At 39.5% G+C, this 144,179-nt stretch overlaps 5 protein-coding genes and 1 long non-coding RNA gene across 18 annotated transcripts; 3 read left to right on the top strand and 3 right to left on the bottom strand.

The window, feature by feature from the left end:
* The first annotated feature begins 6,586 nt into the window (after positions 1 to 6,586).
* On the top strand, positions 6,587 to 8,364 carry LOC120897043. The gene is made up of 5 exons (XM_040301651.1): positions 6,587 to 6,664; positions 7,017 to 7,202; positions 7,265 to 7,426; positions 7,495 to 7,746; positions 7,903 to 8,364. Exons 1-5 carry the CDS (start codon positions 6,599 to 6,601, stop codon positions 8,176 to 8,178), a joined length of 942 nt encoding a protein of 313 aa, XP_040157585.1. The 5' UTR covers positions 6,587 to 6,598; the 3' UTR covers positions 8,179 to 8,364.
* A 14,534-nt stretch (positions 8,365 to 22,898) lies between these two features.
* On the bottom strand, positions 22,899 to 24,154 carry LOC120897524. The gene is made up of 3 exons (XM_040302481.1): positions 23,941 to 24,154; positions 23,710 to 23,862; positions 22,899 to 23,614 (listed from the first exon to the last, which is right to left on the bottom strand). The coding sequence occupies exons 1-3, from the start codon at positions 23,966 to 23,968 to the stop codon at positions 23,073 to 23,075; spliced, it is 723 nt and encodes a 240-aa protein (XP_040158415.1). The 5' UTR covers positions 23,969 to 24,154; the 3' UTR covers positions 22,899 to 23,072.
* An 8,790-nt stretch (positions 24,155 to 32,944) lies between these two features.
* LOC120897520 (uncharacterized protein K02A2.6-like) lies at positions 32,945 to 39,236 on the top strand. 3 transcript variants are annotated; one of them, XM_040302474.1, is made up of 2 exons: positions 32,945 to 33,420; positions 34,536 to 39,236. In XM_040302474.1, exon 2 carries the CDS (start codon positions 35,572 to 35,574, stop codon positions 38,413 to 38,415), a length of 2,844 nt encoding a protein of 947 aa, XP_040158408.1. In that variant the 5' UTR covers positions 32,945 to 33,420; positions 34,536 to 35,571; the 3' UTR covers positions 38,416 to 39,236. The 3 variants fall into 2 exon arrangements, with proteins under 3 accessions (XP_040158410.1, XP_040158408.1, XP_040158411.1); XM_040302476.1 differs by having other exon boundaries at positions 37,310 to 39,236.
* Positions 39,237 to 43,128: 3,892 nt separating this feature from the next.
* Positions 43,129 to 44,885, bottom strand: LOC120897202. Its single transcript, XR_005738508.1, has 3 exons — positions 44,787 to 44,885; positions 44,343 to 44,595; positions 43,129 to 44,276 (listed from the first exon to the last, which is right to left on the bottom strand). It is a non-coding gene; the product is annotated as an uncharacterized LOC120897202 (long non-coding RNA).
* A 13,511-nt stretch (positions 44,886 to 58,396) lies between these two features.
* LOC120896337 (O-acyltransferase like protein-like) lies at positions 58,397 to 97,539 on the bottom strand. Of its 8 annotated transcripts, none has more exons than XM_040300382.1 (8): positions 97,372 to 97,539; positions 97,147 to 97,308; positions 95,720 to 95,930; positions 95,382 to 95,659; positions 95,145 to 95,317; positions 70,448 to 70,604; positions 67,922 to 68,115; positions 67,253 to 67,817 (listed from the first exon to the last, which is right to left on the bottom strand). In XM_040300382.1, exons 4-8 carry the CDS (start codon positions 95,412 to 95,414, stop codon positions 67,325 to 67,327), a joined length of 1,050 nt encoding a protein of 349 aa, XP_040156316.1. In that variant the 5' UTR covers positions 95,415 to 95,659; positions 95,720 to 95,930; positions 97,147 to 97,308; positions 97,372 to 97,539; the 3' UTR covers positions 67,253 to 67,324. The 8 variants fall into 8 exon arrangements, 7 of the variants coding, with proteins under 7 accessions (XP_040156318.1, XP_040156316.1, XP_040156311.1 ...); XM_040300377.1 differs by having other exon boundaries at positions 97,147 to 97,289; XM_040300378.1 differs by having other exon boundaries at positions 97,147 to 97,289; positions 97,426 to 97,532.
* A 1,546-nt stretch (positions 97,540 to 99,085) lies between these two features.
* On the top strand, positions 99,086 to 111,641 carry LOC120895971 (O-acyltransferase like protein-like). 4 transcript variants are annotated; one of them, XM_040299737.1, is made up of 11 exons: positions 99,086 to 99,235; positions 99,337 to 99,479; positions 105,132 to 105,354; positions 105,413 to 105,515; positions 105,612 to 105,983; positions 106,856 to 107,012; positions 107,084 to 107,160; positions 107,237 to 107,350; positions 110,470 to 110,620; positions 110,678 to 111,007; positions 111,074 to 111,641. In XM_040299737.1, exons 1-11 carry the CDS (start codon positions 99,157 to 99,159, stop codon positions 111,197 to 111,199), a joined length of 1,875 nt encoding a protein of 624 aa, XP_040155671.1. In that variant the 5' UTR covers positions 99,086 to 99,156; the 3' UTR covers positions 111,200 to 111,641. The 4 variants fall into 4 exon arrangements, with proteins under 4 accessions (XP_040155671.1, XP_040155672.1, XP_040155670.1 ...); XM_040299736.1 differs by having other exon boundaries at positions 99,087 to 99,235; positions 105,606 to 105,983; XM_040299739.1 differs by lacking the exon at positions 111,074 to 111,641 and having other exon boundaries at positions 99,087 to 99,235; positions 105,606 to 105,983; positions 110,678 to 110,784; positions 110,855 to 110,977.
* Positions 111,642 to 144,179: the final 32,538 nt, after the last annotated feature.

The following is a 144,179-nucleotide window of genomic DNA, read 5'->3' as shown; positions in this document are numbered from 1 at the left end:
CCCAGCACATGAGAATGTGTTGGCTGTACAGTCGGAAAGACACTTACAAGTCAAAAGATCGCAGCTAGATCAGCGTACGACGCAGAGTAAGCCCTGCTGGGCATGTGGGGATAACCACTGGCAACGTGATTGCCCATATCGTACTAAAGAATGTTTTAAGTGTAGGCGGATAGGCCACAAAGCTAGTCATTGCAACAAAAATCGAAGGAAATTTAGGCATCCTGAGTATGGCCTCGGATATGAGGAACAGGAAGGGAATGTTGCACAAGTGGTAACTGTGAGTGTGCAGAGCGTAGCATCTAGGAGAAAATACGTGGAGGTTAGTCTCAACAACAAGCCAGTTCACCTGCAACTCGACTCAGGGTCGGATATTTCTATAATAGGCATGCGTACATGGAAACAAATAGGGAGCCCCCGGCTCAAACCCCTTTCAGTCGCAGCGAGAACTGCTTCAGGAGGTGGTCTTATGCTCGAGGGTGAATTTCTATGTGAGGCCACACTAGGCAATGTTACGGCTGAAGTAACCATAAGAGTGGCAAAACATGATCTTATGCTATTCGGTGCGGATCTGTTTGAGTTGTTGGATCTGTGGTCAACACCCATTGAAAGTTATTGCTATAGAGAGGGCAGAAATTTAAAGCAGCATGATAGGCTTGATAAAAAACAGACCGAATGTCTAGTAGCTAGTATAAAGGCTGGTGATGGCATAGATTATGCAGCAGGCACGGGAAATGCAATTCCATTCCTTTACAATGAGGTGGTTAAGCCCATGCAACGTGATACAATGCTGCGCAGATTATATAGCTATGGCAATTATGAAGGTCGAATAGATAGCGCCAATTACCTTCGTAAACAGCCCTCGCCGATAATTTGTCACGAAGCGTACCAAAGAAAAGGGAGACACATGAGGTCGCAAGAACCTTAGCGTAGGCGTAAATAATGATTTATAAACGGGTATATGAGTTAAAGGATCCCTGGCGAGAGGGTACATGTCTCAAAGAAGTGCTAGAAATTAAGTGATACAAGAATGGAAAATAATGGTATTAATTTACGGTAGGATGTTTTAATGGCTGAGGGTAGAGTTTCTGGAACAAAATAGCCGTCACAATTTTTAGCATTTTAGCAAACCCAGTTTTAGCCATCGTGGCACAACATTCCCCTAGCATAGTCTGCGTATGTGAACAAATGAATGGTCCACCTCGCCGCTCTTCTTGTGATAGAAGGGCGTCGCGCAGGTTGCAGCTGTACCAGCTGAATTAAGAGAGGGAGATGTTGTGTACAGAAACGGTGCAGTGTAACCGCGACTCGATGCTGTCGTGCAACTGACAGCATCCGACGTCCGAATGGCCGTTAAGAGCTTCGGGAGCGATCGGGCTACCGAGGGTCGGCACTCGATCATAGGCCGCGACCCGACACACACAACAGTCCTGGAGAATATATGTTATTTATATTAGAATATAAGTGGTTTATACAGAAGAGCCGCGTGTGCCTTAAATATCCTCAATTGTGCACCAGTCTGAAACACAAAAGACAGGTTTTGTAGTAGCGGTAAAACACTGTCCACGCGGTGACGCGTTGCACTCTCCTTAATGTTCCGACACGCAGTGTATGTGTCCGTGTGCGTTATACTCCAGTCCTGCGCTGCAGCACGATGATAACAGGGACGTGAACAGCTGAAGAGGTGGGACCGTGATGTGCGTTAGCGACGACGGTTGTTGTTTCCTCTATCCATTGGCTATGCACTTAGCACTTGTTGCACTAATCACGACACTTTTCACGACACACTTCAGATCACGTCGGGGTCACCAATTTGTAAGTTTCTACAATTATATTCACTTTATTATGTTAATCGTGCGCAGGAGAACAGTATTGTCGCGGTATACCGGAGTATTAAGAAAGAGAGCTTATCCGATCGGATGCTCCTTTTTATACCTTCTCTCTCTCGCCTTACGCTCGCGCGCCTATTCCTTCTCGCGCACCTGTCCTTTCTCACGCACCTACGCACTTTCGCGAGGCTACGCATTTCTCGCGCTCATTATGCGTGTCCTGCCCGACTCTCCCGTTATCTCCTAAGCTCTCTAACTATCTACTTGAGACCCTAATTAACCCTTAATATCGCAGACCTCAAGTGATGAGAAAAAGCTGTCCTTCCCAATTCACTTAATTTGAACAGGCGAACACCACAGACAATGAACTTGGTCCAACATTTGCTGCTTTATACAATGCATAACTACTTGCCTTATATGTTGATATGAATTTGACTGCGTTTTTATGCTTTTCCTTCATGTCGTCAAACAGCATTTGTAGAGCAGTTGTTTGCATAATCACATATTTTTAAAATGTTTGTAACGAAGATTTTCCCAACGCAATGGAATTCTCCATTAACTCGCGCATATCGTTGAGGGCCTTTTGCTGCATTTCGTTACCATTATACGATTTTTTGTAGTCTTCTTTTGCAAATGGTGAATATGAATTTGAGACACTGAACCATAAATCAATTTTTTCTATAAAATCTGCCAAATCACTTGCTTCTGTAGTGTCATCGTATCTCCGTAATGAAATTGCCACTGTACGCGATAGAAGTTGCGTTGCTTTCCGAACATTTTGTTTTTCTTGGCTAGTCATTCTTATGTGTCCTGTGTTTATTTTAAATATGGGTGTAATTTGTGCAGCCATTCTACCTTCAAGAATTTTTTTGAGTGATTCAATTGTAATATTTTTTTATTTATACTTAAATCCATGGTCCACTAGCCAGTTTCTCGTTAATTTCAGCAAATTTGGCAGATCAGGAACAACGTACACATTTTGTTTTGTGACGGGATGCGGAAAGAAAGGGTTATTATAATCTGCTCCCAGTTTTTTCCAACAGCTCGTATTTGCTGGGTAATTATCACTTACTATTGCAACAACATTTATATTTGTTATGGCCCAACCTGCCTAACGGCTAAGGGCACTCACCGAAGACAGGCAATGGTCTTCGGGTGATGTTCAGTTGTACACACTTAAAAATATTTCCCGACCTCGGTTAAAAAAACTGCCGAAATCCGTCGGCTCTTTCGATTCTTGCTGATATGTCAGTTGAAAAAAACCCAGTAGCCGAAAATCAGTACCATTTAAAACTGAAATATCAGTTAAATAAATATTTTAACCGAAACTCGGCAACACAACATGCCGAGCACATACGGTAACACAGCTGTCACCGAGCTTATCTGTCAAAATAACCGAGATATCGGTTTGATACGTTTCAACCATCTTGGTAGCCGTGACTCGGTTTTCGGTCTGTCATTCGCCATTGTGTTTACAGCGTGCTAGTGAAACGAAACAATTTTGGAGTGGTTTTGTGATTTGAAGTGCGATAAAAGCGAAAATGGATGAGATTCTGAACATTCTGCAGGAAGAAGATGTAAGAATATACGAAGTGTTCTGTAAGTATCTTTGAATCACAAATGATTTTCATTTTAGCTGCCGGTACCTGGTCTAATTTGCTTCTTCTGTGGGGAAAAAGTGTTTGGCTATGTAGAAGAACTTCAGCATCATACTAATGCACATATTCGGCAAAAGCACTTTGATCCGGATCGTGTGTTTTATGATTGTATGGTACCAAAATGTCGATCGACATATAACCATTTCAAATCATTAAAAAGGCACATATTGCAACAACACCCACGTTCGCCCAAAACACCCGGTGCTAAAAGAGCTATCGGAGAAAGGCTCAATGAGATCCCAGACGAACCCGTAACAAAAAATCAAACCACATTGATATGGAAACTGATTTTGACACCAATTCATGTCCGGCAACTGAAGAAAATTTTGCATTTTTTGAAGAAACAATCACTTTGGAACAAATTAAAAAAAGCGTCGCTCTGGGTATTTGCAGATTGACGGCAGATGTTTCGCTTCCTCAAACCAAAATTTCGCAAATGATAAAACTTTGCGAACACCTAGTAAAAATGCTTGGTGTTTACTTCGAAGAAAAAACAAAGTCATTTTTAACGGAACGTAAAACTGATTTAGCTGCTCCAGAAACTATAAACTTTTTAAACAAGTTCCACGTAGAAGATTTGTTTTCGGAAGTATCAACGCGTTCAAAACAAACACAGTTTTTAAACAATTTGGCAGTTAGTATTCCAAGACCAGTAGAAAAATTGCTTCAAACACGAGAAGATATTCGGCATATTGATGGTATACCAACAAAAGTAATAGTTAACGAAACCTTCATGTATATACCCATCACTGAGACCTTGAAGCTAATTTTCAGAAATCCCCAAAACAGAGAATTAATGACAGATAATTTGCCGCCATACCCAACCCTCAAAGAATACTCTAGTTTCCGATCAGGAGAAACATACCAAAACAGTGAATATTTTAAAAAATTCCCCGACGCCATACGAATAAACCTTTATCAAGACGACGTGGAACTCGGAAATGCATTGAGCTCTAGAGCAGGTATTAACAAAGTATCGGTGTTCGATTTTAAAATAGAAAATTTTCCAAGCAGGTGGAATAGTTCTCCGAAAACAATATTTCCACTGATCTATTGCACTTCTATAGACTCCAAAAAGCATGGCTTTAACAAGATCTTGGAACCTCTAATTCATGACCTCCGAAAACTGGAACACGGAGTAGACGTTTTCTACGGAACAGAAAAATATACTATTCGAGCAGTGGTAACGATGTTCTGCGGTGATACACTGGCTGTACATGAGGTTTTCGGACTAATGGGACCCATGGCAAAGTTCTTTTGCAGACTTTGCACTATACCAAGACCAGCATTTCACCAGAATCCGTTCCAAAATTTTCCCATGCGTACGACAGAGTGGTATGAATTCAACTTGGAGAAAGTTAATTCAGGAGCTATGAAGCCTTCAGATTGTGGATTGAAACGTGGTAATTGCATATTAAATGAGCTACAATACTATCACATTACACACAATTTTGCTTTGGATACTATGCATGACATAGCGGAAGGATTGGTGCCAATAACTATACAGCTAGTACTAGGTCACTATCACAAAATTAAGTCGTTGGGTTTCAGTGCATCATTCATCAATGATCGTATACATTTATTTGCCTATGGATACATCGACAAAAAGAATAGACCATCGGCGAACTTTACTGATGAAATGCTATCTAAACCCAGTAGTTACAAACTCAAACAGACTGCATCACAAAACCTGCTACTACTACGTTCTTTTCCTTTTTTGTTTGCTGACAAAGTTCCCGCTAATTGCGAGTATATGCGTATGATCGGTCATTTGTTGAATATAACTCGTATTTTGATGTCTACAATAATATCTGACCATATGTTAGTATCATTAGAAGAACTTATTCGGTTGTATGAGGAGTCATTTTACAAAAAAATTCAACGAAGACTTAACAAAAATCACCACCTAGACCATTACATCCAGTGTATTAAAAAGAGCGGAAATATGAAACAGTATAATTGTTTAGTGTTCGAGCAAAAGAACAAACCAAACAAAAATCAATCATCAACTTGCAGAAATTTTAAAAATATTTGCAAAAGCTTAGCACAACGACAATGCTTTACAATGGCCATAGATATGCTAGATAATCCGTTTACTGATAATATTACATATTACGGAGGAAACTTAGTTAAGCGAGAACATTGTAACAGTGTTTGCTTCATAGATTTGTGTGTTCCACATGTTTTTGTACCCAACAAAGCAACAGTAAATGGGATCGACTTCAGAAAAAACTTGCTAGTGTGCATAAAAAACCACGAAAATGAATATTATCCGTCGTATGGTATTATTGTCGAGATAGTGGTTATGAACAGTGCTATGTTTTTGCTGATTAAATTATGCAAAACTAACGGATATAATGATTATCTAGAAGCGTACGAAGTTGCAGTAGGACCAACTGAAACATTTGTTTCGTTTGAAGAAATCTATTCGCATACTACCTTTGCCTTCTGGTCACCATTTGGAAGTGATAAAAAATATGTCTCCCGAAGGAACTATTGCCAGGATTATTGACAAGCATAATATTATATTACATACTTAATAGGTTAGATTGGAAAATAGGAAAGATAGGTTGTAACTGATTAAACATTTCTTACAGTAAAAGAAGAAATAACGGACTTGGACACCTTCTTATCCCTGGACAACAATGATTTCACTAGACTACAGTTAACGACAAAAATGATAAAAATAATTCAAAAATATCAAAAACAGTATGGAGTTACAATTGACATTACAACGACTCCCAATGAATTTATGGAAGAAACGCAGAGAAATGAAGTACCAACCAGAAGCTTGAGTTCAACTTTCAAGATGCACAATTTTGACAAGGTGAGTATTATTGCTACGGCGTGATGTACATACAAAGAAGTAACTTTTTTTTTTTAAAGGAAATTGACGTTAGCCTACTCCTTCTGAAAAGTGATGAAGGTAAACAAATCCATGAAACATTGACAGAAGGAATTAAACCCGACGAGGTCACCAACAAAAAAATAAATCGAATAATTTGCGATTGGCTAGCGGACAATTACGGCGTGTAAGTATTGTAAAAAATAAGAAAAATGTGAATTGATCTACTACTTTCATATATTTCAGGCGTCCACAAACGGAAAAAAGTAATGCTTGCAAAATCATTAATTAAAACTTATCCCATTCTGGCCTCGAACGTTTCAGATGTACCCTATGTAAGTAAATTATTTTTTATTATTTAATACCACCATTACACATGGTGATGCTGTCGTTAACTGTGTATATGTTTTAGACCGTAACACTTTTGTTTTGAATTTCGTGCTGTCTGTTCTGAATGCTGCTAGGATGTATTCGCAATCACTTCGATTGAATTATGTACAATATAACTGTGTAAATCCAAACATATCTGCTGGTGATTAGAACATACTAACAGCTTAATCACAGTATGTCTCACGAGATTCGAACGCAATGCAAATCATGTGTCAATTCACTGGAAAATATTTGGACAAACAGAACACTTAAAAACAGAACAACACGAATTTTAATCAAATTTCGAATATTTTACAGGCAGCGTGGTTTCATAAAGGTGGACGAGGAGCAGGACGGCATGCTGGTTCTATTCATTATAGAATGGAAACCCTTGCAAAAAGATCCTGTAGTCGAGTGTTCTACCGATCAAGACACGATGAAGCGACTCCATCTTCTTCAAAAATAATAACGAACGACGAATGTGGAGAAAATATTGATGATTTGGTAGCATCACATATGAAGTTTCTTATACTTGGATATAAAATTGATGTTAACCTTTTTCACAGGTGTACGAGTTAGAAACTATTGTTCCCTTGGAAAATTCAATGGAAAACATAAAATATTTATGGAAACAAACACTGGCTTACCGGCACGAAAAGCGTGCCAGAGGGATTTTTTCCCAATTTATGACCGACTGTTCTGCGGCTTCAGCCTTCGGAGGAGAATTGGTATGTCGATTATCTTCTATCTCGATGGAAGTAGGGATACATTTGTAGCTCAATTCTTCATTTTTCAGATATCTTTAGAATTCGAATTGATGAATCCTACTGCTGCTAAATTCGAAGACATGTGGAATGTAATCCAACAGAAAATATTGGAAAAATTTCGAATAGATTACAGGTACATAAAAAATGACCTGATTCAGTCACTATGTCTGGTACGAGAAAAAAATACTATAAGAGGAGCCAAGCGAACCCGCGAAGAAGACTATAAAGAAAATGATGCGCGTACATTAAATCCACTTCACGGAATAATCGATGGGATTGATGTAAGTTACGAGGATTCAACAAGAGTTTCTATTACAGCTAACAATTGCAATTGTTGCAATTCTAATAATCACATTAACCTCATATTTTTCCCACAGACCTCGTGCTTAGAGACGATGTTTAATCCTCTATTTTTATGTTTCTTCTTCTTTTTTTAGTTCGAGACTTCATTTCCGACACCTGATGTCCCGCGCATTATAATTGTTGCCAAAATGTTTGAACTCGGCGAATGCTACGTGGTGTGGAAAAACAGTACGATTCATGTAGGAAACAATTTGATTCGTGCATTCATCGTTCTTTGTCAAGCCTTTACAGTTTTCAATGTAAAATGCTATGCGGCTGACAAACTTTTCTTTTCATTTTTTCATGCTTCATGCTTCAAACTTGGAGCACTCAGTACAACTAGTAATAAGTTTTTAAACCAGCTGTTTTAAAATCAAGTTTATAAAAGAATTTATTTACATTCTCCTTATTTAAAAAGCGCACCTGCTTTTGAATAGCCAGGTGAAAAGCAAAATTCTAGTGATTAGAATAATAATATGAATTCATCTGATATAATCAATATAAGATTTTACTATGAAATATTAGAACTTTCATCGGAAATAATTAACCCACTTCAAAAAGGTATAATAGCGTTTTTTCTTATTGAAAATTCAATCAAATTATTTAAACAATTTTTTATGCAAATAAAAAGGACTGGCATTCAAAATGATTGTTTTTATTTTTTGCCGAAATCTCAGTTAACCACAAACGAAAATCTTGGTTAAACGTAAACGTCAAAACAAACCGAAATTTCGGCAACCGAAATTTAACCGAAATATTTGCCGAGATGTCAGTTGTGCGGATCTCGGCAAAAATTAACCGAGATTCGGCAAAAATTTTTAAGAGTGTACTTGTACCTTACTGGTTGTCCCCAATGATTCCGAGTTGCTTACGGATGGCTCCGACTCAGCAGGTGTGGGTCGATCCGCATAAACTTAAGCGATAGTAATTATACTATGATAGAAAAGTTTGAATGCCCGTCATGGGTTCATGCCTCGAATGGACCGTGCCTCCATACGTAGGATTGACTATCCTGCTATGTTAACAATAAGTCACTGAAAGCCAAGCTCACTTGACCAACAGCGGTTGTTGTGCCAAAAAGAAGAAGGACCGTTTGAATGTGAATCAAATCACTTGCCGCCTTTACAGGAAAAAAATATCTCAAAACCTCTCAACAAAATCTTGTGTATCCCATCTCTTTACTTTAGTAACGACACAAAATTAATTTAAAAATTTAAATTAAAAACTTCACGCGTTCTTTCTGAATAAAAAAAAAAATACTTCCCGCGTTACTCTGCGTGTAGAACTGTGATAAAAGGATAAACTATGTGTATCTGTCGTTACGTGTCCTTAGTTACCGTTACGTGTGCTTGCTCGTTCCCTCAACACAACAGCATCAACACGTTTCATCCAGATGTATCTGCATGACGCACACGATGCATCCGGTCATAGAAACATGACTTCGGTGCTGCCAGCCAGCCAGCCAGTGAGCTGAGTAATTGGTGCTCTTAGGAATAGTTAAGAAAAAATATGCACTACGCGAACTAAACGGATCCTGGGAAACCAAGGGGATACACACTAACATCGCTCTTTATCCACAACTTTGCTCACTATTAAATTATCATTTTGATCTGTTTCCCGCTTAAATTTCCTTGAGAAACTTTACTGCACGACACTCAGTGGCGGATTAAGGGTATCAGGGGCCCTAGGCGGTAAGACGAGTTGAGGCCCCCTGTAAATGCTAAATGATGGGGAAGGAGGGTTTGTACTGGCACTGAACTTGCTGTTGGGAAATTGAACAGTAAACTTGAAATGCCGTCGAGGGGGCCCTACGATTATCAGTCACAGGCTAAGACAAAGTCTGGAAGGGGGGGGGGGCAATCATTCGCCAACCTCGGGGCCCCAAACGTCCATCCTTCCATGGGCCCTTGTCGCTAGTACTATGTCCATACAGCGTACTATAGACTAGCGATCTACGGGGCCCAGGCGACCGCCTAGTCTGCTTACCGTTAGATCCGCCACTGACGACACATAAATATTTTCGGCAATCCTGATTTCGTTTTACAGATGAAATGAAGTTTATGTTTAAATAGTACACGGGATGTAATTTATGTAATATTGCTAAACACTACTATTATAACAATATAAATATTCATTTACTTACCGCCACAGTTGAGCTTCCGCAATTGTCCATTTTGCATTAAGGGAGCATGATGCAGTAGGTAAACCTCTGGCTGAAAATGAGAAGAGCAAATAACAGAACAATTAGTAGGTTCCCAATCCTCACCACGATTGCAAAATTTCTTCCAGACACTGCGAAACACAGTTTCTTTCGGAAATTTATGAAATGCCGTATTTGTTCCCAGTTGTTTCACTTTGCAACGATTGTTGCTAAAACAAAACACAGAACACGAGATAGGCATGATGAAAAAAAAAAGATTCCTGAATGGGATGAATGGATAAAAATCGCTTTTAGGCAGAGAAGTATCCCAAGATGCGGATTGTTTATGCAATGCATGAACAAAAGTGTGATGAAATGGTAATAAACCGCCAAAAGAGATTCCTGAGAATTTTTGAACAATCGAAACGTAAACAAGACACCAATACATGTACAAGAGGTATTCTTGCCGTCAAAATCGGTGCCCAAGATGGTAGCTGTCAAACGGGCTAATATGTGACCTGATATCTCAACAGACCTTGTGTGTACCTATTTTCGGCAGCATTTAAAGTAAAGTGTATGAAGATCAGGTGGTCTCATAGCCTGTTTTTTATAGCAAAAGTTGAACGTCACTTTTTGACAGCATGGGTGAAAACATTTCCCCAAACAAGCTTTCTGACGACTTGCCTAATACACAAACAATCTTAGAATCTTCGTTATTTGCTCTGAAATACCTTAAAAAGCACTCAAAATATTTCTTATTGTAAGTTAAACCAAATCTGAACTAATTAAAATCCATTTTTGGATCAAAATAATGCCATCGATGAGGACACCAATGTGTACTACGTATGTGTTGCTAAGAACAAAGCGAACGGTTCCTATGGAAATTCATTTCACCCATTCTGTCAAAAGGAGCTTTTTTTGATTACGAAATTAGTTGTCGATTTGTATGGGACGAGACCACCTGATATTCATACACTTTGATTTAAAGTGAAAAATAGCCTGTTTATCGTGATTTTAAAATTCCGAACAAGTTAGAATAAATTAAATAAGCATTAAATCTTTAATATACACCACTTTTTCATTGTTTTACTGTTCAGATTCTCTTAATCACAAAACCTGCCGAACGATTGGCTGACAGCAAAGCTGCCGAAAAAAAGCACAATTTTTTTTGATATTATGGAAAATACGTAATGAAATTTCACACCATTTCGTATGTGAATATCAAATAAGTACACTTTCACTACAAAATTGTAATTTGTGAAATTTTTTACCGCATTTGTGCAGAATTTCACGTTTTAGCTACCCTGCCAAAAATAGGTACACTGCCAAAAACTGGTACAGTTACCCTATTTTTTTAATATCTGGGCTGATAACCGTTATACACACATTTCCAAAGATTCCACAACTACTCTATTTTGAATATCTATATTAAGCACGGTTTTTAAAAAATAATTATTACATTATCAAACATTATTTTAAATAAAATACACGATATCATAAATTCCAACTCTTCAACTTCGGTTATAAACTTAATATTCATAGATATTCGACATACGACTTTTTAGACTTACGCCTTGCTTTGGGACATTTTTTCGGTCCCAAATACAGTCGTGTCTCGGGGGACACCTGTATACAGGCAGTCCCCGAGATACACGGTACCTCTTATACGCGGATTCGGAGATACGCGGTTTTCTAAATTTGACAGTTCTTTGAGCAAATTGTACTGATTTGACACATCAATTGTAAATTTCCAAATAATTTCCCGTTCGATCGAATGTTAAAAACTATTTCAAAAGGTTTAAAACTGTTATATTCAGTCAGAACCATATCAAATAATTCATAAAGTGACTAAAACCGCCCCCTACTTGCAAAATTACTCGAATATTTGTGATATTTTAGCTGGAAATCACGAGATTCGACTTACGCGGAAATCCGAGATACGCGGTATTTTGCGGCCGTTTTCGGTCCCCATAAACCGTGTATCTCGGGGACCGCCTGTATTATATTATATTATATATTTTATGGTATTTGTTTGATAATGTTTCAATTAAGTTCGCTTTTATTTTATCTTTATTTTTGTGTTCTTTAGTACTATTACTTATTTATCAACACATTAAAATACAAATTATGACAAACACTATGACACGTTAAAAGGGTGGTCTGCTCTGTCCGGACGGTCAACGATCTCTCTTCGTAGAACGATCTGTCGATAGTGTCCTGCACCGCACACACACCTCTACAAGCACAGTACAACTGTCATTGCGAGCTGTCTTGGTACAGCGGTACAGGCACAGGGTGGTTGCCAACATCCCCCCTTCTTAATACTGCCGGTACGCTTCCATCCACGGTGGCGTTCTTCTGACACGCGAAGAGCGACGTGGAGGCTGCACGGGTAGAGATAATATTACGTCATTCGTCGCAACCTCAGAAGATTCAATTGGCTCCGGACAAACATTCACAGAAGACGGTAAAACTGAAGACGATAACATTGATGACGATGACGATGGCTGTGTTGATGTTGTTGCTGATGATGATGACTGCGATGCTGCAGTTGATGACGATGATGACGGTACACTCAAGGATGGTGCATCTGATGATAGAGACGAATACAAGGACGGCTTAGGGTTGGAACAGGTATCAGGTACTGGTGATGAGGAACAACATTGACTAATACCCCAAGCATCTAACAATCCATTGAAGAACATTGTAGACTCCATTTCATCTTGTTGATTATTTGTGTTGTACCGATGACGCAGCTGATTTATGTGTGAACGGAGCGTTCTGCCAGATGTGGTTAAAACCTTAAATATCACACTTCCGATCTGCTCATCAATCACACCAGGAACCCATCTCCATTTGTTAACTTCATAAAGCTTCGCATATACAGGATCACCAGCGTTGAACTTTTCGGGTTTATGCTCAGAGGTATACGTGCTTGGCGAAGGTCGCAGTGGTGGTCGTAGCAGCTCTAAGGTTGTGCGTATCCTTCTGTTGAACATAACATCCGCTGGAGTTTTCTGGTTTTCTAACAGCTTATTAGGTGTACTCCTGTAAGTCAGCAAAAATACATCTAACGCTTCTTGCAACGAGACCTTCCCCTTCCTGATTTTGCTGAGTACTCGTTTGAACGTGTCCACAAAACGTTCAGCCTGGCCATTAGACTGCGGATGGTACGGTGGACTTCTGATGTGCTCTATGCCATTACTATTACAGAAATCTTCAAATTCCCAGCTCGTGAACTGTCGCTCGTTATCACTAACGATAGTGTTCGGCATACCAAAACGAGAGCAAAGTCCACGAAGCATTTCTACTGTGGCTTTTGCAGTAATTCTTGTCGTTGAAATTATCTCAGGCCATTTGGAATAAGCATCGAACACTAGTAGAAAATACAAGCCATCTATTGGTCCAGCGAAGTCCATGTGGACTCTTTGCCATGGAGCGCTGCACTTAGGCCAGGGTATTGGAGCGTTATGAGGCTGAGTTTTCGCGGCAGAAGCACACGCTTTGCAAGATTTGACCATTTCAGCTATATCTGAATCAATCAGGGGTCAATAAACATAACTCCTAGCTATTGCCTTCATTCTTTCGATTCCGGGGTGCCCATTATGCATCAGTTTCAACACCCGACTACGTAGACATGCAGGAACAATTACGCGTTCACCAAAAACTATACAGTTGTCGATCATTGAAAGGCCCTCACGCCTTGCGAAAAAACATTTCATCTCAGGACTTTTCACTTCCTTTTTTGGCCAACCATTCTGAATGAAGTTTAATAACGATCGAAGCACCGGATCTTTCTGAGTTTCTCTCATTATGTCGCAAAAAGCCAGATGTAAAGCATTTGTAGCACTCTGCAAAATAGCTGCTGTATCATTTTCTAGCTCAATGCTTGTATTAACATAATCTTTCTCTGGTTTTTCATGCTTGTTGATCAAACGCGACAAAACATCGGCATTCCCGAATTTATCTGTTTCCACATTCTCTATATCAAAGTCATACAAGAGCAGAGTTAGTGCAAATCTTTGCAATCTATTGGCCGTGTAAATGGGAATTCCTTTTTTCGATCCGAAAATCCGTAGAAGTGGTTGGTGATCAGTTTGCAAGCGGAAATGTCTACCAAAAAGCATGCGATGGAATTTAGTAACAGCATACACGACGGCTAAACCTTCGCGATCTGGTTGGCTGTACCTCTGTTCAGTTGCTGTCAGAGCACGCGATGCATGTTGTACTACCTTAACACTCCCATCTGGCAACCTATGGGATATTGTAGCACCAATTCCGATGGACGATGCATCTGCTGAAACAATTATTTCCAATCGCGGATCATAATGCATAAGTAGAAGATCAGACGACAATATACTTTTAAATTGTAGAAAGGCATGCTGACACTTCTGGGTCCAGCAAAAAACATTCCACTCTTTAAGCAAATCATCTAGGGGCTGCCTTAACATTCGCATGTTCCGCACAAACTTGCCATAATAATTGATCGCTCCCAGGAAAGATCTCACTCCTGAGACGTCAGTTGGAGGTTGAAGTTTTGTGATGGCCAAGATTTTATCTGGGTCTGGCCGCAACCCTGTTCCATCAAGCAAATGACCTAAATATTTTATTTGGGACTTATGGAAACTACATTTCTCAGCCCGAATGGTAAAACCATACTCCTGAAGTCTAACCAGGACAGCTTGAAGGTTCTTTGAATGGTCTGCGTTGTCTTTGCCTCCAACCACAATGTCGTCTAAATACGCAGCAACTCCTTCAAGTCCAGCCAACATGGTATCCATCAACTGCTGGAATGCTCCTGGTGCAGCTTTGATACCCGGCGGTAGCCGGTTATACCTATATAGGCCTCGATGCGTGTTCACCGTCAGCAATTCACGACACTTCTCATCAATCTCAACTTGGAGGAAAGCATCGGACAAGTCGATCTGACTAAATACGCAACAACTTTGCAGGTAATGGGTATTGGTGAGCCATCAATGCATTATTTAAACCGGTGGAATAATCCCCACAAATACGGATACATCCATTTGCCTTACGCACAACCACAATCGGCGCGGCCCATTCGGAATATTCTACGTGTGTGACGATACCTTCTCTTTCCAATCGCTGAAGTTCATCATCAACCGCTTGCAACATAGAATACGCCACTGGCCTTTTTGGGCGAAAAACCGGAATGGCTCCTTCCTTCAACACTAGCTGCACCTGTGTCTTCATGCATTTTCCAGACCATCAGCAAACAACGCAGGATATGCCTCTTTCAGCTTCTCAGCATCCGTTACTGCATTCGCAATGCGCCGGCAGATTGATGACAATGGCACATCCCAAAGACCAAAAATGTCCATCAAATCCGCACCTAACAGCAACAAATCAGCTTCTGCGACGTGTATAACACACTGGTGGCACTGGTCTACAATCTTGGCTTCACATATAAAATTGCCTAAAAGCTTTAAGGGGTCTCCGGATGCCGTTTTAGCCTTTACCTTTGTAGGCTTTAATGGAGGTCTTCCTATGCGGATCCACTCCTCATGCGAAATAATACTGATATCGGCACCGGTATCCACCATCATCCGGACAGACAGACCATTTAGCAAAACATTCACGCTATTACGGTTCATACACCTTAGGCTGTTAATGCAAACAGTACTAACACGCTTGCGATTTCGATTCTTATACCATCGACCTGCACTGGCACAGAAACCTTGTATATGACCGAATTTATGGCAGCGATTACATTTACGGTCCTTGTTGGTGCATTTGTTAGCGTGATGCCCTTCTCCGCATAACCAACATTTAATAAAATTTCTTTGTTTCTGACCATGAGGATTAAAATCGTTAGCTTTTACCTTGCCTTCATTGGATTTACGGTGATATGAATCTACACCTCCGGATTTAATTGCCAACACCCTTTCACTAGCTTCAGTCGCTATCATCGCACTATCTGCCTTAACGCGTACCAAAAGTTGGCATTCATTTGCAAGCTGCTCTAAAGTTGCACTATTTTTCTCCTCTATCAGCGATAAAAGCTTCAAACGTAAATCGCGATCACTCTCATCCTTTAAACCGCATACCATAACAAGGCACTTAAACTGATCTTCTGTCATCGAAGTATATTCAGCATCAACACACGCTCTATTCACACGACACGTGAATGCAAGTAAATCCTCCGAGCGTTGCTTTGTTATGGTAAGGCATTTGTATCGCTTACTCAGGATCGATTCCATTTTGCCAAATAATGCTTTTAGCTTCAACACAGCATCGGCAAAGGAGAGATCACGAGGAGGACGAGGCAAAAAAAAGTTGCAGAAACGGTTATGCTCAACAACGCCAAGCAGACGAACGCGAGCTGCATCTTCCAACCGGGAAGCATCATGCTCGAAGAGGTCTTCGTAACGGGCGTACCACGCCTCGAATGTAATACCCGCATCCGCATCTTACTGGAACTCATTAATATTGCTTGCAAGTGCATCTAAAATCAACTCAGGATTAGTAGGTTTGGACAGAAAGATAGAACCCTGTGTGTGTGTGTGTGTGTGTGTGTGTGTGTGTGTGTGTGTGTGTGTGTGTGTGTGTGTGTGTGTGTGTGTGTGTGTGTGTGTGTGTGTGTGTGTGTGTGTGTGTGTGTGTGTGTGTGTGTGTGTGTGTGTGTGTGTGTGTGTGTGTGTGTGTGTGTGTGTGTGTGTGTGTGTGTGTGTTTGTGTGTTTCGTTTGCGCGTTTGCCGCAAAAGTGCGCGATCGTTCCATTTCGAACTCGATCGTTTTGCGCTTAATGTCAGCAGCCGCCATTCGCTTTATCATATGGCGCTGATAATCGGTACAATGTTTACCTCGACCCATTGTTACTAACATTGCTTGCTTGGACCGTCAAGAACGGGCTGGTTAAAAACTTGGACACGGCTGATCCCGTGCTCTGCCTGCGTTCTACTTCTATACGTGATGAATTACATCGTTGTCCAGCAGCGAAAACATCGCATGGATAAAAACTATCAACGAGTACGCGAGTAAGCGTCTTCCCTTCAAAATCGAGAACAGGATACTGCCGCGTTCATGAAACAAAACGCCCTTTGAAAAGAACAACTGCGCACCAGCTCAATGCACGCACCAAGTTTTCCATGCGCACACAACGTTCAACGCAGAGATGCACGAAGGCCTTTCAATGGCGTGGACTGGAGAAACACCTGTGAGGGAATGCCGAGTTCATTGCTATTGAGCGCGTGTCCATTTCGCACCGGTGTCGAATTCACATTCATGAAACAGCACACCTGCGTTTTCGTCCGAGGAACAAGCGCTGCTGTCGATGCAAACTTTAGCTTTTATCCAAGTGTAAACGCACGATAATTCACATGATAACACACATTATCAGAATACTTTCAACGCAATATGACATCATGGCAAGCTACGTTTTTCAGACACAAACCCGCGCACTTGCAAATACACATTAAAAAGCACACTCTCTTTCTACTAGTACACACACACATGCACACACACACACACATGCACACACACACACACACACACACACACACACACACACACACACACACACACACACACACACACACACACACACACACACACACACACACACACACACTCACACACACACACACACACACACACAAACACAAGTAACGTGGCAAAACAAGTGCACGGTGCGTTGAAAACACCAGGGTTCTATCTTTCTGTCCGATACTGTACCTGTTGATCTGGCTGCTGCTGCGAAAATGTTGCAGGATGCGATTGCTGCTGCTGTTGTTGTAGTAGCCCACCAATTTCATATGTTGTTCCATTTGTTTCTGCTGCATTTCTATCTGCTGCTGCAACAAATACAAAACGGTATTAAAATCATTCGCGCTGTCTGTCGTTGCTGCTTGGGTTGGTGCCGCTTGGGTTGGAGCCGCTTGCTGCGATGGCGGGTGCTGCATAAAAGTTGCCGGAAAGTTTGCGCCATTTTGCGAGAGACGTCGTTCTTCCATCGTATGGTCTTCGGGGCTCAGCATTCTCCTCTTTTTCCGATGAATTTTGACGAATGAAATGACCGGTTATCGTTGGGATCGTTTTGTTCTCGTCGCCACTTTTGTGTTCTTTAGTACTATTACTTATTTATTAACACATTAAAATACAAATTATGACAAACACTATGACACGTTAAAAGGGTGGTCTGCTCTGTCCGGACGGTCAACGATCTCTCTTCGTAGAACGATCTGTCGATCGTGTCCTGCACCGCACACACACCTCTACAAGCACAGTACAACTGTCATTGCGAGCTGTCTTGGTACAGCGGTACAGGCACAGGGTGGCTGCCAACATTTATACTTCACAGTTGCTATTTGCCTGAACCGCGTGCTTCGCTTTTTATCTTACGTCTAACGCACACATACATTGTCCTCGCTATCGGTCTGACGCGTACACCTCTCGTCATTGATCTCACTGTCATAGCATCCAGCGAGGATGATCGATGCGCGTCTATAGCAGTCGGTGCACTACTCACCGATTACATCTAACAGTATTTATATTATATATGATATATATTATATAAAAGTTGTTAATATCATTATTTTTGATATTATACCATATTATACCGATGCCGGAAACCTTTAATTTTTTCATCAAATTTTAGTTCAAGTTCCTGTTTATTTTGTTTTTAACATATGTGATCTGAATCGTAATGAAATATCCATCACTCATCTTTTCCAAATTCAGTTAGACCATTTCGCTTTGCTTTGAATTCTAAGTCAGAATGTATGGGGTTCGTGGTACGGGTAAGAAGAACATAGGGGCGGGGGTACAAATAAACGCATCACAACACCAATGTTTGGGTGAGACGGTGATGGTGTGAAACGCTTCTTGCTTCAAGCTCTTGCGGTAACAGCGTTAAAGGCAACTACAACAACAGAGAATAACGCATCGCGTAGAAACAAACACACCGTTCGTGGGTATGTCAGGGGGGGAAACAACGGGAAAAGCTTAATTCTCTCTCAGCGATGCCGCTTGGGTTGTGGGGTAGAAAGCTACCAGTGTTTTCCGGTTCGATAAAACAGTGGCCTGTGTTCTATAGCTACTACAATCGGTCAACCGAGGCGTGTGGTTTTACTTCAGTCGAAAACATCATCCGGCTTGAAGAAGCGCTTACCGGACCAGCAAGAGAAGTGGTGGAATCCAAGTTCACCTCTCCAGATGCAGCTCCCCAGGTCATGAAGTTGCTGAAGCAGTTGTATGGACGACCAGGACTTTTAGTTAAAGAATTGATCGAGCAGGCACGGCAAATCGAGAACCCGAAACCAGAGCGCTTGGACCAATTGATTTCTTTTGGTATAGCAGTCCAAAAGTTATGCGATTACTTGACGGCCAACGAAATGGAAGATCATTTCTCTAATCCGGAACTGCTGGAAGAAGTGGTAATAAAATTGCCGGCCAACAGAGCCTTGGAGTGGGTGCGATTCAAAAGGAACTTCGTAAAACCAACGCTAAATGAATTTTGCGCTTTCATGGAAGAGCTGACTGAAGACTGTTGTGAATTAACAGTTCCTGCTAATGTAGAGGCTCTTCGTGCGCCACCAAGAAACATTCGAGGTCATTCCTTCCTGCACGTATCTAATGCGGTTGAATCCGCAAGTAGAATAAACACGAACGGCCAAAATTCTCATCATGCGCAAGCTACACCACCGCGAACGAGTGTGAAATGTTATGTATGTGAAGATCCAATGCATCGCGTCCGTCAATGTGGGGTCTTCATGAGAGCCATGACGGTTACAGATCGTCATGCTACAGTCAGTAGGTTGCAACTTTGCGCGAATTGCCTGGGCAGTCATGGAACGAGACCATGCAAATCTACGTTCGTCTGTAGAGTGGTGGGATGCGGTATTCGGCATCATAGGCCGCGGGGCCATGGGGCTTTCTCAAGCTGAGAAAACATTCTCAAACACTCATTTAAGTTTCTCAAGCACTCAAAACTTGTTCTCAGACGCGAGCTCGTGGCCGTCGTCAATTTTTCTCACTCTGAGAAACTGATAAAGCCACTCAAATTTTATTTGGAGCTTTAAATAGAAAATATATTTTTGGTCGCATGTTTTTTAAACTTTTTCAATTATAAATATTGAATACATTTTCCAAAGTGATTATCGAAAAACAAATAGCACAATTGCTTATATTTCAGTTAGCCGATCGCTGCATCGTCAACTTTCTCAAAGATTCTCAAAGATTCTCAAAACCGATTTTGTTGCGAGTCGACAAACGCTGAGAACGAGGATCCCAAGCTGCAGAAGAGAGCCCGAAAGGCTACATTTTGTGTATTTATAATACTGGGTTGGCGAGTTAACTTGCTTTTTAAGCATTTTACTCTTACTATTGACTATAAATCTTCGTGAAAAAAAATATTAGACATCGATTATTTTACAACAAATGCATTATATCTGAATAAGGACTGTTTTTCATCATTTTTCATCTTTTGACCCAAATGTATAGTCATTGATATTATTGATGTTGGTAGCTTGGTCCGAATGTTGTTGTTGTTTTGGTTGTCAGTCGCTCAAATTGCTCAAATCAAAACATTAGAGAAGCCACCAGCAAAGGTCTTGAGCATCAAAAGTGTGTATTTAAGGCGTGATTTCAGTGATAATTCATGTGTTACTGATATTTTTTGTTTTAATAAATAACATAGAATGGAGGAGTCTTTCGCCAAGCGCATTCGATACAACTCGTATCTGTATCGGAATCGTGATCGTCTGGTTAAAACAGAACAGGATGAAGAACCTATTTCAAGTGGAAGTTCCAATGGTATGACATAAATTTTACTGATTGCTTTTACTTTTTACTTATCGATTATTGTTACTACATTGTAGCTGTAGAACTCGTGGAAAACGCTGATGACTATATCATACCGGATGATGGACCTGCGAACGTTCAAGATATCCAGGACGGTGATGGAATTGGAGCGCTGGAATGTGCGCATGATGAGGAAAATGATAGTGATGATCATGTCATCGATTATCTCATGGAAAGTTCAGATGAAGAGGAATCATTGGAACAATACAACGAAGCATTCTCAGTGCATGATGCTTTACGTCGCTGGGCCATATCGAGAAATCAAACGTATGAGTCAATCGAGGAAGTGATGGAAATTGTTAGAAAAACTAGTAATTGTAAGCTGCCAAAAGATGCAAGGACTCTGTTGAAGATCAACCGAAACCCTTCTGCGGAGATAACAACAGTTGAAGGAGGACAATATTGGTATCACGGTATTCAAAAATGTTTCAACGAACTAAGGTAATTGATTTCGCGTAATCGTTATAAATTTTCTTTATATTCATACATACGGTTTGATTATTTAAAGCAATCTAAGCCTTCATTCCGATTCTACGCTTTTGATAAACGTATCGATCGACGGATTACCACTATTCAAAAGTAGCAACCTTCAATTTTGGCCCATACTTTTCAACATTCATGAAATGCCAGAAGTACCTGTAATGATAGCTGCTATTTATTGTGGTCCGACAAAACCAGTAAGCAACGAACACTTTCTTCGTCCTTTTGTTGATGAAATCAACTTCCTCATGAAAAATGGAGCACAGATCAATAATAAGACGGTTAAGATAGAACTGCGCGCAATTATAGCTGATTCTCCAGCTTGGGCGTTTATTAAAGGTAATACAAAACAGTTATACATATCTGTACATAGGTGATTAAAACTTTATCATTCTTCTTTCGTAGGTGTTGTCAGCTTCAACGGTATACATGGCTGCTTGAAATGTGTGTCTGACGGAAGGAGTATCCGAGGAAGAGTAGCATTTCCCGATATCGCTGGTTCTGATCGCACTAATGAAGGATTTAGGTCGCGCTCGTATGGTAAACACCACAAATTTGATTCTCCTCTTTTATCTCTATTAGACGAATTTGATCTTGTAAAACAAGTAATAGTTGCCGATTTATTGCATTTAATTGATTTAGGAGTTACAAAACGTCTGTTAATGGGCTGGATATGTGGAAAATTTGGTGTGGTGCACAAGTTATCTCCTGAACAAATCAACAAAATGCCAGCAATGTTGATGCATATCAAATTACCTGTAGAGATACACAGAAAGTTCCGTTCATTACGTGATCTCAAGTATTGGAAAGGCACTGAATTAAACTCTTTCTTATTTTACGCATCCGTTGTTGTACTCAGAGGAACATTGAGTGAACAACAATACAATCATTTTATGTTGTATTTTTGCAGCATTACAATTTTTTCATCTGAAGTATACAAAGAGCATTGGTCATTAGCAAACACTCTCCTACAGCTGTTCGTCAAACAGTACGGAATTATTTACGGCCCAGAATATATTTCGAGTAATGTTCATAACCTTTTGCATATTTACCAAGAAGTTATTGAGTTTGGAATACTTCGGTTTATATCTTCTTATGACTTTGAGAACGAACTTCAGCATATGAAACATTCATTGCGAAGTGGATCGAAAAGTTTAGAACAAACAATAAACCGTATAGCAGAATGGGCAGCCTATAAACCGAATAAATATATTAAACAACTAAAATATCCCACGATTCATAGGAGAGGAAATATTACTACACTTCATGTGCGCCAAGGATTTTGTATAAAGAATGATGGTAGCAATTCTTGGTTTTTAACAAAATCGGGTAGCGTATGTCAATTCGTAAATGCAGATATACAGCAGTCTTCCGTAGACTTAACAGCAAGAAAGCTAACTAGGACTATTGATGATTTAAACTATCCTTTCAATTCTAAATTTTTGAACATACATCGCGGAAATATTAACGATTTAGGAAAAATATTATATTATAAATATATTATAAATATTATAATAGGTTTTCAGGATATAAAATCTAAAATAGTAGTAGTACCATCGTCTAAGGAAAATGAAAATAGTTTTGTTCCCTTGATACATACATTGGTTTATTAAAACAAAACAACCACGTTTTTTAAAATGATGTGTTTTAATTCTATAAAACGATTTTTTTTCAGTACGTACATAAATTCGTAATAGCTCATTTATAAGTATTAACATTATTAAAACTATTCCTAACTGATTAATACTTCTTATGTCTATGATGCGAAGTTTTCACTAATCCTACTAATTCTAACCGTTGCTTACTATGCCTAAACTTATTTTGTCAAACTTCTTTAATTTTCTGGTCCGTAGGGATAAGTCCCTGACATGTGCCTTTATATTTATAGAATTTTAATATATTTTTATAATTATTGAAAGGAATTTTTGGGTTTGGATGACCTATACCAGACCAACTGATATTTACCACAAACTCTCTTTTGAAAAGAATATCCATGCTTGCATGAAGTCGCGCATCCACACTATCTGTTGGTAGCCGGGCATCCACAAATGCTTCCATCTTATTTTTAAAATCGTTGTCTACTAATTGAAGCTCCAGATCGTCTAGTTCGTCTTTGGTACCAACAGGCTCAAATTCAAAGCTAGTTGCACGTACAATCCCTACGCTAGGAGCAACTCGATCAGCTACTATATCTAGCTCAGAACGCATCAGCTTTATCTGTTTTTCCATGTCTACTAGCTTTTTATTCGTCTGTTGTTGTTCGTATTGAATTTCGGTAAATTTTTTTAAGATTATACTCAGACACGAGTTGTCATCAACAACAGACATCGTTTGAGTCCCGATTGATTGCGATCTTGATACTTTATCTGAAAGTTAAACAATATAAACAACCATATTAGAGTTTTGAGCTAGTTTAGTATGATAAACTATGAATTTACTAAAAATACTGGCTTTTACTTACATTGTACTTGTTTTTGCTTGTTTGGCATGCTCGGGATGGAACAAGAAGATGCCGTTTTGGAATTACCCAAAGTCGTGGCTGAATGTAGCGGAGCATTTAGCTCTTGCAGCAACTGCTCGTGCAAAATCGGTTTGGCAGCACTAGTCGTTGAATCTGGTATAAAAGCATTTTTAATGTGACATTTCATAATACTATTGCAGGATGCGTTAGCGACCAAACATAAATTCTCACCATTATTTTGTGGTTTCGATGCCACCATAACACACTTCCCATCTGTTTGGATTTGAATTTATCATACATTTTGTTTAGGAGAATTTGCTGCTTGGGTCATATTTTGACAGCTCAATGCACGGATCCGCACGGAATGATCGATTCCGCTGTGACGCTCATCACTACCATTTTTTTGTAAGGAGAAGACTGACGCTTCATGAACTCGAGAAGAGAAAGACGTACTTGTGCGCAACACCACGGATTTTGCTCAGCCATTTTTCTTTAACTTCACTAAGACTTTGTAATTTGTAACACAACGTAGGACTAAAATAAAACTAGCAAACGTAATCAAACCCGTATAAACACCATCTATCATTTTCAAAGTTAGCTTAGGTCGTTTTGCGCTAAAAATGCTAGAAAAAAAGCGTTATTGTTTTGTACATCTCGATTCTTCTTACGCATTTACTTCTCTATGTTGCGTATTGTGCAGCTCGCGTATAGTGTTATTGCCACACAAACAATGGCCTCTCTCGGGGATATCGTAGCTGTTACCACAAACTCTGCTATGCAAATGCTAACTATTTCTACAGGAAGAAGTTCAACACTGATGCGGACCAACAAAGCCTTCCATGAAAAAGATGCTCATCGAAACAACTCTACACACACACACCCGGTTGTACACAATATCACACGGCAGCAGCAACGAACGAAATGGTGATGCAGGGCAACTACAGGAAGTACAGGGAGCAAAAACGTGGGGCAGAGGGGGGAGTGCACATAGGGATTTCAGAAAGGCAATAACATACGACAGCTAATTTTTATTTAATTTTTTTTTGTTGGACAGTGTGAGGGCGACATATCATCACGAAACACACACAAAAACCAAGCCATATATACATTGAGGTGTGCGAACTCTGTCAAATACTGCCTAAAGCATCGTTATTAAGGCGCCTTTTCGTAGCCGGACGGGCGCCCGAAAGACTGCGGAAAGGCGCCTTTTTATGTGACATTTGCAGCCTGGGATTTCTCAAAAGCACTCATGAGTGCTTGAGAAAATGAGCGCTGAGAATCCCCATGGCCCCGCGGCCATACACTGCTCCATCAAGAACCATCGGCTGCGGGGCCATGGAGATTCTCAGCGCTCATTTTCTCAAGCACTCATGAGTGCTTTTGAGGCCGCGGGGCCATGGGGATTCTCAACACTCATTTTCTCAAGCACTCATGAGTGCTTTTGAGAAATCCTCGTTCTCAGCGTTTGTTGAATCGGAACAAAATCGGTTTTGAGAATCTTTGAGAATCTTTGAGGAAGTTGACGATGCAGCTATCGGCTAACTGAAATATGAGCAATTGTGCTATTTGTTTTTCGGTAATCACTTTGGAAAATGTATTCAATGTTTATAATTGAAAAAAAAAATAAAAAAATGCGATCAAAAATATATTTTCTATTTAAAGCTCCAAATAAAGCATGAGTGACTTTATCAGTTTCTCAAAGTGAGAAAAATTGACGACGGCCACGGGCTCGCGTCTGAGAACAAGATTTGAGTGCTTGAGAAACTTAAATGAGTGCTTGAGAATGTTTTCTCAGCTTGAGAAAGCCTCGTGGCCCCGCGGCCTGAGAAGTCCTCGTTCTCAGCGTTTGTCGAATCGGAACAAAATCGGTTTTGAGAATCTTTGAGAATCTTTGAGAAAGTTGACGATGCAGCGATCGGCAAACTGAAATATAAGCAATTGTGCTATTTGTTTTTCGATAATCACTTTGGAAAATGTTTTCAATATTTATAATTGAAAAAGTTTAAAAAACATGCGACCAAAAATATATTTTCTATTTAAAGCTCCAAATAAAATTTGAGTGGCTTTATCAGTTTCTCAGAGTGAGAAAAATTGACGACGGCCACGAGCTCGAGTCTGAGAACAAGTTTTGAGTGCTTGAGAAACTTAAATGAGTGCTTGAGAATGTTTTCTCAGCTTGAGAAAGTCCCGTGGCCCCGCGGCCATCCGCTTCCACGTCAAGTGCGCAGTGTTATGCTCACGGAGAGAAGTCGACGACGACCCTATTTCGAATAGTTCCGGTGACTGTTTATCATGGCCATCGCAGTATCGACACGTATGCTTTCTTGGATCAAGGATCTTCTCTGACACTGGTGGAAACGTTGCTAGCCCAACAGTTAGGACTTGAAGGTGTTCGTGATCCTCTAGAGCTGCTACTCTAGAGGCGCTACTCTATAGCGGCCGGTCACACCATAAATCAGCCCGACTCAGTCAATTGACACTTCACTGATATTGAATTTGAATTACTTCCAAGAACTTCCGGCGATACAGTATCGTAACGCAGTACCTCAACTGCTGATTGGGCTGCAATACGTGTCGCTGATGAAGCCACTGAAAGTGCGATCGGGCGAGGAAGGTCAACCAATTGCTGTGCGAAATCTACTAGGCTGGTCGATTTATGGTCCAAAAAGCATCGGCGGATCGACAGCAGCAACGCCAATCCCGGTCAACCGTCACGAAAGAATATCGGGTAAAGATGAAACTGTGCAACATCCGAACAGCATGGACTGACAAGGGCTACTTGAAGTGAACATCGTGCAGAACATCGCAGCAGTTGCGAAAGATAGCTCAGCCGAAAGCAGCAATGTAAACGCTGACGACTCATGAAATGCTACGCCAGTATTTCACACTCGAAGGTACGGGCATTTCTTCCTTCAGTGTCAATGTTCCAGAATCAGTAGAAGTAAACCGTGCCAATAATCTTCTACAGACTACAACCGAACGGCATGCTGAGCATTTCACTCCCGGCTTATTGTGGGCAGAAGATGAGGTATGTTTCCCAGATAGCCTTCCAATGACTAAGAAACGCCTATTGGCATTGGAACGCAAGCTGGAAAAGGATTTACTAATAAAAGAAGTTCATAATCAGATTAGAATGTACGTGGAGAAGGGGTTTGCGCATGAAGCATCTAATGAGGAGGTGCTTGAAGCCCCTCCTGGTCGTGCATGGTACTTACCAATAAACGTCGTTGGCCACCCTCGCAAACCGGAGAAGAAAAGACTAGTGTGGGATGCAGCTGCTAAAGTAAACGGGGTATCTCTGAATTCAAAGCTGTTGAAATGCCCAGACTTACTAGTTCAGCTTCCTAGAATGTTGTACAAATTCAGACAGAGACGTGTCGCCTTTGGAGGTGATATTGAAAAAATGTTCCACCAAATACGGATAAGAAAGCCTGACACACACTCTCAACGATTTCTTTTTCGATTCAATCCGAGCGAAAGTCCCAAAATATACATCATGGATGTCGCTACGTTTGGCGCAACTTGCTCACCGTGTTCTGTTCAGTACGTCATGTTCTTGAATGTCGACCAATACAAAGAGACGCACCCAGAAGCTGCTGCTGCAATCAAGCAGAAAACCTACATGGATGATTACTTTGATAGCTGCGACTAGTGATGAGTCAAGTAGCACTGTGCCACCACGCACACACAGCACAGTAAAATGTGCGAGCACAATTGCACATTTTATAAAATTGTGGTGCCACACTTCGCACATTTTTTGTGTTCCGCACGATTTTTGTGCTCCGCACAGTTTCTGTACTCCACACAGTTTCTGTGCCCTGCACAGTTTCTGTGCTCCGCACAGTTTGTGTGCTCCGCACAGTTATTGTGTGCTCCGCACAGTTTCTGTGCTCCGCACAGTTATAGTGTGCTCCGCACAGTTATTGTGTGCTCCGCACAGTTTATGTGCTCCGCACAGTTATTGTGTGCTCCGCACAGTTTCTGTGCTCCGCACAGTTTCTGTGCTCCGCACAGTTATTGTGTGCTCCGCACAGTTATTGTGTGCTCCACACAGTTTCTGAGCTCAGCACAGTTATTATGCGCGCACAATTACACCGCGCTCTGACACCAATCGAAGAAGACACCACATTTCCCAACGGGACAAAAGTAGTAGAAAGCTTGGAGCAAAATAATCGTTTGTCTCGCTCTATCCTCTATACCGCGCTTGCTTGCACTCATGCGCGAGCGCTCGAGTATATTTTCTCAGAACTGAGCGTTCGCAGTTCAACCCGTGCAGTGAGAATGTATGTGTTAATGTGCAGCGAAATTTGTCTCTGTATCTCATTCCCCCACCCCCAAACAACCACATTAACTCTCCGCGCACTCTTACAATTTTGGCGCGCACGCTACATACAACACAATACAAAAGGTTGTTTTAACCGCGCGCACTGATCAAAGTCGCGATGGTTCAATCGGAACGCCGACGCTCCAAGTCAGAGATTTGGTCTGAAGAAAAAAGTTTTTCTGACCAAATCGACAACACACACGCGACGACACACATCGTCACATCGACCGCCGTCGATGGAAGTGAGTGATGTTCTAAAAATAGATCAGTGGGGCGAGTGAGAAGGGGGAGGGGCGTAGACCAAGAACGTAAGCGTGAGTGAGTCGTCGCGTGCGTGTATGTTGGTGTACACGCGAGAACTCATTTTTTTGCTCTTTCCTGGAACCCACATGTTTCTACATTCTTCTGATTTTAAGCAACAAAAGTAGAACGGGAAGTAGAAGGCTACTTCATTTCTACTTTCCTTGCTACTTTCGAGCGTGTTGACTCGCTTGGGTTGTTGTGAATTTGATCGGTTCGAGATGATGTTTGTCTTGTTTGTTCGAGATTGCTGACGGGAAATCCTCACGTTTGTTCGACTCTGATTTGCTGGTTATACCAGCGGCACACGAAGCGTAAACTCAAAAAGTTCACGCTTGATTTGTATGGGAGAGCATAAACATCCCGTCAAAAGATTATAGAGTTGTATGGCTTAAATCCAGTTTACGTCAAAGTTTACGCCTCGTGTGACGTCCGTATGATGTCTGTTTCGATTGATGCGAGAGCGCAGTGTAACTGTGCGCGCACAATAACTGAGCGGAGCACAGAAACTGTGCGGAGCACACAATAACCGTGCGGAGCACACAAACTGTGCGGAGCACACAAACTGTGCGGAGCACACAAACTGTGCAAACTGTGTGGTAGCTGGGCGGAGCACAAAAAGTGTGCAAAGCACACTAACTGTGCAATAACACACCCGTCCGGCAAAATGAGTGTATTTTTTGAGTGATTTCACCACGCAAACAATGAGACCCCAAATTTTGAGTTCTTCAGGCCGAGGGGTATGAGGAAGCTTGAGGAAGCATGGAGAAGCGCGCTGCGATGAGAGTACGCATTCTGTTTTACACGCGCGCTTCACTAACACCAATACAAATACCGTGCTTTGACGAGCCGTCTGTGAATGTGTGTGTGTCTTCTTTCAGCGAGCTCAACTTGGAGCTGCTCGTCACATCGTGTTGTCTCGCTTACACTACAGCATCGAACCATCGCTCCGTATGTCCCCCCCCCCTCCTACGCGTACAAAACCACCAGTACAGCGCGACGCTTTGCCGGATATGGTTGTGCGCGTTTCGTTCTAAGTCCCGCGCGCAGTGTTTGTGCGTTGATGCGCATTTCGTTCAGTCTCGTGCGCCGGTGTGTTTTGATAAAGTGTGAAGTGAACAGTGTGTACAGACGCATATGCAGTGCGTGCATCGACAGGTAAGGATCCATTTATTCACAGATATGTGTTTGCTGGATGGAGGTCGTACTTAGCAGGACGAGACTTGATGTGTGTTTTTGTTAGGTTCTAAATGTGTGACGAAAGTTTACATTAAGTTTCAATAAAGTGTTTAATGATATAAAAAATGACCGTGTTTGTGTTTGCTTTTAGAATAAGTGCGCATTTGCGATTGTGTCTATGCATGAAAGAAAACGAGAAACGAAAGAAACAACTATCTTTACATGTGTTCGTAGCATGGCTCGAAAGAACACAAACACATTGAGAACAGCAGAGCGCACCGTGCGTTACGGGTGGGGAGGGGGAGGGCTCGCGCGAGGGTGTAACTCATTCGTCGAAGGGGCACTGTATTTCGACAGCGTCACTCAAATCACTCAAAAAATACATTCATTTTGCCGGACGGGCAGTGACGCTGTCGAAATACAGTGTCCCTTCGACCAATGAGTTACCCACTCACGCGAGCCCTCCCCCACCCCACCCGCAACGCACGGTGCGCTCTGCAGTTCTCAATGTGTTTGTGTTCTTTCGAGCCATGCTACGATAGTTGTTTCGTTTTCTTTCATGAATAGACACGATCGCAAATACGCACTTATTCTAACAACAAACACAAACACGGTCATTTTTTATTTCATTAAACACTTTATTTAAACATAAAGCACACTTTCACAACACATTTAGAATCCTTTATACTCACGAATGGCGTCATAGTGTAAAGTACCGGGTCGAGCCAGGCTGCGGGAAACTTGTCGACAATCTGCGTTGACTCTGTTCAGTAAATTCTTACCTGTCTATCCACGCACTGCATGTGCGTCTGTGCACACTGTTTATTCACTGCACACTTCACCAAAACACACCGGCGCACGAGACTTATAACGAAATGCGCATCAATGCACAAACACTGCGCGCGGGACTTAGAACGAAACGCGCACAACCATCTCCGGCAAAGCGTCGCGCTGTACTGGTGGTTTTGTACGCGTAGGAGGGGGGGGGGACATACGGAGCGATGGTTCGATGCTGTAGTGTAAGCGAGACAACACGATGTGACGAGCAGCTCCAAGTTGAGCTCGCTGAAAGAAGACACGGTCGACGGCTCGTCAAAGCACGGTATTTGTATTGGTGTTACCACGCAAACAATGAGACCCCAAATTTTGAGTGATTCAGGCCGAGGGGTATGAGGAAGCTTGAGGAAGCAAGGAGAAACGCGCTGCGATGAGAGTTCGCATTCTGTTTTACACGCGCGCTTCACTAACACCAATACAAATACCGTGCTTTGACGAGCCGTCTGTGAATGTGTGTGTGTCTTCTTTCAGCGAGCTCAACTTGGATCTGCTCGTCACATCGTGTTGTCTCGCTTACACTACAGCATCGAACCATCGCTCCGTATGTCCCCCCCTCCTACGCGTACAAAACCACCAGTACAGCGCGACGCTTTGCCGGAGATGGTTGTGCGCGTTTTGTTCTAAGTCCCGCGCGCAGTGTTTGTGCGCTGATGCGCATTTCGTTTAAGTCTCGTGCGCCGGTGTGTTTTGGTGAAGTGTGCAGTGAATAAACAGTGTGCACAGACGCACATGCAGTGCGTGGATCGACAGGTAAGAATTTGCTGAACAGAGTCAACGCAGATTTCCCGCAGCCTGGCTCGACCCGGTACTTTGCAGTATGACGTCATTCGTGAGTATGAAGGATTCTGAATGTGTTGTGAAAGTGTACTTTATGTTTCAATAAAGTGTTTAATGTAACCAAAAATGACCGTGTTTGTGTTTGCTTTTAGAATAAGTGCGCATTTGCGATCGTGTCTGTTCATGAAAGAAAACGAGAAACGAAAGAAACAACTATCTTTACATGTGTTCGTAGCATGGCTCGAAAGAACACAAACACATTGAGAACTGCAGAGCGCACCGTGCGTTACGGGTGGGGTGGGGGAGGGCTCGCGCGAGGGTGTAACTCATTCGTCGAAGAGACACTGTATTTCGACAGCGTCACTCAAATCACTCAAAAAATACACTCATTTTGCCGGACGGGTAGTGAAGCGCGCGTGTAAAACAGAATGCGAACTCTCATCGCAGCGCGTTTCTCCTTGCTTCCTCAAGCTTCCTCACACCCCTCGGCCTGAATCACTCAAAATTTGGAGTCTCATTGTTTGCGTGGCGGTATTTGTATTGGTGTTAGTGAAGCGCGCGTGTAAAACAGAATGCGAACTCTCATCGCAGCGCGCTTCTCCGTGCTTCCTCAAGCTTCCTCATACCCCTCGGCCTGAATCACTCAAAATTTGGGGTCTCATTGTTTGCGTGGCAGTAACTGTGCAAAATCTGTGCGGGAACACAGCTACTGTGCGACCACACATTAAGTGTGGTACAGTATCGGACATAATTTATTTATTTATTTATTTTTTTATTTTATTAATTGCTCGGCCACGTTGGGTTACAGCAATAGTGCTTACTGACTATAGTATACAATTATTCACGAAGGAGTTGGAAGGAGTTTATGGTACGGAAAAGGAGCGAAGATGGGATCGGTAGACAGGATAGGATATGTTGAAATCGAACAGATCAGAAGTACTATTAAAAGACGACATAGCTCTTACAAAAGGCTCATTGCGAGCAAAACGTGTACGACATATAGGTAACTGGAGACGAAAACGATAACGTAAGGTGCGACAAGGTGCATACAAATGTAAGCGCGACAGAAGTGAAGGAGTATCGATCGTATTGAGCAATATGCCAGCGACGAAAGAAGCCTGAACGACCGAGAGGCGGTGCTCCAACTTGGCAAGGCCTAATAGAGTGCATCTATCGTCATACGAAGGAAGCGGAATAGAGTGATGACCCAGCGACCTACGAAATACGATCCTTGTAAATGATAGGGTATTGGTAGGGATAATGATAGGGTATTGGTTTTTTCAACGCACCATGCACCCGTTGGGCCAGGTCTATGTGTGGTTTGTATGTGTTTGTGTTTGTGTGTGTGTGCATGTGTGTGTATATGTGTGTGTGCATGTGTGTGTGTATGTATGTTTGAGTGTGTATTGGTGTGTGTGTTTGTTTCACAAGTATGTCGTTTCGGATAGATTTGTTAGTAGTTTGTTTGTGTTTTGGGTTAGGTTTTTGATGTAATAAGCAGGACCACCACCCTCGCGATCAGTGTTTCTTCGATATATTAACAATTTTACGGTCTTCTTTCGCCGTGGTCTTCTGAGGACGTCCGGTTGACTTGCGCGTTTCGGTTGTCCAAGCACGTTTCGGTTGTCCGAAGCGCGTTTGCCACAAAAGTGCGCGATCGATCCATCACGAACTCGATCGTTTTGCGCTTAATGCCAGCAGCCGCCATTCGCTTTATGATATGGCGCTGATAATCGGTACAATGTTTACCTCGACCCATTGTTACTAACATTGCTTGCTTGGACCGTCAAGAACGCGCTGGTTAAAACTTGGACACGGCTGATCCTGTGCTCTGCCTGCGTTCTGCTTATGGATAAAAACTATCAATGAGTAAGCGAGTGAGCGTCTACCCATTTAAATCGAGAACAGAATACTGCCGGCTCATGAAACAAAACGCCCATTGAAAAGAACAACTGCGCACCAGCTCTGTGCACGCACAAAGTTTCCTATGCACACACGAGCTTCAACGCAGAGATGCACGCAGGCCTTTCAATGGCGTGCACAGTGTAGGAATATGAATAGAGAGAGAGGATATAGAGAGAGGGAGATCGAGACGTACTTGACAGGAGATAGTTCGGAGACAGAGCAAACGGGGCAGACGAGCGTGAGCGATCGAGCGCAACGGACGTGTGTGCTTCAGCGGCGAATTGTACAAGTGTTGGATAAGCGACGGAATAAACAGTGAATTCTATAATTGGCGCAGCCGGTATTCCTTTTTTATATACACATACATAGAACCCCGACGAGGTATAAAAGTAAGTAACGCATGATCGTAATCATCCTAATCACCTAATGGCTAGAAATAGAGTATACATGTACAAAGTGACAATGGTTGCTAGGAAAACGGAAATTAGGAAAGTTTGCTTTGCATTCGTAAATTGTTCAAACGGGTAAGTTAAGGCCTTGGAAAGCAGTAACATCGTAATGGTGAGACCGGCTTGGCCGTAGCACATGCGATTAGTCCGGTATTACTCGCAGCAAAAAAAAAAAATGATCTGAGTGAGCTTTGTATGTGTATGTGTATGTGTATGTGTAAAAAGGTAACGAATTTCGAGAAGTGAGCCCGGTATGACCGAAGCACAAAAGACGAGCCCGGTGGTACCCGTAGCGTGCAAGTGGAAAAAAACAATGATAATAATACTCCAAAAGACAAGACCGGTGGTACGTACCCGTAGTGTTAGAGAAAAAAACGTTTCTCGAGAAGTGAGTCCGGTTCAACCGAAGCACAAAGGACGAGCCTGGTGGTAACCGTAGCGTCGAAGCAAACGAGGAAAAGAAGAAGGTAAATAAGAAGCAGATAAAACCAATCCACCAAGAGACAAGTCCGGTGGTACCCGTAGCGTGCAAGTGGAAAAAAAGAACAATCATACTAATACTACAAAAGACAAGACCGGTGGAACGTACCCGTAGTGTCAGAAAAAACGATTCTCGAGAAGTGAGTCCGGGTCAACCGAAGCACAAAGGACGGGCCCGGTGGTAGCCGTAGCGTCGACGTGAGAAAGCTCACTCACAAGTGAGCCCGGTACTATCAAAGTAAAACAGACGAGCCCGGCGATAGCCGCAGCGTAGAAGTGAGAAGGATTATTTAGAAGTGAGAACGAGTATTCACGAGTGAGAACAGCATGATTGAAATGCACAAGACGAGTCCGGATGTACCCGCAGCGTCGAAGTGAGATGGAAGTAACACAGAAATAGTGAGACCGGCTTAACCTCAGCTTAAGAAACAAGCCCATGTAATCAATTAACCCCTATAATGTTGTTGAGATGAAACTAGTTGAAATTTTGATAATCAAATAAATGGCCTAACACAATCGTACGTCGATCGTACCAAAGGTTTCAACAGTACATATATTTAACAATGCTTTTCCAGATGGATCCTGAAAAATTTCCGCTAGAACCCTTCAATTCCGACGTAAACTGTTCTGATTTACGTACGGAATGGGAAGAGTGGTTGCGAGCTCTTCTCCTAATATTGGAGCTAAAAGGGCCACTTTCACAGCATGAGAAATTCGTGTATATGCTGGCCCGAGGAGGAAGAGATCTTCAACGCATATATTTCAACCTAGGCCAAGCTGAGGACGAGATCATCCCATCACAGACGCAGGTGCCATTTGCGGCTCAAGAAACACCTGAATTTGACAACGCCATCAAACGCCTAAACAAATTCTTCGTAGGAAAACGAAACGAACGCATAGAGTTGGAGGTGTTTAGAAATATTAAGCAGGCAGATGAGCCCTTCAATCGGTTCATGCTGAAACTACGCACTCAGGCGAAGAAATGCGATTTCGGAATGCGCGAAGAGAAAGAAATCCTTCATCAAATTACGGCAGGTGCTAGAGACATTAAAGTCCGAGATAAAGGGCTTGAAAATGTCATGAAGTTGGACGAATTAGCCAATTTCGCACTCAACAGGGAAATCCTTGCAAAGCAGAAAGCAATTTCTAATAATGAGCACGAAGCAGCGTCTGTGTCACACATTAGACACGATCGCACAGGAAACAAAAGGCCGTCCGCAATGTCACCGGAATGTGATCGGTGCGGATCTCGTGAGCACACAAGAGAATCCACCGGTTGTTTTGCCCGGAAAGCCCGATGTAACGAATGTGGAAAGATAGGACATTTTGCTCGGAAATGCAGCAACAAACGACGACAGCCTTATTCTCCCTATGTTTGGAAGCAACCAAGATCAACAAACAACATACGAGAGATGGATCGTTCTACTGCACGAGAGACGCGTCCTACAAGAGAGGTAAACGCACAACATGATAACTTAAGTACTTGATGGAGGGGGAATATCTGATAAGATAGTTGGATAAGTAGAAATGATCATACGAGGGCTAGTAGAATCCTAGTAATATGTTAACCTGAGTTTCGGCACGACTAAGCTTGATGAATTCACTAATTATATGGAAATAACTTATACCCCACCACAGGCTAATCGCAGTGACAGCTGTATAATAACTTGTAAAATTGATACATACCCAGTAGAATTCCTTATTGACTATGGAGCAGCAATCAATACGGTTACGGAAATCGTATGGAAATCCCTTCTTACTGCTGGCATCACAATTTACAAAAAGAAATATGGCTGCGATCGCCAAATAACTGCTTACGCCAGTCATAAACCCTTGGAGGTCATTCTCATCTTCGAAGCAGTCATTTCTGTTAATGAAGCAAAACCAACAGCTTATGCAGAGTTTTTTGTAGTAAAAGGGGCGCACAAGTCTCTGTTAAGTAAACGAACAGCGGAAGAACTAAAAATTCTTAAAGTCGGTCTAAGCGTCAACAGCTTACATAGCAAGTGTAACCCTTTCCCCAAATTTCCAGGCATACAAGTAAAACTTTGCATTGATACATCTATTACTCCAAAAAAAATTGCTTATCTCCGAATTCCAGCGGCTATGGAAGAGAAAGTAGATGCAAAAATTCAAGAAATGTTGGAACAAGAAATTATAGAACCCGTTACAGGCCCACCAGAATGGATCTCACCCATGGTGGTGGTCCCAAAAGGGAAGGACAACATCAGACTTTGCATAAACATGAAATACCCGAATCAGGCCATACAAAGGGAACACTACCCGTTACCCATGATCGACACGCTTCTGAACAAACTAAAAGGGTCAAAGTTCTTCTCAAAATTGGACATTACATCAGCATTCTATCATATAGAGTTACACCCCAAATCTCGCGGCATAACTACATTCATGACAAGTAGAGGGCTCATGAGGTTTACTAGGCTCATGTTTGGCATTAACTGCGCACCCGAAATATTCCAGAGAGTGATGTGCCAAATGTTGGAGGGCATAAGCGGAGTTATCATTTACATTGACGAAATAATAATCGCAGGTGAGACCGAAGAAGAACATGACCGAAGAGTATCGGAAGTGTTGTCGATATTAAAGGAAAACAACGCGACCCTCAACAAAGAGAAATGCGTTTTCAAAACTAATTACCTCGATATTCTGGGATACAATGTAAGTGCTGACGGTATTAGCCCCTCAAACTCGAAAATAGAAGCGATAAATAATTTTAGAACTCCGGCAACCAAGGAAGAGGTTCGTAGCTTCTTGGGTTTGATAAATTTCGTGGGGCAATTTATTCCCGATTTATCCACTCGTTCAGAACCTTTGCGCCAGTTTATAAGAGGAGACGTTGAAATATTCGGTAAAGAACAAAAAGAAGCATTCATTAGCCTTCAAAATGAACTTTCGGAAAACGTCCATCGGTTAGGCTTCTTCGACCCAAAGGACTCGATAGAACTTTACGTTGATGCTTCACCTGTGGGACTTGGAGCAGTACTATGTCAAAGAAACCCTTCGAATATACCCCGAATAATAAGCTTCGCGTCCAAAGTACTTACAAAAACTGAAAGAGTTTACCCCCAAACTCAGCGAGAAGCCTTAGCAGTAGTGTGGGCCGTAGAAAGATTTTATCTATACCTATTTGGCACAGAATTCACAATATTTTCAGACCATAAAAGCCTTGAGTACATATTCGAAGGGAAATATCAAGATGGGAAAAGAGCGTGCTCGAGAGCTGAAGGGTGGGCACTTCGCTTACAACCGTACAAATTTCATGTGAAATACATTCCCGGCAAAATTAATATAGCTGATAGTTTATCCCGTTTATGCTTCCAATCTCCAGACACAGAAAAACCGTTTGACGAGGATTCAGAACACTACCTTTGCAATATTAGCGAAGGGGCGTCAGCAATTACCTTAAAAGAAATCCGAGAAGCAACACTCTGCGATGATACATTGAAAGATGTTATGCAAGCTATAGAGAACAATAACTGGCCTCCAACGCTTGTTAGATACCAAGCATTCTCTAAAGAGTTAGGCGTGATCAATGGCATCGTAGTTAGAAACGACAGGATAGTTCTTCCTGTCATCCTGCGTAAAAAGGCCCTGGACATAGCACATAGAGGACATCCTGGAGTCGTGAGTATGCGTCGATACCTTAGGGAAAATGTTTGGTGGCCTTACATGGACCGTGATGTCACCGAACGAATCCAAGAATGCGCGGGTTGCACTGCCGTTAGTTCCCAAACTCCAGCCGAACCTATGCTAAGGAAAGAAATGCCTGAGCGAGCGTGGCAAGACCTCGCCATCGATTTTTTCTCCGCGAAAGAGTTCGCTACATTTCTTGTAGTCATTGACTACTATAGCCGCTTTACAAAAGTAATCGAGATGAAGCTAACAAATGCAGCAAAAACTATAGAAGCGCTAGAATCAGTATTTTCGGAACACACATACCCAGAGACAATCCGTTGTGATAATGGCCCTCCATTCGCTAGTGAAGAATTTAAAAATTACTGTACAAAAAAGAATATTCGCCTCGTACACACAATTCCGTACTGGCCTCAAATGAATGGCCTCGTTGAAAGAGCGAACCGCGGCATCTTAAGATCCCTACGTATAGCCAAATCACAGAAAACCGACTGGAGAGAGGACATTAAACAATATGTTTACTCGTATAATACAACACCGCATACCATAACAGGTAAAGCCCCACTAGAACTATTAACAAATAGACCCGTGAAAGACTTGCTACCATCGCTCAGAACTGAACCCTTCTGGAATCGGGACGAGGCAACAAAAGACGAAGACGCTATTAAGAAACAAAAAGGGAAAATCTATGCAGACAATCGAAGGCATGCAAGACCTTCCAACATCGTCATCGGTGACAAAGTTCTCATAAAGAACTACGAACCTGACAAATGTGCACCCAAGTTCCGCAATGATGAATAGATTGTCCTTAAACACTCGGGGAATGACACAATAATAGTCAACGAACAAGGCATCAAATTCCGAAGACCAGTGTCCCATTTAAAGAAGATACATCCAAAAAAGGATTACGCGGATAATAAATATCAACATAGTGGAACATCGATGCTAGGAGAAACTCCCACAAGCAGTACTCCTACTCAGAGCAGACAAAATCAGGATAACAATTTGGGCGAACATTCACGCCCAAAAAGAACGACTAAACTTCCATCCAGATACCAATAAATCCTTTTTCTCGTTCTAGATTTGACCCACAAGGAAAAGAGAGAGAAAAACTAAATCAAATAACGGCGGTATAGATGAAGGACGGCCCGGACTGGAACTAGTAGTAATAAGTTGCACTCAAATTAAGTGAAAGCGATGCATAGTGGACTTTACGCAAAACATCATAGAATAGATTTTTTTCACATGATTTTCATTTCACATTTGCGGATAGGGAAGGGATGTAGGAATATGAATAGAGAGAGAGGATATAGAGAGAGGGAGATCGAGACGTACTTGACAGGAGATAGTTCGGAGACAGAGCAAACGGGGCAGACGAACGTGAGCGATCGAGCGCAACGAACGTGTGTGCTTCAGCGGCGAATTGTACAAGTGTTGGATAAGCGACGGAATAAACAGTGAATTCTACACACAGGAGAAACACCTGTGAGGGAATGCCGAGTTCATTGTGCGCGTGTCCATTTCGCATCGCTGTCGCATGAACATTCATCAATCAGCACACCAGGAACAAGCGCTGCTGTCGATGCAAACTTTAGCTTTTATCCAAGTGTGAACGCACGCTGTTTCACATGATAACACACATTATCAGAATAATTTCAACGCAATATGACTTCAAGGCAAGCTAAGTTTTTCAGACACAAACCCGCGCACTTGCAAATACACATTAAAAAGCACACTCTCTTTCTACTACACACACACACACCCAAAGGACTCGATAGAACTTTACGTTGATGCTTCACCTGTGGGACTTGGAGCAGTACTATGTCAAAGAAACCCTTCGAATATACCCCGAATAATAAGCTTCGCGTCCAAAGTACTTACAAAAACTGAAAGAGTTTACCCCCAAACTCAGCGAGAAGCCTTAGCAGTAGTGTGGGCCCTAGAAAGATTTTATCTATACCTATTTGGCACAGAATTCACAATATTTTCAGACCATAAAAGCCTTGAGTACATATTCGAAGGGAAATATCAAGATGGGAAAAGAGCGTGCTCGAGAGCTGAAGGGTGGGCACTTCGCTTACAACCGTACAAATTTCATGTGAAATACATTCCCGGCAAAATTAATATAGCTGATAGTTTATCCCGTTTATGCTTCCAATCTCCAGACACAGAAAAACCGTTTGACGAGGATTCAGAACACTACCTTTGCAATATTAGCGAAGGGGCGTCAGCAATTACCTTAAAAGAAATCCGAGAAGCAACACTCTGCGATGATACATTGAAAGATGTTATGCAAGCTATAGAGAACAATAACTGGCCTCCAACGCTTGTTAGATACCAAGCATTCTCTAAAGAGTTAGGCGTGATCAATGGCATCGTAGTTAGAAATGACAGGATAGTTCTTCCTGTCATCCTGCGTAAAAAGGCCCTGGACATAGCACATAGAGGACATCCTGGAGTCGTGAGTATGCGTCGATACCTTAGGGAAAATGTTTGGTGGCCTTACATGGACCGTGATGTCACCGAACGAATCCAAGAATGCGCGGGTTGCACTGCCGTTAGTTCCCAAACTCCAGCCGAACCTATGCTAAGGAAAGAAATGCCTGAGCGAGCGTGGCAAGACCTCGCCATCGATTTTTTCTCCGCGAAAGAGTTCGCTACATTTCTTGTAGTCATTGACTACTATAGCCGCTTTACAAAAGTAATCGAGATGAAGCTAACAAATGCAGCAAAAACTATAGAAGCGCTAGAATCAGTATTTTCGGAACACACATACCCAGAGACAATCCGTTGTGATAATGGCCCTCCATTCGCTAGTGAAGAATTTAAAAATTACTGTACAAAAAAGAATATTCGCCTCGTACACACAATTCCGTACTGGCCTCAAATGAATGGCCTCGTTGAAAGAGCGAACTGCGGCATCTTAAGATCCCTACGTATAGCCAAATCACAGAAAACCGACTGGAGAGAGGACATTAAACAATATGTTTACTCGTATAATACAACACCGCATACCATAACAGGTAAAGCCCCACTAGAACTATTAACAAATAGACCCGTGAAAGACTTGCTACCATCGCTCAGAACTGAACCCTTCTGGAATCGGGACGAGGCAACAAAAGACGAAGACGCTATTAAGAAACAAAAAGGGAAAATCTATGCAGACAATCGAAGGCATGCAAGACCTTCCAACATCGTCATCGGTGACAAAGTTCTCATAAAGAACTACGAACCTGACAAATGTGCACCCAAGTTCCGCAATGATGAATAGATTGTCCTAAAACACTCGGGGAATGACACAATAATAGTCAACGAACAGGGCATCAAATTCCGAAGACCAGTGTCCCATTTAAAGAAGATACATCCAAAAAAGGATTACGCGGATAATAAATATCAACATAGTGGAACATCGATGCTAGGAGAAACTCCCACAAGCAGTACTCCTACTCAGAGCAGACAAAATCAGGATAACAATTTGGGCGAACATTCACGCCCAAAAAGAACGACTAAACTTCCATCCAGATACCAATAAATCCTTTTTCTCGTTCTAGATTTGACCCACAAGGAAAAGAGAGAGAAAAACTAAATCAAATAACGGCGGTATAGATGAAGGACGGCCCGGACTGGAACTAGTAGTAATAAGTTGCACTCAAATTAAGTGAAAGCGATGCATAGTGGACTTTACGCAAAACATCATAGAATAGATTTTTTTCACATGATTTTCATTTCACATTTGCGGATAGGGAAGGGATGTAGGAATATGAATAGAGAGAGAGAGGATATAGAGAGAGGGAGATCGAGACGTACTTGACAGGAGATAGTTCGGAGACAGAGCAAACGGGGCAGACGAGCGTGAGCGATCGAGCGCAACGAACGTGTGTGCTTCAGCGGCGAATTGTACAAGTGTTGGATAAGCGACGGAATAAACAGTGAATTCTACACACAGGAGAAACACCTGTGAGGGAATGCCGAGTTCATTGTGCGCGTGTCCATTTCGCATCGCTGTCGCATGAACATTCATCAATCAGCACACCAGGAACAAGCGCTGCTGTCGATGCAAACTTTAGCTTTTATCCAAGTGTGAACGCACGCTGTTTCACATGATAACACACATTATCAGAATAATTTCAATGCAATATGACTTCAAGGCAAGCTAAGTTTTTCAGACACAAACCCGCGCACTTGCAAATACACATTAAAAAGCACACTCTCTTTCTACTACACACACACACACACACACACACACACACACACACACACACACACACACACACACACACACACACACACACACACACACACACACACACACACACACACACACACACACACACACACACACACACACGAAAAACAAGTGCACGGTGCGATGATAAAAAGAGGCCCTATCTTTTTGTCCGATACTGTACCACGCACACACAACACAGTAGACTGTGCGTGGTACCACAGCACCACACAGTGAAAAGTGGTACTTGACTCATCACTAGCTGCGACCAGTGTTGTTAACTGTTGACATTTTTCATGACAGTCACCGTAAACAGCCGGTCAAAATAATTTTTGGCTGATGACATTCAATGCTTCCACGACACGACTGTCATTAAACGAAATTCATTCGTGTCGCTACCGTCAGGGCTGATCCGATGACATGAAATGTAAACAATGTAGTCTGAATGTCATTTGACATTTTTTGAACAACACAAATTGATACGATCGGAGGATTATGAAGTATATCGTCGCTGAATATGGGGATTCTAGTGAAATAGCAAAAACTAGTGAAACGAAAGCCTTTGCACCGCACGCTCTGTTGTAGTTTGACATGAATACGGCCGTTTGCAATACGACACAGTTCACGATTCATACAGGTTGGCGAATGTCAAATGAATGTATCTTGAAAATGTCTTCATGTCAAATGACATTTTTTGACGGGAATGTCAAATGACAGAGAGAGATGGGAATGGGAAGCTTCAAATCGAATGAATGTTTACAATTTTATGTCGATGAACGTCACCGTTCGCAACACTGGCTGCGACACCGTGGAAAAAGCAAATGCAAGAGCACGACAAGTCCACCTTATACATAGCAAAGCCGGTTTCAATATGCGCAATTGGATAAGTAATGAGTCAACAGCCCTTGTAGGTTTGGAAAAGGCTAACATAATCCAACACAAGGCGATAGAACTGGAACAAAAGGAGCAATTTCCGAGAGTTCTAGGTCTCACCTAGGACACGTCAACCGACGAAATGAAATTTGCTGCGAATTGGCAAGATGCTCTGAAACCTTATGCGGTAAGAGAAAAAAGGCCAACAAAGCGAATTGTACTGCGCATTGTGATGATCTTATTCGATCCTCTAGGCCTTCTAGCGAAATTCATTTTTGTTCATGAATAGTTATTAAACCTACAGTTATTGATTAAAATAATATTCTACTAACTATTAATCGATTGATTCTAGGTGAATCAATAATAAAACTAGTGAATTTCATATGTTTTATATGCGTTTGACATTTATTGGACCATTATCCGTGCAAATCGATTAACCGGCAACCGTTCGGTCCCGAGCTGCCCGGATAATCGACGCTCTACTGTACATATTCGTCACAAATTCATACATACAGACTCTGAAGTTGTCTTGTCCTGGATTTGTTCTCCCAGGCGAGAGTTTAAACAATTTGTAGCCTGCCGAGTTGGTGAATTACTAACGCTATCCGAACTGCACAACTGGAAGCATGTTCCCATGAAAGAAAATCCGGCAGACAGCTTGTTATGTATGGTCCAACCTGCTGTTTGGAATTATTGCGCTACCTGGCCAACCGCGTTTTGACGTCTGTCAATTTCGGGCGCGCCTTCGGGTTAAGCTTCGCTTACGCACTCTCGCTCTATCTTGTAACCAAACCTAACGTGAATATAACTGGAACTGAATTATTAAATAGAAAACACAACACTGCTTAACAAAATGGTGCAAAGAGACAGTCATTCAACCAAACGGAATGTGGTTTCTTGGACCACCGTTCTTGCACAAACCAGAAAAAGCTTGGCCACCACAGAGACCAATCGATAACACAACCGAAGAGCGTCGCCGATATGTAATGATGCACACAGAAATAGAGAGTTTTAGCTTAAAACCTGAACGATTTTCTAAATGGTGCGTGTTTGTGCGGACAGTAGCGATTCTGTACCGGTTTATGCCAAATTGTAGACGTTAAAGGCCACTAAAAAACAGCAAGCTCATATTCTAAAATCTGTTTCGTATGAAAACTTACCCCTGAGCTCCGAAGAGTTTGAGAAGGCTGATATGCGTCTTCTTGTGTAATCTTCCATATCATGCGGAAATGCAAAAGCTAGAGATCAGCCAGCCAGACCTAAAACAGGATGCCGCAACCGAACTGGAGAAAAACAATCCCCTATTCTTGCTTACGCCTTTTAAAGACGCACACGGAGCTCTACGCGTGAATAGCTGAATATGCAAAGCAAAGCAGATAGATCTCAACGCACGTTATCCGATCATACTCCCGAAAAATCACGCCGTAACGGAACTGATCATTAACGATTATCACCGCAGGTTCGGGCATGCCAATCGCGAAACGGTTGTGTATGAGATTAGGCAGCGGTACTACATACAACACCTGCGTTCGTGTGTCTCCAGGTCAATGAAATAATGTCAACGCTGCAAAATAAGAAAATGTCAGCCGAGCATACCCAGAATGGCATCACTCCCAGAAGCGAGACTTACCTCCCACATTCATCCGTTTAGTTTAGCATCGACTACCTGGGGCCAATAGAGGTGGTCAATGCAAGACGGCGAGAAAAACGGCACGTAGCTGTGTTTACTTGCCTCGTTACACGAGCATTGCATCTAGAAGTCGCACACAGCTTGCCTACAGTAGCGTGCATCATGGCAATTCGTCGGTTTGTGAGTCGAAGGGGTCCACCTACCGAAATATTTTCCGAAAAACGGCACAAATTTCGTCGGCGCTAACAACGAGCTGCAAAAACAAATATCAGACAATAAGTACTCCTTAGCCGACACCTTTACCGACGCACACACTACGTGGCGATTCAATCCACCTTCAGCACCGCACATGGGCGGAGTATGGGAGCGAATGGCGAGGAGTGTTAAAGAAGCATTGAATGCGTTTGACGATAGGGGAAAATTAAATGACGAAATTCTACTCACCGTTCTTGCAGACTCAGAGAGCCTGATTAATTCGCGCCCCCTCACATACAGGGTGTTCGAGATAAATTTGACAGTTTCTGAAGGAATAGGAAAGGATTTTTTATCAAATTTATGTTAAATATGTCGATGGCCGCCTGCACCCGCTTCCGGAACCGCGCGCAAGCCCGGACAACTATGTCTCTGGGGATGGCCGCAAACACGGCCTTTATTCTAGCCACCAGCTCCGCTTTGGTATTGCAGGACGCCCTGTTGGTGTCCCACTCAACTGTACCCCATACAAAGTGTCAACTCAACTGTACAAAGTTATCCATAGGATTAAGGTCAAGGGAGCTGGGTGGCCAAACGTCGGTGCTGGTTTATCGGTCAAAATTGGCAGTGAGCCATTGGCGTGTTTTTACGGCCGTATGGCATGGTGCAGAATCCTGCTGCCAAATGTACGGCCGCCCATTGGCCACCGTATTGTTTTTACGGTGTTCAGCGAACACATCGCCGCCTTCCGAATTTCGGCATTCGTATGGCCGGCACGAGCCATCATAACACACGTTACGCGCTTGTACAATTCGGCAGGCCGAAGCGCAACCAGGCGTGTTGTAGCTTCTCCTCGGTGCTTCCCAGATCCCTTGCCAGCCAGCCGGTGATCGAAGCACAACCAGGCGTGTTGTCGCTTCACATCGGTGTCTGCAGCCTCCTCGTCCAGCAGCCGTAGGCCGAAGCGCAACCAAGCGTGTTGTAGCTTCTCCTCTGTGCTACCCAGATCGCTCGCCAGCCGGCCGGTGATCGAAGCACAACCAAGCGTGTTGTGGCTTCACATCGGTGTCTGCAGCGCCATCGTCCAGCAGCCGTAGGCCGAAGCACAACCAGGCGTGCTGTAGCTTCTCCTCGGTACTTCTCGGATCGCTCACCAGCCAGCAGGTGATCGAACGACAACCAGGCGTGTTGTCGCTTCACATCGGTGTCTGCAGCCTCCTCGTCCAGCAGCCGTAGGCCAAAGCGCAACCAGGCGTGTTGTCGCTTCACATCGGTGTCTGCAGCCTCCTCGTCCAGCAGCCGTAGGCCATAGCGCAACCAGGCGTGTTGTAGCTTCTCCTCGGTGCTACCCAAATCGCTCGCCAGCCAGCCAGTGATCGAAGCACAACCAGGCCTGTTGTGGCTTCACATCGGTGTCTGCAGCGCCATCGTCCAGCAGCCGTAGGCCGAAGCACAACCAGGCGTGCTGTAGCTTCTCCTCGGTGCTTCCCGGATCGCTCGCCAGCCAGCCGGTGATCGAAGCACAACCAGGCGTGTTGTCGCTTCACATCGGTGTCTGCAGCCTCCTCGTCCAGCAGCCGTAGGCCGAAGCGCAACCAAGCGTGTTGTAGCTTCTCCTCTGTGCTACCCAGATCGCTCGCCAGCCGGCCGATGATCGAAGCACAACCAAGCGTGTTGTGGCTTCACATCGGTGTCTGCAGGGCCATCGTCTAGCAGCCGTAGGCCGAAGCACAACCAGGCGTGTTGTAGCTTCTCCTCGGTACTTCTCGGATCGCTCACCAGCCAGCAGGTGATCGAACGACAACCAGGCGTGTTGTCGCTTCACATCGGTGTCTGCAGCCTCCTCGTCCAGCAGCCGTAGGCCAAAGCGCAACCAGGCGTGTTGTCGCTTCACATCGGTGTCTGCAGCCTCCTCGTCCAGCAGCCGCAGGCCATAGCGCAACCAGGCGTGTTGTAGCTTCTCCTCGGTGCTACCCAAATCGCTCGCCAGCCAGCCAGTGATCGAAGCACAACCAGGCGTGTTGTGGCTTCACATCGGTGTCTGCAGCGTCATCGTCCAGCAGCCGTAGGCCGAAGCACAACCAAGCGTGTTGTAGCTTCTCCTCGGTGCTACAGTGCGTCAATTAGCCGGTGGTCGGAGCACAGCCAGGTACGTTGTGGCGCCACATCGGTAAGTACACGAATCTTATTAAATTCACCTACCTGGGAGTGAAACAAACTCGACGTACCCTTCCTTCGCGAAACCAAAATGGCGACATCACCCGCAGACGATGCTTTGATGGAGTTCCAGGGTTTCAAGGGATTTTCCTAAGAAGAAATCCAAGAGAAGGTTACTATTTTGAAGGTATAACGACTGAAACACCAGGCACTTTTGCGAAGCGTTACTCAACTCGAATCTGAGCTAAAAGCTGCTAAGCTTACAGCGGCCATCAGTCGAGTAAATTTACGGGAATTGAGTAAATTGAAAAATTCTCAACGTGGAGTGCTCAATCAAATATTAAAACAACTCCCCCCTGACACAGAAAATGATTTTAAGCACGATCAAAGCTTCAGAAAGCTTGCTACTGTCATAGAAGTAGCACTTGAATCGTTTGCAATTGAGTCGCCACCAAGCACACCAACTACCTCCACATCGCCTGTACTTCCGTCAGCAGGCCAACACCTTTCGATTCCGATGCCCACATTTGATGGTTCATACCAACAGTGGACAAAGTTCAAGGCCATGTTTATAAACCTGATGAATCGGTCATGTGATTCAGATGCAGTGAAGCTGCATCATTTAAACAAGGCATTAATGGGAAAGGCGGCAGGTGTCATAAGTGCAAGTGTGATTGCTTCTAAGAATTTTGCCTCGGCGTGAAAACTACTAGAAGAGCGGTTTGAAAACCCACGAGTTATAATAGAGCACCACATTAGTGGATTGCTAAAACTAAAGCCATTGGCACGCGAATCAGCTAAAGGGTTGCGTGATTTGGTTGAAACATGCTCAACGCATGAAACATGCTCAACGCTCTCGTCTACATGAAGCACCCAATTGACAACTTAAACAATAAAATAATTACGCTCGTCTTGATTTCCTGTCTCGAATCGGAAACAAGAAAACTTTGCGAGCGAACACTCGAGCACAAAGAGTTTCCCGAACTATTTGACATTCTTAAATTCATCACTCCGCAATGTGACGTGCTAGAGCAATGTGGAGCAGAGGATAAGGGCAAGGCTAAACCAGCATTCTCAAAGGTTTATAGTAGCACAATACAGAACTGCAAGGTCTGTAAAAAACAGCCACACTACTTAAATAAATGCCCGGAGTTTTTAGCATTGCCAGTAACAACGAGACGAGAAAGAGCAAGGGAACTAAACTTGTGTTTCAACTGTCTTGGGTCGGGACACTCGTCAAAAAAGTATCCATCTAAATGGGTGTGCAGGCAGTGCCAACAAAGGCATCATTCACTTGTGCATTTGGATTCAGGTGTAACAAAAATACCAGTTGAGCCGCTGCCTTCCACTTCTAGTGCCATCCACATCAGCTCGCCACAAACCATTCTCAATGCACGAATGCAATCCACAGTGCTGTTATCAATATATTGTGGATAGTAGTGGTATGGAGCACCAAGCACGAGCCTTGTTAGACAGTGGGGCTCAGTCTAATTTCATTGCCGGTGAATTAGTGCAGAGATTAAGACTGCCGCGTAGATAAGTAAATATTCCGCTATTAGGCGTTGGTGGCAGCACCGGGATAAATGTGCCGGTATTCAGTCAACGCAACAATACGTCCACATTATATCACAGAAACTTTCGCCATTGAGTTGCTTGTGATTTCTAAACCGGCAACAGACTTGCCAGCTTATCAGCTCGACTTAACCGAGTTCAATACACCAGTAGAATATACGCTAGCTGATCCTACCTGTTGTCTATTCGTCATTCTCAAAACTACGACGAATAATGGGCTATTGCGTGCAATTTCTTAAACGCTGTTCTCATCGACGTAATTATGACCGCAAGGGTTTGACGACAGCCGACCTAAAGCAAGCGGATTAAGCTCTGTTTGGTCTTGCTCAACGCGATTGCTTTCAGGAAGAGTTGAAATCCCTTCAACGAAAGGAGCCAGTTTCCGCATCTTCAAAACTAAAGAGGCTGCACTCGCAGTTGGGAGTCGATGAAATCATCCGCGTTGACGGTCGTTTGGAAAATTCGTCCCTGCATACTGAGGCCAAACACCCCCTCATTATTCCCGGAAACCACCCGTTGGCAACCCTTTTGAAGAAATACTATAATCTGTTGTTGGAACATGCCGGTCCCCAGTTAATGTTGAGCTACAGTCGTCAACGTTATTGGGTAGTCGGTGGTAGAAACGTGGCTCGAAAAATGTATCATCAGTAGCCGGCATCGTGAATAAATGAACACATTTTAACAGTCGTTTAAAGTTCATTTTGGTTTAACCGAGTTCATTTGTTGTTCATTCCTGCTAAAATAAACGATCGTCAAAACAGTTAACGACTGCTCGATATCGCATATAGGCAAACACGGGGAAAAAATCGAGCAGTTTAATTAAATGACTGTTAATTTGCATCGCATACACTCTTGACAGTTATTTATTTAACGGCGGCATATGACCAGTCGTTAAAATTAACAAATGAACTCAATGCGATCGCGATGCCAAATTCTAGCAATTTTTAACGACTCGGGTTAATTTTTAACGACTGTTAATTTTAAACCAATTCTTTCGCGATGCCAGCTAGCATTTTAAATGTTTTCGAGCACGTCCAGTTTCAACCGAACTACTGATGGGTGATCTTCCAGTCGGAAGAGTAGTAGCAGCACGACCGTTTTCCGTGAGTGTCATCGGCTATTGTGGTCCTGTTTTTGTTAAGGGCCCACACTAACGAGCTGTGGCAACCAAAGCATACGTTTATATTTTTGTTTGTTTCGTCACTCCAGCCGTTCACATTGAATTGGTCTCAAATCTCACCACAGATGCCTTCATCGCTGCGCTTAGACGTTTCGTGGCTCGACGCGGGCTTCCAGCCGAGCTTCATTCGGATAATGGCACAAACTTCAAGGGAGACAGCAAACAGCTCAACAGTTTATATCAACTGTTTTGTTCCGATGATTACCAGACAGCCGTGCAATCGTGGACCCTGGAGAAGGGCATCACCTGGAAGTTCATCCCTCCTCGAGCTCCCCATTATGGTGGGTTGTGGGAAGCAGCCGTGCGGTCTACGAAGCATCATCTTCTGCGTGTGTTGAGCAGCTCCTCGCTGTCGTTCGATGACATAGCGACGCTATTGGCGAACATCGAATGCTGCCTGAACTCTCGCCCCATCACGCCGCTGACGGATGACCCAAGCGATGTATCGGCGCTCACTCCGGGCCATTTCTTGGTTGGTGCACCGTTGCTTCAAATTCCGTACATTGAAACGACACAGCTTCCAGCGAATCGGCTGACCCACTGGGGGCACGTGCAACAATTGTCGCGTCGATTTTGGGATAGATGGCATCACGAATATTTGCAGCAGTTGCAAACTAGATCAAAATGGTTTAAATAAAAAAATGATTGTATTACACCCGAGACATTAGTCATCATTAAGGAAGACAACATTCCATCTAGTTGCTGGCCATTAGCTCGTGTAGTTGAGGTTTATCCAGGAAAGGACGACCTGTGGTCAAGGCTGTGAATTATTTTTCAAAATGGACCATAAATCTTGCGCAACCGAGATCACCGATGACCTGATTAGCTGATTAGCAACTCACCGTTCCACATCCGCTGTTCGCGCATTCCTGAGGATGCACTAAAGCTTACCAACGAATACCAACAACTCCACTGGTGTTGCCTGTCGTGCAATAATGTGATTCTTAATCCTCGCACTAAATACATCAAACAAGCTTTGGCCCAGTCGAGCATACAAACAACAACGGATGCCATCGCCAATAGTCACAAATCTGCACTTCAACCTCTAGCAAAAGAAATTCGTACTGGTCTATCGCAGCTTAATGAATCGCAGAAGAGAACACCACTGAGCAGTCACCCTCCTTCCAAATTGCGCAGAGTTTTACCAGTGAAGAAATTATTCTCCGAGTTGGTCAGTGCTACGAACTCTTCACCTGCTATCTCGCTTGTCGCCAAAAGAACAACAAACATAAATAATAACAACATCAACAAAAACACATTCGTACCGTCACTTGCTGAGCACAATAATATTAACTTCACAAATAACCTCACTTCTGGCCCGCTAATTTCTATTTATTGCACGGATATCGATTCTCCAACCCTCCCAACCGTTCAAAACCGCTTTGTGCCCAAAATGTGGCTCCATTAAGCTAACATTGCTCCTGGCACTTCCTACGAACAAGTCGTGGAATCTGTGAAATGACGGCTGGCCACAATCGACGTCATCGCAGTTAGCTTGATGGGCAAAAATTTCGACACCACTTTGGCTAGACCGATGCCGTTTAAGGTTCGCATCCCGGCTCATCTTCGTGAAACTGCGTTATTGTCTACGGTTTGGCCTTCTAATCTACGTGTACGTGAATTTATACTACGCGATAACCGTGCAGCCTCATCCCATCCTATGGCTTGTCTCACGCCGATGAACGCACATGAAACCCCACTTCAAAGCATCAATGCATCAAAGAGCAAACCATCAATGAAAAGCCAAATAGTTCGTCACCTTGTAACGTGCAACCTATAGTGCATGATATGGAGTATTAAACTATCCCAGCTGATCGCACGGCTCAAAACAATGACGTTCATCATGAACACAGCTCATGAAACATACTTCTTCTTCTTTGGCTGAACAACCGTTGTCGGTCAAGGCCTGCCTGTTCCACTTGTGGGCTTGGCTTTCAGTGATTAATTGATTTCCCCCCATAGCAGGATAGTCAAACCTACGTATGGCGGCACGGTCTATTTGGGGATTGAATCCATGACGGGCATGTTGTTAGTCGTACGAGTTGACGACTGTACTACGAGACCGGCTGCATGCTTAAACACACAAGAATTATTAGCCAGTTGCTTTTCGCACACTAACACTTCATGTGATGGTCACGCACACACTAACACAACAACTCATTTGAAAATGTTCTCAGTTCGCGATATTAAAAACGTTTCACATGCCAAGCCGACTGACACTGCTTTGAAACCATGTGATGTGACATTTTCACTACCAAAATGTTAAAGGACTACGTACCAAACTCACAGAATTCTGATTGAACACATTGGACGCCAAATATCAGATAATAATACTCACCGAAACCTGGCTTGACAACTCTATTCCATCATCGCTACTGTTTGATCCGGGCTATTCGGTGTATAGATGTGATCGTAGCTTGTCTAATAGAACACTGCAAATTTTCTCATCCTGCTTCAGTAAAGTTTTTTACTGAAACGGTTCAGTAATAGAATATTTTACTGATTTCCAGCATAAATGTCATGTTTTTACTGATTTTCAGTAAAACAATCTACTGGATGCATTTCAGTAATACACATTTTACAGAAAATCAGTAAAATCAGTGTCAAATTAGTCGTTTCACTGAATATCACTAAAACAAATTACTGAAAATCCAGCAATAAATTATGTCAAATCGACCTGTCAGTCGGAACATAAAAACAAAACAACGCGGTGTACTCGTGCTCGTGATGTGTAAAAAGTTGATTTGGTAGGCGCTTACAGGCACCCCGATAAAAACTCAGATGATATTTGAGCTTGCGGGGTTAATTTAAAAGAATTGGCAGCCGTGTTGGTGTGTATAATGTTGACTACAAATCACGGTGCTTGCTAAAATTTCGTGGTATCTGTGAGCGCTTACTTACCCATCAACACAATATAAAAACTGTATAAAACAACATAAAACATGTATGAATATTGTTGGGATATACAATGTCCGTCAGTAGTACCCAAAGTGGGTAGAAAGGAGGTGTCGTCATACAGAACATTTGGCCATCAAGGCTTTAGAAAAAAGCACAAAACCAGGATCGACGGCAGTTGTCAAATGCGACGAATGTTGCTGGTATACGGGTATGATAAATTAATTGTTTCCATTAAATTAATATTTGTATAGAACTTAAAACATATATTTTGCATCCACACTTTATAAATCGGCATTTTCAACGTGATATTCCGCCTGCTGCCTGCTGCACTACAGCAGCGCACCCATATTTTGCGCATACGGCTCGAGCAAATCCTTCGACAACAAACACAATACACTCACCTTCTACGATAAGCTCGCTCAATTGCAACACCACAGCGCCTACTAACACTATGCAACAAGCACCCACTGATCGAGCGGCTTGTATCACTGTGTACTATCAGAATGTGCGTGGCCTGCGTTCTAAAGCCGATGAGTTCCGTTTGTCGGTTCTTGAGACGGAATACGACCCGTCCGGCAAAATGAATGTATTTTTTGAGTGATTTGAGTGACGCTGTCGAAATACAGTGCCCCTTCGACGAATGAGTTACACCCTCGCGCGAGCCCTCCCCCTCCCCACCCGTAACGCACGGTGCGCTCTGCTGTTCTCAATGTGTTTGTGTTCTTTCGAGCCATGCTACGAACACATGTAAAGATAGTTGTTTCTTTCGTTTCTCGTTTTCTTTCATGCATAGACACAATCGCAAATGCGCACTTATTCTAAAAGCAAACACAAACACGGTCATTTTTTATATCATTAAACACTTTATTGAAACTTAATGTAAACTTTCGTCACACATTTAGAACCTAACAAAAACACACATCAAGTCTCGTCCTGCTAAGTACGACCTCCATCCAGCAAACACATATCTGTGAATAAATGGATCCTTACCTGTCGATGCACGCACTGCATATGCGTCTGTACACACTGTTCACTTCACACTTTATCAAAACACACCGGCGCACGAGACTGAACGAAATGCGCATCAACGCACAAACACTGCGCGCGGGACTTAGAACGAAACGCGCACAACCATCTCCGGCAAAGCGTCGCGCTGTACTGGTGGTTTTGTACGCGTAGGAGGGGGGGGGGACATACGGAGCGATGGTTCGATGCTGTAGTGTAAGCGAGACAACACGATGTGACGAGCAGCTCCAAGTTGAGCTCGCTGAAAGAAGACACACACACATTCACAGACGGCTCGTCAAAGCACGGTATTTGTATTGGTGTTAGTGAAGCGCGCGTGTAAAACAGAATGCGAACTCTCATCGCAGCGCGCTTCTCCATGCTTCCTCAAGCTTCCTCATACCCCTCGGCCTGAAGAACTCAAAATTTGGGGTCTCATTGTTTGCGTGGGATGTATTGGTACTCACTGAAACTTGGCTTGATCCCTGTATTCCCACCGCTCTCCTTCTAGGAGATGAGTATCGTGTTTACCGATGCGACCGGGATGCCAATAACAGCTCTCACTCTCGTGGGGGTGGTGTTTTAATTGCATGCAACGTTTCTCTTCTCTCTTATGTGCTTCCTACGTTGCCGCCACTGTTAGAACTCACTTGCGTATGTATTCAGTTATGCGACCACCGTTTGTTTATTGCCGCTGCCTACCTGCCTCCTAACCATAGCATGAATGAGGAGAAAATAAGTGCATTGATCGACTTCGTTACTAATATCTGCACTACTCTTAGTCCGAGAGACAGGTTCATGCTTATTGGTGATTTCAACCAGTCTACGCTATCCTGGACATCGGCGTCAGAGGAACAGCTCCATTTTCCAGCTCCTTTTGATTTCTATGAGCCTCATGCACGCTCCGCGCGCAGTGTCCAGTTCGTTGATGGTTTGCATCAGAGTGGACTATACCAGCTTAACTTCAATACTAACTCATCGGGGCGAATACTTGACCTAATTTACGCAAATTGGCCAGCTGCATCTACATGTTCTTCAATACGTGTCTGTGAATATCCCCTTACTACTATCGACGAACACCACCCTCCGCTTGACTTTGACTTGGACAACGTAGCCCCAGTTACGATCGCTACAGCCATTGATGCTGATAAAAGGCTGAATTATGCTCGTGTTGACCTTCCAAAATTGGAGCGATTGATTTTATCTTTTGACAATTCTTTTAACTGTTCGGACTATTCAACCATTGACGATGCCACAGAGGCTTTTTGTGAGTTCATGAGATCTGCTATATGTGAATGCACTCCTGTTAAAATTCCTCGTCGTGGACCACCATGGGCTGATCGCACACTAAATGCATTAAAAAAAGAAAAAAGAAAAGCCTATTCTGATCAACGAGCAGAACGAAACAGCACGTCACGTCTTTATTACAACAGAGTTCATTCTCTCTATCGCCGATATAATAGATCCTGTCACCGAAGTTATTTGAAACAAACTGCACGTTCCCTCTGCAAGTACCCTAGGCGCTTTTGGAGTTATATGGACAAAAAACGAAAATCTGCTGGGCTACCAAGCATTATACGTTATGACGGTGACAGTGCCTGTTCCCTGCCAGAAATGTGTAAATTGTTTGCATTGCGCTTCAAGGATAACTTTGCTTCTCAAACTACTGGTCCAGAAGATGTGGCCGATGCTCTCTCTAACACACCTGTTGGTGCACTGCTCCCTATGCTACCAGTCATCACTGTCGATACGATCACCTCTGCCATCAAACGTGTCAAATCCTCATATACCCCTGGCCCAGATGGTATACCGGCCGTTATCCTAAAGTGGTGTGCTTCTGCGCTTGCTCCCTCGCTGATGAAGATTTTTAAGGAGTCCCTGAGGTGTGGAACCTTTCCTGCCACTTGGAAATCTTCCTGGATGACACCCATCTACAAGAAGGGCTGTAAGAATGATGCTGTAAGCTATCCTGGCATAACCTCACTCAGCGTGTGTGCAAAGGTGTTCGAAATGCTAATCTACGAGCCATTGTTGGCCTCTGCCTGCAACTATATTAGTGTGAATCAACATGGTTTTGTACCCAGGCGATCTACAACGACTAATCTACTAGAATTTGTTAGCAAATGCCATAAATCTATCGATAACGGTTTACAACTAGATGCTATTTATACGGATATCAAGGCAGCATTCGACAGTGTATCGCACTCCATCTTGCTAGCGAAACTCGACTTACTTGGTCTCCCAAACCCTATGATAATGTGGCTTAGATCGTACCTTACAGATCGTCAATATTCTGTGAAGTTAGGCCCGTACATGTCAAGTCCAGTGCATGCATCTTCTGGAGTCCCGCAGGGCAGCAACCTGGGTCCTTTGCTGTTCCTTCTTTTCATCAACGACGCGACATTGATCCTTCCGGCTGATAATCATCTACTGTACGCAGATGACGCCAAAATTTTTCGTGTTATTCGTGAACCAGAAGACCACGCCCGACTGCAAACTTCCTTGCATGAGTTCCAGTGTTGGTGCAACCGTAATGCTTTATCCCTATGCACACATAAATGTGAAGTCATCACTTTCAGTCGTTCTCGCTGCCCATCATTGTATGAATATGCGCTTGAGGGACAGTCCTTGGTGCGAAAACTATGTGTTAAGGATCTAGGTGTTTTGCTTGATACAAAACTATCATTTAAGGATCAGCTGGATCATGTAGTAGCCACCAGCAATAGAATGCTAGGACTAGTTATCAATATGACTCGCGAGCTTAATGATATACCTTGCACCAAGGCTCTCTATTGTTCACTTATCCGGTCGTTAATGGAATATGCAAATATCGTATGGTGGCCAACTGCAGCGCGTCCGTTAGCTCGATTGGAATCAATCCAGCGACAAATTTCACGATTTGCACTTCGCTCATGGAACCAAAGGCTCGATTACCGGACTAGGTGTTTACTACTCGGGCTACCCACCCTAAGTGAGCGTATACGAAAAGCCAGGTTGTCATTCATCACGGGACTTCTCGACGGCCGTATTGACTCTCCGTCACTACTGGCTGCCATCAACCTGTACGTTCCGGCCAGGCCGCTCCGGACTCGGGCAATGTTGGCCCTCGACGACCGTAGAACGCAATTTGGCTCCTCTGACCCGTTCCTACTTATGTGCCGTGCTTTCAACGCAGTCAGCGACGCTTTTGAGCCGAGGATTTCGCCAACTGAGTTTAATGATCGTGTTTCTGTGTTAAACTTGGTTCCATAGTGCACATTTTTATGTTCTATGTTATTGTAATCCATTGTAAAGAACTCATTGTAAAACATTGCTAAAATGGTTCGAGAGGGCATTATTGTCCATCGATAGACGAATATACATACATATACATATACATAAACAAATATCGACGGCTGTTGTCAAACTGAATCTCAAAATGGCAACATGCCAAGCGCTAAGAAGACACCTCCTCTATATTCCACCTTGAGTAGTACCCATGACGCAATCTGACGTTCCTGTCAATTCACACGAAATGAGCGTACCTCTTATTGAACTCATGTATAAATGTACAGCGCTAATCGCTTCCTGAACTCCGAAAGAGATACATTGAATATATAGTACTCCTCAACCGAAACAAAACTGGTGTGCCACAGCGTTTAAATCTAATATCACATTCAATATGAACTGAGGGACTGGCAATCTCTGCGCATCAATAAAAACACAATTTAAAAGAAATATTTCGTCATTTTTTAATCGCTACTAACTACTGAAAATCAGTAATATGAGAATGGCTTTACTGCGGTATCAGTAAACGAGCTGTCATTTTGGTGAGCACCGGACATTACTGAATGATTCAGTAAACAATATTTTTACTGAAAGGATTACTGGAACTTCAGCTCAAAAATATTCAGTAAAATTTTACTGAAGTTTAGTAAAAAAAGTTTTCTGTGTATGCATCGTGGTGGTGGCGTATTGATCGCATGCTCATCCTTATTGAACACTCGTGAACTCACTCTTCCTAGTAACTCACTTAAGCAAGTGTGGGTTACCGTTCAGTATTAGCCAGTTTAATTCTGTTGATGAGGCTTTATCGAAATTTATACGCTTTCTTTTATCCTCGTTTGACTCGTGTGTGCCAATCATCACACCAAAAAGCGGCCCTGCTTGGTCTGACCGCCACCTAAAAAAACTTAAAATAGCTACTTCAGCTGCATTAAAAAAATATACGAAGAACCGATCACCTGTTAACAAATGCATATTAAATGAAAAAGCTTGCTTGTACCGTACTTACAATAAAATACGCTACGGTGGCTACTTGTCTCGGTTGGAGAAGAATTTCATTAAAAAGCCCAAAGCTCCCTGGAATTTTTGTAAGAAACACAATAATACGAATGTGACACCTAAGTCGATTTGCCACAATGACCGAGCTGGTTCAACTGCCTCAGATATTTGTGACATATTTGCGTGTAGATTTGAGGAGGCGTACACAATCTCAACTACTGATGAGAATATTATCACTAACGCTCTAATTAATACTCCTAATGATGTCATCGACCTTAATTTAACTAATATATCGCAAGAAGCTGTACTAACTGTGCTCAAAGCAGATTAGCCCAAAGCTAGTCCTGGCCCAGATGGTATTCCTGCCATCATTCTCAGCCGATGCTGTGAGTTCATTGCGTCGATCTTCAAAATTTATAATTTTTCACTGTAACTAGAAAAATTCCCCTCTATTTAGAAGAGTTGTACTCTTGAGGTTTTTGATCTGGACTCCAGCGCCATGTAACCCCACGCATAATGTAACCCTTTTCGACATATTCTCTTATGTTTGTGTTCATGTTGTCCCATAGATGTTTTTCTCGATTAATTCGTCGTTCGAGGCAGTTTAGTCTCTTTAGGGCCATCGAATAGTTGTTCGGCAGCCTTATTTCATCGGCTCGCCACAACGGACCGGGCGTGTATCTGTTCCCTTCCAACTTTGTTTTACTATTAAGTATTTCCAACGTTCGCTCATCGCACTTCGAGCGAAATTTTCTTTCTTTAGAATTGACTACGTCGTCTAACGCAAAACATTCTCTCATTGCAGCATCTATTCTTTAATCGATGTTTTGGCATTCACACTCGGTGCACCGATACCCTTGAAGTGATTCTATTATCGTCATGAACACTTTCCCGAGACAACCCAACCTACACGGGTCTTGGTGGCCACTGGCTCGTCCATAGACCGTTCAATTGACTTAAGTGGTCTTGTGAGGAAATAATTATCCATCCCTATAATTAGTTTTGGTGCCGATGGATTGAATGATGACATTGGGAGCGATTTCAAATGTTTGTACTTCGCTGCCAACTGGTTGCAGCTAATCGATTGTTCGGGGCGTTCGGGATAATTTTGACAGTCACCTACGGAAAAAGAAAAAAAAATGGCAAAATTAATCATCTGGGGATTTTTTGTTTGTTTTAGAAATAGTAGCTTACCATGTATTTTATTCATTTTATTCAAAATATCCGCCCTCGGCTTCTTTTACGCCCTCCATCCGTTTCCGGAAGCGGAAACAAGCCCTGGCGACAGTTTCGCGGGGTAGGGCCGCAAAAACGGACCTGATTTTCACCATCAGCTCCGCCTTGGTGTTGCTGGAGGTTCTGTTGGTGTCCCGTTCCACCGCGCCTGACACGAAATAATCCATTGGATTAAGATCCGGGGAGCTGGGAGGCCACACATTCGGCGCGGTGAAGTCGTTTAAATTGGCCGCCAACCACTTTATCGTTTTGGAGGCTGTATGGCACGGAGCGGAATCCTGCTGGAACACGTACGGTCTGCCGTTGGCCACTCTCATGATCCAAGGCTTCACGACGGTGTTCAGCATGGAAATGTACCCGTCCGCGTTCAGCCTCAGCCCCTGCTCGAAAAAGTGGGGCGGCATCACGTCCCCTCCCGATGACACGCAGGAAAACACCATCACCGTCTGGGGGAACTTGGTTTGCGGCACCCGTGGCACGTCCGCCGGGCAGTAAGCCAGCCACCGGTTGTTCTGGGTGTTAACCTTCTGGTCCACTCCGGATCGCCTTCACCGTGTTCAGCGAACACTGCACGCACTGCATGATGTTGCGGTTGTCGCGTCCGGCGCGGATCATCATGATGCATGTGATCCGCTTCCACAATGTACTCTTTTTGGCATTTTTTATCACGGGATGTTTTCGCTGCTTGTTGCGTACACTTTTAGCTGTCGAATGGCGTATTGCTTGTTTTCCTATGCCAACTCGATCACGAGTTATAAACAAAAATGTAACTGTAAAAAATATCCCGAACGCCCTGTAATTTCTGCACTGTGCAAACCAACTGCACGCGATATGAACGTTTATTGCTGACGATAGCCGAAACGTTAAGGCTAACCTCCATAGACTCATTTTCCTCACGTTGTTGTCCTCCTGTGTAACTGAGGCATAACGGCTTCTTGGCTCCTTTCAGTTGTAACTCGTGGCACAATTTATCTTCAATTAGTGTTATAGAGGAACCTTCATCTAATATTGCGACAGTATTTACTTTGTGCCCGTCGGCCTCTAATGTAACCGGCACATAACGAAGCATACTATTATTTTGTAGAATGCCATGTAGAGTGGTAGAATGCCAAAGTTTAGTACTTTGACTACTCGGCACAGGTGTTGTCGCTTGACGTAATTCAGACAGTCCATCTGATTCATCCTCCAATAGGCAGCACATGAAAGCTTACCCACAGAGTGTGTATTAACGTAGTGTCACACTTGTGGTTCGTATTTCAATGGTTTCACGTACAGAACCGATTCCTTTAACCTCACTATCAATTTTCAGAACTCCTGCAGGGTTACAGCTGGTAAAGTTCGACAATGCATACCCCATAGCAGCATCACTGTCGGAAGCAAACGTTCCACAAGCTCCTGTAATATCGGGCCATCATAACTAGTTTTGACCCCACTCGTCCTCACTGTGGCGCAAATCTCTTTGCGCTCGAGGAGCGTAGTCACTACTGTCATCGGACGCCTGAATCTGTTCCGTAGTGTATCCATGATCTCCGAAAGGTGCTCTCCCCTTCTCAATCTGCTTTGCACCGCTTTCAGCACCTTTCCCTTCAGTGCTTAACGCAGACGTGCTACATTTTCTCCGTCAGAATAGCCGCATAGTTCTGTAGTTTCCTCGAAACGTGCTTCAAAGTGGGACCAGTCTTCGGGATTTCGGTCAAACTCTGGTAGATCCGCGCTTACGGCTTGTCGCGCGGATTTCTGGCTGCGGATTAGGTCGTGTGTCTGCTCTTGATCTTCGTAAATAGTAAAACTAGGATGATACAGACTGGCACGGCGTCGGCCTCCATCTGGTTCGTCGCTGAGTCGTTCTAACACCGCTTCCATCAGTCTCTCAATGCGCCGGTATTCCACTTCCTGTCTGGATCTTGGTTGCAGTGTATCTATACCGTCCAATACTTGGTTGAAGCGTCTGTTAAGTTTCCTCAGGGTGTCTTCATTAACGGAATAGTCGGTCGGTAAATCAGCTGTTCTCGAAGAGGTACATGGATTCTCCAAATTGATACTGACCGGAAGAGCATGATGGATCGGCATAAGTGGGCGAAATACTGCGCCCGGCTCTAACAGCACGACACTACATGCTACTTGTCTCAGGTGTATTTAGGCACTTGGGCCGGCTTCTCCTGCGGTAATTTGCTGACTTCCCATTGACACAGGAGGTGCTGCAATTTGGTGACGTACACCGGCCTTTTTCAGCAGCTCGCAAGATCTGTTGAGATGCTGCAACTTGCTCTAACTGACCTCCCGTTGGCGGGTAAGGAGCTGCGCTTTGGTGGGGTACACTGGCGGAAAGCGCTGCTCGCAAGGTCAGTTGAGATGACTGACCATCATCTCTCGCTGTGGGGGGCTGGTTCTCCGTTATATTATGCGCTAACGGATTGGCATAGTGTTGCGATGGTGGTCTCATGGTAGGTGCTTGGGTTAGATGTAAGGGGGCCTCTTGGGGCAGATCCCGGCGCGGAGCTGGTGATCCTGGTGTGCACATGTCACAAAACCAATGTAGGTCATACACTGAGTCATCCACGTTAGGGCACTGTAGATGAAATGCTCGAGTACAACGGCTGCACACCACACTGTAGGTTAAATCCGCTCCATTGCAAACTGCACACACGGGATCAGCCATTCTGTTAACACAGCAGGTCGTTCACCTTTTCGTATCACGCCGAGCGCTTTCCTCAAGCGCAAACTTTTGACGCACTTTCGCGAACTTCCAATTAAAATAGGATTTTAATTGGCAACTGGAATATTGTTCGTTCGAATGTTTGTGATTTAAATACTGCGCGGTTTCTTATAACTTACCTCGTGTATTACTCGTGATGTTACAAAAAAATCCGAACTGGTTCGAAAGAGACTTATGTTCTCCGCGGCCATCCCTTTTATACCTTTCTACTTTCTCCCGAATGCAGAATGCAGAACAATGCAGCATACAAACTGAAAATAAAACACCTCATTTGAGAATATTCGCATAATGTAAAATATAGCATAATATATTTAAAAAATTGGTTAAATTTACGAACAAAACAAATTTTAAATCGTGCGCACTATTGTGGATCTAATTTGACTATTGCACATCTTAAGCTATGTAACTTTCTTCTTTTTCTATTTAGCGTAACGTCCTACGCTGACATGCCGGCCTATACAGGATTTCGAGACTTAATTCATTACCACACAGCCGGATAGAACGGGGGGACGGTCCATTTCAGGCTTGAACCCATGACGGGCATGCTATTGCGTCGTTCGAGTTGACGACTTTACCACGGGACCACTCTGCTTGCATTGTTGATATTTTCGGAAGTTTTATTACATGAATGAGTTGTGGTGATTATTCAGCAAAAAAAATGACAATAGAACGAATATGAAAAAAAATGTTTCTGATAGTTTATGAATCCTGACATGAAAGACGGATACACTGTCGTAGGGAAAGGTGGACACCCAATTTTTTTATTTACTTTACTTAATTGATATCAGACAATTGGTAATGAATCTATTTCATCAAACATCTTTCATAAGTATATTTCAAATATATAAACCTTCCAGCGACTGGACAAAGTATTGAAATGAATGAACCGTCGTTTCAATTGGTCAAGAATTGGTTTATGTACATACCAGGAAGTGGAAATTAATGGGATATGTTAAAATATTATAAACCTCTTCAATTTCCAACGTATTGTACAAGTGTCTATCTTACCCTTCATGTTGTCCATTTTTTCAATATCAGGCATTCAAAATTGCAGTATAAAAACATGTTTTTATTTCTTGAAAAAACATGAAAAGCGATAGAAATTTAAAAGTTTCAACACATTTTCTGATAAAACACGAGTTTAAGATAATGTGTGCACATTTTCATGGTCCCTGTATTAATATATTCCAAGATTTTTTAACATTTTCCTTAACACCGGTCAAAATAGCAGTCATGCGTTATGCTATAATTCGTTCGACGCTGGTGAGGCACTTAAAAAAAACCAATATCTTATCACAACTTTGACAACTTTAATCCACGAAAAACGAAAAAGGGAGAACTGATATGAATTCGTTCATGAATAGATGAGAGATACTATGAGATTACAAATATCAAAAGGTATTTATCTTCAATAGCGGCGTGGTAGCTCCAAATTGAGGTGGCAAGATGGCGTGGATGCGTCCGCCATTAAGTCCGACATAACGGACTGGCAGACGAAGGCGCGAGACCGTGAGCGGTTTCGAACACTTCTAAGGCAGACCAAGACCGCAAAGCGGTTGTAGCGCCAGATAAGTAAGTTTATCTTCAATTGTAAAAATGGCTGCACCTATTAACAAATCCCTCAAACATCGTAGAATTTTCGCGGTTTAATTTCTTAAAGAGAAATTTTAAACTGTTTTTCTCTGAGCTGGTGCAACGTCAGATGTTAGTGCTCGATATTTCAATAATGCTTTAGATTCTGCATTCTTCGTGATGTTAAAAGTGGCGCTTACAATTCCTAAATTAATGGCTGAATGAACCGTCCTTTCAATTGACCAAGAATTGGTTTATGTACATATCAGGAAGTGGATATTAATGGGGTATGTTAAAATATTATAAACCTCTTCAATTTCCACCGTATTGTACAAGTGTTAACCTTCATGGTGTCTATCTTTCCAATATCAGGCTTTCAAAATTGCAGTAATAAAAACATGCTTTATTTCATGAAAAAACATGAAAAGCGATAGAAATTTATAAGTTTTAACACATTTTCTAATAAGACACGAGTTTAAGAATTAAAAAGTTTAATAAAAAGACACATTTTCATGGTCGCTGTGTTAATATATTCCAAAATTTTTAACATTTTCCTTAAGCGTCTTTACCTACCATTCCCCACGTTATGCTTTTTGATATAAAATTTCTAAGGCATTTTTTTATGACATATAAAAAACAAACAGCGGTTTTGTTGCTACTTTCGGCAGGCTATGTTCCTATTTTCGGCAATGAGAATACGGATCAGAAAATGTTTATATCAATATATATAATTGAATAATCGTGGTAGAACAATTTGATGTTATGATGTAAAATGTGATGTCATGATGTAAAATTAATAGTGTAAAAAATAAGAGTAAATGAGTTGCCTGCCAGCGCACGTAGCCGTTGCTCATCAGATTGTCGCACGGAGCAGTCCCTATTCAAGGATCTCCGGATGCTAATCAAATTGGACCAACCTTTGCCAGACTTCCAGGTTTCATTTCCGGTAACCTACACGAGGTAAAATTCAACAATCGACCACGTGAAGTCTAAACAGGATTCACTAAGGCCCGGGACTATGAAAATGTTGCGGGAACATTTGTTGCCAAATCGTATGGACGAACTGTCAAACTTATGTTGCGGGAACATTTTTGATGCAAGAGAAACAAATCGATTTGTGTCATGTTTATGTGTTGCAGGAACATTTTTGTACTTGTTTCCATATCAAAACGGATAAAACATAATTACAACTTAATTTTAAAATGTTTTTGTGTGGAAATACATGCACAATTTTGAAATAAACAGAAAAATCATCATATGTTTTCATTGAACAAATGTTGCCACGACATATAGACCCGAGCGGGCTTATTTCACTCTGCCCGCTTTACAGAAACGTGCCTGTACCAGTGTCCGCTCCATGCCCGGCTCATTTTTCTGTACCTGTACCGGCCAAGCTACAAGTACCGAACGACATCGGACCATGCTATAAAACGTAGGACCGCAGACAAGAGATTCGCGTCGGGCCGGGCCGTGTCGGATCACAGCGGGCCGATTTTGTATGGGATTTGCTAGTTGGCGTTAACGGAATTATGGCATCGTTCGATGTCGTCCGGTACGTGTAGCTTGGCCGTACCACATCCTGACGTTGTGCCCCATCCGGCGGACGAACCGCCCGAAACACTCTGGAACACTGGAAAAAATATCTCAAACCGAAGAGAACGACATTGGCGACGTTCGCTTTCATCGAGGTTCGCTCTCGCAGTAGTGGTCGATCAAGATCGATGAAAAAAACGGTTGAAGCACCAATATCAAGCGAACCACAGGAATCCAAACCTGCGTGTACGAACAAGCATTCAAAAGCCTCGCTGTCCAAAGAGAGTATCTATTTTAGATATAAAATTATGTTAAATGTCAAAATTGTCAAAGGTGTTCAGTATCCCGTTAAAAATGGTTAGGGTTGCGATTCATCATCTGCTCGAAATCTCAAGGTGTTTTAAATAATCTTTGATTTTTATTAATGGATTAATATTTTGCGGTAGTATTTGTCTAAAAGATCACTATTTAAATTTTTGTGGATTTTTTAAAATAAAATAACATAATTCAGGTGTTTATTATGCTACAATTTGCACTGTTATACCTGTTTTCGGGGTGCTATCTTAAATCTTAAGATATTTTAAAAATAATTTAAAATTTTTTTTTTAGTCATACATTCTTGTATTGCTGTGTTATTTGTCGAAAAGACCACTATTTACGTTTTTGTGGATTTTTTCAAAATAAAATCTCAAAATGTAGGTGTTTAGTAAGCTATGATTTGCAATGTTATACCTTGTCTCGGGGTGCTATAATTATAACTGCTAAAACTAGCGGCGAAAAAACTGCCTAGGCTCGCAAGCTCTTTGATACGAGGGCTCTGGGACGGTGAACTTGTATGGTGTGCGAGCCCTCGCGCGCCCTCGCAAATCGCTGTCAATTGCATGGCGGGAAGAAAAACCAATGGCTACTCGAATCGGAAAGAGCCCGCCATGCAATTGACAGCGATTTGCGAGGGCGCGCGAGGGCTCGCACGCCATACAAGTTCACCGCCCCAGAGCCCTCGCATTAAAGAGCTTGCGAGCCTTGGTAGTTTTTTCACACCTAGTTTTAGCAGTTATAATTATAGCACCTCGAGAGCAGGTATAACAGTGCAATTTGTAGCATACTAAACACCTGAATTTTGACATTTTAGTTTTCAAAAATCCACAAAAATGTAAATAGTGATCTTTTCGCCAAATACTGCCGCACAAAATATAATTCTTGAATAAAAATCAACGATTTTTCAAAATACCATAAGATTTCGAGTACATGAAATCTTTCGCAACCCTCGCATTGTATGACGGGAGCCTATAGGCAGTTTTTTCGCCGCTAATTTTAGCAGTTATAATTATAGCACCCCGAGAGCAGGTATAACATTGTAAATTATAGCTTACTAAACACCTAAATTTTGAGATTTTATTTTGAAAAAAGCCACAAAAATGTAAAAAGTGATCTTTTCGACAAATACCACAGCAAAACAAGAATTTAAGAATTATTGAATAAAAACTAAATATTTTAAAATATCTTTAAAATATCTTAAGATTTCGAGCAGATGATACCACTTGCAACCCTCGCAATGTTTGACGGGAGTTATACACCAGTGGATAAATTATCCTCCGGTGGAAAATAAATTCCATCACTGGATTCGAGCATATTAACCGATCAGATAAATTTTATCGACTTTCGTTGGCGATCAGGCCCAATGATTGCTTCATGATCATTTTGCACTATCTTTCAGTTTTAACGGCTTCAAATGTAGCACAATGAACAACAAGGTGTGTTCAAGGGTTCAAAAGTTCATCGATGTGTATGAGAGAGGAGGGTTGAAAAATAAAAAGAGATGGCTTTGTGTTAATTATCCCCATGAAAAAATTCGCTTGGCTCACTTATTAAATGTATTTTAGATGCAAAACATCTTTTTCGACTTACGCGGTTATTAGATATACGCGGATACCTTGGAAACGCATAAACAGACAAGAAAAAAACACGTCTGTGGGAAATTTATTTTTGATTTTAGTGTATTGGAAACGTGTTATTAAATAATCTTGTTTTTGTTTTTATACTTTATTAATTTTGGTTGATGAGTACAGTCATCCTACTACACGTATCATAAGACAATGTACCATGACATTTATGATTTCCGAACATAATATTACTTGGATCTTTTCAAGTACGTTGCGCCAAATACAACGTGAAGAGAGAAAAATAAACAGGAATAGAGAAAATAGTCACCCAAAACACGACGATGTGACAAGCAGCATTTTCATACCCAAAAGTAAGCGACTTCAATACAAAATATGTAAAAAATGTGTAAAAAAGGAGGAACAGACAAGACTAGGATTTTGTTTTTCGAAATTTGGGTCAAAATTTACCTCGATATGCATAATTTCACGTTATTAGTTCTTCTTCTTTGGCTCAACAACCGATGTCGGTCAAGGCCTGCCTGTACCCACTAGTGGGCTTAGGCTTTCAGTGACTAATTGATTCCCCCCCATAGCAGGATAGTCAGTCCTACGTATGGCGGCGCGGTCTATTTGGAGATTGAACTCATGACGGGCATGTTGTTAAGTAGTACGAGTTGACGACTGTACTACGAGACCGGCTCTTATTAGTTACCCTGCCGAAAATAGATGCTCTGCCGAAAACTGGTACAGTTACCCTACATAATTTAAACCCGAATTATCTTACCATATTGAATCCTCCGTAAATCATAGGAACATGGAAATTGGTGTAAAGTCCGTATATAACTGAGTATTGCACTATGTACACACAATAACTTATTTTGGCTAAAAAATGCATTAAATTATGCGATACTACATTTATCAACCTTGATTTACTTTTCAGTTCAAAAACTAGAAATAATATACTGTAACTACAGCCCCACGAACATTTCAGGAGGCTACCAAAGATCGCATTAAAGATAGATTTTTTGTTATCAATGTTAACAAATGGTAGGAAAATTGTAAAAGCATTCAAACTAAATAATACTACCAACGAAAAGGTTAGCAGTTTTTTGAGTAATGGTTTAATTATGTGCTGTGAATCGCTTCTAGTAAATTTCATGTACATCATTGCGGCAATTATTCCAAAAAAATAACTACTAATATTTGTGTGTGATGGCAAGTAATATTTTAAAAAATGATCATAGGTACGTAGTTCAGCCAATGCATGCCTAAAATATAAACGAACATTTCGTATAGTAAGTAATAGCTTGAAACAAATTGCTTGAAACAAACAAAGTTTGTAGTGTAAGCTTGTGATTTTCTTACTACGTACCTCATGTCAAAATTCATGGTTGCATCGGTTGATGTATTATAGATCACGTAAGCCGGAGTTGATAATGCAACCAAAATCATCATACTTATCAAAGGATTCTTCATGTGAGGATACTTCCACATTGCCATAAGTAAAACCGAACCGATCAGGAACAACTGAAAATCTGCACCCAAGTACCAACTGAACTGAAGGCACTGATCAATGGATTATAAAATATATTAGTAATAACGGAATCAATAGATCAGGGGTGTCCAAACTTTTCAGCTCATGGATCAGGGCCGCATTGCATGGAAAATAACTATGTTGAGGGCCATTTTAACATTGCTTTTAACTGATGGCTGAAAGTTTAAATCTCGTTTTTATAACAAACTACTAACGAGACTTCCTGTTAAACATTGCGAAGGTTGTGAGTGGTATTATCTGCTCGAAATCTAATAGTATTTGACATAATCTTTAGTTTTTTATTCATAAATTATATTTTTGGGGTGGTATTCATTGAAAAGATCTAATTTTGTGGATTTTTGCCAAATAAAATGTCAAAATTAAGATGATTAGTATGCTACAATTTGCAATGTTATACCTGCTCTCGCGGTGCTATAATTATAACTGCTAAAACTAGGGGCGAAAAAACTGCCTAGGCTCGCAAGCTCTTTATTGCGAGGGCTCTGGGACGGTGAACTTGTATGGTGTGCGAGCCCTCGCGCGCCCTCGCAAATCGCTGTCAATTGCATGGCGGGATGTTATACCTGCTCTCTATACCCATCAAACATTGCGAGGGTTGAGAATGATATCATCTGATCGAAATCTTATGGTATTTTATATAATCTTTGATTTTTATTCATGGATTTTTTTTTGCGGCAGTGTTCGTCGAAAAGATTACGATTTAAATTTTTGTGGATTTTTGAAAATAAAATGACAAAATTTAGCTGCAATTTGCTGTGAAAAAACTACCAAGGCTCGCAAGCTCTTTAATGCGAGGGCTCTGGGGCGGTGAACTTGTATGGCGTGCGAGCCCTTGCGCGCCCTCGCAAACAAGGTGAATTTAAAGATAGATTTAAGTAAGAAAATCACGAGGGCGCGCGAGGGCTCGCACGCCATACAAGTTCACCGCCCCAGAGCCCTCGCATTGCGAGCCTTGGTAGTTTCACACCTAGTTTAGCAGTTATAATTATAGCACCTCTAGAGCAGGTATAACAGTGCGATTTGTAGCATACTAAACACCTGAATTTTGACATTTTAGTTTTCAAAAATCCACAAAAATTTAAATAGTGATCTTTTCACCAAATACTACCGCACAAAATATAATTCTTGAATAAAAATCAACGATTTTTTAAAATACCATAAGATTTCGAGTACATGAAATCTTTCGCAACCCTCGCATTGTTTGACGGGAAGGTCCCCGTCATACAATGCGAGGGTTGCGAAAGGTGTACTCGAAATCTTATGGTATTTTGAAAAATCGTTGATTTTTATTCAAGAATTATATTTTGTGCGGTAGTATTTGGCGAAAAGATCACTATTTACATTTTTGTGGATTTTTGAAAACTAAAATGTCAAAATTCAGGTGTTTAGTATGCTACAAATTGCACTGTTATACCTGCTCTCGAGGTGCTATAATTATAACTGCTAAAACTAGGTGTGAAAAAAACTACCAAGGCTCGCAAGCTCTTTAATGCGAGGGCTCTGGGGCGGTGAACTTGTATGGCGTGCGAGCCCTCGCGCGCCCTCGCAAATCGCTGTCAATTGCATGGCGGGTCCCCAGGATTCAAACTTTGTTTACATTTATTTAATTGGCTCTTTTAATTTATCTACCACATTTTATCGATTAAACATTCTTCAAAAATATATTTTGGACTTTGCGAGTTCTTATTAAACATTAAAACATAGATTAAAGTATGTTATTTTGTAACTTTCTGTGAATTTATTCTATGATTCATTGTGTTTTCGACATTTTTGATGATAAAAATTAGGAAAGCATTATTTTTTTCAATTTTCACATTAATTCCTCATTATCTACGAGCCGCATGGACAATTTACGTGAGATTAGAACTCTTACTCACATGATTTTAAATTTCGTGCATATACAAATCATCAAATCTTTTGTTGATATATCTCATTTTTTCGATAAAATCAAAAGACACACAAACATGCACATAATAACAAAGAAATCTGTTCTATTTGCTAAGCTTTGTGTGCGGAAACCAATGGTTAACGGTTCTAAAATGACGTAAAGTCCCTCAACTATGGCGACCCCCCAAAGGCCCTTATCCACCACCTGATATTTTTAATCCACCTTGCTCGCAAATCGCTGTCAATTGCATGGCGGGTCGTGCGCCCTCGCAAATCGCTGTCAATTGCAGGGCGGGATTGTTCAGCGTCGTATTATGAAAGTTTGATATTCGTTTAAGGAATGTATTTTTTTTTCAAGTCAAAATATTATAATATTTATTTTAATATTTACAAACTCATCGTAGGCCGCAGTTTGGAGACCCCTGCTATAGATGATAGTAATAATAATTTACTCACGGGTTTGGTCGGTTGAATATAATTATTTATAAATAATAAATTTGTCCACCAATGGTCTAAGCAGTAATCGTTAAATTTATACTCCAATGGCCCCTGTTTTATACGCTTATACCATGTTGCTTGGTAAAAGATAATGAACGCATATGCTGGTAGCAACCTATTAAAAATAAAAAAGTTGTTGAAAAATGTTAAAAATTATTAAAAATAGTATGTTTTAAATATAAAATAAAGTTGTTTATTTTGTTCATTTCAAGTTCTCTTTTTTAATTTTGTCGTGTTTTATATTTGTCGTGTTATTTTTAACTGCCCCCTGTGCAAAGCGACGGAAGAAATGCCCTTTCGCGCATTTTCTCATGCCTTCTTTTTCCCTCCTACGGCAAATTTGTCAAGCAGCGTTTCGAGCTACCCGTCCCTGGCTCTGCCTCATACCCCTCGCCTGAGCGCGCTGTCGAAGGTTTGGATGTGTTGGTGCGTCAGACGGCCAATCGCTGTCAGCCGTCGCCCGTGCTTTTTCCCTCCATAGCGCTATCTCTTTCACGCGTGTGGTCAATGCTCGCTAGCTGTTGTGGCGCTTAAAAAAACCGTTAACAAACATTGCGGCGCTGCATTTGATTTTTCACAAATCAAACCAAAAAAGCGCAATGAGTTCAATCGCTGCAATGTTGAACGTTGGAGGGTTTGCTGTGCAACGCCCAGAACCCTAATTCCAAGAAGCGCACGCAAGACAAGTGTCCATGGCCGTGCATAGGAAAGCTTAAACCAAATTACATAAAGCATAAGTTTATGTGACACTATGATTTTCCTTTCATATGTTGTAGATTACACAGATATGCTGTGCCGTCTGCGCAAGGGTGTGAGCGTGCGTGTGTGTGCACAACTGTCGCCAAATGTGTGTTCTTCCGGAATGTCATGATCGATCGGTCAAAGAAAGGAAAGTGTTCATGACAGTGGCGGATTATGGGAATCGGGGGACCTAGGCTGAAAGACGAATTGAGGCCCCTGTAAATGGTAACTGATGACCGGGAGGAGGGGGTACTGCTTAACAGCTATTGGGAGATTGAACAGTATACTTAAATTGCCAGCGAGGAGGGGGGGGGGATGTTCATGGGATCCCTACGATCATCTTTCCGGTCGTAGGCCTTTGTCGCTAATATTATATCCACTTGTAGACATACGCCATACTACATACTAGAGATCTTCGGCGAGCGCCTAGTCCGCCTACCGTTAGATCCACCGCTGGTTCATGACGATGTTTTTTTTATTGTGAAGCTGCATCCTTCCCCCTGCCTGCAGCGTATGCATCGGGCAGGATACAGTGTGGCAGTATGCAAGTTGCTCGCTGGATAGGAGCGGGCCCGCGGCATCGCCATCATTCCCCGCACATCTGCATGCCCGTCGTGGCTTCCAACCGCGTATGAACCGTCCGCCGTAGCAAGGGGTGACTATCCGCCTACGTGCTACTCAAGTCCTGAAAAGGCCGGCATGAGCGCCGTAATAATAATAATAAGAAGAAGAGGAATAACATAGCATCCCGCCATGCAATTGACAGCGATTTGCGAGGGCGCGCGAGGGCTCGCACGCCATACAAGTTCACCGCCCCAGAGCCCTCGCATTAAAGAGCTTGCGAGCCTTGGTAGTTTTTTCACACCTAGTTTTAGCAGTTATAATTATAGCACCTCGAGAGCAGGTATAACAGTGCAATTTGTAGCATACTAAACACCTGAATTTTGACATTTTAGTTTTCAAAAATCCACAAAAATTTAAATAGTGATCTTTTCGCCAAATACTACCGCACAAAATATAATTCTTGAATAAAAATCAACGATTTTTCAAAATACCAATAGATTTCGAGTACATGAAATCTTTCGCAACCCTCGCATTGTATGACGGGATAACAGCCCACACCCGGAGATGAGATTGGCTTATCTTTGTTGCTGCCGTGATACCGCTGTGACGCGACAAATGCACGGAATGCAATCGACCAAAACATTAACCTACCGAGCCGAACCCATTCCAAGGCAGTGCCGGTCGCACGGCGTCATGATACCGACTCAAAACCAACAAGCCACCAGATTCTGGACGGACAGGTGCAGTATCATACGCGCACCGTAATAAACAAATCTAGAGTCCTCTTTTGTATGAATTCAATTCAAAATGTTGTTTCCACTTGCATCCGCTAGCTGAATTGGAAAGAAATGTGGTACATATCACACGCACGTTTGCTTCGATCGTTTGTCTTTTTAATATCCCGCAACAGCAGAACCGGTCGCAAAGATGGTGGTGCCAATTAAATGGTTGTATTGTCTCGTAGGTAACGGTAATCGATCAGGACAATGCACGCATCAGAATCAAACAGTTTTGGAGTTCCCGCACGCACACACACACACACGCGCACGCACGAACGCATGCACGCATGCACACATGCACGCGCGCACGCGAGAACGCATCCCCCAACGCGCGCACGCGCACGATCGATTTCCGCTACCTTATCGGTAGAATTGCTGGCTTATCTTGTAGCGCATCCTCATGCAAAGCACCGGGAGGGGAGGGGGATCGTGGCATGATAGAGTGGACGGTCACTTTCCCCGCGCTGTGTGTGTGTCGTGACCCAAAAACTCGAGACAGATTTTGGCACATTAAAAAAATATTTTATTGCCACTATACACCGTGCTACATGATGCTTAGAAGGTCGTTGAAGCATCAAACATGTTCAAATTAAAAAAAAATTAGATTAGTGTTAGACGTTCTCCTACGCTTGTTTGAAATTGGTTTCTTCACCCTCGATTGGCACGGGCATTAAATGGCTTCATCAGCAGCGGCACGAAATAAAATACACCATCAATACACCGATAACACTTTAAATCTCAAAATGAACCAGCTTCTCCCGCATCGTCAAGGTCACACACAATAAATAAATGCTAACACCCACCAATTACAATACACACACGCAATACACATATATGAATCAACGCATACACCACAACACCCAATCAGCTGGAGGCGGAAGGCACGGGCTGAAGCGCAAGTATAAGGCAAGGCAGGGAGGGGAAGGGAGTTAGAGGAAGAGGAGGAGGAAGAAATGGGCGCCAATATTTTTGAATTTTTCGGCCGTTTTTTTGCTACACCGTCTGAAATAGTTCATCCATTTCTTCAACAGATGGCGCTCGTTCCGCGCCTAAAAACTGCAATAAATACGCTGGCTATCGTAGTTTTGGCTGAAGTCTAGCGTATTTTTTGCGTATTTTTTGACGCAAAACGACGCAAAACATCGGAGTGAGTGTAACAGATCACAGATTCAGCTCTCCTTAAAAATATTTTTTCCAAAATTTTGTTGGAAATGGGGTAAATATGAATGATGAGAATGTTGATAAACTTATGTTAAACTTAATTACACACGTAGACAGTGGCTTAAATTCTTTGTGAGGTTAAATTTGCGCGTTTCCGACAGCTTGAGCTGTCGGCAGAAAATCTCTCGAATGCACCTTCCTGTTCGAGAAATACGGTACCGATTTTTACTTCGTTGACTCGAATCTGCCGATGAGTTACTCAAAACGGAACGTCGCTAGCAAAACGATACGAAAATGAACATAATGAACGTGCGAGTGAATCTTCTCGAATGCCGAACGCAATATAATAGGCCTGTTTATCATAAAGCTTTGTTTCTTCTTATCTGGCGTAATAATCGTAAGTAGTTTAGATTTGCTATATCAATGGGCCTGATCGCCAACGAAAGTCGATAAAATTTATTCGATCGGTTAATATGCTCGAATTGATAATTTATCCACTGGTGGATAACTCTTTCCGATTCGAGTAGCCATTGGTTTTTCTTATCTGTCAATCACAATTTTGTTTACATTTAGAGGTGTTGTTTTGCGGAATAAATAAAATAGTAAATTTGTTTTATTTACGGACCATCTAGTAAAGAATCCACACCAGAAGTGGCCTTAGACAGTACCGACTGTAGGCCAGTTCATACAATCCGGGTAAGGTGTAAAACAGGTTGTTGACTGAACAAGTCTAGATGAAACAAAATCGTATGAACTGGAGGACGAGGTTTGAATCCTTTCTGAACTAGCCGCCTTTGCTGACGCTTGTCCTGTGTCTTTTACCATGTGCGCCCATCAACTCCAGGCACCGCGAACGTTGGATCCGTGAACGTCCGTATTTTACGCTCTCGTGAAAAATTATATAGAAACAACGCGGTACAATTATTCCGTGCAATGAGGAGTGTCTGAAACCGCTCAAGGTCTCTCGCCCTCGCCAGTCCATTATCCTGGCCTTAATGGCTGAAGCCTCCAAGTCATCTGGCCACTTAAATTTAAACATACTACGTCCCCTCCGGAGTGGCGGATTTTACGGTAAGCGGACTGAGTGGCCGCGGGAGGCCCCGTGGATATAAAATCCAGCATATATGATGAGTACAGTAGTGAAATCCACTTTCCTCGCCCCCGCACAACACCTGGGTCGTTCGTTTCCATGCCTTTACCATGGCCTGTCCACTGAAGCTTGGCGATCTTGATACGACAATGAGTGTGCTTCCACACATACAATGATGATATCGTCAAATTAGATAAAAATTAAATAACTTTGTTAAAATTATATTTTATGTGATTCAGTAGAGAAGCTATTCAAGTGGACCTATTGGTTTAAATTAATGAATAAAAAATAATTGGGTGACGCGTTTTTCACGATGTGTGGAACTAGCGATGTGTGAATCAATCCGAACATTCCCGGGCTGTATCCATCCATAAGCGACCCCGAGTTTTTGGGGATAGTCCGGAAGGTACAAGTAGGCACCACACCTTCGATAGGTGCAAGACAACGCAAACGATTCCGATCGGAACTCGCCGCTCCAACGGATATGAGTTGCTTATACTTTCTTGCGCATAGTGATCCTACGGGTTTTCTCAATCTAATTGCACTTACGAGTCGGAAACAATTCTAACATGCCATAAGGCCATAACATAAGGTTGGATAAAAGAGAAGGATTAGCAGAAAAGGCTTTCTTTAGTTAAATTCATATTTCTTAGCTTGAACAATAAAAAACTAGATACCTGTTATAAACCTAAATTTATGTGTTTTGATTGTTTATAAAAAAAAACAGGTGAATTATATTTTTCAAAAACAAATTTTTAATCAGTGATAAATTTCTCAAATAACTCAAACAGCGATAAAACATGCTTTTTGCGAGCTTTTAAATATTATTTTTAACATTATTTAGTTTTCCACTGTTATATCAACTGGGGTGGAGCAGTAGATATGGCTAACCGACTGAAATAGTTTTTTTTATATGAAGTTTTCAACTGCATATCCCACTGCTCGACTTTTTAACCACGTTGCTATTGCGGCAAACACCATTCCACTCCACTGCCAAACCGATCGGTTAGCGAAGATTCTGATTGAGAAAACGCAAATGGATAACAATGGAATTTTGCTAACCGATCGACTAAATTATCCATTCCGTTATCGACTTTCGTTCCCGATCAGGCCCAATACTTCATTTGGATACCAGTGAGTTAATTGGCTTACCCATATACCTGATTAAACAGCCTCAGTATCGGCCAAGCTACACGTACCGGACGACATCGGACGATGCCATAAATCCGTTAACGCCAACTGTCAAATCTCATACAAAATCGGCCCGCTGTGATCCGTCACGGCCCGGCCCGACGCGAATCTCTTGTCTGCGGTCCTACGTTTTATGGCATCGTCCGATGTCGTCCGGTACTTGTAGCTTGGCCGTCAGGGACTTAATCCATGCGGGAGTTGAGCATCTGAAAGGTATTATTTTGATAAAATAGTTCAAGGAATCACGTAATACATCAATTCAAGAATGTTCTGTTAAATTATTCACGCCGAAAACAAAATGAGTTATTACACGATTACACTAATTTTTCAAATTGTAACTCCTGAATTTCGTCATTTTATTTTCAAAAATCCACAAAAATCGAAATATCCCGTCAAACATTGCGAGGGTTGTGAATGATTTCATCTGCTCGAAATCTTATGATGTTTTAAATATACTTTAGTATGTAGTATTTGTCGAAAAGATCACTATTTAAATTTTTGTGGATTTTATAAAATAAAATGACCAAATTCAGGTGTTTAGTATCCCGTCAAACATTGCGAGGGTTGCAAGTGGTATCATCTGCTCGAAATCTTAAGATATTTTAAAAATATTTTAAAATATTTTTTTTTATTCATTAATTCTTGTATTGCTGTGTATTTGTCAAAAAGACCACTATTTACGTTTTTGTGGATTTTTTCAAAAAAAAATTCTCAAAATTTAGGTGTTTAGTAAGCTATAATTGGCAATGTTATACCTGCTCTCTATAATTGTGGAGTGCTATAATTATAACTGCTAAAACTAGCGGAGAAAAAACTGCCTAGGCTCGCAAGCTCTTTAATGCGAGGGCTCTGGGGCGGTGAACTTGTATGGCGTGCGAGCCCTCGCGCGCCCTCGCAAATCGCTGTCAATTGCATGGCGGGTAATGTTTACGTTATTGCGGCTGCTTTCCCGCCATGCAATTGACAGCGATTTGCGAGGGTGCAGCAATTTTCACACCTCCCGCAGTGCAAGTGACAGCGATTTGCGAGGGCGCGCGAGGGCTCGCACGCCTTACAAGTTCACTGCTCCAGAGCCCTCGCATTAAAGAGCTTGCGAGCCTAGGCAGTTTTTTCGCCCCTAGTTTTAGCAGTTATAATTATAGCACCTCTAGAGCAGGTATAACAGTGCGATTTGTAGCATACTAAACGCCTGGATTTTTACAATTTTTTTTGAAAAAATCCACAAAAATTGAAATAGTGATCTTTTCGCCAAATAACACCGAAACAAAATAATTTATGAGTAAAAAATTAATATTATTTCAAATATCATAAGATCTCAAGCAGATGATACTACTCGCAACCCTCGCAATGGTTGACGAGCTAGTTTTAGCAGTTATAATTATAGCACCTCGAGAGCAAGTATAACAGTGCGATTTGTAGCATACTAAACATCTGAATTTTGACATTTTAGTTTTCAAAAATCCACAAAAATTTAAATAGTGATCTTTTCGCCAAATACTACCGAACAAAATATAATTCTTGAATAAAAATCATCGATTTTTTAAAATACCATAAGATTTCGAGTACATGAAATCTTTCGCAACCCTCGCAATGTTTGACGGGTTGAGCGACCTTCCCAAAGATGCAACTCACGGACGGTATATTGGTGGTAGTGCGGTATCTCTCCAATGAGGGCCCGCCTTGCTGTTGGACAGCGGTTGCGGTGTAAAATGAATGAAAATCTTTCTTAAACTTTCGATCGGTTTTTACGAATTAAAAGTAATACGATGATAATAGAGTGTTTTTACAAGGCAGCTCTGTATATATTGAGCATGAAAGTGTATTTATCGACATGGATTGGGCGACCCAATTACAAAAAGAAGAAGGGGATATTAATGTTTATACAAATAAAAACCTGTATAAATAAAACCGTTTAAATTTTCTTCTTTCATCACAACCACTCGTAACAAACTACACTTCTTTTTCTTCTTCTTCCTTTACGTAAAGACCTGCGCGATATTGCGGCCTTTACAGACTTTTTATGCTTATGGTTTCTTTGCATTGGCTAAGTCTTCCACAGCAAACCTTCCAATCCAACGGAGTGGGCAGGGGAGGGGGGGGAGTATTAATGTTGCACAATGCTGTGTTAGACAAGGAATTCACTTGTTGTATAGGTTTCTTATTAAATAAAAAATTATCTTCAAAATTAATTTTGTATGCATTTTTGTATGATATAGTGGCAGTTTATGACGAGTTGTACCGCAGCTGAGCTAGGGAAGGAAGACGAAGAGGAGGAGGAAGAGGAGGATGAGGATGAGGATGAGGGAGGAGGAGGTGGAGGAGGAGGAGGGAGGAGGAGGAGGAGGAGGAGGAGGAGGAGGAGGAGGAGGAGGAGGAGGAGGAGGAGGAGGAGGAGGAGGGAGGAGTGCAGTGGCATATTAAGCTCTTAAAATAATACTCTTTGTGGCTTCCTGGCCAAAAGGGACCCCATTATCACCCAAGTGGTAGCTCTAGGCAGACTATTATCAAGTGATCCCGCGGATATACTTAACGAGTTGACGTATCAGTGACTGAAGGCGTAGCCGTCACCAGATTTGCGGATCCCCCGTCGTTAATCACCTGGAGCACCAGCAATGGCAACCGAGAACCTCCGGACACAACAGGAAAACCGTTAGTATTTTTGCTATTAAAAGTGAGTAGTTCAGTCAAAATTGATTTTGCGCACTACCTGATAGACGAAAATTCGTGGTGACTTTTACTTTACTGTCGCTTCTACTAGCTCAGAGCTACTTGCGAGGAGATTTTGCGCATTACCAGATAGACGCAAAAACTATGCAGAAAAATTCGCAGTACTAGATAATTTCTAACGAAATTTTCTACCCAGCCTGATGCACTACCAGATAGGCGAGAAGTTGGTAAACCCTTTCTTTTGATTTTTTATGAGCCACCTGCCAGAAATTCTGTCGACGTTACGCACGTCTACAAACGACGACGAACACGACAGTAATAGCGAGTGCTCAAGCGTTTCAGAAGATTTAGCGCACATACCGCTATCTCGACAAATCTCGACATACAACTAGAAAAAATGAGCTTTAACGAAGGTCAACAGCCACAGACAGCAAATGTAGAGGAAGTGCTCCAACAGCTGATTTATCAAATTTCAAGCTTGACTGTATCGATTCAGCATCAAGCGCACGACACTACGTTGCAAAGTTTAACAAACCCCAATGGCACCACCAGTAATAACACCGGTAAAATGAGAACGCTTGCAGCTGAATCGTTTAGATTTCTGGACTTGATAAAAATTCAGCCAACTTTTAACGGTAACAAAAAAACAATTACTGTGGTGGCTAGAAACAGCCAAAAACACGCAGAATAATTTTAAAACATTTGTCTCACCAGAAATTTTTCAAATTTGTTTAACAGCCGTGAGCAATAAAATTGAAGACCACGCTAAAGATGTGTTATGCACAAACGGAAATTCTAAAATGTTTGACGAAATTAAACAAATTTTAGTCTCTGCAGTAAGAGACAAAAAAGATTTGTCTAAATACAATTGCTAATGGCACATCAAAATGAACGGTAGTGTAAGTAAACATTACCAGAAGACTAAACACCGGTGAAGGTAAAGATTAACTATATATTTCTCAAAACTACCGCAATTCTCAAAAAACCTAGAACGATACAACCAACAGTATCCGAAATCGTTTGTGGAAGTAGAACCATCTTATCAAAAAGCATGATGATTTTGTTAGGATCGAATTTACCAGCAATTCCCGTTTACGAATTAGATTTCTTTTTTCATGGACTGATAGGATCACAAACGCTTTCAAAATACGAAGCAACTTTTGATTACAAGAATTGATTACAACTTTAAATATTAAATAAAATGGAAAAAATTAAGTTTTATAAGTAGGGTAAATGTACCAATAGTGGTGCAATTTGTAGTGGTACCGATGTGTTTTAATGGATTTAAAGTGTCAGAAAGGACATTTTCTGAATATTTTAACACATAGCAATTGTAATATGTTTTAGCTTCGCAATCACAACCATTTTTATCATGAAATACATCAAATTTTCGAAAAAATACAAATTTTTGTGACTGCTTCGTTGTACCTATAATGGTGGTATGGTTCCTATAGTCGTCTTATTGTGTTCCTATAGTGGTGGTAAACAAAGATGCATAAAAAACGGTGTATAATATCAATGAAACTTAGTTTAGAAGCTGTTTTAGTATGAATAGCAAGGATTACTGCCATAATATTGGTTTCTTCCGTAATTTGATCGTAAAAAAATGTATAATGTTAATCGATGAAACTATTGACGAAAGTCCTGCATCACACCTGTCGTCAACCTACACCCGGAAGAGTGTGCTTGATTTGAAGTCAATTTTTCATTCAGCCAGATGAGAGAATTTTGGCCTGTTTTTGGTAAATTACCTACATAAAACTCATTTCTGTTGCTTATTTTAGTGAAAACAGTACGACATGTCGAAAATATCCTCGAATAAACAGAAAACGACCTGTTTTTATTGATTTTATATCTATAACCACTATAGGAACATGCCTGTTTTGTGTACCTATAATGGCACTATGGTAAAAAACACTTAAAAATGCATAAATATGGTCAAAAGGCAAATAATTTTAGTAAAACAATAACATTTCATAACAGTTATGTTGAGAAACTTGTAATTGCGTGGTTATATGGTCATTTAGAACGTTAACAGAAATATGAGTTTCGTTATGAAATCCCAAGGATTTTGGACAAATGTTGACACATTTCACAAAATAATGGATTTTTCGGTCACAAAGAAACGGAATGGCCCCATTTAACTTTTAAACCCTTTGTAAAAGGCTAAAGAACATTTCACACTAACGTAAATAACTTAATTGCTTTTAATTTGCCGTATGAATATTGGTACTACCACCAGTATAGGTACATTTACCCTATAAAATGTGGTAGAAATCAAAACAACTCCACCATTTCATAATCTTACCAAGCGACAAATATGGAATTTAGGTTGTCACTAAACCTTCAAAATTGATCAAAAATATATTGATTGAACCAGGATTATACCAATCAAATAATTATAATAAAACCACGTTTCTTATTAGAACTAACAGCTCCTAACACCCCCGAAAATTCCTGTTAAAATGTTATCATTAAAAGTAAACAATTTTGAAAAAATAATCATTTCTATTCAAATGAAATACAATCAGTTAAAATACCAATAGATACAATTAAAGCATTGATTAGAACGGACCACCTAACTGAATTAGAAAAGTCAATGACACTGGAAACCTTTTACGAGACATGATAAAAATATTCTTAGGGAGAACGAAAAGTTAACAGCGATAACTAAAATTAACAAAATAAATTAACACGACTGACGACATTCCAATCTATACGAAAACGTACAGATATCCACATGCTCATAAGATAACAGTCAAGGAACAAATAGAAGATGTTGAAAACGGAATTATCACACACTCTGAATCTCAATGGAATGCACCTATTTGGGTTGTTCCAAAAAAGACAGACGCCTCCGGTGTTAGGAAATTTTATGTCGTTGTAATAAATTCGGAGATAGTTACGGTCGCCATGTAATGTGATGAGCGTACATACGGTACATACTGTACATCGATCAACGTCGCGGTAGGTCAGTTTTTACTGACATGAGCCGAGGTGGAATAACACTTTTGTTCGAAGCGGACTTTTCAACACTTGATCGTCCAGGCGATCATAGAAACCTTTTAGAAGCCACAGAAACCTCATAGAAACAGAGTTTAGAAGCCTTACCTTGGGTAGGGGGACATAACTAAACTCTTGAAATAAGTTGGAAGGCGAAGTATTAGGAAGCGTAACGTTCTATCTTGGCAGTCCGAACGAATCTGACTTGCCATGGTCGAAATTGGTTTCATTTATACTCGATAAGTTTCGAACATTTGATTTTGGAATGTGTTTTTGTCCTAATTAAAGGTTATTGATATGAGGTGCCATTTATACATTGTATTGGAGTGAGGTGTCTGTCATTATGTGCGTATGCTGCGTTTTTAATGATTTTACGATGGTTCTGGAAAGTATAAACTGTTCTAGCTAAAGAACAGGTGCGTTCGTCGATCTTTGCCTACACTGCGCTTTTAGCAATTAATTGCTATGCGTTCTCTGTTTGTCCACTTTGCTACAGAAACGCTTGAATTGCTTATGTTGCGCGTTTCGGTTGTTTTCGATAAATGTGTCTCGATGGTTTGTTCTATGGACGGTATGGTCTGGGTATATTGCTATGGTGTGGATTGATTTGCTGATTTAATATAATGAATGTGTTGCAATGGTGTGATTTGGCTTTCCGAAGTGTGTTACAATGGATCTATAGCTGATAGTGTGGTTTATAACAAGTTCTGCTTAGCAGATATGCTACATCGTAATAGACTACAAAAAACTGAATGACAAAACTATCGATGACAGACACCCCATTCCATAGATCGAGGACATTTTACATAACCTAGGATTCCACCAAATAGAACTCGACGAAAAATCAAGACAAAAAACTGCATTTAGTACTAATCTAGGAGACTACGATTTTTGGCGTATGCCATTCGGACTGAAAAATGCACCCACTACGTTTCAACGGGCTATGAACTCTATTCTAGGAGATCTGATTGATAAAGTATGCAATGTTTATCTAGACGATATGATTATCTTCGGGAAAACCCTACAAGAGCACCTAGAAAATATCCCATGACTACATATTTAAAAAAAGACAAAGAGCTCAACATAAACGACGTAAACTACAATCAAGCATTTGAAAAATGTAAGATGTAAACAGTTTATAATTAGGTTACTTATCCCGCCATGCAATTGACAGCGATTTGCGAGGGCGCGCGAGGGCTCGCACGCCATACAAGTTCACCGTCCCAGAGCCCTCGAAAATCCATAAAAATGTAAATAGTGGTCTTTTTGACAAATAACACAGCAAAACAAGAATTAATGAATAATAACTAAATATTTTAAAATTTTTTTAAAATATCTTAAAATTTCGAGCAGATGATACCACTTGCAACCCTCGCAATGTTTGACGGGACGACACACAAAAACAATAAAAAGCCCTCGTGTACGATAAAAGCAACAATTGTGAAAAATAAAGCTGTTTACATTTCAGAAGTGGGATTAATGACCAAAAATGTCCAAAGAAGACGGAAAAGTGTTGCGTGAGTTGGAATCAGTCAATAATCCTAACTCGGAACCCGCAACAATTGGCAAAATTCGTGCGCTGTACAACGATGTGCTATCGATTACTAAAACTATTGAAAGCGAATGCATTAATCAGAGAGACGTTGACCCTAAGTCAACGGATAGTGTAACAAAGGAAGAAGCATCGTCAGCAAAACCCATGTATTTATCTAACCGTGTGGAAGATGAAATTGCTATTCTTAAGCAAAGGATTGAAATTTTGGAACTACGAAATAAAATAGCGGTGCTCGAAAATGAAAAACACGTCAGTAAGATTAATCAGCCTTTGCTACCAGAAGCGTTGAAACAAATCATCCTGCAGTTCGAAGACGGCGTTGGTGTTAACCATTGGTTAAAAGTGGTCGATCACAGCTCCGGGATGTATGGGTGGGACGACAATACAACTATGCTTTATGCAAGTAGCCGATTGGCCGGTGCAGCCAAAGAATGGTACAATGGTTGTCGTAGCGAAATATGTACCTTCCCTTTAAACATTGCGAGGGGGCCGTCAAACACCCTCGCAATGTTTAACGGGGTGAAAAAACTGGCTAGACTCGCAAGCTCTTTAACGCGAGAGCTCTGGGGCTGTGAACTTATATAGCGTGCGAGCCCTCGCGCGCCCTCGCAAATCGCTGTCATTTGCATAGCGGGTTGTCCGAATTTACAGCGGGATTGAAGAGAGCTTTTCCTGACAATCGAAATGAAGCGGCTATACATAAATAACTTATGAGTGTCGGTAAAAGGAGAGACGAGACATACACCACATTTATTTATCGAGTGAATGCTATTGGTTAATCGGGAAATGTAAGCGATGAAGCTATTTTAACGTACATCATAAATGGCTTGGCACGTGATAGGATTTACGATAATCTCGTAGTGCGTGACTATAAAGATATGTATGAATTGATGGCGCACATTCAACGATGCGAGACTCTTCTTAAAATGCGTGATACCAAGTACCTCGTCCTACCAACGTTTGGAAAACACACGATTTAATGAAAATCAACGTGAGAAACCGAACAAAGCAGCGCAGATCAACAGAAAGGAACTTGCTAGTGTGCGTTGTTACAACTGCTCTAGGTTTGGGCATTATTCCGGACAGTGCCTAAAGCCTCGACGAACGATTGGTGCATATTTCTCGTGTGGACAGCACGATCATCAAAAGCTTGAATGCGCCAATGCAGCCGGGAAGAATAATATACCTGTTTTTGCAACTAATGCAACTACAAGCGAGAGGGCCTTTTCTCTATAGCTATGCCGATATAGAGAAAATCAAAGCGTATCAACAAGTAAGTGTTACTTTAGAAACGTTAAATGGGGTTAAGGTGTTCCATTCATATGTTTATTCATTATTCGATTCTGGCAGCCCGACGAGTTTTGTCAGTGAAACTTTCGTCCCAGATGGAGCCGCGAAAAAGGCTTCTCCTTCCGGATACAAGGGACTAGGGAATAAACCACTTTCGTCACTTGGACACATTGTCTGAAAAACGGATTGCGGAATACGTCATAAAATCATATCTCATCGTTTCATAATCCTTTCAAAATCAGACATGGATTGGTCAATCATAATCGGTTGAGATGTTTTGGATAAGTTTGGTAGAGATGCTTTGGAACGTTCATTTTTATCACTCATTTTACAGTGAACCCTCTCTTATTTGAGAGGCAATGTGACTGTCGAATAAGAGGGGTTTTCAAATTAGAGATGTTGAAAGTGAATGAAAGGTCCATACAAACAAGAAAGGGACAGAACATTTAGTATGCAGCCTTAACTGTTGCTATAGGAAACTGTACATACGATTGCCAATTTGAGCATACATCATTCAATAACCATGGCAACACCATACACAAATAAGAGGGACACAGATTTCAGAGGTTTTCCAAATTAGAGGAACAAAATTGTACTGGAAATCAAGGGACTGTGCAAAATGTTCAAATAAGAGAGGTTTTTCAAATTGGAGAGGTGTCAAATAAGAGAGGGTTCACTGTATTTGTATAGTTAAGAGAAATTATTGAGCATGAATAATAAAACAATGAATTACTTGCAACCACATATGATGAAACGCCTTATCTCATTGAGGATTTTGAAAAAATGATTCGGATGACAGGTTGAAGCGTAAAATGCCACTTTTTTAAACCATAGAAGAAAACAAATACAATTCAAAAGAGATACCATTCCATACCCTAAACCACGCGATCGTAGGAAGTTCTCTTTCTAATCGGGAAAAAGATGATAATAGTAATCAATCCTTCATTTCTAACGAATTCAAATATGATGAAACTTTTGCTGAAATGTGTGCTATAGATGTCAATTTGCCGGAACATGATTTTAATATTGTGTCTATAGTTGAAATTCGTGAAAAAAAGCAAATAAGCTCTATTATTATCGATAACTATATCAAACGTCAGACAGGTAAAATATACACAGAAAATCATAAAATGACGATTAACTTAACACACGATACACCTATTTTCTGTAAGCCACGGAAACTTTTTTTTGCGAACGAAATCATGTGCGTGAAATTATTAAAGATCTCCTTAAAAGAAAAATAATCCGACAAAGTAATTCAGCATATGCTTCTCCAATTGTTTTAGTTAAAAAGAAAAATGGTGAAACAAGGATGTGTATCGATTATAGACCAATTAACAAAATAACAGTACGAGATAACTATCCGTTACCTTTGATAGACACATGTATTGAACTCTTGGGAGATAAATAATATTTTATTTTACTGGACCTTAAAAATGGATTCCATCAAATTGATATGGCCCCAGAATCGATTAACTATACAGCATTTGTCACCCCAGAAGGACAATACGAGTACGTTAAAATGCCGTTTAGTTTAAAAATGCTCCCTAAGAGTTTCAAAGATGTATCAATTTCGTATTACGGGAATTTATAGATAACCGTGAGATTGTCGTTTACCTCGATGATATTATTATAGCATCAAAGGACTTACACAATCATCTGCGAACATTAAGTGCAATTTTAAAAACAGTTCGTAAAGCCTTGAGTTAAAGATAGAAAAGTGTATATTTGTTCATGATGAACTAGACTACCTTGGCCGCCATGCATGTAGTAAAGGAATACGACCTAGCAATTATCATATTAAAGCAATTGAAAACTATCCTCAGCCTTCAAATAGCAAGGAAGTAGAGAGATGTCTGGGACTATTTCTCATATTTTCGAAGATTTGTGCCATCTTTCTCGACTATTACCAAACCTTTAAGTATTTTATTAAAACAAAATGCACCGTATAACTTTGATGCTCCCTGTATTAGTGCATTCAATACACTGAAAGAAATGCCGATAAAAGCACCTGTTTTGGCTATTTACGATCCGCTAAAAGAAACAGAGCTGCATTGCGATGCTAGTTCAGTAGGATTTGGGTCAGTACAGAAACATTTTGATGGAAAATTTCATCCTATTGCATTTTTCTCAAAAACCGCATCGCCCGCGGAAGCGAAATTGCACAGCTATGAATTGAAAACGCTATCAGTTATTGATGCTCTAAAACAGGGGTCTCCAAACTACGGCCCGCGGGCGGCCCTCAAGAGCTGAAAATGCGACCCCGATGACTTTGCCAGATTTAGAATAAATATTTGGTTATTTTGACTTTTTCAAAAGAAATTGTTTTTTTTTTATATATCTTAGACAAAAATCAAGCTTTAGTAACACGAATCTGTTCAAGTATCATTAGTATTTTGTTATAAAATGAGATTTAAACGTTCACTCATCAATTATAGGTAACATCAAATGGCCCTCAACATAGTGATTTTTGAAGCAATGCGGCCCGCGGGCTGAAAAGTTTGGAGGCCCCTGCTCTAAAACGATTTCACACGTATGTTCATGGCGAACCAAAACGAATAGTAACTGATTGAAACTCTTTAGTTGAAACATTAAAAAACAAAAATTGTTCAGCAAAAATAGCACGATGGTCACATTTTTTAGAAAATTACGACTATACTATGCAATACCGTCCCGGGTGTTCGATGAGTCATGTAGATGCTTTAAGCCGCCAACAAATAGCAGTAGCTACACAAGATCTTGATATTGATTCTCAGCTGCTAATTACACAATCTCGAGATCAGGAAATTGAAAGACTCAAAAGTGACATCGAAAGAGGGATGGTTTATGGTTATGTAGCATATCTGCTATACAGAACTTATTATAATACACACTATCAGCTATAGACACATTGTAACACACTTCGGAAAGCCAAATCACACCATTGCAACACATTCATTATAACACATCAGCAAATCAATCCACACCATAGCAACACACCCAGACCATACCGTTCACCGAAAAAACAATTGAGACACATTTATCGAAAACAACCGAAACGCGCAACATAAGCAATTCAAGCGTTACTGCAGCAAAGTGAACAAACAGAGACGCATAGCAACCTATTGCTAAAAGCGCAGTGTAGGCAAAGATCGACGAACGCACTCGTTCTTTGGCTATAATAGTTGAAACTTTCCAGAACCTTTGTAAAAACACTAAAAGCGCAGCATAGGTACAAATTGACAGACACCTCACTCCAATACAATGTATGAATTGTACTTCATATCAATAACCTTTAATTAGGACAAAACACATTCCAAAACCAATATTTCGAAACCCATTGAGTATAAATAAAACCAATTCCGACCGTGGCAAGTCAGATTCGTTCGGACTGCCAAGATAGAACGTTACGCTTCCTAATACTTCGCCTTCCAACTTATTTCAAGAGTTTAGTTATGTCCCCCTACCCAAGGTAAGGCTTCTAAACTCCAACGTTTCCAGTAAGGGAAACCTCCTAAAGGTTTCTATGATCGCCTGGACGATCAAGCGTTGAAAAGTCCGCTTCGAACAAAAGTGTTATTCCACCTCGGCTCATGTCAGTAAAAACTGACCTACCGCGACGGTACTTGAGGTACAGCTGTACGCTCATCATATGGCGACCGTAGCTATCGCCTAACCCATTACAGTTACACCTTGCATGACAACTTAATATTTCGTAAGCTTGAAAATGGAAGATTGCAGTTTCGCGTTCCCAGAGACATGATTAAAAATGTAATAAAAAGTACTCATGAAAGTATAGGTCATCTTGGGGTGGATAACTGCTGTACTCAGATAAGTCAAAACTATTGATTTCCATTGAAGAAAACTCGAGTGGAAAATTTCATAAAAAATTGTCTAAAATGTATGATTTATTCTGCACCAGCCCGAAAAAATAATGGAAATCTACATAGTATACCTAAAATTTCACTACCATTTGATACGATCCACATTGATCACCTAGGACCTCTACCATCTTTGCAGTTAAAAAAGAAATACATCCTTGTTGTCATTGATGCATTTACAAAGTTTACATAATTATATCCAACAACTAATACTAGTAATCGTGAAGTTTGTAATGCTCTTAATCAGTACTTTTTACGCCCTAAGCGACTAATAAGCGATCGTGCTTCGACCGAATTCAAACAATTTATTCTTAAACATAATATCACGCATGTTCTCACAACCGTTTGCTCCCCTCAAGCGAATGGTCAAGTAAAGCGAGTAACCCGTGTAATTGTTCCCATTTTGAGTAAGCTTTCTGATCCAATTGACCACTCAGGGTGGAGTTCGAAATTGATTGCAACTGAGTATGCTTTAAACAATACGGTACATTCATCTACACGCATTTATCTTTCTGTTCTACTGTATGGAATTGGACAAAAAGGGCCGAATATAAATGAATGAACAGAATCTAGGGGAATAATAACTAGGGACCCAATTCTGATTCATCCAGACTTTACAAAACCGTACATTCTAACAACCGGCGGATCTAATTATGCCTTAGGAGCAGTCCTTTTCCAAATCAATGACAGAAAAGACAATCCGATAGCTTTCGCATCCGCAATCCTAAATAAGCACGAAGTTAATTATTCCACGACAGAAAAAGAAGCGTTAGCGTTAGCAGTCGAAAAATTCCGACCCTACCTATACGCACATAAATACACATTTATTAACGGCCATAAACTCCTAACATATATCCAAACATCGACAGTTTTTTTTTTTTAATTTTAAGCTATTGACTTGACCATGAAAACTATGACTACTCAATAGAGAATAGAACTGGAAAAACGAACGTGGTTGCAGACGCGTTGAGCAGGAAAGTGGAAATTGACATGATAGAAAACGAAAACTCCTCGGACAATTAATCTGTACAAAACAATATCGCCGAATCTGATGCAAACATTGTCCACTCTGCTGATACATCTGATGTTTTATTCATACACTTCACAAAACGACCAGTCAATTTATATAAAAATTAAATTATCTTCAAACACTACCTCACAAGAAACCGTTTTTCCACACCATACACGCATGATAATCCGCAGAAAACTATCACAAAGGCAAACAAACTGCTATTTTTGCTCCGGAAGATACGATTCAACACATTCAAGAATCATACTGAGAACTTTTTTCGTACTCCCATACACACTTTGTTGTCACACAAAATATGGTAGACGATGTAACTTCTCAGCAAAGATACAATTTTTAAAAAGGAACACGATAGGGCGATATTCAAGAAGTAGAAAAACAACTAAAACGACCGTATTACTTTCCAAAACTGCTGAAAAAAATCAAACAATATAATAACTCATGTTGTATCTGTTTTCAACACAAGTACGAGCGAAAGCCGTATAACATAAAAATCTCTCACAGACCAATAGAAAAAGCACCATTCAAAAGCATCCATATGGATATTTTTGTAATAGATAAGAACAATTACCTGTCTCTCATTTGCGCATTTTCCAAACGCTTTCACCTAATACCAATTGCGACTCGAAATACGTTAGACATTCAAAACGCCCTAACTACCTATTTCGCTATCTTCCGAACACCAGAAACAATAGTTTGCGATCATGAAGCATCTTTCACCAGTATCCAATCGAAGGGATTCCTATCAAATCTAGGAGTTCAATTAGAATTTGCGTCATCGCTCGAATCCAATGGCCAAATAGAGAAAACCCATAGCACCATAATCAAACTCTTTAATACTAATAAGCATAAGTACCCTGAACTACATTCACCAGAAATGTTAAATATTATTTGTTCAATATATAACGAAACAATCCATTTGGCCACCTGGTTTTCTCGAAACGAAATCGTTTTTAACCAAAGAAACGTAGTGAATCCCACCGAAATTGCAGAAGCTTCACAAAAAATATTTGATAACGCAATAGTTCATTTAAACAAGGCTAAAAATAACATGGAAAAATACAACACTGTAAATAACATCCTCCATCAGTCTAGGTTGGCAAAGACGTTTTTGTGAAAAATACCACAAGGAAAAAATTGGACCCACGATTCACAATAGCTCAATGTATAGAAAAAGGAAACAAAACAATTAAAATATCGGGGAGCGTAAAACGCAACAAGAATAAAATTCCTTTCCCCTCGTTGCAGGATCTAATACGCACCACTCGGAATCGTGACACATAATAAAAATTAACAACAAAAGTTACATTTCAGAGGAAGAAAACACTTTGCAACCGAAACCACTACTACACAAGAAAACACTATTGACGAAGAAGACCGGCCAGACGACTTTCACCTCTTTCTTTAATTTCAGCATCTAGCTACGTAATCATAAACAAACCTAAAGGTATAAGCAACCTCGAAAAGAAAAAAAAGATAGTAAAGTAAACTAACCAAACCGATCTTTAATATTATCCATAATGGTAGAGGTTAACATTTTTTTAATTGTTGCTATAGTTTGCGCGAGCACACAAAAATGGCTAATATCAATAATCAATCCCTTTAAACATTGGTTACAGGCAAATGTAGGATCCAAACAGGGAACATTAATATGATTCACCTCGTTAATTTGGAAAATTTAGAATTCACTGTGTACCTTTTACCTAGTTTATTTCATGAAAAAACAAACAACTATTTAACCGGAATAGCCAAATTCAAAATAAGAGAGTTATATTAAAATCTTGAAGAAATCAAACCTGGGAATCACAGGGAACGCCGTAGCTTAGAACCAATAGGAAACGCTTGGAGATGGATCGGAGGCAGCCCGGATGCAGAAGACTTAAGAATTATCAGCAAAACAATGAACGAGCTAATTACCAGCAACAATGAACAGTACCAGATAAACGAACAACTTAATAATCTTCTAAATACAATCATCAAGATTATTAACGAGATCATACAAAACATGGCCAAAAACAGAATCGCACTTGACGAAATCGACACTATAGCAACTATCATGAAAATAGACGTGATCAACAAACTATTAGAGGATAACGTGATAACAAACTATTTTATCTAAAATGGCATTAACGAGCAATAAAATACTCTCATTCAATGAGATATCCATAATCCGGAAGAACCTAGAAAATCAAGGAATTACGATAAACTTGCCAGACGAAGCACTCAGCCTTGTGCAGCTCAGCGTAGCAGTGAATGAACAAACTCTTTTGCATATCATAAAGATCCCTCAAATAAACCGAGAGGAAGGAACTATCAAACGAGTAATCCCAACAACGCAACGCAAGATGGAAAAATAATCGCACAGTCATCGGATTACCTAATATAACACATTATACAGCACAAAACAACCAACCAAGTACATACAGTGGAGTGCCGTTTATCCGGGCTTCTCGGGACTTGACCTCGTCCGGATAAGCGAATAACACAGATAAGTAAACACTGAGTCAAATGATATATTTTATCACCAATTCCTGGTTATATTTTTAAAAAATTTCTTATTTTTTAGTAAAAATAACCCAGTTTTTATTAACTACATATTTTTCCAAAGATAATATTTGAAATTTGCCATAAATTATAGTGTTTTTGTTATAATAATGTGCTTTTGTAATGTCACTTTTGTATTGAACTGTCATTTCTCAACAGCACGGATAAACGGAAAGCCGGATAAAAGGTACTCGGATAAACTGCGCTTCACTGTACAACGTAGTTCCTTCATCCGTGAGTATTCGGATAGCTGTGAACAACCCTTGCTAAACGGAAAGACGAGTAAATGCCTAACAAAAGAGCCATTTAAGAAAACAATTGATTACATCAACGATGGCATGAGCTCACTCAATAAAGCTAGATACGATTTGCTACAAAGCATCTTCAAAGTTGCACTGGAGTTCTTGCACCTAGTCTCTTGTTATTTCGACATTTTTGCCGAGATATTGTTTGGCTTCGTTCCAGTGGCGCGTTAAACGGTGGGCGGACTGGGCGGCCGCCAGGGGCCCCGGCGATCTAGGGGGCCCCGTCGTTGTGGATGTTCGTCTTCGTATCGATTCTCCCCCCCCCCTCTCTCTGGATGGGACTTTTACCATCTATTTCAAAAAAACTTTTTTTTTATTAATTCATTTTCCCATCGCACAAAATACAGTGAGTGATTTTGTCGAGGGCCCCGAACTGCAGAAAACCGGGGCCCCATACTACTCAAAGCAGCACCTTAAATGTTCTATGAAATCTTGCGACACGCGCGCACAGCTCAAATCAATACCTCAGATATATCCTGAAAACAATTTGCAACATGGAACGAAGGGTACATTAAGATGCGATATTGCGATTTTGCTTAATTGTTTGGAACTTTTGATGACTTTTGCACACTATTCAGCTGACTCTTAATTGAAGAATCTTTACAATCAATTTTACTAATTGTAATTTAATAAAATGAATTTGAAACTTGCTTGGATGATATAATAATTGAAGAAAAAAAACAATATAACCAATCGCATTGTTTAATATCATAAACCAGTTATTTTGTGTATTAACTGTAATAATGTAATAATGTATGTGTAAAAGAAAAAAATGCATACTCCTGGTCCGCAACGCTCTATCATTTAGAAAGCAGCTGGTCTAAAGAAGTGGTCTCCAACCTGTGGTCCGCGGATCACTTGAGACAAACATACTGCAATACAGGGTTTTTCCAGTTACTTTCTAATGAAAATATTGCTTTTCCCGCGTGTAAGAAGTTATCGCTCTGACCGATTGAAAATGAAGTGGCCGTAACAAGACGTTACTTCAGTATTCATTGTAAAGGTAAACACCAACGTAAAAGCAAAATATTGTTTTCATCTTATGCTCACGATGACGATTTTAAATCAAATCGTCCGTACTATGAAACACGAGCTGGAAAGTGTAAAGTAGGAAAGAAAATATCGTTTAGAACCATCGTTCTTGTCAATAAAAGACAAACGTAACTAGCTTAGCGAAAACGATAACTTTCCGACATACAACTCGGAACTAAAAATGCGAAACCTTTATCTTCTTTTGAGTATAAATAAAACCAACTCCGATCATGGCAGGTCAGATTTGTTCGGATTGTCAGAATAGGACTAAGCCCATCCATCATCTATCGACTTCTCATTTAAGGAGTTTACTTATGTCCTCCTACTTAAGGTAAGCCCTCTAAACTCCAACGTCTTAAAGGTTTTTATGACCGCCTACACCAAGGGTCTCCAAACTACGGCCCGCGTTTGCGAGAACTTTTTGCGCGCCCATCAAACGATTTTTTTTAGATTTTTATGTATTTTGGTTGCTATTGCACTATTTAAATGCTTATTTTTTAGCAAAACATGTGTATTGATGGTCCCTTTATCAAACCTCATCATTACTTTTATCGCCCCATACGTATTGCGCCCATAATTCGCTTTTTTCTGTAAATATTCAGCTAGACGAATACTTTTTGGACTGACTGTATAAACAGAGCAGCAATTGAAAAAAGGGACAGCTTGACGGTTATAGCGTACGGCACCGATTGGGCCACAAATAATAATATTTCTCCTAATTTATTGCATTATTTATTGTGAAATTGGTGATATTTGATACAAGAAAGGTCTTATTATGTGTCAGTTCATTGTACTAATTTGACACATCAAATATCAAATGCAAAATAAATTCCCTTTTGATCGAGTTTTAAAAACGATTTTAAAAGATACAGAATTATAATGTTCACCACTTCAAGCAAAATTATACCAAAAATAACTATAATTTGACTTAAAACCTCAAAATTCGGCTTACGCTAATATTCGAGATACGCTATTACCTCCGGTCCGCATTAATAGCGTAATGAACCTGAACCTATGTTCGGCAGCTTTTTAAGTGAAAAATAACTTGTTCTTCGTGATTTTAAAATTCCGAACAAATGGAATAAATGAAAGAAGCATAAAATATTTAATATACATCACACTTTATTTGTTTTATTGTTCTGGTTCTCTTAATCACAAAACCTACCGAACTATTGGCTATTGCCAAAAAAATGTTGAGCTATGCACAATTTAGTTAATATTTTGGAAAATACGCAAGGAAATGGTGTGAAACTTCGTATATGAATAACAAATGAATATACTTTCACTACAAAATTGTGTTTTGTGACATTTTTTACCGCATTTGTGCAGACTTTCACGTTTTTAGTTACCCTGCCGAAAACTGGTACAGTTACCCCATACTAAAAGAACAAATTTAATGAATGTAAACAAAGTTTGAATCCTGATGACCTTACGTCAAGTGACGAATTGTCAAAATGCTGTACATTCCATCACCTGATCTCATTAATCCACCATGGTATGGATTCGGCTCCTGAGCCGTTAGTTCGGAGCCGTTGGTGCGCTCTGTAACGCCCACTAGCTTGGAACCATAACCTATTAGTTGAGGACCCCGGTAAGAGTAGAATGGGGGAGGGTATAGGGAAATTTCCGACTGTACAAAAAAATGGCGACTGTACTGATCCGACCTAATACAGGTTTCTTTTGGAAGGGGATGGGGCATACAGGGTTGAGGAGTGAGGATTTTTAATAGGCCGGTACTCGGTGCTCCACGGCCACAAGCTCCTCTGCGGCTGCTTAGTTTTCTTACCGTTAAATCCATCAATTGTTCAACATACGATTCATGGCACATAATAGTTATAATATTTACCTTATCAAACGCCTTAATATTTTCTTCAGGAAATACATGATTTTGAATTCAGGAAATCGTTCAAAGTGAGTGAGACAGCTTATCCCGAATACCATTCCTCCCAGAGTAAAGAAAAATTGTATCATATGAGTGTTTGCAGAATTAATTAGAGGAAACATTACATGGTTGGCTTGCTACAAAATAGGAAAACAAAACGACATAAGACGTCAGTGTGTCATATTCAAAAAAAATACTCACCGATTCTAAATCTTCCGTGTTCCACACAGGCATTCGTATTATTGGTAATTGCGAATGCACTATCAATATTGTTAGTGTGCCTAGCGCCCGAAGACCTTCCAGATAGCGCAGTGAGTTTGGTTTTGAGGCTACCCATAACCATTGCAAATTTCTTCGTAAAGAAAAGGATTTAATTATGATTGAATCAGTTGCAGAGTTGTTCAATTCCTTCCAGGTAGCAAATGATGTTGTCAAGATTAGTAACAACGAAATGAAAACGAAGAAACACTCGCCAAATGCTGGCCAAAAGAGAGAGAAATTGTAATAAATCAATCTATGAAAGTTATTATGAATCTTACTTCTATGCTGAGCAAAATGTGTTGTCGTCCAGCAAGAGTTAATTTTTGAATGACTGTTCAGGCCATACTGATTGTAGATTTTATTGGATATATAGATATCCAATAACTTATAAGTATCATTATTAAGGGTCACGTCATCATAATACTCGTTTAGACACAATCCTCGTTCCAGTTGATCATGCGGGAAATTTCTACGATTGGATTGCAATTGCTGAAAAGTAATTAAAAAACAAAAGTATACATGTCATACACTTAAACTTAAGATTATTTGAATATTTCAAATTGTGTAAACTCAACGTTATGAGATATTCGCAAAGCATTGAATATATTTTATTTCAAGATTGATTTGTTCCTTTAACTTATAAAAAATGTTAAATATTAAACGTTAATCTTTGAAAAAGACACATAATATTTTCATATGATTTTCATGACATATGTCTAAATTCAGGATTGCTATTTAATACGATGATGACCTGTCATTTTTCTCTTCTGAATAGCAATCCTCATTTTGTCTATAGTTCACAACGCATTACCGTTATTCATCACATTCTTCACACAAAAGATCGCTTACGCTGCAAGATGATAAATATCCCTAAAGTGAAAATTGATAGGTTAGGCACCTTCCATAGGCACTTTAGCGTTCCCTCCACATTGCGTCACCCAGCATGTTGAGTGCTTTTCAAACATTTGTCTCGTTTATGATCCCACATTCGACAAACAGTGACTGAATATGCTTTACGTTTCTTTTTAACCTATTGTTTGAATAAACCCATTCGTCCATGTTGGAGTAGGGCATATATTGTGATATAACGCAGGTATTGTCATAACAGACAATTACGAGGGTATGATATAAATAAGGAAAGATAAAAGTCTCGTGACCGAATTGGTCGCTTTACCAAATAAAATCAACACAATTTCGAAAATATTATCTATCCTTTTCCCAAAAGAGTATTAGTACCATTACTACCACTCCCACTTCCAGCGTTTTCTTATTAAGGTTGTTGCGAGAACATTAACATTGCTGGTTTTTGTCTCAGAAAAAGTATTCTAGATGAATTTGGCTTTAGTTAGATATATAAATCTACAAGACCGTTTTTGTTCAGTAACTTTATTACAGTACAACATAAGACCGTGAATGGAAGATGATGCTTGAAGACAACTTGTACTAAAACTAGTATTATTATTATTTTAATTTTTGGTAAATTTACATACAGCTACATACGCACACACTAACAAGGAAACATTTTCTAAAACTTTTACCTATTTTAAAATTAAATTTTAAATTTGAGAAAGCGTTGGTAGATGTATAATGTAACATAACATCATGTACAATATATATATTTTTTAAATATAAATTATAAACTAATATTTTAAAAACATGTTATTAAAATTTAAAAGAATAAATAATTAAATATTTTGGTATTTACTAATATGCGTTTCCATAGATTGCTCGATGTATTTGGTTGAAGTGTAGTATCGCTAACACAGTATACAAAGTTTTTGAATTTTCGTCGACACGTGTAAAAGTCTTCATATTCGTATATTTGCGGTATTATCACATTATTAGCAGCTGTATTTAAAAAAAGAAGCTTTGTTTAAACACATTTAATGATAAATAAATAAAATTACACAATTGTCATCAAAACACGCACAATCAAGTTGATCGCATAATGCACAACCCAAGGCCAAAGAAAGCACTATTCCACCTTCGACGAGCAGATACATAATTTGAACGCGACCATACACCTCCAATCCAAAGCAATTGACTGAAGAGAAGAAATATTTTAAGCTATGTTGCAAGGCTCTCAGCCTGCGTCAGTCCTGAGACTAAGCACACATACAAATAAACAAATCTCGATGAGTTTGGCTGTCCCCACTCAACGATACGGTGTTACAATAGATCATGCATTGTTTGGAGGGGAAAAGAAAAACGCATTAGTGCTTAGAGTGATGAAAAAAATACTCACTTCCATAAAATGCCCACACGTGTGAGATTTTTTAATTGTAATTCGGACTGCCAATGAATATAGCTGCAGCAAGCTCTAAAGTGCATTGGAGCGTGACTCAAGATTGATAAATTTTAAGTCGCACGTGGCGGACGTATAAGCCTTTGAATTGGTTTAATGCTCATTTTGAGCAAACTGTAGCAACGATTAACGTGACGTTCACCTTATGTACAAATTTAGTATGTTGGATATATCAACACGTGACAAACATTTTATCGTTTTATTTATATCGATATATATATATATATATATATATATATATATATATATATATATATATATATAATATTTATTTGTTTCCATGCTATTATGTTTATCATTATTTATTTATTATTGGCACATGTTTTTTTCATTTAATTTTTTTAAAAAAATTTTTCACTCGCTTACTTGTTTATTTATTTTGTTTGTATTTTATTTGTTCAATTTGTTTTCCATACATATGTCGTGGATACAGGAGCAAAGACATCTTATTGAACTATCTTTATCTTTTAATTCGAGCTAAGCTAGGCTAACCCCATATTTAAATTTAAAAAGGTTAAGCGTTTGTAATTTTTTCTTGTAGTTTTTATAATTCATGGACAAAACTGAGATACCAATACGCAACTGCTGGTTTGCCATACATAATCTTGTTAAACATATTGAAAACGTGTGAAAATTTACACTGTGATGATTATGAGCAGTACAAGTGTCGATGGAAGTTCAATATTATAATTGCCTGCTGGTTCGTGTCAATATATAGGGAGGGCAAAAATTGTTTGTGATACGGTCGAAAATTAACTACAGTACTGTATATCGAAGGGTTGTTCGGTATATATTTTAACAGCTGCAAAAGATAATGATGTTACACTTGAATATAATTCAAATTTTCATTATTCATTATTTTCAAAGATTCAGTTTTTCATTATTAAAGAAATATACAAACGGAACGAATGTATTCATGAATGGAGATAATATCATCAAAGCAATTATGAAATAATAATTGTTATGCAAAGCTTTTTCCAGCAACATAAATAAATATTGATTTGGGAATATGTAAATTGATATATATATATATATATATATATATATATATATATATATATATATATATATATATATATATATATATATATATATATATATATATATATATATATATATATATATATATATGATAGGCATATTAAATCTTCGCAAAGTATCACTTTATTATTTTATTATGAACAAAATGTAGCAAACATTTTTCTTACCTACTCATATTTGGTGAGTCCAACGAAAACAATGTAGCATATCATTGCAATAGCATACCAACGGATGTTTCGAATACCTTGTTCAATGTCAACCATATGGTTGAGAGCTCTGACTCGTTGTGTTTGAAGACAAACATCAGTACAACCGCGACTACGCTTGCAATCACACGTGCCAGTCTGCAAAGCGCTTTACGTTTCAAAAATGTTTACATTAAAATATAGATCCATCACATCAATATTACTAGTACTGTTTGTGATCAAGACGTACTGTAGTGTATCGTGTAAGTTATGATGGCGAAGTGTTCTCTGTTATTGGTATAATGTTGAAAAAGTCAAATGAAATAATTATTCATTTTTCTTCTCTCATGCTCTTCCGGAACAGTTGCGAATCAGATTGAATTGATGCAAATCTACCGATACGATGACTATGAAGAATGTCGTCGAACGTATAGTGATTTTGTGTACTGTAATGCGATATCTCAGATTGTTCCTGCTTTTGATTCCAAAATATGGACCAGTATTCAGGTATTCATTATATGTGGAACTATAGTAAAATCAACTAACTTAAAGGCACAAGGCCATGGGAGTGACAAAATGCTGACAAATTTTTCAAAACGTGAGCTTTTGTCACTTTTTTAGCTTTTGTCAAAAGTTCGTAACCTGGAGCAGCCAGGAAATAAAGTTCAAAACAAAAGCTAACAAAAAGTGAAAAAAATTGACGTTTGCGAAAAAGCGTAAACAAACAGCTATTTGGCGCAGTTGTAACCCTTTGCTATGGTAGTAAATATTGCTAAAATGTATGTTTCTATTTGATATATTTACCTATTTTGTAGGGTAACTGTACCAGTTTTCGGCAGGGTACCTGTTTTCAGCAGGATAACTAAAAACGTGTCGAAAATACTCTCCACACATATTTTTTAAATAGAGATCTACTCATTTGTCATTCATATACGAAGTATCACACTATTTCCTTGCATATTTTTCAAAATATCAAACAAAATGTGCAGAGTTCACAATTTTTCGGCAGATTTGCTGTCAGCCAATAGTTCGACAGGTTTCAGTATTAAGAGAACTAAAACAGTAAACTAATGAAAGTGTGGTTTTTAGGAAAGATTCTATGCTTGTAAAATTTATTCTAGCCCGTTTAGAATTTTAAATTCACAAAAAACAAGTAATTATTCACTTCAAATACTGCCGAAAATAGGTACACGATGAATGTTGCTTTTTGACAGATCAATGCTGTGGGATCCTGCCGAAACGTGGAACAATAACACAATTTTGTTTTTGCTGAATAATCATTTGAAACCTGACCAGAACTCTATAATGCGTATGTCGACACATAAAACGACATTTATTGTATCAAATATTATCAATTTTACTGTAAATAATCCAATAACTTGAGAGAAAAATAATAATTTGTGAGCCAGGCGGAGCAGTACTCTATAGCCTGTAAACCTGTAAAAATTGCCTGCAAAATGGGCAACATAAAATTAATAATTTAAGTACTTTTTAACACTAATCTTAGGGAAGTGTGAGTGTAGAACTGTTTTAAACATTTTTGTGTACCTATTGGCATTAATTAAAATATTTACCAACCCCTGTTCGCGTTGCCGAAAATAGGAGCACAGCCTGCCGAAAATAGGACCAAACTGCCAAAAATGGGAACAAAAACAGTTTTGCATTTTCTCGAATATATCTAAAAATACATTGCAATCGGCAAATAAAAAATAGCACAACATGAAAAATAAGAAAAGATAGCATTGCATGAAAAATAATAAAAGATATCCATATAGACATATACATATGAAACATTTGTGAAAGCTAGCATTTTTCCTTAAATATTGAACATTTTTAAAACATACGGTGGAGCGCCGAATATTCGAACTCTTCGGGACTCGACTTCGCACTGATACTCGAATCGAATCTCGGATTCTCGATACTTGAATATCACTGAGTCAAAGAATTTATTTTATCACAAATAATTGGTTTGTTTTTGAAAATTATATTATGTTTTGGTAAAACATAGACAGTTTTTATTAACTTCATGTTTTCCGATGAGATTATTTGGAATGTGCCTGGACTGTTAACGAAAAACAGTCAAATTAATGAATAAATATAGTTCCTGATTAATAGTGGTTAGAGTTGATGTAAATGATATATAGATGAAATTTCAAAAAATATCTGTTCATCATTTTTGATTGATGACGTTTAATAATTGTTGCAAAGTAGTATTAACACTTTAAGCGCCGTGTCATATAAATTCACATGTCGGTTTTGCTCACCGTTCAGCTTTGCATCTGACGCTCAGTGATTCTTTTGAGAACGAATGAGGTAGGAAAGAGCCCGTCAAACATTGCGAGGGTTGCAAGTGGTATCATCTGCTCGAAATCTTAAGATATTTGAAAAATATTTTAAAATATTTTTTTTTATTCATTATTTCTTGTATTGCTGTGTTATTTGTCGAAAAGACCACTATTTACGTTTTTGTGGATTTTTTCAAAATAAAATCTCAAAATTTAGGTGTTTAGTAAGCTATAATTGGCAATGTTATACCTGCTCTCTATAATTGTGGGGTGCTATAATTATAACTGCTAAAACTAGCGGCGAAAAAACTGCCTAGGCTCGCAAGCTCTTTAATGCGAGGGCTCTGGGGCGGTGAACTTGTATGGCGTGCGAGCCCTCGCGCGCCCTCGCAAATCGCTGTCAATTGCATGGCGGGTTTTTTCGCCGCTAGTTTTAGCAATTATAATTATAGCACCCCGAGAGCAGGTATAACATTGCAAATTATAGATTACTAAACACCTAATTTAATTTTGAAAAAATCCACCAAAATTTAAATAGCGACCTTTTCGACAAATAACACAGCAAAACAATAATTAATGAATACAAAATAAATATTTTAAAATATTTTTAAAATATCTTAAGATTTCGAGCAGATGATACCACTTGCAACCCTCGTAATGTTTGACGGGATGTTAAGCAGTTTACTGAATTTCCTTTGTTTCCTTTGAATATACCACAAAATACCATTTTTCATTCATTATTGTATGCCTCCACCATTTTTCTATGGATTAAAATTGCCACATATAATGACAACAACTTAAAAACATGAAAACAGTGAAAAATAAAAGTAGATGTTTAACGATAGGCTATTTTGACACGCGGGGTAAAATGGGCATAGTCCTGGGGCAAAATGCCCGTCAAACATTGCGAGGGTTGCGAAAGATTTCATGTTCTCGAAATCTTATGGTATTTTGAAAAATCGTTGATTTTTATTCAAGAATTATATTTTGTGCGGCAGTATTTGGCGAAAAGATCACTATTTAAATTTTTGTGGATTTTTGAAAACTAAAATGTCAAAATTCAGGTGTTTAGTATGCTACAAATCGCACTTTTATACCTGCTCTCGAGGTGCTATAATTATAACAGCTAAAACTAGGTGTGAAAAAACTACCAAGGCTCGCAAGCTCTTTAATGCGAGAGCTCTGGGGCGGTGAACTTGTATGGCGTGCGAGCCCTCGCGCGCCCTCGCAAATCGCTGTCAATTGCATGGCGGGTGGGCATATGAAAACAAACTGTGAGACGTCAAAACACTGGGGCAATATGGGCCACAACAACTGCGCTTAGATAATGGTCTATGCTTTTGGGCACGTTATGTGTAATCCCGTCAAACAATGCGAGGGTTGCGAAAGATTTCATGTACTCGAAATCTTATGGTATTTTAAAAAATCGTTGATTTTTATTCAAGAATTCTATTTTGTGCGGTAGTATTTCTCGAAAAGATCACTATTTAAATTTTTGTGGATTTTTGAAAACTAAAATGTCAAAATTCAGGTGTTTAGTATGCTACAAATCGCACTGTTATACTTGCTCTCGAGGTGCTATAATTATAACTGCTAAAACTAGGTGTGAAAAAACTACCAAGGCTCGCAAGCTCTTTATTGCGAGGGCTCTGGGACGGTGAACTTGTATGGCGTGCGAGCCCTCGCGGGCCCTCGCAAATCGCTGTCAATTGCATGGCGGGATCCCGACAAATCCAATTCCCCGGTTGACCGGTCGGGATCCCGCCATGCAATTGACAGTGATTTGCGAGGGTGCGCGAGGACTCGCACGCCATACATCCCCAGTTTACATCTCCAGAGCCCTCGCATTAAAGAGCTTGCGGTCCTTGATAGTTTTTTCACCTTTAGTTTTAGCAGTTATAATTATAGCACCGCGAGATCAGGGTTAACAGTGCAAATTGTAGCATAGTAAACACATGAATTTTGTCATTTTATTTTAAAAAAATCCACAAAAATTTAAATAGTGGTCTTTTCGACAAATACTACCGCAAAAAAATCTATGAATTAAAAATCAAAGATTATTTAAATTACCATAAGATTTCGAGCAGACAAAATCATTCACAACCCTCGCAATGTTTGACGGAATACTAAACTCCTGAATTTAGACATTTTATTTTGAAAAAAATCGTTAGATCAATTCAAATACAAGGTTTGTTGGAGGATTTTTCTTGTTTGTTTGATGAACATTTTAAAACATCTGTGTAAATTATGATTTTGTGTGATGGACCGAAGAACGCGCTGCGCTGTTCAATAGAAGCCTGTTTTATTTTTTAATTGTATAAGGCAGTGATCGGCAAAGTCCGGCCCGCGGGCCAAATGCGGCCCGCCGCAACATTCAATCCGGCCCGCGAAATGTTTTGACTGGTTTTGAAAGATGGAAAGAAACTATACGTATACAAATTACTGAATATCTTTTAGAATAACATTTTATACCATCGTACTCTTTTAACTTTAGTTAAGGTACTATGGAATGACGGATCGTTTGGTATGTTCGAACTTGTGATCAATATCTATAATAATAATAATAATATATATGGTCATCATGGTTAGAGTTTGACTGATAGAGGTGTCAAGGTGAAGTGACTGATAGAGGTTCCCTGTTGTCTCATGAGATACTACTATTCAAAGTGAAATTACATTTTTTTTAGATATTTTGTTGTTACTATGATTTATTCTTTCCTCTTAATTTCACACAAATCAGTTGGTTTCCCTTTAAATTTATTTAGAGGTATTTTCGATCGTATTTGAAAGCAAAAAACATAAAATTATAAAAATCCTTGTTATTTTAACGAGAACGACGATTCCACACTGTTGCTGTTTACGAGTACAACGATTGTCAAAGAGCTTTTTCATAAGAAATCAGTTATCAATTTATCAGACATGGCATGACTTGTCCATAAACCTTTTTTAAAATGTTTTACTGAATCTATGTTTGCTTCGATAATTTTTCAGCCTTTCAGACTTTTGTATCATCCCCGGGATATCTTCAATATTTTTTTATGGCGTGGGAAGAAGGGTATTGATCCCTTTTTGTAGTTTTTTGACTGATATTTTTGGCCATCTATTGCTGATTCTAAAATGATTAAAGACTAAAATGATTTACAATTAAATTTAAAAAAGGTATCTTTAATTAATTGAACTATACTTGGATGATATAATTACAGAAAAATAACAATAATACCAAAAATATTTCTAAAAGATTCAACTGTAATAATTTAAGCGCAATAATAAAAAAAACCTCATTCTCCTGGCCCGCGGCACACGATCATTTACTAAAGTTGGCTCATTGTCCATTGGTATCTTTAATTAATTGAACTATACTTGGATGATATAATTACAGAAAAATAACAATAATACCAAAAATATTTCTAAAAGATTCAACTGTAATAATTTAAGCGCAATAATAAAAAAACCTCATTCTCCTGGCCCGCGGCACACGATCATTTACTAAAGTTGGCCCATTGCCTCAAAAGTTTGCTGACCGCTGGTATAAGGGGTAAGGAGGGAACACAAAATTGGCATGACTATGTTTCTACCAAGGGCGCCAGATCACCACGCTACTGCTCTAGTTGTGTGTATAATTTTAATACAATGATTAAAATTCAACAAACCATGTAAGCCCATTAACGTAATGGTGTTATGTGTTATGTGTTGGTACATGGTAATATTTCGTATGAAAAGTGCATCTTTCTTTAATTTCTTTTAAAAATGGCCTTGTTGGCTTTATCACTAGGTGCTTCTGCTTTGATATGCTTAAGCATATACAAATACCGTTTTCAATATTATTATTACTTTTTTTTTCTATGAACACAAAACTGGGTCTATAAACTGTAAGGAATATTCTACACATCCACGTCATTTCGATCGCAGAGTGATTGAAACTGGAACGTGTCTTCAAAAATGTCGACGTACAATGCAAAGTGTAGAACACAATCTATTAACAGAACTGCATGAGTGTGTAGAGACTAAAATTTGGTCGCAATATGAACTAAATTCATCGATCAATGTTTTAAACTGTATAACTGCAGAAGAATTGAACGACACCAGCGAAACATCAGGTAAATTAAATAAAATCTAATGTTGTAGCTTGCTTAATCAACGGTTCAATATCTGCAGGAGTTGCCAGGCTTGCATTTCTATTCATTTCAATAGGAATAATAATGCTGGTGATTTTTGCAACAGTTTACGACGGTTTGAATACAAATGATCCAACAGAGACGTGAGTACTTTTTTATGATAAGCTTCCTGTAACAATTAATTCTTTTGATCATATCTTAAATTTTAAAATGTATCCTTTTTTTCTCCTAAGGCGTAGTTTGGCCACAACAAAATTAATCCAGTCGTTTTCGATTTCTCGAAATCTTTCTACGCTTATAGACAGAGAAACAAAATCTGGAATGAATCTCCGCCATCTTGATGGAATACGTGCTCTAACAATGATAATCATTTTATTAACCCATTCCTCAATACCTTTAATAAGGATGCCGCTAAAAAATGTAAATGATTTGGAAGCGCAGTTCAATCAACCATGGTTTCCGATCGCAATGGCTGGCAATACGTATACGGTACAGCTTTTTTTCGTAATTGGTGGTTTACTATTAGCAGTAAACATACTTGAGCAAACGAAAAATTGTAACAGGATTGGAGTAGCATATTTCTTCGAGCGTGTGAAAATTCGTTTAATCAGGTAAGTGCTTCATTGAATAATTTGATTTTAAAAAGTCCCGCCATGCAATTCACTGCGATTTACAATGCAAGCAATACAAGCCCGTCAAACATTGCGAGGGTTGCAAGTGGTATCATCTGCTAGAAATTTTAAGATATTTTAAACATATTTTAAAATATTTAGTTTTTATTCATTAATTCTTGTTTTGCTGTGTTATTTGTCGAAAAGACCACTATTTACATTTTTGTGGATTTTTTCAAAATAAAATCGCAAAATTTAGGTGTTTAGTAAGCTATAATTGGCAATGTTAAACCTGCTCTCGGGTGCTATAATTATAACTGCTAAAACTAGCGGCGAAAAAACTGCCCAGGCTCGCAAGCTTTTTGATGCGAGGGCTCTGGGACGGTGAACTTGTATGGCGTGCGAGTCCTCGCGCGCCCTCGCAAATCGCTCCCGTCAAACAATGCGAGGGTTGCGAAAGATTTCCTGTACTCGAAATCTTATGGTATTTTAAAAAATCGTTGATTTTTATTCAAGAATTATATTTTGTGCGGTAGTATTTGGTGAAAAGATCACTATTTAAATTTTTGTGGATTTTTGAAAACTAAAATGTCAAAATTCAGGTGTTTAGTATGCTACAAATCGCACTGTTATACTTGCTCTCGAGGTGCTATAATTATAACTGCTAAAACTAGGTGTGAAAAAACTACCAAGGCTCGCAAGCTCTTTAATGCGAGGGCTCTGGGGCGGTGAACTTGTATGGTGTGCGAGCCCTCGCGCGCCCTCGCAAATCGCTGTCAATTGCATGGCGGGTACTTTTTCTTGTTACGAATGAATGAACTAAACCCACTGGTAACTTTTAAAGATAACAAACATTTCTCTTTTCATTTCAGAATACTTCCACTGTATCTATTTGTGATTTTATTTCATGCCTCATGGTATCCTCGGATGAAAGAAGGTCTAATAGGCAATCGTTTTCGCGATTATTGCACTATAAACTGGTGGACAAATGTGTTTTTCATAAACAACTACATTAACCCAAGCGAACCGGTATAACAGCTAAAAATAAATTATATGAATCAGCATTAAATTTTATTTATGCTATTTAATCTCATTTACAGTGTATTCAGTTTTCCTGGTATTTAGGTGCAGATTTTCAGCTGTACCTACTTGGTACAATACTGATGTTGCTAATGCGGTGAGAATCTATTTAAACTTGCTTCTAAATTTACACAATTTATTTTAAATAAATCTTATGTATATTGGTTTATTAGGATTCCAAGATTATTCAAACCAATTGTAATATGCATGACGATTACTGCCTTTGTTGTGCCGATTGGCATCATCTATCGATATCATCTAGATGCTACAGTAATGATGATTTTAAGGTATAGATTTTTTTCTATTCATTATTGTAATACAAAAATTATAGTATAATTTTAAACCAGTACAAATTTCTATCAATAGTAAAAATAAAAAAATGATGGATTATTTACAATATAGCGCAATAATGGTCGGTTTAGACCAGCGATGTCAAATTCATTAGACCCTGCAGGCCAAAATGCCACTAAAAATAGTAGCACGGGCCGCAGCCTAGTTTTTATTATATTATTTGATTCAAAAATCAAGTCGTTAGCAGATCTTTTCATTTCATTTTTAGATGATAGTTACGATACAAAAGTTAGCACAAAAATCATTGACATAAAAAAACGTAAAACAACAATAGCTGTAGAAGATTACTTTAAATTGACCATAGGCTTCTCATATTTCCAACATTTGCAAATTTTTATGACAAATAACACTTGCGATGTATAACGGGTTGCGAGGGTGGCAAGTAGTATCATCTGATCGAAATCTTATGGTATTTTAAATAATATTTATTTTTTATCCATACATTATATTTTTGCGGTGGTATTAATTGAAAAGATCATTAGGGTAAGTGTACCAGTATTGGGCAGGTTTACGCAGGTCACTAAAACAGCTCGTACACTTACAATGTTTATTATTTTTCTTGAAAGTATCATTATTATGGACGATAAACTATCATTTTATGTTGTGCTATTTTTGATTTGCCGTTTCAACTGCATTTTCTAGCGATATTCATGAAAATGCAAAAACTGTTTTTGTTCCTATTTTCGGCAGTTTGGTCCTATTTTAGGCAGTTCTGTCCTATTTTCGGCAGGCTGTGCTCCTATTTTTGGCAACGCGAATACGGGCCGATAAATGTTTTAATTAATGCCAATAGCCAGACAAAAATGTTTAAAACTATTTTAAACTCTTACTTTCCTAAGATTAGTGTTGAAGAATACTTAACTTATTAATTTTTTGTTTGCCCATTTTGGTCATTTGAATGGCAGTTTTTACAATCACTTTGGTGTGAGTTGTAAACAAAGCAGGCATAAAAAGAGATAAAAAGAGACAATCTGAAAAATATGCGTTGAGAAAAATTTCAACGCGTTTTTGCGTAATTACACGTTGTTGCCTGCCGTAATTACGTAATTACACCTTTTTTGCGTAATTACACCTGCCGAAAATAGGTACACTGTCGAATACTGGTACATTTACCTTAGTTCTAATTTTGTGGATTTTTGCAAAATAAAATGTCAAAATTCAGATGTTAAGTATCCCATCAAACATTGCGAGGGTTGTAAGTGGTATCATCTGCTCGAAATCTTAAGATATTTTGAAAATATTTTGAAATATTTATTTTTTATTCATTAATTATTGTTTTGCTGTGTTATTTGTCGAAAAGATCACCATTTAAACTTTTGAAGATTTTTTCAAAATTAAATCTCAAAATTTAGGTGTTTAGCAAGCTATAATTTGCAATGTTTGTTAAGTAACCCGCCATGCAATTGACAGCGATTTGCGAGGGCGCGCGAGGGCTCGCACGCCATACAAGTTCACCGTCCCAGAGCCCTCGCAATAAAGAGCTTGCGAGCCTTGGTAGTTTTTTCACACCTAGTTTTAGCAGTTATAATTATAGCACCTCGAGAGCAAGTATAACAGTGCGATTTGTAGCATACTAAACACCTGAATTTTGACATTTTAGTTTTCAAAAATCCACAAAAATTTAAATAGTGATCTTTTCGAGAAATACTACCGCACAAAATAGAATTCTTGAATAAAAATCAACGATTTTTTAAAATACCATAAGATTTCGAGTACATGAAATCTTTCGCAACCCTCGCATTGTTTGACGGGAAGCTATATTCCAGCCTCGCATCAAAGAGCTTGCTAGCCCGCCATGCAATTGACAGCGATTTGCGAGGGCGCGCGAGGGCTCGCACGCCATACAAGTTCACCGCCCCAGAGCCCTCGCATTAAAGAGCTTGCGAGCCTTGGTAGTTTTTTCACACCTAGTTTTAGCAGTTATAATTATAGCACCTCGAGAGCAGGTATAACAGTGCAATTTGTAGCATACTAAACACCTGAATTTTGACATTTTAGTTTTCAAAAATCCACAAAAATGTAAATAGTGATCTTTTCGCCAAATACTGCCGCACAAAATATAATTCTTGAATAAAAATCAACGATTTTTCAAAATACCATAAGATTTCGAGTACATGAAATCTTTCGCAACCCTCGCATTGTATGACGGGAGCCTATAGGCAGTTTTTTCGCCGCTAGTTTTAGCAGTTATAATTATAGCACCCCGAGAGCAGGTATAACATTGTAAATTATAGCTTACTAAACACCTAAATTTTGAGATTTTATTTTGAAAAAAGCCACAAAAATGTAAAAAGTGATCTTTTCGACAAATACCACAGCAAAACAAGAATTTAAGAATTATTGAATAAAAACTAAATATTTTAAAATATCTTTAAAATATCTTAAGATTTCGAGCAGATGATACCACTTGCAACCCTCGCAATGTTTGACGGGATCGTTGTTACCAACAATGTGAATGGTATAGTTTGCAAACAAACGCAAAACACCTATTCTCTATTCAGTACTAACTCCGGCTAGTACTGAGAATTTGAAACAGTTATAAGAACGAGCACAACCTGGAGCTGGAGTAATTTTCTTTTAAAATGTTTGAAACATTTTTTTTCGACCTATTTTAATTGATGAAAACGTTTGCTGACCCGTATTCGCGCTGCCGAAAATAGGAGTAAAATCAGTGATTGCATTTTAAGCGTAACATAATACGATAGTTTATCAACAAAAATAACATCACTTTCATGAAAAATAATAAAAAATGTTGATGTGTGTGAGCAGTTTTTGTGAAACCACTGCACTAGCCTGCCGAAAGCTGGTACATTTTCCCAATATGTCCGGGAGATACACATTTTTAACAGATAAATATAGCGAATCGTGCCATTTAATTGATAAATATATGCGCAATCTGAGAGAAAGAGAGAGAGAGAGAGAGAGAGAGAGAGAGAGAGAGAGAGGGAGAGAGAGAGGGGGTGGGAGGGAGTGGTGAGTGAGGGGAAATATTTATTTAGTTCGTTGAAATATGATATTTTAATATCTCCAAATAAATGTATATTTTTTGTTTCAGACATGTTCTGCAAGAAATTCGAACTTTACCTTACTATTTACATGTTTACATTCCGTCAGAGACCAATGCTGGCAACTATTTCTTCGGTATGCTTGCAGGGATTACGTATTACCACCTAAAAGATAACCCAAACGCGAAGAGTATTTTAAAGGTAACGTAATGGTGAATTGTGTGTCACAGTTCATTACATCTTTTTTTCATATTTCAGCTAAACTTCATTTTGCCAGCTTCTGCTTTTATGTTCATTTTATTGAACAGTCTCACAATCATGCTGCCTTCAGATCACATAAACCAACCTTCACTTTCCTTGGCTATGTACGGATCATTGTTGAAAAGTGCATGGGGTATATTTCCGTCTGTACTGTTGGTTTATTTGGCTTTCCAGGAAAAGCATTCCTTATTAGTAAATTTCCTGCAACATCCTATATTATTAGTTGGATCTAAACTGAGCTATAGCATATACCTTGTACAATATGGTATAATTTATGCTGTATATAAACACATAACATATCCGTTAGTGTACGAAAGTTTTACAATTGTAAGTTTTGCTGAATTGATCAACACGAATATTATTAATTGATTATATGTTTTTTTACCATCACAGATTCTCTTTACAGCTGCCATAGTTAACATTACATTTTGTGTAGCGTTTATGTTACATTTATTTATTGAGCTCCCATTCAACTTGTTTCTTAAACAAATAACGAGAAACAAAACAGCAAAAAAGTAAAAAAAAGAATCAAAATGTGTAAACGTTTCATCTTTCACAAAAGCTTCTGATGACGCGATTGTAGAAAAAGTATGATCGCGTCTTAGTTACCTCTATTTATCCTTTCACCAATAGTACGGAAGGGGGGAACTACCTTCCACATAAGCACTACCAGGCGGATTTTGACTGCCTTTTTATCCCCGATTTTTATCCAGTTTTCGAGTAAAGAGTTAAGGTGTGAATTATTGTACTAAGTGAAGAATATACTAAGTGGTTAGAATATACAACCAACAGGCAAGTTGTTAGAGCGAAGCCTAAGCGCGTTTCACCCTGTGCGGCTGTCATGAGTGACAGCTACGTTATTGCGTTTCTTTTACATCCGTGTTTGGTCTTGTTGACGATTCAATAAACACGCGGTCTATTTGACCCGGAACGCCTTCGCGAGTAGACGAGAAAAAAGCTATTTCTTTGTGTGCTGTGTTTATATCCACCCTAAGCTGAATATCACAATTCTTGCTAACATGAATGAGTAATACATCGTTTGATAGAAAAATGTACATGTTTTTCATTAAAAATGCGAAAACACCTTTTGAAAACAATATTTTTTAATCGATTTTTTCATTAGATATTGTTATTTATTTGTTATTTCGTTATTTATTTATTTATATTTAACCGCATATATTTAACGGACCGCAAATGGCCCTCTTGAAGCAAAACCAGGCTACATACATTACATAATATAACAAACATACAGGAATTATCCGCAGTTCGCGATTCCTATAAATTTGACAGCTCCATGTGTTTTTTTGTAAATCTTTTAATTCTTTGAAATATTTTACGCTCTTTTTGAATTTCCTAAATGTTCTTAGAGCATTTTGCATAAAATTTGTGCAAAAGATACCTGTTTTACAACAAATGCAAAACTCTGTGGCGGTATTTTTCAACCCTCAAACCAGTAGTGTAAACTATTTTTCCATGAATCCACTATACGCGAAAACTCGATATACCCCGTCAAACATTGCGAGGGTTGCAAGTGGTATCATCTGCTCGAAATCTTAAGATATTTTAAACATATTGTAATATCCTGGAGATTTGACCCCTGATAAGACCATAGTGCCCAATATGCCGGATCAGAATATGACCATCACCGTGACAACTGTGCGATAATCTGAATGTCAAAATAAAGATCATTCGTTTACGGATCGTTGTACTGACAACACCTTCAGCCTTCTGTTTATTCTTCTACTTTGCGATTTTGTGCCTTTGTTATAACTTGAACTTTTAATTCAAATTGGTAAAATTCGAGGTTTTACAATATTTTAAAATATTTATTTTTTTATTCATTAATTATTGTTTTTGCCGGTCTCGTAGTACAGTCGTCAACTCGTACGACTTAACAACATGCCCGTCATGGGTTCAATCCCCAAATAGACCGCGCCGCTATACGTAGGACTGACTATCCTGCTATGGGGGGGGGGGATTGACTATCCTGCTATGGGGGGGTTTATCCGTGCTGCAGAGAAATGACAGTTCAATACAAAAGTGACGTTGCGTTATGAGGAGGATATTTGAAAAAGCGGTTATAAGACCACATTGTCATAACAAAAAACACTATAATTCATGGCAAATTTTAAAAATTCTCTATCGAAAAACATGAAGTTACTAAAAACTGGGTTATTTTTATCAAAAAATAAGAAACATTTCCAAAAAATAACAAGGATTTGGTGATAAAATATATCATTTGACTCCGTGTTATTCGCATATCGGGGCGAAGTCAAGTCCTGAGATGCCCGGATAAACGGCGCTCCACTGTAACTGATCCCGCCATGCAATTGACAGCGATTTGCGAGGGCGCGCGAGGGCTCGCACGCCATACAAGTTCACCGCCCCAGAGCCCTCACATTAAAGAGCATGCGAGCCTAGGCAGGTTTTTCGCCGCTAGTTTTAGCAGTTATAATTATAGCACCCCACAATTATAGAGAGCAGGTATAACATTGCCAATTATAGCTTACTAAACACCTAAATTTTGAGATTTTATTTTGAAACAATCCACAAAAATTTAAATAGTGGTCTTTTCGACAAATCACACAGCAAAACAATAATAAATGAATAAAAAATAAATATTTTAAAATATTTTTAAACTATCTTAAGATTTCGAGCAGATGATACCACTTGCAACCCTCGCAATGTTTGACGGGAAATCTGTACTTAAAATCTTATACTTAAAATCCTTCTATGCAAGTCATTTGTGGCTTGCACCGCGCTTTTTTTTCATCGTGAGAAATTTTCGAAATATACGGTCCGAACCACATGACGGATTTTTACAAACCAAAACTCACTTTGCTGATCACATCTCTCCCACATTGCTAACGCGAGGTTTTATGGGGGAAGGAGCATGGCTTCATTCTGAAGCAATAACGATGACTAGGTACTGTAATCCTGCCTTGTTATTCAACAGTGTTGGGACAGCTCATACAATCCGGAGAAGACGTGAACCTCATCTGGCACAGGAATTCTCGGATAAACCCATGACCAAAAAGTACCTGCGCGAGATAGAAGTTGACGTCCTCGTGTCTTCTCAAGTGCCATCTCATCACATCCGGAATGACGCGGTGAATCCAATTGTTCTGTCCCACAGTTCTTGCCAGAAACGGAAAATCTCAATACGTTCCTTCTTTTTTATATCCTCAAGCGAAAGAAGGTTTCCTGAGGAGTTGTAGTCAGTCCGCATTCACACTTGATAGCGAACAGACGTGTTAGCAGTATCTACAGAGAACCGACAAACACACACCCACAAAGTGACTAACAAGAAAAAAGGCGTCCCCTGGTTTCCCGTCATGGGCCGGCCTAAAGGATCTAAAAATAAGAGGCTTGCCTCAGTACCTCTTAGCTCCATTCTCAAACAGAAGGAAAGTTATCCTTCGAAGGCGTTTAAAAACGCAAATAGAAATCCTTTTGGGATTCTAGAATCAATTGCAGACAGTGAAATAGACGTTAATCCAATTACGCACACGAGAGCTGCTCAGACAGTTAAACCACCACCACCGATAACAGTGGCAAGTACAAATGTCTCTGACATACACAGAAAAATAATTGCCTCGGGTGTCATACGATACACAACCACTGTTACGCTTAAAGGCACCGTAGTACGAACGACTACAGTGGAAGACTATAAAAAGCTCTTGACCTACTTCCAAAAGATCAACGTCAGTTTTCACTCATACCAATTGGATGAAAACAAAACTACTAAAATCGTCCTACTAGGACTCATCGAAATGCCGATTGAACACCTGCAACAAGTGTTAAAAGAGGAGAATTTAATCTCAATTGCGATTAAAAAACTAGCAATGAAAAACAAACGGTATGATGAGCAAGCTGCTTATCTTCTGCACTTTTCTAAAGGCACGGTCGATCTAAAAGTACTACGTACAATAACGGCGCTGGAGAATCAGCGAGTAGTATGGAAACATTACAACAACAAGGGCGGTATAATACAATGCAAAAATTGTCAGAGTTTTGGACACGGAAGAGACAATTGCTACAGGCCCCCTAAATATATCAAGTGTGGCGATAACCACACGTCTTCAACTTGCCCGTTGGCTAAAACATGTACCGATGGAATATTACCAGCGCACAAGCTAAAATGTGCAAATTGTGGAGCAAATCACACGGCCAATTACACCGGTTGTCCAAATCGTAAACAGTTTGAGGCAGCAAAAGGCGAAAGTCAAAAAACGCAACACAACCAAAGACAGGTAACGTTTTCAAGCAATAGTTTCCCCGTCCTACCGCCCCCATCCTTATCCCAAGCGCAAGCCCATAGACCTGATAGTTCACGTTCTAACACCCGTATGCCCTCGTCGACATCGTACGCAGATGTCACAAATACAAACACACATAATCTGTTCAGCTCAGATGAACTGGCAATAATAATAACAGAAACAACTAGCCTTCGAAGCTGTTCATCCAAAGAAGATCAAATTATGGTCGTTTTCAAAAACGTTCAAAAGTTTTGCTTCCCGTAAAATGGACAATATAGCAAGTGTGACAGTTTCCAACTGGAATGCAAATAGCATTTCAAAGAAAAAACTAGACCTAATTAATTTTCTCAACTCAAATGAAATAGATATTATGGCAATAACAGAAACATTCTTAAAACCTAGGCAGCGCTTTAGCTTGCCAAATTACCACACATATAGGTTAGATAGACTAGAAGCACCAAAAGATGGAGTTCTATTATTTGTAAATAATAATATAAAGCATGAATTATTGCCTGAATTCAATTTAGACGTTATAGAGGCTATAGGAGTAAAAATAATTACAGACAGTACAACCATATAAATTGTTTCAGCGTATCATCCTGGTACAAAAATTCAAAAAAGACATAAAAAAGTTAACGAACCGAAACAATACGTACTTTATTTGTCGGGACCTTAACGCACGACACAGATTGTGGAATTGTGCCTCTGCCAATCAAGCAGGTAAATGCCTATTTGATGAAATGGAAATAGGACAATTTTCCTTGTATCATCCTGACTCTCCTACTTATTTTCCATCCAACCCCAATCGCTGCCCTTCAACAATAGATATAGTACTTACAAATACAAATCTCGATATCTCCAACCCCATTACACTAACTGAACTAGCTTCGGACCACCTACCGGTAATTTTCCACATCAAGAACAAAACATTAATTAAAAATCAGCACAGAACAATACATAACTACTCTAAAGCAAATTGGAATCTTTTTAAAAACATTTTAAAAAATGATATCAATACAGCCGAACTCAACATAGGTAGGGTAGATCAACCAGAACAGATTGATGAACTCATTACTAATGTTACGACGGCCATAATTTCGGCACAAAATATTGCAGTTCCACAAGCAACTCCCGGTAAATTTAACATCGTAATACCAGACGATATTTTGACTCTTATTAAAATCCGAAACAAATATAGGAAAAAATGGCAAAGGCACAGAAACAATAGCACTTTTAAATCTACATATCTATTCCTTAAAACAACCATCGAAAACAAACTAAATATTGTTCGTAATTCGGCTTGGTCTAACAACCTGATTGCGATCAATAAAAATGACAATACGAATAACAGTAAATTATGGAAATTAGTAAGATCATTAAAAAACGAACCATCAACAATCCAGCCTCTCAGAAACCATGAAAATATAATATTAACACCCACAGAAAAATGTGAAGCCATCAAGAAGCATTTTGAAAATGCACACTATATAACTAGCCAGTATACGAGCCCTGTAGAAAATAAAGTTAATAGGATCGTAAATAACTTTTTCCGTACTAACCATGATGCTTATTTCACCCCTGCAAATTTCATCAAATCTTCAGATATTATTAAAACAATAAAACAAATCAAAAGCAAAAAATCAGCCGGACTAGACAAAATTAATAATACATTAATAAAAAACCTTCCAAGAAATGTTATAATATACCTAAACCTTATAATGAATAGTTCCCTAAAGCTAGGTTATTTTCCATCGAGTTGGAAAATAGCAAAAGTTGTTCCCATTCCTAAAGTTGGAAAAGATCTCAATTTGGCATCAAATTATAGACCGATAAGTTTTCTAAGTTGTCTGGGAAAATTATTTGAAAAGCTTATCGTTAAAAAATTAAGAACTTATGTAGAAAACTCAAATATCATTCCTAAAGCACAATTTGGATTTCAACCAAATTTTCCGTCAAACATTGTGAGGGTTGTGAATGATATCATCTGCTCGAAATCTTATGGTATTTTAAATAATCTTTGATTTTTATTCATGGATTATTTTTTTGCGGTAGTATTTCTCGAAAAGATCACTATTTAAAATTTTTAAAAGAAAATAACAAAATTTAGGTGTTTAGTATGCTACAATTTGCACTGTTGTACCTGCACTTGGGGTGCTATAATTATAACTGCTAAAACTAGGAGTGAAAAAACTACCAAGGCTCGCAAGCTCTTTAATGCGAGGGCTCTGGGGCGGTGAACTTGTATGGCGTGCAAGCCCTCGCGCGCCCTCGCAAATCGCTGTCAATTGCATGGCGGGTTATCAACTACTCACCAACTAAAAAGACTAAAATCAAATATAACATTTAATAGAGTTCTTAAAAAATCTACCGGGATCGTATTGCTAGATACAGAAAAAGCTTTTGACACTATATGGCACAATGGGTTACTTGCAAAACTGATCAAACTCAAATTCCCAAACTATTTACGAAAGAATTCAGATTAAAAAATAGTTTAATCTATTTTAATCTATTAAAAAATTGCCTAGGCTCGCAAGCTCTTTAAAGCGAGGGCTCTGGGACGGTGAACTTGTATGGCGTGCGAGCCCTCCCGCGCCCTCGCAAATCGCTGTCAATTGCATGGCGGGACCCGTCAAACATTGCGAGGGTTGTGAAAGATATCATCTGCTCGAAATCTTATGGTCCCGTCAAACAATGCGAGGGTTGCGAAAGATTTCATGTACTCGAAATCTTATGGTATTTTAAAAAATCGTTGATTTTTATTCAAGAATTATATTTTGTGCGGTAGTATTTGGTGAAAAGATCACTATTTAAATTTTTGTGGATTTTTGAAAACTAAAATGTCAAAATTCAGGTGTTTAGTATGCTACAAATCGCATTGTTATACTTGCTCTCGAGGTGCTATAATTATAACTGCTAAAACTAGGTGTGAAAAAACTACCAAGGCTCGCAAGCTCTTTAATGCGAGGGCTCTGGGGCGGTGAACTTGTATGGTGTGCGAGCCCTCGCGCGCCCTCGCAAATCGCTGTCAATTGCATGGCGGGGTGTTTTAAATAATCTTTGATTTTTATTCATGGATTATTTTTTTTGCGGTAGTATTTCTCGAAAAGATCACTATTTAAATTTTTTAAAATAAAATGACAAAATTCAGGTGTTTAGTATGCTACAATTTGTACTGTTATACCTGCACTTGGGGTGCTATAATTATAACTGCTAAAACTAGGAGTGAAAAAATTGCCTAGGCTCGCAAGCTCTTTAATGCGAAGGCTCTGGGGCGGTGAACTTGTATGGCGTGCGAGCCCTCGCGCGCCCTCGCAAAGCTTAGAAGCCAAACTGTCATCCTGGGGGGGGAGGGTTGTTACTTATTATCCAGGATTTGAAAAGGCGTTTCTTCAATCTGAAATCATATCTCACACCAAATCTAGATGGGTTGTTTCAACCTATGCCCAGTAAGCTGTACCAGCTGTGCAAATATAAAACATGCATTTGTAGCATATCTGCTATACAGAACTTATTATAATACACACTATCAGCTATAGACACATTGTAACACACTTCGGAAAGCCAAATCACCATTGCAACACATTCATTATAACACATCAGCAAATCAATCCACACCATAGCAACACATCCAGACCATACCGTTCATAGAAAAAACAATTGAGACACATTTATCGAAAACAACCGAAACGCGCAACATAAGCAATTCAAGCGTTACTGCGGCAAAGTGGACAAACAGAGAACGCATAGCAACTTATTGCTAAAAAGCGCAGTGTAGGCAAAGATCGACCAACGCACCCGTTCCTTGGCTAGAACAGTTGAAACTTTCCAGTACCTTTGTAAAAACACTAAAAGCGCAACATAGGCACAAATTGATAGACACCTCACTCCAATACAATGTATGAATTGTACTTCATATCAATAACCTTTAATTAGGACAAAAACACATTCCAAAACCAAATGTACGAAGCCCATTGAGTATAAATAAAACCAATTCCGACCATGGCAAGTCAGATTCGTTCGGACTGTCAGGATAGGACTATGCCCATCCAACATCTATCGACTTCTCATTTAAAGAGTTTAGTTATGTCCCCCTACCCAAGGTAAGGCCTCTAAACTCCAACGTTTCCAGTAAGGGAAACCTCTTAAAGGTTTCTATGATCGCCTGGACGATCAAGTGTCGAAAAGTCCGCTTCGAACAAAGTGTTATTCAACCTCGATACTTGTCAGCGAAACACTGACCTACCACGATGGTACGCGTTGATCAGTTGTACCGTTGTACGCTCATCAGATTACATGGCGACCGCATCAAAAACCGAACATACTATATGGCGATCATAGCTATCTCCAAACCTACTACATGGCGACCGTGACCATAATCGGCAATCGACGGGCAGAAGTTTAAGTGAAATCAAGTAAAATGTGATGCACACAACTATAACATATAGCAGTGTCATGTTAACGCACCTGAAAGTATTTCGACCATGTGCGGCATTCGACGGAAAGTGAAAAAGTGTCAAATGTGCAAATTTATATAGAACATTCTACACCGCAGCTGGCACAAGTGACCCATATATATAAAAAAAAACAATAACGGTGAATGAGCGACGAGAAGCAAGCACAGTATGGTGTATAAAATGACAATTCATCGAAAATATAAGTGATGAACCGTTTGAAAAAATAATGTATGCGGTGAACAATAATTATGCGTTATGATGCAAAAAAGGTTGGTGACAACCTACCTTAACGTGCAGAAATGCAACAAGTTATGAATAAACACTTAAGTGATCGGTTTGCAAAGTAGAGCAAACTTGGAGTGAGACAGAACGCATAAAGCCCAACGTAAGCGGAAATAACAAATAACGATGTTACCATCATACAAACACAGTGCAGTGAAACCATAAGCGATACGTATGTAAAAGTGATGTTCATCTGAAAGGTGATAGAATGAACGGCGAGACTACGGTCAACGAGATGTAACCAGCGTAAATGAATTGAACAACCGTTCCCAACGTGGAAGACGAAAAGACAAGGCGAGCTCACTGCCCAATATGGATTGGCAGGCGCGAATGGACAAAGGGTCCCAACCCCGACAAGACATCGAGTGACGACCGAAACACCAAGCATCGATTAAACACCAAGCACCGGTAACGAGCATCATCATGAGCAGCAACAACAAAAATATATATTATGTATATAAACAAGGTACCGTAAATTTAAAATTTTACTGATGAGATTGTGCAAAAATAGCAACAACAAAAAACAGGCTAGGAATTTATTAAAATTGTCCATAAACTATGGCAATACTAACAATAACGAAGCTGAACGATGCAAAACTATTAGAGAAAACAGAAAATTATGATAAAAATTTATGATCAGGTGAAACAGCTAAAATGTAGGCTCTGCGCATTTACAGCATTAAGGGATAATACTAAGGAAATTTACGACTTTATCAGAGAAGCAATTTGAAGTAACAATGGAAACGAAACCTGACAAAATGGCTGAAATTATAGAATTGATTAAAATCACCACTTCTCTCATATCAAAGTATGACGGTAATGAGACAGATTTGAAAAGTGTGGTATCAAATTTAAACGTACTAAAGAAAATAGTAAATCCGGGAAATAAAGAAACAGTAATAGAACTGGTATTAGGACGTCTTACAGGAAAAGCGCGAATTGTCGTAGGGGAAACCCCATCCTCAATCGAAGAAATAGTTAGCAAATTACAAGACAGGTGCAGCACAAAGGTAACACCAGAGATCATAGTATCGAAAATGGATAATACTAAACAGACGGGAACGATAGAAGATTTTGGAACCATTATTGAAAAACTAACGCAACAACTTGAAGAAGCATACATAGCAGAAGAGATAGCACCAGAAGTAGCCAGAAAAAAGGCAACTAAATCAGGAATCAGTGCATTGAGTTATGGACTCAAAGATTTCGAGACCAGAATTATAATGAGATCGAGTAAATTCGAAACCTTGCATGAAGCGATAGAGCGAGCAGTAGAGTTGGAGCTAGAAGACATAATGAAAAAGGGAAAGAATGATCATATAAAGATCCTATATTCAAACGCTACCAGGAACAATAGAGGGCATGGAACAAACTACCAAGAAAGGAACAATTTCAGCAAATTCCCAAACAATAATAGATTTCAGACACAAAACCCACCCAGGTTCCCACCCGTAAGATATGGACAGAACAACCATAGAAGCAACAATAGGGATTTTCAAAATAAAGATACCCTAATTAATTATCAAATTTACCCAAATTTTAATCAATCGATAACAACTCAAACACCATCCGACAACTACAGTTATAGTAATAATAGCAATTACAGTTTCTATAAACGCCACTATCAGTTAAACAATTGTATTAGTAACAATCAAGTTAACCAAGGTTATAATAATCGCGAGAACAACTATAACAACAGTAGGCAGAACAAAATCCAATGCTTTTATATAAGAACAGAACAAAACAATCATACACAATTCAATAATAATATTAAACAACATAAAAGTCGTACTTGCAATCAAAATACAAATACTAATCAAATGAACGATCGAACTCAAAAAGATTTTAAAAATATGCAAAGCAAAACGAACTATAATAACAGAAAACTTAAAGATGAATCAGAAAGAAGAAATGCATTAAATAATGAAGCAATTAATGATATGAAAGGGTCAAGAGACTCTGAAAGAATATTTAAGGAGAATAATAACTCAACAAAAGAATGTGAAAATGATACTAAACATGATTATAAACATGAAAACAAACAACATATACAAATGATTACAACAAGTAATGACAATGAGAAAAATATTGTTGAGGAACAAGTAACAGATAGTTTATTATTGCTAGACAACATGGAAATAAATGAGGAGATTCCTTGTAATGAAAATCATGCAACCGAGCTAAAACATATAAAGAGAAGAAAAAGTAGGATCAAATCAAAGAAGAAGTATATAAATGAATCTAATAATGAATTATATTGCCAGGATAAAAAGGCTAGAAAAATGAATTATTCCACATTATGTGAAGAAAATGTAAAAGAACCAAGAAGAACTATTGCTTACGAAAAGTATCTAAAAGAGCTCCTTGTAAAATTTCATAATGTTATCTCCATGCTAAAAGTCATAATATCTATAAAAGCAGAAAACTCTAGATGTGAACCTAACAAAGGAATCATAGGAAAATCTAAATATTTTAGAAGAAAATTAAATATTCCCAATTCTTTACCTCTAGATAATAGATCTATTTACATAAAATATTACCCACCTTAAGCGATAAGAAATGATTTTATTAGTTAACCAAGAAAAAAGCATAGCAAATACTCAGCTAAATTAAATGAAAAGAATAACTTCAATCATTTTAATTCATTACGTTATTCTATTAAAGGGGGGAGGTGTAGCATATCTGCTATACAGAACTTATTATAATACACACTATCAGCTATAGACACATTGTAACACACTTCGGAAAGCCAAATCACCATTGCAACACATTCATTATAACACATCAGCAAATCAATCCACACCATAGCAACACATCCAGACCATACCGTTCATAGAAAAAACAATTGAGACACATTTATCGAAAACAACCGAAACGCGCAACATAAGCAATTCAAGCGTTACTGCGGCAAAGTGGACAAACAGAGAACGCATAGCAACTTATTGCTAAAAAGCGCAGTGTAGGCAAAGATCGACCAACGCACCCGTTCCTTGGCTAGAACAGTTGAAACTTTCCAGTACCTTTGTAAAAACACTAAAAGCGCAACATAGGCACAAATTGATAGACACCTCACTCCAATACAATGTATGAATTGTACTTCATATGAATAACCTTTAATTAGGACAAAAACACATTCCAAAACCAAATGTACGAAGCCCATTGAGTATAAATAAAACCAATTCCGACCATGGCAAGTCAGATTCGTTCGGACTGTCAGGATAGGACTATGCCCATCCAACATCTATCGACTTCTCATTTAAAGAGTTTAGTTATGTCAAGGTAAGGCCTCTAAACTCCAACGTTTCCAGTAAGGGAAACCTCTTAAAGGTTTCTATGATCGCCTGGACGATCAAGTGTCGAAAAGTCCGCTTCGAACAAAGTGTTATTCAACCTCGATACTTGTCAGCGAAACACTGACCTACCACGATGGTACGCGTTGATCAGTTGTACCGTTGTACGCTCATCAGATTACATGGCGACCGCATCAAAAACCGAACATACTATATGGCGATCATAGCTATCTCCAAACCTACTACACATTTATTATCTAGCGTTTTTTAAACTTTTTAGATGCAACGACCATTTTCGGTCAAAGCCTTCCTGTACCACTAATACGCTTGGCTATCAGTAACTTATTAAATGCCCATAGCAGGATAATCATCCCAGCGTATCCATTCGAGGCACGATCCATTCGAGGCTTTTACCCATGCCGATGTTATTGAGTGCTACGAGTTGACGATTGTATCACGAGATCGACTAATTATTTAAATTTCACTTACGATTTAAAACAAATTGTTTTCCACACAAATTGTTTACAAGATCACGGCATTCAAACGGTTGTCGAATGGAACAGAATGCTTCGAATCGAATGGCCAAATATTGGAATCCTGCCGAGTGCCAAGATCAAGTGGATATCGTGGCATAAAAAATAAATACATTTTATTTTTCGTTGTTCATACTCGCATATTATAATACATCTTTTCCAACCCGTTCTGCCACATGAGTACAAATTTAAATTTTATATTAGTTATTTGTCTAGTAAAGACAAGCAAAATTATAACAAAAAGTATAATAGATGTTACAAATTGCACCATAATACCAAATGCAATTCCATTTTTGGTTTCGCTTATCACCGATTTTTATAAACGATACGCGACGAAGTGCGATGAATATTCCTGTGAGCATGGGAGTGTGCACAAGCAACACATACTGTGTGCGAGAAAGAGTGAATAGTTATCTTGCATGCAGCAAGCAACAGCCGGACAAAGCCGGTTTTTTTCAAAGAACGGAACGGACGAACGATAGCACCTTGCTAACAATATTGAAGCGGCAAAGACCGGAACGGAACGGAGCGAACGGACAGAACGAATTGAACGGAACGGAATAAACGGAAAGAACGGAATGAACGGAAAGAACGAAATGAACGGAACGGAATGAACGGAATGAACGGAATGAATGGAACGGAACGGAATGAACGGAAAGAACGGAATGAACGGAACGGAACGATTTTGTATAAAAGATCGGTGCGCTGCATGCGTGCGAAGTGCATGAAGAATAAAAAAATAAAATCAAAAGAAGATCGGTGAATTTCCACGAAACGCCAGCCGTATCCCCCCGATGAACGTCGCTACCAGCACGCGCAGCACCGGTATCGTCTACACAAAGCGTGATCGACAAGGAGTTTCTGGAATCGCCGGTGCGAACAGATGTCGCCGGGAGTGACAACGGAAACCGGGAGCGCGATGGGAGTTGGGGACAAACGGGAATGGGAGTGGGAGGAAAGGCGTAGAATTTTGGGTTAGTATCGTGCAGAAAAATTGTGAATTTTTTCGTATATAAAGGCGGCTCAAGCTGGAGCCAAATCAGATTCGAACGATAAGCCAAAGAGTTAAGAGCTTCATTTCAGAACATCCGAAATAATCCGAATCTCTCAAGGAACGATCCCCCTTTCTGTTGCATAGACTCCCGAGGCAGCGAGGAGCACTAGCTGAAAGGCTTGGAGAATTCCCGTTGTAGCCGTAGGAGCCGGAACCTTCGCCCGGCGGAGCCCCTCGGCCGCAACAATGGGAACGGAACGGCCTGCATAAAGAACGGAACTTTTTTACTAGGTTCGGACCGGAACGGCCAACACTAGTCCGAACGTTTCGCACACTTTGCACAGTGCGAGCACACTTCGCACAGTGCAAACATATTGCAAATTTCGTACAGTGCTTCACTTTGTACTGTGCGAGCACACTTCGTACCATGTTATAGGAAGTCAGATGGTGTAGTACTGAGCATATTTAGACAAACCGCCTTTTAGCATTAGCATCAGTTAGCATTAGCGACACCGATCCGTTGGTGCAAAGAGTTCAAGTCGGGGCGAATCAAAGGTCCATAAATCGCTTGCATTGGGCATTGGGTAAAGCGAGAAACATAATTATGTGGTTGGCCAGTGCACGAGCACACCGAAACTGCGCGGAGGCATTTTCTGCGAGAATCGAATGCACAGAACGCTGCGCTTGACCACCATCGAAAACCCGTTACACAACCACAAGCATACAACACATCCAGACAAAAATTTAAAGGCCCGGAAACACAATATCAACACAGCGGTCCGTAGCCGGAGAAATTATCAGGAAAAATCGGCTGACACCAAGCACGCGTGCCTTTAAAACAACTATGAACTGCGAAGGTCGTAGGTAAACGACGCTCCAGTGGGTTGAGGTTTCTCTTGAATTTGGCTGAGATGAATCGTGTCTGTTCTTGTACTCGGAGCCACCGCTTTGCGATTGTGCAATAAAACAGACAGCTGGTATCACGCGTAAACTGTCGCGTCGCAGGCTTGCCCTAGTCAAATTTTGTAATTAACTAAAGAGAAGGGGACATGGAATGTGCCCAACACTAATTGAAACGTTAGTCCAGAGCCGTTGGTCCGGAGCCGTTGATTCACCGCCGACTCCGGAGCCAATGATTCGTCGCCGGCTCCGGGGCTGTTGATATGGAGCCGGCTCCGGAGCTGTTGGTGCGGATCCGGCTCCGGAGCTGTTGGTGTGGATCTGGCTCTGGAGCCGTGGGTGCAGAGCCGACTTCGGAGCCATTGGTGCGCTCCAAAACACCCATCCCTATTCGGCAGTAACACTATGACAAAAGTATGAATGTGTGTGTTAACTTTCAGCCAATTCTATTTCGTTTGCTTGTAGTGGTTGGTATCATTTAAAAAAAGAGATTTCAGTGTTAATTTCAATATATGGTTACACTGTAATACAACATTTGAAAGAAGAGAAAAAGGCATAAGCATCCTCTCAAAACATGCGGCAAGGCCGGTTGGGTTGTTGGAGTTACAGCACATTTACGATTGAAAAAAATGTTGATAGGAGTTTTAAAATTCTAATTGAACAACGATATGTTAAAAAACATTATTGTGATCCTATAAGACAATTTTCATTCAAATCTAACAAGTAATTCAAAAGATATACGCTTTTAACCACGAAAAACATCATTGTTCCATACAAAATGTATTGCCTACCCGTGTAGGCGGTTATACATGTGAAGGGTATATACTTAAATAATTAAAAAAAAATTTAAACATATTTGATATTTTTCACTTTTTGATAATTAGAAAAGCGACAACTTTTGAACAAACATAAATAAGTACAGCAATCGCTAATAAACATAAAACACATTGATAATTCATGAGTATAAATATATTATGATATTACTATTAGGCTATCATTTTTAACAGCAATCAGAGCTGTAACAACTTCAAGTATTATAATTATAACAATCTTATACATAAAAAGGGTTACTTATGAAAAATGATTATTTATTCATTTACCCAGCTATTGATAAAGCAGGATAATGAAATACATACAAGTATTTATTAACTTCATTAAACTCACTTTAAAAAAGAGCCCTAAAGTAATTTTTATTCAAAATGGCCGGAAATAAGGATTAAATAGGAAATAATTATATTTCATATATATATATATAATTTATTTATAAATATTTTTAATATTTAAAATTTTCTAATCATAAGAAATGTTACTCCAATTAAAAGCTTTTGGGGTGTTTATGAACTTCCTTCTTGCAGACAATTTTTCATAAATCATAGGACAGCAATGAAAAATATTAAACCCGTTATTTACTTTTTATTTAAAAATAAAATCTTGTAGAAATCGATTCATCTTAAAGCAATCAACTTTTTTTTCGTCGCAAAGTAGAAAATATTTTTTATTCAAATAATGTACACTGGTCAGTCGCCTGGATGCCAAACTTGAATAAAAATGCTGCTTGGAAATATTTTAAGGGATGTAACGCTTCTCTAATGTAACGTAGAGGGCTGAGCCTTACCGTTCAAATAGACATAGAGCAACAACGTCGCGCGCGACGAAGAATAGCTCAAAATTTCACTCGGTGTAGATCAAAATAGCTCATTTGACTCAGTCAACTAACTTGTTTCATATTGGAAAACATACAAAAATAGGTCAAAATGTGTTCAAATCTAATTTTTTGCGTTAGACATTAATCTGGCTTGCAAACAAACTAGATAATTCGATTATTTCGGATGAAACAAAAGCTACTTTTAGAGCTACTTTTTCGCGCGCGACGTTGTCGCTGTATGTCTATTTGAACGGTGACCGTTCATCTTGCACACCGGGTGCTCCAGCAGTCAGAGTATTAGGCGTTTATAATGCTGTGCTCGGGGTTCGGGTTGAGAGCACAGTGGGCAATATTAGTCCGGACGATACATAAAACATGATTATTTATTAATTTTCTCATCCACGGCGGTTAAAACAGGCGTTCAAAAATGCTGCTTGGGTTTGTGATAAACAGGCGTTACGCGTAACGCTAGCTTAACGTAGAAGGGCTGAGCCTTACTTTAACCAATTTTTAAAGTAGAGTTTTTTGGTTGTAGTCAAGACGGTTAAATTTTTTTGATATTTATGTAAAATCCACTGTGAATATCATCTGCATCAATTTCGATTATACGGGTAACTCTTTTCAGCATCTTGGTTTATCCGTGGAACTCATTACGAGTGCTCCTGCGTGCAGCGATTTTTTCGAACCGTCACTAACACCTCAATAGTTTGTGCTAGTGTGTGTAATGCTTATTGTTCACATGATGTTTGAAAACACGCGCTCTTTCGGTCGTTGACCCCAAAAAGCCGAGAAAAAAACTTAAAATGATACGTTTGTGCTTTTTCTCTTTCTACATCTCTCTATCGTTCTCTGAATCGCTCTCTTTCTCTCTCTCCCTTCACATACAAGAACCACTCTCACTACATATAATCGTCACACAGGCAGAAGGCTGTCATCTCTAACATTAATCGTGCAAATACTAGGTAGATTTGTGTGGCAAATCTTTTAGATATGTAATAGTGTGTTATTTTTAAATAGTGTGATCCACTACCGCCTATAAAAGACAGCAAAATAATATCCGCAACATGTGGGACATGTGGAGAAATGGCTAATATCTTTCATACGGCTCTGTCGAATACTGCTCATTGCTGTTCGCGCTTCTCTTTTGTTAACTTATTTGAAATGGGCAACGAATGAGCAAATGAAATAGCAAGTCTAAGAAGAGAGCGAAATTCTCTCCCTCGCACTAGCAAACGTTGATCAGAACAAATCGTACCTCTCCGTCGTCTCCTGGCTTCTGCTCTCATTGCCCATTGTTCCATTCATCGTTCCATTTTAAGTTCCTCAGTTCATGCGGTACAGTTTGGTCGATTGGATCGGTCGATTGCACTTCGCGGCCGGCATTATTTTGGATAGAACCGATTGGTGCTGTTGCAACTTCTCGCACGGTTCAAAGTGCAAACAGAATATGAACACCAGAATCATTACCGCTGCTTGGCGATAATGCCTATCTGCATTTGTTACCCATCGTAGTTCAATGTGAAATTTGTCCGCTGCTCGGCAAGTTTAATCAATTACGCTCATTTGAGTTGATCGGCTGGTTTGTGTTGCTGTGTGAAAAGGTTACTTGAGTGCATAGTCAGTACGCGCTGATGAATTAACCCTGCAACAATTCTGCTACTTCAGGTGTTAATAGTACAACAGCAGGAAGGAAATGCGTGAACAACTCAACAAAGTATTATTAGAATCTATGGAAGTACTAAGCAAATAATGTGCAGGCATAAAAATATGCAAATATGTTGTTACAAGTAGCGATGTATGTTTGTAAATTGGAAAAAATAAATAGTTTCATGTGGAATTCTAATACAATCAATACACTGTTTAATCGTTATAGATGGTTTGGAGTGCGAAGTTGTCGGTAGACAAAGAAGTATCAACAAATTCAAAGGAATCGTTGATATTAGGTTATTTAGTGCATTCAGTGAAATTTATTAGGATGAACGCGTTGTGTTAACAACTATGGTAATGAACTGTGCAATCGTACATGGCGAAGTAATTTGTGTAGTAAGTTTAAGTAAAAATTTTTAATTGTGGGATTGTATTGCTATAAAGAGGGAATGTTTTGTTTGCGTTATATAATGGAGTCATTATTAAATTAAGTACACAATCCAGAGTACCTAAAATTAGCGATTATCAATAAAAGCGAAAAGAGTTCTTAGTATGCACGGAATGGATTGAGAGAAGAAATATATGTACATAATGGAATGTGCTGAAAAGGTTAGTGACCAGCCTCAGTATCACTTCCGGGCACTGTGGTTTAATGTTATTATGGCACTCGTACGCTTTCTAGTTCTCTCTCGCTCTTTCCAACTGCTCATGGCTGCTCTAGATTACAAACATAAACTCCCCCCCCCCTCCACACACACACACACACACACACACACACACACACACACACACACACACAAACACACACACACACACACACACACACACACACTTTAATGTAACAGTCCTTTCATCTCTTTTGTACATTCAGGTTTATGCTTCTAATTGAGTTCATTCTTAATAGAAAGTGTCTTTTGCTTTCTCTGTCGTTCAATCACATAGTGCAGTATCTTTATTCAACAACGTTTCGAGGAGTGGTACATGTATAGGTATGAGTTCACCTTGAATACTGCATTGTATTTTAAAATGCTACTGCACAACACATTTTAGTTCAAAAGCAATTCCAATTAATTGACTTTTTTAGCTACAAATTTTGTTGTTAGATAAAATAATTGTGCCACAATATACTTAATAGAACAAGGAATACAAATTGCACGTGTTCCCCGATGTACGCTATTAATGCGACCGGAGGAAACCGCTTATCTCGAATATTCGCGTATATCGATGTTCAAGGTTTTCAGTGAAATTATAACGAACTTTTGTGTAATTTTGCTTGAATTCGTAGGTTTTAGGCACTAAATTAGTTATTTGATCTGATTCCAACCGAAGTTTGCAATTTTGAACCTTTTTAAATGGATTTTGAAACTCACCCAAAAGGGGATTTATTTTGCATTTCACAATTTATGTGTCAAATCAGAATAATTTGGTTAGGTAACTATTTAATTTTGTACATCGCGTATCACGAAATCGCGTATATCGCGCTTGGCGTACATCGGGGAATATCTGTACGACAGTTCGTGGAAAGAGTGTTAAGATTCTTTCAATACGAATTTCACATAAACAACAGCATTGTACAGGAATCTCTCATTACTTTTTATTTAATTTAAATTTATCGATTTCTCAGTTGAAGTGACTGAAATGAAGTTACAAGTTTTTGAGTGTTTGGTTGGTTTAAAAAATAATGAATTTATGTTGCCTGTACCTACCAAATTACCTATCTTTTTACGTTCGCAGTCCATTTTCAATTTTTTTATTGCTTTCGTATTATTATGAGATGTGAAGTATTGTAGATAGTTTTGGACTCTTTTCAACTGCCCTTGTAGCCAACTTTTACATATTAAACATGATAGTTAAAATATATAACATACATTACCATTGGTATACAACTGAGTGTTGAAAAAATATATGACAGTTAACACATTTTAATAAATGCCTTTTGCCGATCTACATCAGCCCTTTCGGTAGAATGAAAAGGTAAAGGAACGGGAAGTGTTTGCTTTGACGACAATTCTCCGGAGGTTCCTTTTTCTAAAAGCCAAACAGTATAACGGCAACACGCACACTACGATAAGCACGATGAGCCTCTCCGTCGCAGACTCGTGCCTTCAACGGCGCCAGACGTAACGCGCTGCGATAGCTGGATCCATGTTTTATAATTAAATATGTGTCAAAAGAGCAATAGCCTTTTCTCCATGCCGTTTTAAGGTTGCTCGAGGATGTTGCCCTCGATTCTCGCCGGTTTATTGTACGTAGACGAGAGAGAATGAGCTCTCGGATGTGAGCGTCTCCGTGAGAATCGAGCGTAAAATTGTTGGTTTGCTCTTTTATGGATACTCTCTGTGTTTCCACAACGTTCCTGCTGTCGACGACACGATCTCAAGCGTGGTTCGCTTCTGCCGGCATGTTCTCACGAAACGGAACGTTTTTGCATGTTTGTATTTTTTGGTTGTTGGTGTTTTTTGTGTGTTGTCAACGCAGCACATCAACCCTGTCCCAGAGAAGCATTGCACCGAAAAACTTGATATAGTCAGCGCTGGCTTGCAACGCGTATGCCAGGTGCATTTCTGTAGACATAAGGTTTTTACTCGCTTTCAACTTTCATATTATGCATTTCTCTATTCTCAGTGTTATTCATGGCAGGATACGTATGTACGATACGATCGTACGTATAATATTTACTAGCCATTCACATATCTCTTTGATTTAATAACATTTGTAGCAATGTAGCCTCAGAAATGGGCTGAGTGTTTACTCCTTCAATCTTAGTCGTTGGATCTATTTTCGTATAATGAAATTTACATACGCAAGCGCACGCATTTCCGGGTTCTCGGTCTGAATAGAACATGTTTTTTTTTGTGATTTACTTCGTGTTAGAAGAGTTACAAGAAGAGTTATAAACAAGAGTGGCCTGTTGTGATAAATATGTGATGATGGGAAAGTGGTATGGATTTGATTGTATGTTTTATATTTTCAGTGAGTAAATTGTTTTGCTATTGCCACATTGTGCTTGTGATCTAAGTTGTTAAAAAAAGTTAGTACTATAACAATATTGTCTGGCCGGATTGGTGATATTTGTCTGCACAAAAGCACAATCTTTCAAGATGCATGTGAATAATTTGTGCAGATCATTACGAAGTATTTGTTATTTTGGGTGTAAACAAGAAAAACCAATGTTTAACCATCTGCTTAACATTTTTAAAAATGTAAAAAATGATCCATGTAAAGTGTATTTATCGCATGGTAAACTTGCAGTATACTAGTAGTGTGCAAACAATTGTGTGAGAAATTTTTAACTCTATACATTTTATGATAAGCTGAATGAAAACTAGAGGTTTTCTTCATGAATTTAACAGTGAAGTGTCCCACGTGAAAAAAATATTTTGTTTTACTGAAGCGAAACACGCCATGGCCGACGATAATGGTTAGCTACAAGAAGTTAAGGTGAGTTGTTTGTAATGTATGATTTATGAGATTTTCTTTATTCTAGCAGCACCTTATTTGTGCGGTATATCGATACATTTTTGTTTTGTATGTTGTTTTAACCAGGGTAGATTAGTCGAAGGGCCGGTCTGGTGGTACAGTCGTCAACTCGAACGACTTAACAACATGCCCGTCATGGGTTCAAGCCCCGAATAGACCGTGCCCCCATACGTAGGACTGACTATCCTGCTACGGTAACAATAAGTCACTGAAAGCCAATAGTAGTTCATCCGTTAATAGCCCTATATTGTTGGGCAAACATAAAAGTTAGGTAATGGAATTAAAAATGTTGTACATATAATAGATTGTTAGGATTAGAGACGCTTAAAAGAGACGTGAAGTTGCACAGCCGAAATTTATATCTAAGTTATTTATAGGTGAGACTGACGCGCCCAAGCTACTAGCAAGAATCAACATGAATGTACTGCCTAGAACTTTTCGCAACTACTGACCTCTCAGAACCCAACTAGTAAGACGAGCTTACATTGCAAAAGACCCAATAACTGCTTTTAAATTCATCGCTCACTTTGATAGTTTTGAAATTGACGGGTGGATTGATTACATATAGTTTATGTAGTTAATTTGTAACATTTTTCAACAAAATTAAATGTAGGAATGAAAGAGAACTTATTATCATAAAAAAGCATGATCAATGATTTAAATAAAGTGGCCTCAAACGGAATTGGTTATCAACTTATTCTCCGTGTTTTTCGAAACTCCCGTAGGCATCGGCCAAAATGTGACAACGAAAAGATATCGGTTCATGTGCTCTTTGAAACAAAAACGACTGTTACAATAAATTAGCATTATGCAGACATTTTTTTAGGGAAACCAAAACATGTAAAATGGTTAATTATTTAAAAAAAATAGGTTTTCTCACTAACCAATCGGATTTTTATCGTATTTTTATCCATCCGTCAAATTAACGGGTGTTAGTAGAAATAGGTTTATAAGAGACGCTCGTAAACCTAGTGTTAATTATCTTACTGTGCCTATGTGTTTTTGTTCGGTCTTTTATGTATTATTAATTGCTAATCTTAAGAGTTAGGGTAATTTTAAATGATAAGGCCACTTCTCCTGGCCAATCAGTTTTTTTTTATAAACAATGCAAAACAATATAATAGAAAAACCCGGTCTCGTGGTACAGTCGTCAACTCGTACGACTAAACGACATATCCGTCATGGGTTCAAGCTCCGAATGGACCGAGCTACCATACGCAGGATTGACTATCCTGCTATGGGTAATCAATAAGCCATCAAGCCAAGCCCACTAGTGGTACAGGAGCGACTTGACCGACAGCGGTTGTTGTGCCAAAAAAGAAGAAGAAGAATATAAATCAGTAGTAATTATAAAATTGTGTGTTTCATTTATGCATGTATATACAATTGGTTTAAACCTATTTACATGTAACATTGCACGCAGATGTCTCGAAAAAGTTGTACTACAACCAAATCAGATTTTGCAACACTTCTTATGTGAGGGTGACCTTCGTTTATCAACCTTGATAAGACTACTGCCTTGCGCATTCGTTGCGATATTTTACTGCCAAACTTGCCCACAAGGGTACAAAACGCTGTGTGATAGAGGGGGTGGAGAAAATCAACGTGCGCCTATCAACACAAAACCTACATCATCATCATTATCAACAACAACAACATCAGCAGCGGCAAATGTACTTGCCTGCCTGCTCTATCGACCATTATATAGCATATTGTTGTCGCGGTAAGCTTCCCCTAGTACCAAGAGATATCGACAGCAAGATATAGCTAGAGCAGGGTGAACGAGTCAGATAGCTATCTGGAGGTCATTGAACTCGTGTTACAGATATGAAATCGGTTGTAGATGCGTATGCGAGCGCAAATATGACAAAATAGGTATGCGTCGTGAGTATAAGTTGAGCTTCCGCGTACGCATCCATTCCATTATTTTTGTTCGAACTCGCATGTTTTGCGTTTATTTTGACCGACAATCCGATCGTACTATCGATATAGCCCCTATCAAATTAGAAAACAATAACCATAGCAATGGAATTTAATATATCGGATTTTGGGACTCAGTAAAACTTATTTATCCGAAGTCGATTTAAATCTGATAACCATTTTACATCTATTTCCTCAAATGAGATTCGCTTGCAATATGTACAAAAAAAACTATAATTAACGTTTTACAAAGGGCTGAGACAGACGTCAGTCTTTGGGCTATGGGGCAAGAGTGCCACCCGCATGAGCCAAGACCTGGTTAAAATAAACGTATTTCCTATATAATTTAATTAGCTTTTCACGTGTGTGACAATAGTGTATGTATTGCTACGGGTCTTAAATCACCAATGAACCCTTGTAGATCACAATTTGTACCGCTCAAAGTAGAGATGGCCCTTTCGCCCCAAAAGGTGTAACTTTTTTGAAATTGGATTTGTCGGTGTCAAAAAGAAAGTATTTTTCAACTAACCCCACATTCCATGTTCTAGGATGATTGCTTTTTATAAATTACTTTTAATAAATTGCTAAAAATGCTTGTGGGCATTCTTGCCCCAAATTCCGTTAGGCGTGCCCCATGCAGCTCTGACCTGATAAATGGGGAGTTTGTTCCAACGTGGGTTGCGTATTATGAGTGGTTATGACAATAATGATTACTTAACAGCATTCGTCATTGATCATTGACACAATTCATTTTCTAGAACTACATGCACGAAAAATATGAACCAAAACCTGTACAATATTCTTTGTACGTTTTCTTTCTTTTTTTTCAATGCAACTTGAACACACATGAACAAACACCATCTACCGTAACTATATAGACAGTCATTTTCCGTGATTTGTAGAATCCGAGATTTCCGGAAGAGATAGACAAAAGTAGTGAATGTATAAATTAAGCGGAATGCTATTTTAGATCTTTGTATATTTTTTCAAATCATTTGGGCTATTATTACATGACTTTTTATGAAAATTCGAATTTAGGGTCTATTTTCTAGTACGAAAGTATAGCTAACCTCACAGAAAATTTGTCGTGGTACAAAAGTTGGTCGTCTAGAAGCGGTGTAAAACATGATAAAACACGTTATTCCTCTCTTCCTATGAAAAGATGGCAAGCAATTATTTCTTATATCCGTCCAGCGATGGATAGCTTGGATTTCCGAAAAATATTCGCCGAAGACTGCTACCCAATTGACATTTTCGTGCATGAAAATTGGGATGGGAAATAACGTTTCTATTCCGTATTACTAATTGTATAACCATTTTGTAAAAACACCAAATTTTCACAAAATAACCCCGCACGAAATGTGATTTAAAACTTCTCTAGTGACATTTGCTCTAAATTGTTAACGATGATCTGCCCAAATGGCGCTCAAGATACCAAAAATTGAGGATTTGTGTGTGATAAACCGTGTAGAAAGTGTTAAAATTTCGTTTGTGTGTGCGAATGACCTTCTTTTATTTGATGATGATGGCGTTCAATTCATTTTAGATTAATTTGCTTTAATATTTAGCAAAAAAAGGCAAATTTTTTGTTGCGTTTTTATGTGAAGATTCGGTGATTTTTGGTATAAAAAGGATATACGACCAGTAATAAAGATTAGAAACGTTATATACCAAGGATAGAAGAAAGCAACGAAAAAGCCATATCACAGTCGTTTTTATAGGGCTTGTTCTAAAAGTCCCTTAAACTGGTGCAGTTTAAGAGAAGTTTATGGCGCCAGTTTAAGGGAAATAACTCAAAGCCCCGATTTTCGTGCTCGAAAATGTCAATTGGGAAGTTTAAGGCGGCGCTTTAAGGGAAATATGTTTTCCCATTCCCCGATTTTTACGTGTGTTAAGCTGAATAGGTTATTACAGAAAAAGCGCAATATAGATGATAATCAAATGTTAAAACCAGAGAAACAATAATAACATACTTGTTTATTTATAATTGTTTTATTATAATCTGAACAAATATGGGATCATGTTTTTAATCTAGACGTTTAAACGTTTGAACTGTAACATTCCTTTGCTCATTCCAGACATGGAGCAGTATCCCGAGCGCGCGGGCGTTATCGTTTACATGTAGCCTGCATAACATGGCATAAAACGTGCTCCTGCAGTCCAAAGGCCATTGACCTTTGTCCGCATTGTGAACGCTAGTGAATTGTGAGCTATAGGATGAGAAGGGGAATGAACAAAAATATTGTATGTACAGATACGACAGAACGGGATGCGCTTATTTGCACTATCACTTTCCTTTGCTTTCTTTACATCAGCACCTGTTATGAGTTCCTAGTTCCTGGATCCATCAGGAAATTTATTGCTGGTTTTCTGATAAATGTTTTTGTATCAGATTTAATATGTTATCGTGTTGAAAAAACTGCGAATAAATACGATATGATCATCTAAAATCGGTCGAAATAACACGGGATGTGAATAAAATTATATGCTCGCCAAAATACAAACTCAAAATAGCAATGGGCGAGTTTGCGCAAACATTTCGTTACTGCCTAAAGCAAATGTATATACGGTGTCATGTCATAGCAATATAGAGCAATGCAAGTGCTTATAGTGGAAAAGAGACTCAACCCCAGTGTTTGCAAGAATAAGACAAGAGGAGGACATTTGTTGACGTGCCCGTGAATGAAGGTCAATGACCGTCCCCTTGGCAAAGATAGTTGATTTTTTTTGTATTTTCTTTTAGTTATGCTCTTCCGTCTGCGGCATATAACTTCTTGAAACACTTATTTCTCGTTTGAACCCTAGTGTGCGCTCTTCGAAATTATGGTTGCTCATGTAACTGCAGCTGCTCTTACAGGAGCACGAATTCTCTCTTTTCAACGATGTATCCTGTTGCTCGTATAGCAGTATCCTTGTTATACAGCGAAGAGAGATCAGTAGTTTATGAAACATGGCTTCTGTGTGACTAGAAAGTGGTTTCGTGTTTTACCGTTTATCTCTCTTTATTGTCTTATCAGCCTTCGTTCTCATACATTTCAGATTTGCGCCAACGGTGGTATTTCAGCCGATGTTACACATACGGCCGATATGTTAGTCATGGTCAATGTCATAGTGACGACTTTTATCTATCAGAAAAAAACCTTTTTGTATTATGTACCGTACGAACCATAGCCGAACAGACCGCTTATAATGCCGTAGTTATACGTAAATAAATCACAGGCGAAAGAAAAAAAAGTCGAACATATAATATTGCTTTTTCATACACTTTTTCATACACCGCTTATAATGCGGTAGTTATATTAAAAAAAGAATCACAGGCGAAAGAAGAAAAAAGTCGAACATATAATATTGCTTTTTCATACACTTTTTCATACAATTTTGAAAAAAATGTTATTTTTTTGTTTGTTTTGCTTACAACACTATTGAACTAACATTTGGTTGCATTTTTATTTCAATCGACGAGATTGAGTTGAATGAATTGTTATTAACACAAATTGCTGCGTATTATTTGGATAAGTATCGTGGCAATGTCAGGCAACGGCATGGTGTTTAAAACAATATATGCGGATGATCCAATCCAGAAGCAAACATTTACATGAAATATGTGCCATTGATTGCATAAACTAGGTGCGATGGTCAACATCGGTCATCGCTTCATCGCTCCAACAAAAGCTGAATAATACATGGTTTATTTTAGAATAATTCATTCAGCTGTGCGTTTTGATGCCAATTTATTAGCAAGAGAAAAGTTGGTGCAGTCTGTCGTTGTTGAACTTGAATGATATTAACAAATAATAATTCAACATACAACAAAATACCATCAAGGGTTTCTTTGATTTCTTACAAAAAAAGAGCACAGTATTGGGAAACCAGCTCATCATTATTTGAGCTCCATGCGATTTTATTAGGCGTGCTGTCAAAATTACTAATAGGATTTTACAGATAAAATAAGATGTGCGATTTCTTCGTACGACGGAATCAAAGGTTTATGATTTTGTCAGATGGTCGTATATGATTTTATTTGTCAAAACTATTTGTGTAGGCCTAGAAGTAACAATCCTAAATTATCGTTTAACTATAAAAATCACCAAATTAATCGCAATACGAATCGTAACATCGTTTGACAGCACGCCCGATAAAATCGCATGCAATGGAGTACAGAAACCACCCTAACTGAGAAAGAAACAAGAGTGTACAATTGTAAATGTGGCATCAAATATTCCAGAATATGAGAGATAGTGACATCGGAATAAGAGAGCGACAGCATATACAACAAACTAATGCAGTGCTCTCCAACCTTTTTTGGCCCTATTACACGGAAGGTGGAAAGGAATTCGCCAAAACACATTTTACAGCTTTTACCACAGTAGGAAAAGTGAAATTGTGCATGCATGTGGCAGTTTCCGTGCCGAGAGGAATTTAATTGTCAGATTGCTCAATCAAAAGTAAACAAGAGCTTATATTCGTTTAGATGAAAGGCAAAACAAACAAATAGAAGCTTTCAACGTTATAACACGTGATTTATCGTTGAAGTACAATAATTATCACAAAAACTAATTCTGATAGCTGCGTGTTATTAGACGAGCAATTAGAATTTTCATATCAAATTGCTCGCTTGGATCGGTTTGGCAAAATAATTCCACATACCTAGTCAAATATGGCCATTTAGGTATATCTTATCAACACATACCATTTGAAAATTTAATCTTGATCATGGGGATAACATATTTAAGTATATGTATTCAAATAAGGATTTATTTACAAAATCAATTCATTCCCAAACCATATTTTATTTGTTAACATAGGGATTATATGTGGTCCGCCGACCATAGGTTGGAGACCACTGAACTAATGACGGCAGACACTCATGTAATTTTGGCGCGTTGGCTAATGCTTTCGTTTTCTCTGGCATCTTTTATTTTCCTCTCTCTGCAATCTCTCATAAGAAAACGAAAATAAGTTACTCTAAGGGTACACTTTTTCTTCGAGAAAGACGCACAGAACAAGATTGCAATGTTGGGAGAGAAGACTTATATAGAGTAGGAGTATATACAAGGAAACCGAGAGAGAAAATGAACGCAGGAAGGGCAATGACCTCCAAAAAACCCATAATGACAGAACTCGGTTTGTCGCTCGCGCTTCGTGATGTCAATTTTATAACGGTAAATGGAACTCACACATTTTAGTTTGCTCTGATTGTTTTGAAGTTATAGAACGATGATAATGAAAAATGTGGTGTTTAAAGACATAAAAAACAGTTGGATGATTTTTAAAAACACCATCTTATACTTAACAGTTCTAGAAAGTATTGTGTGATGGCGGTCACAGGTCAAAATGAGTTGCTGTGTGCTGTGTCACGTAGGAACTCACACAACCATGTATCTAACTTCCCCTTAACTACAAGTTTATATGAAAAGATGGGGATATAAAGAAAGAAAGAGTATGTATTGCGTATGAGTGTCACTTTTTTGGGTTGTCAAATTTTCCTTTATTTTTGCTCTGCTACATTATTCGCTTAGGTCAATGAACTCTGAACGACCTAGCCAAGAGCAGCTGTGTGTCATCAACGACTAAATGTAGAGCCTACTAGTATTGTGTTCAGTGTTGTAGTGTTGTCTGGCAAATACCTTTTGCTCAGGTATTATTTTGGGAAAAGTGAGGCTCAGCGCTCTACGTTACATTGGAGAAGCGTTACATTCCTTAAAATATTCCCAAGCAACATTTTTATTACAGTTTTGTCAACTACGCGTCCGATCAGTGTACATAATTTATATAAAAAAATATTTTAAAATGCGATGAAAAAAAGTTCATTGCTTTAAGACGAATTGATATCATCGAGATTAAATTCTTAAAAAATAAAAACATGTTTAATATGTTTCATTGCTGCAATTTAGTTTATGAAAAATAGTCTGAAAGTTGGCAACTTTTAAACACCCTTAAAGCTTTAAATAGGAATGACATTTTCAATAAGTAGAAAATATCAAATATTGAAAATATATGTAAATAAATGTAATATATGAGATAAAATTATTACCTATTCAATTTATGTTTTAGGCAATTTGGAACAAAAATTACTTTAGGTGTAAGGGCTCTTTTTGAAAGCGATAAAAGAAGTTAATAAAATACATTTAAAAATGTCTACATCTTGTTTAAATAAATAAATCATATTTTTTATAATTCAATCCATTTTCTTGTTTAAAATTGTTGTTACTGTAATTCTTAATTTTTTTAACTCTGGTTGCTGTTAAAATTAATAATATAATAATAATAATATAACTTTTTTAAACTCATGAATTATCAATCAATGTTATCTTTATCAGCGATTGCTGTACCTTTTTATATTTGGTCATTTGTTTGCTTTTCTCTTTATCATATAAAAATAATCAATATTAAGACATTAATAATCAATATTAATCTATCAGTTTGCTTATCCACGGCGGTTAAACCAGGCGTAAAAAAATACTGCTTGGGTTTGAGATAAACAGGCGCTACGCGTAACGCTAGTGTAAAGGCCGGGCTACATTGATCGTACTCGCACGCGTAATTTTGATTTTCACTAGCGCATCTGGCGGCGGCTGACCGAAGCATTTTGCCAAACAATTTGGAGCCGCTCCAGAAAATACGTTAATTTTCCATGTTTTTTACTTAAATCGGAGGAGAAAAGTTTTGTAAAACGTAGATACACATGTTTTGCACGCATTGCATCCATTTTTGCAATGGAAAAATGAATTCATAAGTTAAGTAGATGCTGAAAATAACGGTAGTACGATCAATGTAGCCCGGCCTTAACGTAGAGGGCTGAGCCTTACTATTAAGGCCGGGCTACATTGATCGTACTCTCTGGTGTAATTACAATTTTCACTAGCGCATCTGGCGGCGGAAAAAGCTTTTGGTTGTCGAAAGTTGTCGCGGAATCACTTTAAATATTTTTTTATCATGCAATGGGAAAATAACGGTCCACTTTTCATTTTTACAACATAATTCAAAACGCTTTAGTTCAATTTAAATAGGCATTTTACGATTGTATCAGCCTCAACTTCAGCACGGTTTGCTTAGATATTTGTTGGGGTCGGAGTACTTCAGTGTAAACTCAAAAACTTTATCTGGTAGGGTAGTAAAACTCAAAAACTTTAGTAGGGTATTAGTACAACTTAGATTTAAGGTTGGCCTTTAAGGCCGGGCTACATTGATCGTACTCGCAAGTGTAATTTCGATTTTCACTAGCGCATCTGGCGGCGGCTGACCGAAGCATTTTGCCAAACAATTTGGAGCCGCTTCAGAAAATACGTTATTTTTCCATGTTTTTTACTAAAAACGGAGGAGAAAAGTTTTGTAAAACGTAGATACACATGTTTTGCACGCATTGCATCCATTTTTGCAATGGAAAACGATGGAAAAACTCCTTAATTTTGAGTTCCGGCATGACCATTCCCTGGTTGACCAAAAATAGCTTCCACCAGTCGCCGCCAGATGCGCTAGTGAAAATCAAAATTACACTTGCGAGTACGATCAATGTAGCCCGGCCTTTATAACTGCTCTCACGGTATTATAATTATAACTGCTAAAACTACCCAACCCAACTGACATTTGTTTTAAATTTGTAGCCATAATCTGCTCGAATAGTTCTCGAAAAATGGTACGAAAAATGGTCGAAAAATGGATAAATGTACCCCTTTCCGTTTTAAGTAAGAAGGCTGAAATTCCAGCCTGTCAGCTGTTTTCAGCATTGTATAGCAGTTTTCGTGCAGCTATCTAAGTGGGTAGAATATAAAAGTGGGCTTATAACAAGGTGTATGTACGTAGAAGGCTGATTTTTATCGCTTCAGAAGAATGAAGATTTTAAGAGCGTTTTGTGTATTCGTCAAGCTACCAGAAAGCCTGTTTGACCAAAAGTTTTCACTCGCCCTGTGAAAAAATGACGTTGAAATTAGGTTATATACAACATGCTATGAGACCACCTGGTGTACATACAATTTGATTCTAGATTTCACCTACTGATCTCTTGAATGCACCTTGGAATAAATGAAAATATCACCTTGTTTTGCCATTTTTTTTCGATCAGGTACTCGAATCTAATTCTAGCCCTAAGGCTAACATAACCCGTCAAACATTGCGAGGGTTGCAAGTGGTATCATCTGCTCGAAATTTTAAGATATTTTAAAAATATTTTAAAATATTTAGTTTTTATTCATTAATTCTTGTTTTGCTGTATTATTTGTCGAAAAGACCACTATTTACATTTTTGTGGATTTTTTCAAAATAAAATCTCAAAATTTAGGTTTTTAGTAAGCTATAATTGGCAATGTTAAACCTGCTCTCGGGGTGCTATAATTATAATTGCTAAAACTAGCGGCGAAAAAACTGCCTAGGCTCGCAAGCTCTTTAATGCGAGGGCTCTGGGACGGTGAACTTTTATGGCGTGCGAGCCCTCGCGCGCCCTCGCAAATCGCTGTCAATTGCATGGCGGGAACCCAATTGACATTTTCGAGCACGAATAATCGGGAATTCGAGCAAATTCCCTTAAACTGGAGCCTTAAACTTCCCTTAAACTGCACTAGTTTAAAAGAAATTAGAAAAGGCCTTTAAAATCAACTGTGATGCGGCTTTTTCGTTGTTTTCTTCTAGATTCGCTCGAAAATGATGTTTCCTATCGTTATAATTGGTCAGGTAGCCATTTTATTCTTAAATAATATTGATTTTTTATAAAATAACGTCACACAAAATTAGCTTTTGTTTTTCATCAAAAATTTAAGCTTTGTGTGTAAAATGAGCTCGACGGCATCGTCAATTGATAGAAGCAAGTCTAATTTACGAACTCAGCGCGCAGCAGCCAAATTTTAGCGCTTTCAACACACTTGATCAGAGACAAATCCACAATTTCAGGCGTATCGAGTACTAATCGAGCAGATATGGGAAAACAATTTCGAGCAAATGTCACTTGGGAATCTAGACCAAGGATAATGTACAGCAATTATCCGCAGTACGCGATACTCGATATACGCGAATTCACAGTACGCGATTCCTCTAAATTTGACTCATACTCCATGTGTTTTTTTGCAATTATTTTAATTCATTGAAATATTTCATGCTCTTTTTGGATTTCCTTGATGTTCTTAAAGCATTTTGCATTAAAATTGTGTAAAAGATACCTGTTTTACTACAAAAAACATTAATGCAAAACTCTTTGGCGATATTTTTTAACCCTCGAACCGGTAGTGTAAACTATTTTTCCATAGAAATCCGCTATACAGTCTGTTCCTGAGTTACGCGGTTTCTGCGTTCCCGGCGAATCCGCGTAACTCGAATATCCGCGTAAGTCTAATTTCACGTTTTTTGACTAAATACTATTCATTACTCGTAGTTTTTGATTTAAATTAATACTTTTATACACTTTATCATTTATTTGCTATGATTCGTGCAGAAAATTCTAATATATCTGGCTTTTAGCAAAAATGCAATTTATTCCGAACTTGAAGCAAATTGTACTGATTTGACATATGGTCTGTCAAATTTAGAAAACTGCGTATCTCCGAAATCGCGTAAGTCGAGAACCGTGTAACTCGGGAACAGACTGTACGCTAAAACTCGAGATACGCTATTGTGCTCGGTCCCGTACGATAGCGTATATCGGATAATGACTGGGCGACATTGTGGGAGACATCTGTTACTCTCCGCATACAAATTTCATTACCCCGCACCCGCCCTCCATGATTTTTATACCGAAGCCCACGGAACAGTTATGTCAAGTCGAGAAATGTCATTTTGCTCTGAACAACTTCACCTTGTTATTTTAAAACACCTTGATCGAGACTGAAAATTGCAGGCTAGTTTTGTATGTGATTTTGTATGGAGTGTTGACGTGATTTCAGCCTCCAACTGTCAAACTCCACATATAAAGGTTACTACCCAATTGACATTTTCGAGTTCTTAAATCGAGGTTTCGAGCAAGGTGGAATATAGAGGAGGTGTCTTCTTTGCATTTGGCATGTTGCCATTATGAGATTCAGTTTGACAATAGCCGTCGATATTTGTTTACAGGCAGCAGCTGCATTATAACGTATAAAATGTCGATTTATGGAGTGTGGATGCAAAATA

Source organism: Anopheles arabiensis, chromosome 2 (assembly GCF_016920715.1).
Source record: "Anopheles arabiensis isolate DONGOLA chromosome 2, AaraD3, whole genome shotgun sequence".
NCBI lineage: Eukaryota > Metazoa > Arthropoda > Insecta > Diptera > Culicidae > Anopheles > Anopheles arabiensis.
The sequence above is the reverse complement of the archived record's forward strand: the minus strand, read 5'-3'. Positions and strand labels throughout refer to the sequence as shown.

Bases quoted from the DNA above. Each gene is read 5' to 3' on its own strand.
- LOC120897043 (XM_040301651.1), top strand. From the start codon at position 6,599: ATGCTTGCAAAATCATTAATTAAAACTTATCCCATTCTGGCCTCGAAC. The intron at 6,665-7,016 runs GTAAGTAAATTA...AATATTTTACAG, and splicing joins ACGTTTCAGATGTACCCTAT to GCAGCGTGGTTTCATAAAGG. The intron at 7,427-7,494 runs GTATGTCGATTA...TTCATTTTTCAG, and splicing joins CAGCCTTCGGAGGAGAATTG to ATATCTTTAGAATTCGAATT.
- LOC120897524 (XM_040302481.1), bottom strand. From the start codon at position 23,968: ATGGTGGCATCGAAACCACAAAATAATG. The intron at 23,863-23,940 runs GTGAGAATTTAT...CTTTTATACCAG, and splicing joins ATCGAAACCACAAAATAATG to ATTCAACGACTAGTGCTGCC. The intron at 23,615-23,709 runs GTAAGTAAAAGC...TTTAACTTTCAG, and splicing joins CAAGCAAAAACAAGTACAAT to ATAAAGTATCAAGATCGCAA.
- LOC120897520 (XM_040302474.1), top strand. From the start codon at position 35,572: ATGGAAATAACTTATACCCCACCACAGGCTAATCGCAGTGACAGCTGT.
- LOC120896337 (XM_040300377.1), bottom strand. From the start codon at position 97,444: ATGTATCTGCTCGTCGAAGGTGGAATAGTGCTTTCTTTGGCCTTGGGT. The intron at 95,318-95,381 runs GTGAGTATTTTT...CCTATTTTGTAG, and splicing joins ACACGGAAGATTTAGAATCG to CAAGCCAACCATGTAATGTT. The intron at 68,116-70,447 runs GTGAGTAAATTA...TCCATTGATCAG, and splicing joins ATATTCAACCGACCAAACCC to TGCCTTCAGTTCAGTTGGTA.
- LOC120895971 (XM_040299736.1), top strand. From the start codon at position 99,157: ATGTTTACATTAAAATATAGATCCATCACATCAATATTACTAGTACTG. The intron at 99,236-99,336 runs GTAAGTTATGAT...CTTCCGGAACAG, and splicing joins GACGTACTGTAGTGTATCGT to TTGCGAATCAGATTGAATTG. The intron at 99,480-105,131 runs GTATTCATTATA...ATAAACTGTAAG, and splicing joins AAATATGGACCAGTATTCAG to GAATATTCTACACATCCACG.